A 143293-nucleotide genomic window follows, 5' to 3' on the forward strand; every position below is an offset into this window, starting at 1 on the left:
TTCTGCCTCTGATAGGCACTAATCAGCTGGGGCGCTGCTTTAAAGGTGAGTCAGCACTGAAATATCCCTTCAGGTGTTACCAAGCTTCTACCAAACCGGAGTCTGGCGGGTAACCTTGCCTAGAGCTTCCTGATAGGGGTGCTAGTTGGTTGTCACCTTGTTCACACGTCTCATTCACACTTCATACATTACCTGCAGTCACTCATTACCCTCCTTATGTATGTAATAAATGTGTAAAAAAAAATTCTATGTGTGGTGTATTATTTTAACCAAAAGAGGAACCTAGTTCCTTTAATTGTGTAATCTGTGAACACGGAGAACCAAACTGTCCTGCCCAGTGTTCCACAGCAAGCATTCAGCGTGTATTTATGTGTGTCCAATATCAAACAGAACATCAAAACATTTAAAACACTAAAATCATCGGGGTTTTAAGAAGAGATCCGTTTTCTCCTATTGATCAAAGGGACCTCTCCTTTTGGACTCCAACCAGTACTTCTCTTTTTTAAGTTTTAGAGGATCTTTTCTAATAAAGTCCTCTGGGCCTTCCTAACCCTTCTGTAGTTTAGAGAATATTACTAAAAAATATTCTCAAGGCCTTTAACCTTTTAATTTGTTTAGAAAGGCGTTACTAATAAACCCTTTCAAGGTCCCAGACCTGCTGAGGTATTTATCCGACACCGGAGAGCGACCCGTCGGCCGCAACCGTGGTCAGACCTCAGTTCACTCTTATCTTTATTCACTTATTCACTTATTTCTTATTCACTTATCTCTTATTCACTTGTCTGATTCTCAGCAAGCCTTAAGTAAGCCAGACAATTTTGGTTATGAATTACTAGGAGTTTGGACACTAAGTATTTTTATAATGTTCAATATAGCAGAAATAAAAGGTCTGCTTACCTTGTTTTTGTGTGCACACAGCTTTTGTCCAAACTCCGTTCACTCAGACCACGGCCGATGTCCTCCCCCCCGTTCCAGTTTGGCCTGGAGCGGATCCTGTTCCGTGACGCCAATTGAAGGATATAAAAAAAACAACAACAGCAATAGAATAATATTAAACACAAAGTGAACCCGTCTTCCTTCATCAAATAGGTTCTTTTAGATGTTAAGGAGGAATTGACTTAACCAGGCTGGCGGAGAATGAAGACAACCGGACACCTGCAGCAGATGGGGGAATCAGTGAACTTTTATTGAGACAGAGACAACCTCTCAAAAACAGCTCACATCAAGAGATTCCTAATATTTTCTGTGAGGATGGGTATATATTCTCTAAAACTTGCAGGAGGGGGTTGTGAGGAAAGTGCTGCATTAGCAGAAAAACAACTCCATAAAAGGAAAGCGGCCTTGAGTGTTCTAGTCTTTTCGCTTGCAGATATCTTTCGCCTGCCGGATGAGGCGATCGCTTCTTATCGCTCTCAAGGCCAAAGTCGTGAGCACACAGTTGCACAGTAACTTTAAAGCTGTGAGCACATTTTTATTACACAGTTGCACAGTAACTTTAAAGCTGAACAATATTTAAAGCTGAATAATGTTTGATCAGATTATATTTTCTTCACTTGCTAGTACATATACTTTGGACCCCCTTTCACATACAGAATTGCATTCACTTATAGGCTGTCATGTCAGCCATACTGACATGACAGCATCACCCAGTAGCTACAGATCTTTCAGCCCCACGTTCATGATGCCAGTCTTCTGTTCCACCACATCCTGTGAGTGTTGCATTGTTCGTACAGTGAACTCACTGCCATGTTCAAGAAACCAGTTTGAGATGGTTTGAGCTGTGGGACACAGTGTTTTGTCCTGCTGGAAGAAGCCATCAGATGATGGACACACTGTGGTCATAAAGGGATGGGCATGGTCAGTAACATGACTCAGATAGGCTGTGGAGTTTAAAGAAGGCCAAGAAAGTATCGGCCACACCGTTAACCACCACTGCAGGCTGGAACGTTAATACAAGGCATGATGGAACCATGTTGTTTATGCCAAATTCTGACCCTGCCATCCAAATGTTGCAACAGAAGTAGAGGCTCATCAGACCAGGAAACATTTTTTGAATCTTCTATTCGATTTTAACTAGCCCATGTGAACTGTAGCTTCAGCTCTGTGTTCTTAGTGCCTGGTGCGGTCTTCTGCTGCTGTAGCTCATCTGCAGAAATCCTCTTCTGTACGACCCACTGAAGGACCAAATAAAAGACCCACTGAGCGACCTACTGAACGGCCCACTGAATGACCACTGAACTGAATTTGGTGGTGAAAAATGTTTGTTATGCTAATTTAAGAGCTGTTAAAACAGACCAGTCAATTTTGACCGGGAGCACTAAAGTAAGGGGTGGGGTGAACGCGACAGGAGGGTTAAGTAATTATTTGAGTTCCTGTTGAACTCAAATAACCGCAGTTATCAGTCTGAAGCAGTCTGGCTATTCTACTTGGACCTCTGACATCATCTGACTCACTATATTTTTTCCTCTTTTCCCTAGAAGTGAATTTATTGAAAATGATCCCATTAGATCAACTGTTTCCTAAATAATCAGACCAGCCTGTCTGGCACCAACAATGATGGCATGTTCAGAGTCACTTAAATCACTTTTCTTCTAAATTCTGATGCTCGATTTGAACTTCAGCAGGTCATCTTGACTGTGTCTACATGCCTAAATCCACAGAGTTGCTGCTATGTGATTGGCTGATTAGATATTTGCATTAAAGAGGAGCCAAACAGGTATACCCAGTAAACTGTTTGGTGAGTCTATATTATACCCTATTAGACAGTTTATATCATACCTAGTGTTTGAATTCTTGAGTAAAGGTTGGGCCAAAAACAAGCTCATACTGTAGTTCACCCTGAAACACAACCAGCAAAATCTAATAAGCGGATCACAGCTCCCAAGTAAAAGGTTGTGCAATATTAAGAAATTCACTCAACAGAATGACCTAAATGCTCAGGGATGTATGTACAGATGTACGGACAACATGAAAACAGAATTCCTCTGGACACGCCCGTCTCCAGCACAGGAACGTAATAAATCAGCACTTCTTCCAACTTTCCACCAAGACTCCATACATAATAAAATCAAGGCTGTTATGGAGACCACATGACTGAAGTGGCTAAAAAGTGAATAAACACAGTGGTATGCAAACTGTGTGTGTGCGTGTGTGTGTGAGACAGAGAGACTATAAATATAGGGCACGGGGAAAAAATGGAGGAAATGTTTGGCCATTAATGTGATTTTGCTGCCATTATTTTCCAAGGAGAACACTTCCTTACACACACACACACACACACACACACACACACACACACACACACACACACACACACACACACACATACAGCATCTTTCAGCTCTGCCCTCTTCCTTTTTACTTGGAAAGTGAGGAGGGCAAAAAAACTGCAAAAAAAAAAGGAAAAAAGAAGAAAAAGAAAGCCAAGATGTTTTTCTTTCCTCTTTGGAACAATGCCAAACTCAGAGGAGGTAGAGGATGAAAAATAAATGCGTCGGGAAGAAGAACATATTCTTCGTGCCACAGATTTCTTTTAAAAAAACCTCTCAGTATCAGTAACATGTTTTTTCCTTGCCTCAGTCTTTACACAATTGCGATCGCCAACCTTAGCAATGATAACCAACAGCATTTAGACTAAATGACTGCATGCTGAAGTGTGGGGGGAAAGACCCACTTCAGTCTGGTGAGTGCTACATCCCAAAGGTTTATTGATGTTCTGCACGTACTGTATTTTCTCTGCGTCTCCACCTTCGGTTCTGTGAGAACACAGACAGTTATGCCGCCCCATGTTGGGCCTGAGAGCAGAGGGACATCCATGCGTTCCTCACATTCTGAACCAAACCACATGGTGGGTTTAGCCCTAATGATATTTGGATGACTTGCATAAAGGGCAATAACATCCAGTCTGGGATAAGTGGGCACAGAATTTGTAGAAGAGAGGAATAAAAGGCCTTCTCTTTTGACCCGCAGGGTCACACAGAGGCAGAGTCAATGCATTGCATGAGCTTCACATTACTGATTCGACTGCATGATTTTTTTCCTTTGCTTTGCCCTCTTATCACGACTGTCTGTTTAGTTAGCAATAAAACTCTCTGTTGCTCTCTCTCGCTCCTTCACTCACACACACACAGATACACACACACACACAGAAAACAACACGCCCTTGTTATTACTGGAAAGTCACAACTGACATCCCCCTGCAGGCGGCTGTGTGGCAACCGAACAGTCATACCCCAAGCTGGGCGCACAAAAATGCACTATCAGTGTGCACATGTGCTGCTTCGAGTTGTAGTATCAGGCGCTGATCAGGGCACCACCCGTCAAGTATTAATATACCCCAACAAACAAAAATAAATAGTCTTTGAGGACTACCTTAAAGTACGTGTACGCTGACGCCACTCAGCTCTGTATGTGCGTGTGTATAGCTGTTATCTGGTACCCACGAGTAGCATCTGCCTCACCCGAAGAACCTAACGAAGTCACCGACCGCCGTTCCAAGAAACTGTCCTAGTGTGACCCCGGACACTGAGACAGCTAAAAGTGGAGAATTTTGAACTTTGATATTATTATTTTTCCTTGTATCTTCGTCACATTGAGTATAAAGTCCTTTTTATTGGGCTTTATGGTGTTTGATTAAGGTCATTCCATCTAAAATCAACCAAGCCTTCTGTTCGACCATCTCTGATTTGCATAGAAATGCATTTGAAATTTTAGCTTGATATAGCAAAAATATTTCAAGATATATATACATATATTTTGAAAATGGTCCATCCGCCCACTTTTAGGGCGAGTCTGAGGCAGTGTTTGAACATGAATATTTTAAAAACAATTAAAGATAAAAGCTTTGAAATTTTTTGGCAAATCGGAGATGGTTTACCAGAAAATATTTTACAAAACTTTATGATTTGAGATGGCGTGATCCAGGTCTTGAAAATAAAAAAAATACACACATATTTAACAAAATTATTTGGCGAGTTATCTGGAAACTGCACTCTTTTGTCTTATTTCAGTACAACTTGTCATTTTTGCTCAATCCTGCATGAAAGTTGAATGAAAATAGGATTTTCTTTATTTCAGAAGTTTTATGTTAAAAACTGTTCTTGGTGTATCTACCATTCTTCACTAGTTGTGTTTTACAAGTTTTTTTTAAATTAGTGTCAGTTCAAATAGGAGACTTTGCAGGAGTGCTGGACTTTATTTTTCACATTTTAACTAACCAGTACATAACATTTTACCGTGTATCTGTTCTAAATTGCAGATTCTGCTTAATTTTGATGGTAAGAAAGGAAATTTGAGGCTTTTATCTTTAATCGTTTTTGAGATATTCCTATTCAAACACTGCTGTGAAAAAAATGGCTTGAAAGTGGGTCAATGGACCACTTTTCAACACACCATATCTTGAAAAGTATTTGATATATGAAGCTAAAATTTCACAAAGATCATTATAAATGCTCAAATTTTCTACCATAAAAGTTTTATGTAAAGTGGCGAGCAGCAAATGTTCTAAAAATTGGCAGATTTCAGATGGGATGATGGGAGAAAAAAACAAAACAAAACACAAACAAACTGTAATCAGAGGGCTGATGTATTATCACCCCATTGGTGCTGAAACCGTGTTAGCAAACAGCTGATTAACGACACATCTGGCACCATTACTGCTCACTTAGAGCTGAATTTATACCCTCTTTGTGAACAGAAGTCAAATTTTCACTCTCGTTTTAGCTCTGTTTTGTGTTTCGGCAGATACCTTCTTCAGCTCCATATTATCAGTCTCTAACAGCTCCTGTCTGCTGGGCTAAGAGGGTACAGTGCTGTCTCTCGAAACCATGCTGATGAGAGCAGTGAGGCCCGAAGCAGCAGGTGGAGCAGGTGATCTACAAATTGGGATGTTGGTGGTTTGATTCCTGGCTGCCTTAGTCTGCATGTGAAAATATCAGTGGGCAAGATACTGAAGCCTGAGTTGCTCCACATGTGGACTTTGAGTATGTGCATGTCAGATAGAAACAGAAAGAGTGCTTGTATTAATGGGTAATTGAGACATGCTGTGTAAAGCAATGAGCGCTCAAGTTGGATAGAACAGCGGTGTACAAGAATCAGTCCATTAACCATTCACCTTAACATCAGTTAAATGTTGTTTAAGTTTTGTTTAGCCCTGATGAGCACCAACCCTACCCTATGGTATCAATGTGGTGATCTATTATAAAAGTCCTCTCATTTCTTCCTTAAATGCAGAGTTAGGGTTGCCAAAGATCATTGGTGTGGACTTTGACCTCAGATGGTTTGTTCACTTGTGATTTTTGGTGTCTGATTCCATTTTTACCATTAACATATACGAACAACAAAGAAATAAAAGCTACTGATTAGCGCAGCCTTAAAGAATAGAAATGAAGTGATTTCCTCAGCAGTGATCCAGAATCTAAAGGAAGTGATGCGCATGAGATGCAAATCAGCACTGACTGAATGGAGGTTTTAAGTATCATGAATTGAGTTTGACCTGCACCTCATAACCATTTAGTGTGCCCAAACTGTTGCAATAAACTGCTGCTCATTAGTAAGGCCTACATGTGGAAAAGTGCAGGATGTAGATTCTTCTGGTTCCTTCATTGTATAACGCAGCCAGAAAGGCCTCACCTAAGGGCCGTCGCTGCAACCAGAGCCTCGCTTTCCTTCATCTAACCTCGTGCACAGACACAACGGCTCAACAGACCGCACGAGCGCGAACCTTATCAGCAGGCAAAAGAAGTGCCCCTGCTTCGTACCAGAGCTGACAATTAACTGTCGCGCAATGACTGGATTTCTCTGATAACCTTTTATTTGTTCCGCCTGCACCTCGCCACTCCTGCAATCTCTCTCCATACATGTCCAGCCGGGGAGATATGAGCTGAGGTGAGCTCAAATCTCTTCCGACATATTGTACATATGTCACATCTATGTTGATAAAGGCCCACTGTGTGTGTTAATCTAGGCTGCTGCGCTTCCCCAAACACACCACAGTTTTGCTGTGAGGCAGTCCAGCGTGACCCAAATGATCTTAGTTGTCTCAGGCTGACCTCAGCAGTAAATCAGAGAGGTCATTAGGCCATTGACTGCATGCAGGTAAATGTGATGAGAGACACTGCCCTCTGGTGGCTAAGTGAGATACCAACGTCGAAATCTTTATCTGCAAGGACATGAAGAGAAAAATGGCTGGCTCCAATAAACCGGACACATTCAAAATCACTTAAATCAAGTTTCGTCTCCGTTTAGATGCTCGGTTTGAACTTCAGCAATCATGTCCATGTTCCTAAACACGTGTGGCCGATTAGAAATTTCAGTTAACGAGCAGTTGAACAGGTGTGCCTAATAAAGTGACCAGTGAGTGTATGTTACTATATTGAATATTAATATAATGTATCTTTGTTCACACTTAATTCACTAGCTGTGATTTGGAACAATGTGCAGGAAAATCTACATATAAATACTTTGGTTCTCCTGTTAGTTCATTCTTGTGATTAATCTTACTGTGAAGCGTTCTGTATGCAACAGTGTAACATTATTAAAGTGGTAACAATAGTATTGAAAGGGAACTGTGGTCCATTTGTGCAGGTGCCAGAAGATTTCTGTGTGTGACTCATCAAAGACCCCATTTTCCAGCAGGAAGGTTAATAAGGGGGGGGAACAGTTCACTTCCTTTTGTATAGCCAACCATAACTAAACAGCAATGCTGACAGTTCAACACTGTTAGAAAAAGAGAGAATTATTAAAAACAACAACAACAACAAAACAACTTTTGTGTGGAAAGCTGCTAATTTTGTTACTTCAGCAGGACACGGGGAGTCAATAGCCTGCGAATGGCAATACATACTCAGATGAACAGTACATGATATATTACACTGTGCTGTTAATTACTGAACAAAAACAAAGAAGCAGAAGCTGTGTGAGAAACTAAGTTGATATAATGGGTTGTAGAACCACTATAACTGTATGACTTTTTCAGTCTCTCACATACTTGTGGAGCAATTTTAGTCCACTCTTCTTCACACTTTTTCTTCAGTTCATTGAGTTCACTGTTCAGGTCTGGACCTTGACTGGGACACTGCAGCACATCTACAGCCATTCTGCTGTAGTCATTTTGGGAAAAGCTTTAGCTGTTGGACAGATGGCCTCACAATGGACTCTAGAATACTTTGTTATACAGAAGAGTCCGCGGTCGGTTTCATGACTGCATGGTCCCAGGGTCGCATGGCTGCAAAACAAGCCCAAGTCATCATCCCTCGTCCACCGTGCTTTACGGTTGGTATGAGGTGTTTGCAGCAAACCAAACACATCATATATTTACTTTGGTCTCATCTGTCCAAAGAACATTGTCCCATAAGTGTGACCTCTGATCTTGGGGTGAATTAACTGGGATGTCCAGTCCTGGGAAAAACTGGCGAGTGTTTTGGGCTTGTGAATAATCTTTCTTATTGCAGAATGATGGACTTTGTTTCGAAATGGCCTTAAAACTCTTCCCAGATCAATGTGCAGCATCAGGATCATGTTTTTCCTTCTTGACTTTAACACAATCAGATGGATTGCTCCAGACCAGCAAACTGTCAAAACTTTGGTCAGTCAAAGCTATGTGTTCATACTTGCTGATCATCAATCAAGTTTGATTGATCAGCACTTGGCTGCTACTTACCCCTTTCATTTTCAAGGAACCAGCAAGTCTATACTTACATTTTCACTCACTGCTTCTACATTTTGGATGATTTTTTTGTTAATAAAATAATGAAGCTGGGTATTAAGTCATGTTGTAGTTCATCTAAGGCTGTATTTCCCGGGTTTTAAGACTTTTATTATATCCTGATAGATAAAATCTCATACCGCAAGGAGGGTTTACTTTTATATGAAATGCATTTATACATTACAGATAACAAATAACATAATTTTAGTTTGAATAAGTAGTAATAGCTGCACACATGCAGGTCTAGTGAGAGCTGAACCCTTTCTCTTACTTCGTTACGACAAAATAAAACAAGTTTAAAGTGCATCACCACGGGTCTACATGGACAAAGCATCATTTCATAATGAATTTCCTCAATTAGCTCTGAGCGCCGTTTAAATTATAGAAATTAATTTCCTATAACATTATTTTTTTTAATGGCACCTGAAAGAAAAGAAAAAGGAAACTTTAATCAAAAGCTACCAAATAAATAAACTGTTAAGACATTAAAAACTAATCACACAGAGACCTACTGCTATGTACAACCTTTTATTTTTGATTTGCAAAACATCAGACAAAAATAACATTACATAAACACCAATTTATAATAGAAAAAGAAGATCTGAGACAAAAGATAAATTGCAATTACATTAGAATTTAGGTGACTTTGATAATTGGAGCCATATGATGCTGACCTACAGAGGCAGTTTATGGCTAGTAGCTTGATCAGTATACATGTGTTACAAACATTATATTAAGTGCTTTCGTTGGTTCAGGCATTGAAATTCAACGTGGCATGGATTTGGGTTCACAATGCAGGGAAAGGATTCAATACCAAATTCAAACTGATTCCTTATTTTTTTAAAAATAAAAATAAATTAATCATCAATACACGTGGCTGCCAGAGTACCAATTAAGAAGCCAATCGCACACTTGGACAACCTTCCTGCTCAAATTAAGCCGGGGAACATCTGAAGCCAGCTTTGTTAACACCCTCTCCTGCATGAAAAGGGTCATGTTATGGCACACAGCTCAAAGTTGATGTGACCACAGCGTTCCTCAGTATTGACTGATCAATAAAAACTCTCTAATTTTATTCAGTGTACACCTGAAGCAGTTTGACATGAAAGCAAATAAAAAGAAGGAATAAAGAGAGACAGCGAGAATTAGAGAGAAAAGAAAAGTTGGTTTGAAATCACCAAAAGTGAGCAGTTGCTCCTTAAATATGATACTCGGGTCTGAATGGAATACCCCCCCCCCCAAAAAAAAGCAACTCCAAGCTGCACTTCCAAAGACACCATCTTCTAATGAGGCTTGTCGCGCCACTGGGGGCGGACACTTTGGACGATGCCAGCATCAGGTAGCGTCAGTGTTGCACAACTTGGTGATGCTCAAGATAAAAGCAGCATTGCATGGACACTGAGGATTTCGCCACTCCCAATTCCCCTGTGACTGAAAAGCATCAGGAATGACGAAGGTGCACGACAGAAGGAGAGGCGATGACGCGGAGAGGGTACGGCGGACGCGATGGGACAAACCACAGGGCCAAGGTCATGATGACGCACTACACAGCATAGGTCATGCTAACAGTACCAAGGGGAGCACAAACGCACCTCTCATTTCTCCTACTGCCACTTCTTTAAAGTTGCATTCACACTGAAAAGTCTTCAATTTGCCCTCGAAAGGGACAAATTACGTGCACGTATCTACACCCCTCTCGCCTGCAGTGGTATAAATGTGAAATACAATAAAATTGTTCCTAAATGAATCTGCTCACAAGGTTTGTGGATTTGTCATTTAGTCCTATAACTCTGCCACTAAAGACACATTAAATTCAACAGAAACACAGCTATTTTCTCCAAAACTTACATCAAATCAGTCTAGAGCAAAGGGTGTCAAACATAAGACATGTGGGCCAGAATCGACCTGGCAAAGACTCCAATCTGGCCCACTTGAAGGCTTTGAAAAGTGTGATGGAGCGCATAGATTAGGAACTCTTTGTATTTTTATACGTTTTAACAGCTTTTCCTACTTATAAAGACCATTGTCATCCTGTATTTGCCATCCTCTTTCCTCTATGTACTAAAGAAATTAGTTTTCTTCCTAAGGTCAGTCCATATCAAAAACGGACAAACATACAAACAAAAAACAAAACAAACATTACAAATACAGGTCAGTCTGAGCAAGGAGCTACTGGAACCTTTTCCATGGTTATTGTGCAGAAAACTGAGATGTAGTGTTGAAATTGCACTGCTTTTTCTTGTATTAAGCCTTCTCAAAGATTAAATGTATACTTAAATGTCTTTACACTGACAGATAGGTTACTTTCACTGGTCCATCCCACCTAATGATCAAAGCGGGCTGCATGTGGCCCACGGTGTAAAATAAGTTCGACATCCCTGATCTAGACTGATAAATAGCTACAAGCCAGAGGAAAAACATGCACATTTCATTTTTGAGTAAATGGTCCCTTTAATGCCTGTAGGGATACTTGTCTGCAACACCGCAGCAAAATAAACTGCACGTGTTTCTGAAAGCAATGGAAGAAAAAACAACAACAAAAAACCCCCCAATAACCCCGAAACAAACAAACAAACTACCGAGCTAAAGAAGCAGAGAAGAATGAAAGTAAATGCAGCCTCATCCTAGCCAGATCCCCGATGGTAAGAGTGCAGGCACTATTTTTAAAAAACACTCCCGGTATTTTTGTGCGTAAAAAAACAAAAATGCCTTTGCCAAGTCTGAGAAGAAAGACCAAACAGAAAAAAAAAAGAATGAATTCTTTAGCTGGACTCTCCCAAATCTGTGAGATATCTCTGAGGTAATCATTGAAGTATGACTCATTAGACAGCAATAAATACCAACATGAATACAAATATTATAAAAGTAAAAACAGAGGCAAATGCTTAATGCTAAAGCAAAATCTGAGCTAAAAGAGGTAGGTTTTCTTTTTAGGTAGATTATGGTGTACATCCATTGTGGACACTCCTCTTTTTTGTAAGAACTACATTATGTTGATTCCATTACAATCCCTGTCCTAAAGGGAGGAGCAGAAAGAATACAAAATAAAGACTTAAAATCATTTGCACGGGAGATGGCCAACAGTCCTCTGTGAAGGCTTTCATACATGTTTTCAGACAGGATTTGTAATGGCAACAGTTACACACGCATGCACGCCCACACGCACGCACGCACACACACGCACGCACACACAAAACACCTCCTACAACATCTACGAATATGATAACTGTAAAGCTTGCTGGTGATAGTGTACCATGAGCTGTATATTGCAGGCATTGTTACTGTGTTACGTCGCAGTTCTTACGGATATCTCAACAAAGATGGCTCCATCTATTTTGAGGTCGGATTTCCACTGATGTATAGATTACAAGTTCCAGTATTAGAACAACTACAATGTAGAGTTAAAAAACCCAAAACTGATTCTGAGCAGCCTATCACGATGAAACCAAACAGGAATCTCTGGGAATGAACCACAATCAAATTTAACTTTATTTATGAGCTGTATACCGTGTTGGGAAAGAGAAAAGAAAAAAAAAAAAAACAGCAATAAGACATTCGGTTCGTTTAAAAAAAAAAAAAAAAGGGGGGGGGGGGGATTCTTTTTATGACAGAAACTCTATCACTACACAAATACTAACTGCTCGTTTTATACATCCACAAGAGTTTTCCTGTTCGGTTTTCAAACCCCCAAACTCAACTCCTCTTTTTACCCTGTTCGTGTGTGGAGGGAACTCTCCCTGTGGCACTTACATATTCATCAAACCTCCTACTGTATTTAAACATACACAAGTCAACACTGCAACCTCTATCTCAAAAAAAGGAAACAGAACAATTTCAAAGCCATATCTACATACAGGAGTATGTATTTCGAAATAAAATCAACATGGAGACTTTTCCAAAAAATAAAAGAAGTCAAAAGTCAGTATTCAGTAACCAAGCACATCACACCCCTCATCAAACTGACATACTATACATACAAATGGTACTGCCTAACAACACTCGAGCTTCAACTCCTTAAAGATCAATCACAGCAGGGTAATTTGTGGGGCGTGCGGATTTTTCTGTTAGTATATTATATTATATATATCTCGATGATTTCTAGGAAGAGGGCAAAATTAAATGATAATACAAAATAAATCAAGCCTATTATGTGACTACAGGAACACTGAAAAAAGCGATCAAACGGTTTGTGATATGCGGATTATCTAAGCGTCGAGCCCCAGCTGTCAGCTTGTGGCGTTTCACAGTGACTGCAGAGAGTTGGAATAAAGCCACAGTGATGTTGAATGGACTTTAAACTGTTTAAAAACAGTTTAAAAACAGATCAAAGCGACACCTGTCACAACTTCTCACAAAGCAGTTGTGAGAAAAACTCGCCATCTTCCTCACAGAGTAACCCTGGTCTACGGAGATGAAGGAAAATCTGTGTGTGACAAATGTGGACCGGACGGTCAATCGCAGGAACTCTTTAAAAGATTTCTTTTGTCACACAGCAAATACAGGACAAAGAAAAAGAAAATATAAACTTTTATATTTAATTCTTCAAATGACTTCCTTTAAGCAACACTGCCTCTAGTGAAATCATGAGCACTTGGCAGGAAATCGACTTTACTTTAGGGAATTGTCTTGATGTAAAAGATATGTTGTCTTGTATAATTTTACCATAATCCCACATGCAGCAAGCCATATATTACTGGCCTGTAAACTGAAGCATTTAAAGTCTCTTGGCAGTTTGGTTTATAAGCCATTAAATGCTGTCTGATGAAGCATAAGCCAAAGATGACGGACAGCAGAGAGAAGGCATACAAGTTCTTATCATATACAAGTTCATTTTCCAAAAGCCACAGATAAATAGCATATGAATTCAGCAGATGGCACAATGAGAATGTCCAAGGTTCTGGAGTCATCATTTTGATGTACTGTAATGTACCAGGTGTATAGCTAGCTTAGTAATCTACATGGCTTATATTTGAGAGCAGCACGGTTTGTTTAGGTTGTCCTTTTTTTTCTGAGAATGAACCTTGGATATTCACATCAGTCAACCACTAAACAAAGAATCGTTTGAGTGTGTCAAATATACAAGCAGTTCCCTGTTTAAGCCATTCCTAAATACCCCCCCAAAAAGGAACAAAGACAAGAAAAACAAAGATCAAAGACAAAACAAAGAGCATAGTGTTGGAGAACATGGTGCTTATGGATCAGAAACAAAAAGTCAGTTGTGTTTGCATATATATTTTTGAGGAAAAACAAAACAAAAGAATCTATGTAGCCCTATGTACAGCGGCAGACATTATTTATATATACCTGGTATTTACACAATGCAGCCACTAGAGGGCCACGCAGCATACATCATCAAACAGGAGGGCCCGGGTGGAGGACGTGCGCAGCAACACCACCACAACCAGGCCCCTGGACATTCTAGAAAATCCGCTTCCCAGTCAGAAACGAAAGGGGTGTGATATCTGTGGAGGTCTGAAACAGCTTCCCAAGCTCTCCATCCACTGAGCTCACTGTATACTGAGGAGGAACAATTCATGGAATTGTTTTTAAGGTGAAGTGACATATAAAAAACAACAACAAAAATATCTATTGCAATTATATCCGTAGCTATGCCAATTCTGAGTATGCTATGCAGCTATATATTAACAAGGCAGGCCCTTTGCTTTGCCATCAATTTACTATTCCAGTTAGATTTGGCATTTTAGCCCTTTAAAATCTGTGATAACATAGATACTGTATATCAATACATAGGCTTGAGTAAAAGGTGGTATAACAGTGCTTAGGATACATTTGATAGCAATTCTCTATTTACATGGGAAAAAATAACAACAATTAAACAAGAGAGGAGAATAATGAAAACAATTTCAAAAGAGAGCAACAAGCCATAAGGTTGGCTTGGTTTGATTGACAGTTAGCAGTGTAAAAGTAGCTAATACATTTAGTGGCTAATTCTCACCTCAAAACCAGGCACCCTAAGGTCCTATCAGAACCTCACTAAATTACAGTCTAAGCTCTGTACTCTGCTGTATAAACCTATAATAATATAACATTTTCCTTCATAGGCTGTGAGGCTAGTCAGACAACTTGCCGAGTGGCTGCATGAGTGAAGCAAGCCAAGGAGCAGCAAGGTTATTTTTAGGTACTGGAAGCTTTTTGAGAAAGTAGTTGACCATACCTTTGGTGAAAGGTGAAAGGCATGTGTTTGATTTGTACACAAAGTCATATACATATGCTGCCTTGGAGAGAAGCAGATTAAAAAACAAAAAACCCCAAAACAAACAAACACATAAAAATACATGATTTCTGAAAATCATCAAAAAATTCAAAGTAATGTGCAGGCACTGCGTTTGCACTGGTAAACTGAAATGTAATGCGTACTGTATCTAAATTGTTCTGAGTAAAAGTTTCACATTGGTGATGTAAATATAAAAACAACCCCAGTAAAACCAAGAGGTAGCTCAACTGAATGGCTAAATGAATAACTGAGTATGCTTGTTGTGTTGGTGTGTGCACCACAGGTACACACAGGTAATGTCCAGGCATTTGAAGCAGCTGTTTGTTGATTTAAATACAGACAAAAACACTGTATATAGCCAGAAGTCATATGTATAGTTTAATTTGTACTATCTGAAATTCCCTTGTTTACTCTATCTCTTCATATCTGCTTGCTCTCCTGCACAATCTTGGCCTCTACACCAAGACAGACTTCTTTATATGGGAATCCACACACACATGCAGTCGCACTCGCACTCACGTGCGCAGACACGCAGACACGCACACACACAATTTACTTTCTCTTTTTCATTTGCTTCATACACCACACCTGCATCTAGTCCAACCAGGACATTCTCAGCTCCCCTCTCTCTGTTTTTCTCTACCTACTGGGGTCTTGCCGCCAGCTTCCTCCCCGACCAACTGAGGTTCGGAGATTGCTTCTAGGAGACTTCACTGCCAAACACCTCCAGCACCAGTGGAGTGAGCTGCATGCTGTGCTCCGGCTGAAAGGACAGTGAGCGGTACTGTTTGGAGTGCTCCTCGTTAAGACTTCGCAGGTCGGCCAGCTTTTGGATCATCTTGGCGTAGAGCAGCCTCCCTCCCGGGTGGTGAAGCCTGATGTAGGCTTGCAGAGTCTCCGACAGTCGGTCTTGCAGGGCTTCGATCCGTGCATGATCCTGCACACCTGGGCGGTCTGCAATGAGGGAGGGGGGAAGAGACTCAGTGGTTTGATGTTAGGGAACAGAAAATAGCTTTTGAAATCTAACTGTCAGAAAGGATTATATCATTTGTGTTTATTGTGAACTAGCATACTGAAGAACAAGCAGAGGATCCAGTCATAATTCGTTTAAAAGCTTTGTGCTGCTTGTCACTTTTATATAATCAAGTGGACATATGCACAAATAATAGCAAAGTTGGCAACAATGTTTCAAATATTTTCTGTTGCAAGAAGGATACACCTCTATACTCAAATCATTCCTTCTACAGTCCTTTCTCCACACCTACACTACCTGGAGAAAGCAGACAGATGGCCATCAGCAGCACGTGCTCCTCCTCTTGCAGGTTGAGCTTCTTCAGTCCCACCTGGAACTTTACCAGCGGCTCCAACAGCTCCAGAGTGTGTCCCGCTGCAGAAGAGAACCATGCCATTAAAATGTGTAACCTACAACTCATTTCAGTGAAAATAGGCGATCAAAGAAATACAACCAATTCTTGTTAAGACTTCATTTTCATTCTCAGCTTTGTTTACACTAAAACCCGGCAATTTCTGGCTCGCACAATTGCCTAATTACCAAAGTTGAATTAGGCTCGTTGTACAGACTAATAAGAAACAGCAAAGCTAAATTTTGCATGCAAATGAGAAGACACACAATTATATATAACAAAGAAAACCCCAACTAAAATTCATAAAACACCAGTAGGCAGATCTCAACACTGTCTTTCTTTTGTCCTTACAGCAGTAAACATGGCAGCATTTAGACTGATGTTTGGACTGACCTTTGGTGACGTCACTGATCTGATATTTAAAGTCAGGTCCACCACAGCTCCAGGACATGTCTTCCAGGTTGAAGCTTTGATTTGAACGCAGCATGATCACCTCAATGGCACTGGACTTGAGCAGAGCAATCTGGTCCTCTGCAGTCAGCTCTCTACAGAAGGAAACAGAGCAATGACAACTTCCAGGAAATACGGGCCCTGACTCGTTTCAGCCTTGACCCCACGAAACACTGTGGATTTGTCAACGTAAACACAAGGAGAGAGTTTTAAGTGTGGAAGGTGGGACCCTGCTCAGCCATTCTAAATTTGTTTTTGTAGACATGTAATTTATTCTATGTGTTTAGAAAGAAAAAAATAAAATAAGATAAATCAGTTTTTCCTGGAGGTGCCCAACATAACCTGGTATGAAAGGAGATCCAGGAATTAATACTAAGGATGGTATAATCAATAAGTTATTTATCTATTCTGCACTAGGGACTGAAGAAATCATGAAAATACATTTGCTATTTACAGGACTGCAGAAGGGGGCAGCATCCATAGGTAACATATATAGTATATAGGTAGATAAGTTGGCAAATTTAGCAGTTTTATTAGCTCAGACTTTTACTAATTTAAAAAAAGTGAAGTGAAATTTGCCTTTTCAATTTTGGTTTCCTTTTTGTTGCACAGTCTAGCACATTCTTGAAAATGTTTGGCACCCATGTGTGAACTTCAGTAATCAGTAAAGCACCTTTCAAGGTTCAAATGGCTGCCCCATTAAAGACAGATTGCCATTTTGCTGTTCTATCCCTCTCCAAATATTTTTCTGTATAGTTTTGAAGTAGTACCCTTGTAGAAGGCAACTAGTTCAATCTGTGTCAATGGAGTAAGACATGACTTAGTGATATGTGTCTTTATTAAAAGGTCCCTCTGATCCTGTACAGATTACTGTAGAAACCACCAAAAAAAACAACAACCCCAAACTATCACAATCTGTTAACTTTGTGTGCATCTCACAAATCATCTGTTTTGGTTTTGTTAATTATTTTATAAATAAATAACTATTCATTAACTCTATGCTGATATCATGACTGAAAATCCGTAGTTATGGAAACATGAAAATAATTGTTTTAAAATGTACATGAAAATGAAGATTGCTCATAGATCTGACTCTATAATGACTCCCTTACTGATTCCTGATCATAATAGCACACCTACACAGGTTTTCAGGTTCAACAACCGTTTTACTATCTTAGTCCAAACAAGTAGAAAAGAGTAGAAAAGAAAATATGCCTGCCTGCCTGCATGTGACTCAGCTGTGTAAAAGCTCCTCTGCTATGTGTTTGACATTACTGTTTTGCAATGAGAACTGCCAGAAAAAAAAACATGCCAGCATAGATAAAAGAAACTGATAAGCTTAGATATAGGCTTGTCCTCGATACTGTGCTTGCTACTCCTCAAAGAGGTTTCACTCATAGTCATAAGAAAATCATTTCCACTGTAATAAAATTCTTTTAAAATTGTTTTTGTGAAACTGGATTTCGTTTACTCAAGTAAGCAGACAGAGTACAGTACACAATCTGTGTAATCTATGGCCTTTGGCCCAAAGCCATCACTATGCCACAACAACAAATCAGGCAGAAAAAAAACAAGTACAAAGTCCTCAACACCAATTTAGGTAAAGTGTCACTGAGACAAGCAAATAAAGAATACGTAAAGAGAGATCGCAAAAGCACATTTAAGCAATCAGAATCAGAATATATATTAATCCCTAAGGAAATTATGTGGGTTACAGTTCCTCGAAGACAGTAACAGACTAAACTATTTAAATAATACAATACGTTACTGAGTTTACAAATTTAAGAAATAGCATTAATACATACAAATGGCTCAAATAAAGGATTAGATTTTTCTAGAGCTGCATATGCTTTACTATTCTAATGAGAGCCACACACACGGACGCACACCTAAGATAAGATAGATAAGATAACTCTTTATTGTCATTGCACAGTCATGCATAGTACAGTAGTACAATGAAATTGGAAAACTGTCCTACGTCGGCACTACATATAACACAACACGACACAATATGACACATCACAACGCAACAAACAACACAACACAGTATATTAACTTAGTATAAAAAAGAAGAATAAGTGTATGTGTATTGCACACTGTTATTATTGCACATTAATTATTATTGCACCTCGTTATAAATATAAATATTATTATTGTTATTGTTTGGTATGTGACGAAACTGCTTCACATACAGTTTGGAATGTGAAGGATACCAAACTGCTAAAAAAAAAATCAAGAACATTTTAAAATCTCTTTTCTTCCTGTCAGTGACTTTACTGTCTGCCATGAGACACACAGATGAATAAATGGAAAAAAAAAATCAGCAACCTAAAAACAAAATTGGTCAGATGTCAATTATTGTAATGTTATTTAGTAATTATTCTAATTTAATTAGCCTTTCTTGACATTTTAACATCGTTTTATAATTACTAAGAACATTTTTTGGCTGCACTAAAGGCCTTGGAGTCAGGTTAATCAGAAAACACTCTTGATTCTTTTGACTGACATCAGTCAGAGTGCACGCATGTACCTGAAACCGGGAATCATCTTGGCAAAGCCGATGACCTTCTGAATACTATAGGAGACCAGGTCAGCCAGATGGGGCAGCATAGAAAAGCTGGAGCCTTCTTCTTCACTGGAGTCAGGACTGCTGCCCTGATCCTGGTACATCATCAGCAGGTTGTTGAAAGTCATTTTGGTGTCAACTGACTCTGCAGTGATCATAACACAGAGAGCAGAGAGAGGGGGGGGGAAAGAAAGAGATCAAACATGAAGCAAGAAGAGTAAAGTGGTCACATGACGGCATGCAACAATTTCACACCATTTCAGTGTGAATATGCACTCAGAGATAAAGCAGTTGTGAAAACAGAGAGGGCTTGTTGGTGAAGCTTTACGACTTTAAGCTAACAGGAAGTGCGCTGAATATCCTCTGAGTGCAACTCCGAGAACATAGGAAGCTTCAGAGCTTGCTGTGGTTGTTTTGAGCTATCCGTCTCTGCTGTGTGCCGGTGCTAAGGCACATGACCCTTGCTGTGCTCACACCATTACTGACATATGCAGTAATGAACTGAGAAGCCAGGTGTCTGAGGAGTGCAGGTAATTCACACGATTTCCACTGAATTCCCAGTAAAGCAGATTATATAAGTTAACGTGAAAATAACTGAACTGGAAAATGAAATCCTTTTCCAAGTCAGGTGTTCACTCTTAGTAATTTTCCCAAAACATGTCTACCAGAAAGAGGGGGAAAAAGGGTGTTTTCTGACTGCAAGCCATTAGTAATTTCTGCTTTAATATCTTATAATTGTAGCCTTTTTCTCGTTTTTGGAAAGACACTGCTTTCACTTGATTGCCAGCGAAGTCTTCACAGAATGTGAATTTTACCTGGAGAGTGACTGAAAGAATCAGAGGAGGCATCAGACAGGGAGTGGAGAGAGGCAGCTCTGCTAGCGCTTCGTGTCACTGGGCCCTCACGCACAGGGGGCTAGACAGGAGAAAAGGGCACATGTAAAGGTTTCACGCAGCAAAAATTAAAAAATAGACAAGCATTTGATCTAAAAGTACGCTATTTTTCTGCTGTAAAATAATCCAAACTTTTATGTAAACTGGGTTAGGGTTTCATTAATCAATAATCAATTTAAAACCATTATGGTAAAATAAGGTGAACTATGTTTGACTGGATGATGTTAATTTGATGAAGACACAAACCCTAAATTGGCCGAAGTCAGAATAGGAGTCGTCATATGTTTTATGGTGAGCCTCCACCAGCGTGGCAATGATCTGACTCTGTTCTTCGGTGAGTCTGGGTCGCCGTGCCTCTTTCTCCGCTTCGCGCTGTGCCTCCTCATCCTTCCTCCGCTGAATCAGGTCCTTCTTCCTCTGCACTTCCTCATCTGTCAGAATGACTGGATAGGGAAAATCGAGAGAAAGTGTGAGAATTGTCAGCAAAAGAGAAGAAAAGTGCACAAATAAATTCTTTGCATGACAGTTAAGCTCATACACATATACAAAGACAACATTAATGCAAAGAAAGAATAGGAAATATCTGGGGTTAAACTGGGAAAAATGAAGAAATGTATAAAAAGTTATAGTAACAGAAGTTCTAAGGTACACCACTTTTAAAGCTTTTCAGTCTGGATTTGAGTGCTACATTGTGTTGACAGCTATGTCAATGTTGTGCTGGGTAAAGGGTGTCTGTTGTTCTCTGGAGGAAGAGAAAGGCTGGGGATGGGTCCATATGGAGACCCCTGCTGCACTGAACAACTGAATGCATTGTCTTTGTTCTGTCCGCTCCTTGTTGTTCAAGCCACTGAATTAGCTCACAGAAACAGAGAGAGAGGCAGAGAGAGAACTGGCTCTCAACAACATGCTGCTGGTTTTGTTTTGTTTTTTCACTTTTAACAGCAACAGCAACGACACTGGCTCCTGTTCACATGCAATAAAGTGAAGTGTTGTTGCCGCTACAAGAAACTTTTTTTTTTATTGGAGGAGGGAGTGGGACATTTGGTTGGCAGGGAGAGACTTGGACAATATCCGGATATTAGCAGAAGAGAAGAAAACACATATCTGCTATTTACAGACTATAAAAACAAACAGCAGTGTGTGGAAAGAAGAACCCTGGCTAGACGGTACATTAGGTGTTTAAACTTCACATGGAGTATACTTACTGTACACAATGTGAGGAGGAACTGTTAGTTCAAATGAAATATGTAAACACTAAAGGAGCAAAGACCCAGAGATACTTGACCTCAGACCAAACATTACATAATGGTTACAAGCAGGACAGCAAGCCCCCATGGTAGCAAACACCACATGTGTACATTTTACTGTGAATTCAATAAAAAGAAACAAGAATGCTTTAATGTATCTAACACACAAATCTGTACACAATGTGTACATTTTTCAAAGTAGGAAGTCGGTCTTGGGCGGTCCGGGATTCCAACATTATATCCTGGATTGGTGTGAGGTCCGGCATCCAGGGAACAAAGGCTTGTGGCTTCATTTTCAAGCCCATGTGCTATGCAGTTATTTCAAGAAAGAAGAAAAAAACTGATTGTTTTTTAATAAGAGAAGTTTTATTTATTTATTTATTTATATAATTATTGTAATTTATGCTTTTAATCTTAATTATTTTGTTTCTTTTTGTGGCTTTTATGCTTTCTATGTATCTTTTTAAAATGTTAATAGCTCAATTGGAAAGCATTTTAGGTCAACTTTTGTTGTTTTTTTGTTTTATGTGCCATTTAAATAGAAATGATTTGACTTCAATAATTAATAACCTGGTTTATTAGAACTGCAATCTGAACCCAAATTGAATCCACCTACATATGCGGGTTGGGCCAGTAACTGAAGACAAATGGGTGACCTGTCATACTTACACTCTTTCATCATGCCAATGTCCACACACCGTTTGAGGCGGCATGCCTGGCAGTGGCGCCTGTTGTCCTTGGTGATGGTGCAACTGCCGTTAAAGGGACATGTGAAGGTGGCCTTGCGCTTCATACTGCGCCTAAATATATTGTACACATTACACAGTATATTAAAATACAAACATAATGAAGTCTGTTAGCGCACAAAAATAAAAATCAAAGAATTAAATTAATACAACATTTATTTATTTATTTATTTTTAAAGAGAAAGAGAAGAAGAACCTTAAAAGTGTTTGGCTGAATTCAACTGCTAAGGCAATGTGGAAACCTTTTGACAAATTATTTTGAGAGAATTACAAGACATCAAGAAATTCTGTACTTTTCCCCCGTCTTTTACATAAATAAATAAAAGATACCGAATAATAAAAATGCTGACTAAACAGGTTACCGTCTTTGTGCAATTTAAAAACAGCTGTATTTAAGAAGGTGGAAGGGCAGATTGATTAAATGTAATGACCTGAATAATAACACTAGAAGACAGCAGAATCATCTCCAACAAAAACAAAATGGAGAAGCTTCATAAATAAATTACAGCAGCACAGGTTGTGGTAACTGGATGTTGGGAAAAAACTGACATCTGTCATTTTGCCAGGTTAGAACACTGATGCTGGGGCTACTGAAACAATAAATGATTTACAACACTGTTAAGAACAGCATCGGTGGTCTGTTTCTTTCACAACATAATATTAAACATACATGGCGGAATATACCCATGACCACTACGGGGGTCACAGGTGCTGCTACTCTTTAGTGCAGAGGGGGCACGTGCAATACGATTTCCTGTCAGTCAAGTGAGAATCTGCAAATTCAAAGATCTTTGTTGACTTCTTATCATTTCCCTGAGAGAAAGGTTCCTCGGATTATAATCAAAGGGTGCTGGGAATATCAGTTTTCAACTTGATAACAGAAGAAGTATTAAGCTTTTAGAATAACATAACAATTAATTAACAACAAACAAACAAAAAAAACATCAAATGGGGAAAAAATGAATGCCTGCCTCGATACTCGATGATTATTCTTGAGCAATCACCTCAGTCCACATACTTCATATCTGCCTATTAAGACATATTGACTGTGGTGTTTAAGCGTCTCTGCTTTAACTGCAGATAGATAAATAAATAAATAGCTTTTTGGGACATTAACATAGAAAGTAACTGCAGTTAGTATTTCTGTTCATCTTTTTTCTCCAAGGCTTCACAAATCCATACTCTTTCTCGTTATTAGTTATTATCAGCTGTAATGCTACTGTACAGGTCATTTAAGAAAAAAAATCCTTACAATTTTTATGACCCTGTCGAGAAAATCTAATATAACCTCTGGATGGCAGAGTTGTTGCACTTGACTGCATTAGATTTTATAGGCATGCCTAATAAAATGGCCATTTAGTGTATAAATGAGTGCAAGAAATTTTAGATTTTATATTAAACATTTTATATTTTATTTCTGAATTAAAAGTAAAAGTAAAAGTTCTGTATATACTGTGTCTAGTTACACACCGTCAACGACCTCCTCCATCTGGTAGCCTCACGTGCTTTTTATTACTGACTTCTTAGAAAATCAACAACATAAACTGACTATTGCTTGCTCAACATACTTTATCTAGGCCATCAGACCCAGATAAATATTTTTGACCTTCAAGTCTGAGACTGACTAAAAGTAAGTCAAAGGCAATCTACGGGACAAAAATTTGTCCTGACAAACGGTGATGCAAGGCACAATGATTTACTCGGTAATGGACATTTATGTATGAAAATGTATACACAGATGTGAGCAAAAACACGTGCTTCGTGAAAGTTCAAACAAGGGCCATCAGCGAGCCGAGGAAGGAGATTATTAAACATCCGTCTTTTTTTCCCCCTCCCCTCCCGTTATATATATCAACACTGCTGAGAGAAACAGGCGGAACTGCACGGACACATCAAACACACACACACACACACACACACAAGCCTGGCACAAAATCATGACTTGCTCCAGTTTCGTCTTTGGAGAAATTGGAAACTCATGTCTGTATCAATGAGCAAGGAGTAGCCAAGACATTAAATACAGGAATGGGCTCGTTTGTATTCTCGGCCTGCTGCCGAGCATTAGTGTGGACACGAATGCTGTCAGCTGGTGTGTGTGTGTGTGTGAGAAGCTGTGGGCAGCGACTATACTTTATATCATAATACATACAGTGGGGCAAAAAAGTATTTAGTCAGCCACCGATTGTGCAAGTTCCCCCACTTAAAATGATGACAGAGGTCAGTAATTTGCACCAGAGGTACACTTCAACTGTGAGAGACAGGATGTGAAAAAAAATCCATGAATTCACATGGTAGGATTTGTAAAGAATTTATTCGTAAATTAGGGTGGAAAATAAGTATTTGGTCACCTCAAACAAGGAAAATCTCTGACTCTCACAGACCTGTAACGTCTTCTGTAAGAAGCTTTTCTGTCCCCCACTCGTTACCTGTATGAATGGCACCTGTTTGAACTCATCATCTGTATAAAAGACACCTGTCCACAGCCTCAAACAGTCAGACTCCAAATTCCGCCATGGCCAAGACCAAAGAGCTTTCGAAGGACACCAGGAAAAGTATTGTAGACCTGCACCAGACTGGGGAGAGTGAATCTACAATAGGCAAGCAGCTTGGTGTGAAAAAAATCAACTGTGGGAGCAATCATCAGAAAATGGAAGACATACAAGACCACTGATAATCTCCCTCGATCTGGGGCTCCACGCAAGATCTCATCCCGTGGGGTCAAAATGATCATGAGAACGGTGAGCAAAGATCCCAGAACCACACGGGGGGACCTGGTGAATGACCTGCAGAGAGCTGGGACCAAAGTAACAAAGGTCACCATCAGTAACACACTACAACGGCAGGGAATCAAATCCCGCAGTGCCAGACGTGTTCCGCTGCTGAAGCCAGTGCATGTCCAGGCCCGTCTGAAGTTTGCCAGAGAGCACATGGATGATACAGCAGAGGATTGGGAGAATGTCATGTGGTCAGATGAAACCAAAGTAGAACTTTTTGGTATAAACTCAACTCGTCGTGTTTGGAGGAAGAAGAATACTGAGTTGCATCCCAAGAACACCATACCTACTGTGAAACATGGGGGTGGAAACATCATGCTATGGGGCTGTTTTTCTGCCAAGGGGACAGGACGACTGATCCGTGTTAAGGACAGAATGAATGGGGCCATGTATCGTGAGATTTTGAGCCAAAACCTCCTTCCATCAGTGAGAACTTTGAAGATGAAACGAGGCTGGGTCTTCCAACATGACAATGATCCAAAACACACCGCCCGGGCAACAAAGGAGTGGCTCCGTAAGAAGCATTTGAAAGTCCTGGAGTGGCCTAGCCAGTCTCCAGACCTCAACCCCATAGAAAATCTGTGGCGGGAGTTGAAAGTCCGTGTTGCTCGGCGACAGCCCCAAAACATCACTGCTCTCGAGAAGATCTGCATGGAGGAATGGGCCAAAATACCAGCTACTGTGTGTGCAAACCTGGTAAAGACCTATAGTAAACGTTTGACCTCTGTTATTGCCAACAAAGGTTATGTTACAAAGTATTGAGTTGTATTTTTGTTATTGACCAAATACTTATTTTCCACCCTGATTTACGAATAAATTCTTTACAAATCCTACCATGTGGATTCATGGATTTTTTTTCACATTCTGTCTCTCACAGTTGAAGTGTACCTCTGGTGCAAATTACTGACCTCTGTCATCATTTTAGGTGGGGGAACTTGCACAATCGGTGGCTGACTAAATACTTTTTTGCCCCACTGTATATATCATAATATAAGCATCTGAGTAGCCATTATATATGCAACTTGTGTGTACATGTGTCAGTAACTTATGGAATATTTTCCAATCATTTTGAGCTTTTTTTTTTCTGCTGGCCACACAAACGTTATATCTGCACAGGCGAAAATTAAAACCATCAATTTTTGTACCTGAAAAAGCCCTTGCAGCCCTCACAGGTCATGGCGTTGAAGTGGAAGCCAGTGGCTTTGTCGCCACAAACACCACAGATTCGTGGCACATTCCTATCGAACTCATCAGCGGCCACAGTGGACGTACTCACAACCGTGGGCTCCATCACTAAAAAGAGAGATGAAATCAAAGGAGGAAAAGGGGAAACAAAAAGACACAGTAAACAACACTGTAGAAACTGTATGCAACAATTAACACACACACACACACACAAGAAAAAAAAGAAAAGAAAGAAAAGAAAAATCGACACGCTTGCCCAACAACCAGCTAAGGACCCGGGGTGGTGCAGCTATTCAGGCTGAGGCACCTGATCTGTTGAATTCTCTACCTGGATCTGTAAGATCTGCCCAATGAGTGAATTTCTTCAAAAGTCAGCTAAAGATGTAGCAGTTTAAAGGGACTGTTGAATTTCAGATACAGAATCTGCTTTTACATTTTGTGCACTTTTATTCTTTAATTCTTGCATTGCTTTCAACTTGTAATTTCTGCATGGCTTTAAATTCCATCATTTATGTGCATAGATAAACTTTGATTATATTTGATTTGATATTTGATTATGTTTATATTACTTAATAATTTAATTTAATTTTTTACACTGATGCACAACACTACATATTTGAGAACACAGATAATAAAAATAAAGTTCCACTGTCAGATTTTTAATTGTCTCTCAATTATTTGATTGTAAAAAGTGAAACACTTTGTTTTTTTAAATTTAATCTTTGGCCCTTTTTTTTTAGGACTGCAACACCTCATCCTACTCTCTGCAGGGAAAATTAATTCTATGTTTTTGTCCAAGGAGAAAAAATGAAGACATATGAATTGAATATAAAAAAACCAACAAAAAAAACTTGTTAAACTTCAAAATGCTGAATCTCTGTAATTTGACTCTGAGGAGAAGAAAAAACTACATGTCACCACAAGGCTAGAATCCTCATGAACAACCGATGACTGTCTTTTTCACAAAGCTTCTTTCTTATTTCTTTTTTTGCGTGCACTCTACAGTTAAAGTGAGATAAAATGATTAAAGTGTGTGAAGGAAAGGGAGGGTAAGTAAACCAGTAACCCTCTTCCTTAAAAAAACAAACAAACAAAAAAAAACCCTAAAGAAAAGAAAAGAAAAACAGCCACTGACATACCTGAATAATAAAAAAGTTTGACGGAGTCCTTTATCATTCACAGGTAATTAAGAAACAATATTCAGCCCAAAAGTCTCAGCGACTTTTGTTGCTTTTCTGTTAGTTCAACTGTGAATATTAATGGTGTTTTGTTAAATGAAGGTCTAACTCCTGGTCCAATTTCATTAAGGACGTTTAGTCTTCATTACAACAAAAGGTCAAAAGCAGAATAAAACAGAGGGTCTAGTCATTGCCCTTGTTCTTTGCATGCATCAAGTGTCTACAGTAGCTTCAACAGAGACCACATGCCTTAACCAGGAATATGTGCTATGGTACAGTAAGACTTGTCAACAAATATTTGTTTAGCCAATTCAGCAGATGGTCACACAAACGTCTGATAAACAACAGACCACAGGCAGACAACAGACAACTTTTCAGACTTTTCAGCCTCGCTTCTGAAACAGTGAGCCCCAGCGAGGTGATATAAAGAAAACTGAGCAATGTTTCGCATCCTACATAAGAAAATAGTTATACCTAGACTAAAATGGAGTAGTTTTGTGTGAAAGCTGGAGAGTATTTACCATCACACAATACTGGCTGTGAAAAAGCTTCTACGAATACTGTGGCGACCCTGTTTTGTTATTCCAACTAGTCTATAGTGACAGACTAGGCAGGGTGTGCCTAAACTCTTGTTGTTCTCTGTCGTCTCAGTGCATAGCTTGTGTTTCTTTTCCCACCTCCCCTTTCTCACATCCCTTTCTTTCTGAGTGCAAAGTAAACAAGTTGTCTCAAAGGTCCTTCAGAGACTGTTGGCCTATAAAGCTGCGCTAATCATCAATCATATGACCAAACATTAACAAAATTCATGTCTATGTGACAGTGCCCCCAGGTTATTTATTACATGGCTATGCTTGATATCCAGATGATGAAAATATAAATGAACATAGGTTTTACATTTCAAGCACTGGGGCTCCATGTATCCAAAATAATGAGCATTACCCTTGCTGGCCAGGATTCCGGATTTTGTTTGCAAACACCAGAATGACCCAAAACACATTTGAAGAGGCTGTTTCCAAAGCAAACCAAACAAATCCACAGATGCATATACCACCTGGGTTAACCTTATGTTGTTGCAATCTTTGCCCCTAAAATTCTCATAGGTATGTGTTATAAAAGTTATATCCTCTGGTAGTTTTGCAGTGCCAGTAGATGGAAGGACTAACTCCTAAACAAAGAAATCACATCCAGGCAATGCAATGTCCCTGGGGGGGTCTCGTGGTGCTGATCTTTCTCACATACAGTCATTAAAAAAAAAAGCCTTTAGAAGTCCTGCTGGTATTTGGAAACGTGATACATTATCAAAAACCAAGAATACTCCATGATTCAGCAGAAAAAAGCAATGCTATGGCTGATTAAAATTTATAATAATCCTTTTCACGGGTCTAGTATAAGAACCACAAAGCTGTGAGTGCTGTCATGTAATATTACACAATTATGACCAGTATAAATGAGAAAAGACCTTTACAGAAAAAACAAAAACACACACACAAAACATAAAACAAGTTCTACTGAACACAGGAAAACTACTCCCAGTACACATTCACACTCATTACTCACTGTGAACCAAAATGCCCATTTGCTTCACTATATCATCAAATGATCACTGAAGTCAGCCTTCTGTGATTGCATTCAGGCTTGACAGGCCATTACACTAAATGCACAGTAGAATTGAGAGAGCTCTAAATAATGCATCAGGTTATTAGACCAGATCTGTAGTCATTCCAGTATTGGGCACGCAAAGCCAGGCGGCAAGTTTTGTAGCTTCGGGCTTCTACTGAACGTCTCACTCTTGAATGATATACATATTGTGTGTATGCCGCTTGCCATCAATCAAATCTGTCACTGTGGTAATCATGCAAAATAGTATACTACACTGTGTGTTACAGTGGTATAAAGTATAACACTGATTTGCTTACAGAGTTGAGGCAAAGGGTAAAAGAAGACATTATGGACATTGCAAGATATAACTCTGTACAATGACATTAACCATTTTTTTGTGAAAGGCTGTAAAGTTAACCTTTTGGTTTCCTCAATATTCTTGAGAGCCAGAAATTACAATATTTAAACATCAGAACGAAGTGCTAACTCGTTTAGCAAGTTGTACCCACAAACTGAACAGGTGAAATGCACAGGCATACTTCATTCTTCTAGTCCCAAGTAGAAGAATAATACAAAGGCTAGAATGTGCTTGTCCTACATTATATGTATACACAGCAAGACATAAAATGTGGTACCTAAGTCCATTATTAATGCTCCAAAAGGTAGCAACAGCACAAACATGGTTGTGAGGTACAGTTCAGCAACTTTATCTAGAGAAGGGAAGAACGTTGCATGTGTCAGGACTAGGGCTAGGGCTATATCATACCGTTCACGGTAATACCAGTGTAATTTTGGGCAACGATAGGAAAATGACATATTGCGACAGAATATGGGTAAAACGCGCATGCGCAGTGCCTTTGTTTACATACGCACATGTCGGCGACGCAGAATGAGAAGAGCGATAGTGGATCGTTAAATGAAACAGATGAACCATAATTGGTTTGTAAAAATGCTGCAACTTCAGTGGTGTGGAACTGGTTTAGCTTTCATCCGTCAGATACACAACAAAGCACTATTTTTGGTAGCGCATGCTAGCAGGCCGTCGTTATTACCGTGTTGTTTGGAAAATATGGCACACTTAAAATCAATCCTTTAATTTTTCTGAAAATTGACAGTGCCCCTCATAATCCCATGTGCCTTATGTATGAATTCTGGTTGTGTTTACTGACCTCGAAACGATTTTATGTGGTACATGGTGCTCGAATATCTGTCAAGTGTTTTAGTGCGACTTTGCTAAGCTACGAACCCGCACCGCTTGATGGATTGTTGGAGCATTACGGCTATATTAGGCAGGCGCCTCGTGGAGTGATACGTACTGTGCTTCAACATAATATTACCGTGTTGTGTGTGTAATACCTCTTTTTAAGTTTTGTGGATATTATACATGGTTATGCTGAGGATATGTCGGCCAGTTTCCACTGGAAATGCCTTTTGGTTAAACTGTCAGCAAGGAATTTGCATTTGCACTGTTAAATTTTTATATGACTTTAATGCACATAAAAAAAACAGCTGCTTGTTTAAGTGAAAATACATTGATGGGGTTTTTTGCACTAATAAAGTTGTGGAGTTGTAAAGTATTTTGTCTAGTGTCAATTATATCGTCAGTTATATCGTTATCGCAAATTTTCAAATGTATATCATGATAAATATTTTTGGTCATATCACACTGCTCTAGTCGGGACACTTATTAGTCAAAACGACCACATTACCGTTGTTATGACGGTGGAAATCAGCCATCTAAAACCGATTCCCTAGCAGCCTGTTATCACACTGTTTTTGTCTTTTTTCATTTTATGATGGTAGTCTACAGAGACTGACTTGATTTTGGAGCAACTCCCAAATGACTACTGGAGAACCTGTGATAGATTTCAAGCCAATAAAATATAACAAAAGAGAAAGTGATTTCAGTTTTCTTAAGTGATTTTTTTTTTCTTGGAGTTATAAACTGCTGATACCGATTTTTGCTGACTCAGATTTTCTTCTTTGCCTCAACGCAAAATATTATTTTCATAATAAAACGAATGATTGAACTTTAAATTGAACTGTAATTTCCCCCACACGGCAGTAAGTAATGGGATCTTCTCGCTGAAACAACTGAAAATAAAATTGTCTGCTAGGTATTGATAAACGAAAAATGGGTTGATGTGCACCCATCTTTGTTTCCTGACACATTATATCTTACCAAACAGTGAGTGTAACAGATTTATACAAAACAAAACAATCTATGGTAATTTAACTCAAAGGTAGGGTTAAACCAGGCAGCAGCTCAGTGGAGCTGAGAGCTGTGCAGGAGCTCAGCTCCTCCTACTCTATCCCATTATTGCTAAATCGCACACAACTCTTAAAATGCACTTTCAGACACTGCAGATTTCTTTCTTCTTCATTAAGCAGGTCATCCCACAGCTGCAGGATCGATGTGTGGTTTTCTAGATTAGACCGTATAAATTTCTGAATTACTTAAATCTCCTGATATGATCTTATTGTAGCATTATTAGAATAAATGCTTTTCTGAACAGCAAATAAGTGAGCATCTGCACTAGCTGATTCAAGTTTATGAAGGAAAAATCATTTGAACCACTGCAAGATGGTTTCAAGTTATTTTCAGCAACAGTCCAAATATCACATTTTCCTCATAATTGAAGAATATAAAGACGCTGCATTAGTTCAAACTGTCATTGGGCTGCAGTAACCCAAAGAAAATCTTGGTGTTAAAGTTGTGTGTAGTTGACAACAACAACAAAAAATCTCCAGGTTACTTTTTGATGACTTTAATGGGCCCTGGTGCAGAGTATCATGTATGTACTAGCCTTATTAACCTCAATTAAATTATATTAAAGTATATTAAATCATTTTCCCATAACATATGAGAAAAACTATTAATGCTATCAGACCTCATACCCTAAACAACAAATTCAAAATTACATACCGTATTTTCTGGACTACAAAGCGCACCCGAATATTAGCCGCACAAGCTAAAATCAGGGGAAAATCCTGTTTTGTACATACATTAGCTGCACCTGACTAAAAGCCGCAGGTGTTTCAATGTTGACTTATCATATGTAAGAGAATATGCACAAAGCGAATTGTCAGGAAAGAGATGGCTGTTTGGAGACACAAACGACACACTTTTATTAATATTTTGAAAAACAAGTTATGGGTAAATATTTGCATAACTTTTTAGGTATATGTACAAGTACCGGTAATTACAAGTGCGAAACATGTACTGTGCTTCATAAATGAGTAACAAATGTAGTACATAACAATAACCTACAGCACACCAGAAAAATAGATTCGGCCTACCTTTTAGGCTCAGGTGCAGTGACACAGCTTTAACAAGAAGAAAAGTCAGTCATTCACCACCATCTTTCTCTTCTTCCTGCGCACTAAAACCACCCAAGTCCTCTTCTCCAGTGTCGGAAACGAACAGGCTCAGGGTGGCTTCGTCATCCACTCTCCGCTTCTCTCCTTCGTTGTCACTTTCAAAACCAAAGAAATCCTCGTTGTCAGTGTCAGAGTTGAACACCCTCAGAAGGGCCGTGGCGGTGTCCTCCTCTCCATCATGCAGCAGTCCAGCCCTTCGAAATCCGTTGGTGATCGTGGATGTTTTCACACTTTTCCACGCTGTCAGAATCCACTGGTGGAGTTGGGCATAACTTGCTTTTCGTAAGTTTATCGCCGCTCATCATCCACGCCTCCCACTGAACGCGTAGCGCTACTTTGAAGTTTGTTTTTCGCGCTACTTCGTACGGCACTACGTTGCCTGGCGGACGGACATGTGACCAACATACCACTCTTGAACCCCGATACTGTGTGTCTGATCACATGCCCTTCCGCCAGGCAACGTAGTGCCATACAACAGCGGAACAAACAAAACAAATCCTCTTACGATATCACAAAAATCATGGACAATCCATAGAAAAGCCGCACCTGACTAAAAGCCGCAGGGTTCAAAGCTTGTGCAAAAAGTAGCAGCTTATAGCCCAACAATTACGGTATGTAATATACTGACTTTTTTGTGTAGCTGCTGCTACTGACAAATGCCTGAGTAATCGAATCTGTTCCTACCAAACAGTCATTACACCAAGCATTTCTGATATATTTACACTAAAACTCTCAAGTGTTAAACAGTAAAGTTTAAAAGTTTTTTATCTGACCATTCACCTTGCAGTGTAGGTGATGTAGGTTTTCACAATTACGTGCTGCAACAGCGTAGATGGTATTGTTTTCCCCTTCAGAATAAGTCTGTTTGTCATCATGGCAAAATGATCACGTCAAAGTCCATCTTCTGGAGGACAATTTTTTTTCAAAGCAATACTATCACAGCCTTGAAAGGTGCAGATACACAACTTTACAGGTGTGCAGTTGACAATGGATTCAAGGCCCAGTTTGCACTGCAAAAGAACCAAGTCAGATTTTTCAAATCCTTATATTTTAACTTCGTGTTTTCTAGCATACTTGTTTTTGTTACTAGGTGGGAATATCTTGCAATAGACGAAGGGTTCATAAGAACTAGAATAAACTGAAAGTCAATGTGTTACTTGTTTCACTGTTATTATGCACAGAGCAGAGTGTTGTGCTTTTGGAGACGGGGGCGGTCTAGCAATGCTTTTACCTTTTTTCCATACAAGGTGCATCTAATCAACCATGACATGGCTGCACGAGTTATTCAAAAACATCACCGTGTTGCCTCTGCTGTTATCTTAGCAGGAAGAAGGAAAAAAACTATCCTACTGTATATAAACGATGGACACAGCCAATGAAGCCAATGAAGCCATTTCAAAAGTGCCAACTGAATAGAGATCTGAGAAAAATTACCCAAATGCTCATTTGATTTATGATACTAATGAGTGTATAGTTATAATCATTTGTTTCAAATTTTACTGAACACAAGCTGTTTTTCATTTTATAAATAATGGTCCTATTTAGCCTGAAAAAAGACAAAAAAAAATGTAACAAACAACAACAAAAAACCCCAACATCATCCCCTTGCTTGTGATGTCTGGTTTCAAAACACAAGGCAAGAGCCACAGTGCTCAGCCTTAGGCTTCAACATTAGAGTCCACAAACCAGTGGGTGATGTCATGCTGGCTACATCCTCCATCACAGTTTACCATCTTATAGAAGCCATTTTTATTCTTTTTTGATCTGGTGCAGTTGATGTTCATCCTTTTCTTTTAATTTCCAGGGCAGAAAAGAAGGAGAAATGTTAAGGGGGAAAAAAATAGATTAATTTTATCTTAATTTTAAGGCTGCTTTTATCCTCCTACAAGTTTACTTACAATTCGCTCCCTTTTAAAGAACAGGCTAAGCAATTGTGCATAGAATAAGCACAAGACAACATAATTTCATGTTATGATTTGCATCAGGACTGCCATCTTGGCAAATCAAATGAAGCAGGGCTTGAGAAAGAGGGAGTTACTATGAATTTGAAATGTATTGTATATTTGTGGCAAAAGCTCTAAATATAAAAAGAACACGAGGAGGTAAAACAAGGACAGTCAGTAAATGACACAGAAGGCTGTACATATTCTGTGCGAAATTATGTGGTACTGATGGCAATTAAGGTCACCCATCTCAGCCGTATGACTAGTACAAACAGGGATAAGTTTACCTCAGCTAAAAGAAAAAGAAAACTATAGTCTGACATGCTCATCTAGACACCTCCACTGGTTTATTTAAAATACTTTGAATCTCTTATGCTGCCTGGGTTGTTTATTGAATGTGGTCTGTCTCCAAAGCAGTAGTTGCAGTGTACATGCACAAATTCATAGCTTTGCCCTTTGCTAAACCACTACTTAGTCATAAGTACAAAAATATGGGTTTAACAGTGTAACATCAAACGGTTTTGTTGTTGCACAATTTCCGCTGGATTCCATAATCTTCGTTTAATCTTGGTGTTGGGAACATCACAGGATACAAATCTTTTCCCTTTCTTTATGTTTCAGTTACACCTAACTACAAGGATCATTTAGATGAGTTCCCATCTATTTCCCTGTGAATGGCTGTTTGCACTCATAAAGAGGAAATGCCATCCCACAGAAGCGAGCAGTGAGTTTCGTAGGACAAGAAGGATGCAGACGAGAAGCAGGCCAGAGAGTGAAAGGAGATGTGGGGGTATTGGAGCAATAAGAGATAAAGACATATACAGCAAGTAGAGGAGGGGTGACCTCTTTGTCAATGTGACTCTGTGTCTCACAATGGCCCACTGTACCCTGCTTGCTGTTTTGGAAATGAGGAAGAAATAAATACTATGAGGAGCGGGCACACAGCACTGTCCCAAAGACGGCGATCAACGCAAACAGCCTGTTTTTGTCATTTAAAAGGCTGACTAAAAATACACACAGTCATAAGCCACTTCAACTACTGGCTAAATATAAATACATGTCTCATCTTTGACAGGCCCTCATCTTGAGAAGGATCAGGGGGGAAAAAGCAATTTGCTATTCGTGTTGGAATCACATTTAGAGTATGATTTATTTCTGCTGGTCCTGCTTCACTCTCATTTTAAAATCAAGGAGCTCATTTGGCTAGTATCTGTTGTTGTATGCATACACACACCGATGACTAAGTTTCTCTACTGATCGGTTAGGATAACTAGGGCAGCTATTAACTGATATATCTGACTATATGTTGCTTCATCATTAAACGTCCTAGAAATTCATAAAAATATATATCCCAAGGGCCTCACGTCTTTGCTAACAATCCAACAGCCAATAATATTCAAAATATGAAAAACAAAAACTTTTAATCAATTCCTTAATACAGAGATAGAAACCGAGAAACAAATTGATTATAAAGCTTATAAGCAGCTTCTTTTGCACCATTGGCACTGTTCTCTCCACAACTGAATAACTCTCATTTTAGAAATAATTGCTTGAAATGAAATGAAATTACAAAAAAAGGCAAAAGCAAAATGTACTGAAAGACTGGAGCTCGGAGGTCAGACATACAGTGGCAGTGGAGGATGAGCAAGAGAAGAGGGCCGCAGTAATTATGCGCAGTACCACAAACTGACTCTAGCATGTCATTTTAACTGGGTGGTGAAAGCTGCAAAATAAAGACATTACCCCAATTTTGGATGAGAGGCTAGGGAGGTTCCCTGTCTTTTAACCCAAAAGACCAGCTGAGGGAGAACAAGTGCTACTTAACATGCAGTGGAGCAATGACTCATCTTTTCCTCCTTTGATTTATTCACGTTATGGCTGAAATGACACACATGTTTCTCATAATCCAGAGTAGGGCTGTGCGATATGACCAAAATCCCATATCCCGATATAAAACATCTATCGTCCGATAACGATATAAATCACAAAAAATTGAATCTTTTCTGTAAATTCTGTGAATCTCGGGTAGGTGAAGTGTTTCCAGCTGGGCGTCTTGTACCTGGAGTCGAGTGTTTTAACCGATGCATGAAACTACACATTTTTAGACATAGGTTGTAACGGCTGCCGTTTTCTTTGTGAGTATTTATTACACAGCGTGCTGCGGGGAAAAGCCTGTTCTAACGTTTGAGTCTAAGGTTTATTTTTTAGCACCTGACGGCTCTTTTTTTGCTTCTCATCCGTCAATACTCTGCATACTTTTTCAAGGGATTCCTTTTTTTTTGAAAATTCTCAACAGGATCTTGAGCTTTATTGTGAAAGGTTTATGTGGAAAATAAACAAGCGGACATGCGATGGTTTTACCATCGTTGTTGCTAACGACAACCCATAAAAACAGGCGCTTGTCCGTCTGTAGTGTGGTTATATTAAATATAAGAGAAAGCGAGAACTTTAAGAAATTAATATAGCCACTACAGTGACCATCAAAACGATGAAAAAATATTGCCGTAAACAGTTTATTTTGCAACACCACGAAACAAACGATAGCGTAAAATGAAACGATAGATGTTTTTATATCGTCATCCGATATATATCGTTATATTGAACAGCCCTAATCCAGAGACTGATGCTATAACTGGTCCCAGGTTAGACCAGCATTGTCTGCGAAATGCTTAATGCTTCGCAGTTGAGCAGCTCATCAATTCTTAAGATAAATGGTCTAGAACTGTGAGTGGTCTGGTCTGAATTAGCATTAATGTGCCCGAAAAAAATAAAATAAATTAATTTTAAAAAATTTATCACATCTTGCAATAAAACAGAGTATCCTTATTTGCCTTAACACATGAAAATCATTTAATTAAATGTTAATTAATGAACACCTGGCAGGATTTTAACTCTGAGGACTTGGAGGAATATCCCACCAAAGTCTGCATAATTTCTTCAGAAAATGGCAACAACCACATCACATTTATTAGTGCAAAGTGTTTGCACCACACACATCCTTGTGTCCCAAATGACCACCTCTATAACTACACCTTCTAACAGGTTGACATTTGATGTCAATCAATGCAAATATGATGTCTTGAATACAGATCGTGTTAATCTGAGGAACACAGAGAGCAGACATCTTAAGAGCTAGTATATGACATGCAGTAACACAATAAACATGAAGGATTATTAATATAGTAATGCACCACTTTGTGTACCCCTGTGTGATTCTAGGTATCTGTAACTGTGTGTTTCTGCTACACTTACTGGATCTACAGGGAGTGTGAGCTGCTGTGAAATATTCATACAGGGATAAGTGCCAATGTGGACCATGGCAAGAGTCCAAAATCACTCATAAGATAACTTTTTTCCCTCTGTTCTTCTTGCCATTGAATTTCCAGCTGCATCACAAGTATGTGATTACCAAACAGGAGAGTGGTCATTGGTTTTCATTGTCAGGTGCCCTTGTTACTTACAGAAGAAAAATAAATAACACTTCAGCTGCGAAAAAGATTTGGAACACAGCCCAGATGTTAGATTAACTTTCATCTCAGTCAATATCAAGTGATTATAAAACACACCCTCAACCCATGCCCACCATCTAACAAACCTAATTAAGTGATGCCATTAGAGCCTGGACGCTGAAATGAACCGTGATTGAGGACAGGGCAGGATATAACAAAGCAAGTAACAGGGAGGACCCAGACAGCGTTTTCAAGAAGGGATCATTTTAAGTGCACCCAGATATACAGAAGAGAGAGGGGAAAGCGGGAAATAAAAATCTCTGGCATCACGTCCCAAGAATGTCAGCAATGAACTTACAGACCACATCCCAACACATAAGAGTCAGAGTCAGAATCACATCCAGACCTATAACAGTACTGGAAGAAAGAGAGAGATTGCTATGGAGCGTGTGAGGGTGTAAACTAGAGGAGGACCTGCACCACAGTCCAATGTGCATGCTCCATCTACATCACATGACGCAATCCCACAAATGAATCTGAAATTGTTCTCTTCTGCCAAAACTTTTTCTTAAAGGGAAAAAAAACATACAGTTAAAGAGAAACCAACGAAGGGGGGTGGGGGGGGGGGGGTGGGGGGGGGGGACAAAGATGAGTTTTTGAGGGAGTTAGAGAGAAAAGGGAGAAAATATAGGCGATGAGTTTTACTGCATACTTCAGGCTGGGTCACTACGAGTACTTAACACATCAAACAAACTGGATCTGGAATGACCCTGGCTACAGAGGACTGTTCTACAATGGAAATACACAGCCTTGTGACTCATGCTTAGAAAGGTATATAGAGTAAAGCCAACAATACCATTTTGGGGGGGGGGGACACACACAATGAAAAAAGGAAACTGAAGGAACAAGGAAGGTGGGTCTGAAAATAACACAATCTGAGATTAGTGATATATAATCTCAGATTGTGATTATATATATGTTAAAAACTCTTAAGTTAGGAAAAATAATGAATAAATAAATGCAGGAAACTGTGTAGAGAAAACAACAGAACCCCCCCCCCCCCCCCCAAAAAAAGAAAAAGAAAAAAAAGAAAAAGAAAACGGACAACGTAGACCTAACAACAACAACAAAGCAGACAACCAGAGTCTGTAATGCAGCTAAACAACCGGCTGAGCAGACTGGTCCAGTCCTGTCTATTCACTTTGCCTCTCTCTCATTCTTCCTCCTGCAGCCTCCATGGGACTATCTCATGCTCTTTTCCTACAATCGCAGGGAGCATGTTACAGCTGCAGTAATAGCACATGACAAGGTGACCCGTGCCCCACACAGGATGGGCTAAACTGGGGTTGGAAAGGGTGGGGGGTCCCATGTCCCGTGTCCAGCCCTATGGTCTCTGTAACCCCCTCCCCACCTCACGCTCCCCCAACACCCAGGCCCCTCTGCTGGCCAGTAACGAGAGAGAGAGAGAGAGAGAGAGAGAGAGAGAGAGAGAGAGAGAGAGAGAGAGAGAGAGAGAGCTGCAGTGACGGCAGGCTGCCCCCCTTATGCTGGGCCCCTTGCTGGACTCTGGAGGGGAAAGAGACGAGGCAAGGAGAGGCCCACTCAAACACACACCAAAAGTCTTGTTTATGTCTATGTTGAATTTGACAGAAAAATGCACATTCTCTAGCACACGGAGTCACACACGCAGAAAATCCAACTGGACAGAACCGGACACACTACAGACATGTGGGTGAGGTGGATGCAAAAACACTTAGCCGACATGTCAGGTTATATAACCACCATAAACTGCTCTCTCTCATTCAGGAAATAGTCCTATTAAAAGACATAAACTTAAAGAATTCACTGTTTGTATTTCTATAAAGAAGTCAGATTTTGAAAGGTGAAGAAATGTACAATGCCATTAAAATTTTGTACGTTACCTATTTATATACTAAAATAAACAGGGAAAAAACAAACAAACAAACAAATCACTACACGCAAACTGCCCCAGTTAAAAACAATGACACAGTTTGCTTTCCAGGAATAATTCATTTCAGCATGATGCGCTCCATATACATCATGTTACCTGTGTGATGCTTCTGGCCTAGAAAGCATCAACCACAAGATGTAAAAGAGGACCCAAAGACATTAGTGAGAACTTAACATTTCATTAGTCTTACAGGCAACAGAACATAAGTGTCAAAAAGCGTGCATGCGCAGAGGTACGTATAAGTGGGTCTTCACAGCAAAGCACAGCAGCTTCTCTCTTTCTATAGGGTCACATGTAAGAGGAAGCAACCAATTACCCTAGTCATGAAAAAGAGGAGGGGGCTGGGGTATTTCAGTGTGTAGGAGACCTAATGGGTTGTGCTATCACCACAGCATACCCCTCCATAAACAACCTGCTACCTGTTACTGTAAATAATGACACAAACCAGGCCCTTTTCGTAGCTTCCCGCGAACCGTCTGTGCTCAGTCCTACAACAAAAAGGATTTACGTCACCGAGCCTAGTTTGTCTTGATTTAGGTTGAGTTCAGGCCCTGACCCAAATAATATCGGTTCTTGAGTAAATTTCCAAGTTGTTTGAATTCAGAACATCATTAATAATATGTTAGTTAAGACACTGGAAAGAGACAGACCATTTATTTCACAATGCGAGTTGTGTACGCTGATACATTAACAGGCTGCTTTATTAGAGACTCAATAGAAATCCAGTCTAATCCAAAAACACTAATTTTACAACCTTCTGAGTTTCTGTTGACATCAAAAGGCGGACAGTTTCTATTTTAGGTTTACTATTGAAGTCATACATTTTGTGGAAATAAAATCCACTCTGATTTCTATAATTATTTTATTAGTCCTTTATTTATCCAGGTTAAATTTTCACTGAGATTAAAAACTCATTTAATAATAATAATAATAATAATAATGGATACTTTATTGATCCCCATGGGAAAATTACTTGTTTTTCTCTGCATTTGACCCATTCACTCAGTGAAGCAGTGGGCAGCCCACTAAGCAGGCGCCCGGGGAGCAGTGTGTAGGGACGGTACCTTGCTCAGGGGTACCTCAGGGTAGCCGTTAAGTGGATTCGAACCGCCGACCTTCCGATCATGGGGCGACCACTTTACCTACTGAGCTATCCCTGCCCCATTTCCAAGAGAGACCTGGCATCATAATAAACATAATAAAGTAGAATCATCACCTTAGACAAAATTTACAAAAACTGAAATTTTGTAAATGTCTAAGAGCTGGTGTATTGGCCTGGAATAGAATTTACAGCTATATGTATGTAATAAAGTGAACAAGTGTGTATCTCCCATTTTTTCATCAAAAATGGATAAATGTGAGCCCACTGGGAAAATAAGCAGTATATATACCCCTTGCTATTAGTTTTACCTGGACCCATAAGTTAGTTAAATGAAGAACAGTGGTAGGCAACCTGTGAGCAGAAGGTTGTTAAAATTTCAGACTTGAAAGAGACAGGAGGCTTGTGTTAATTAATGGTGTCATTATTCTTAAATGGCTCCATTCCCCATTACTATTAATGTGAGTGCTTAAGGTGTAGTAGTATAAATAATTCCAGCCAAGCAGAAAGCAGTATGTGTTGTGTTACAGTGAAAGGGATTCTGCTCCCATGCTCACATAACAGTAGTAGCACAGGAACACTATAGCTGTAAGCTATGTGACAGGAAAGCTGAATTGTACACCAAGTACATCAAGTCACTGCAGCTTCTCAGTATCTTATCATGTTCTTATTGAGCCAATAAAATGTCAGCTGATATCAGTTTGTTATTAAAGGTGAATAAGAAAGCAGCAATTTAATATTAATATTTTCACTCTGTAAAAGTTTTTATGGGGACATATAACAATAAATTTTAAGTAACCCTGATATTCACTTTTGCATATAAACACACCTTAGTTTTGGGACTGTGACTGATTTAGGTAACTTTCCAAAATTTAAAAACTACTGACGCTTTCACTGAAAATTTATTTAACTTGTCATGGGGTAATTAACTTATAATCACTCGGGTCCATGTTAAAAAAAAAACATCTAGACACTATGGGAAATTTTGCGTATGAACAAAGTTGCATAATTTCTTAGTGTACCAATATACTATTGCACATTGCAAAGTATGATTTAAAAAACAAAAGAGAAAGAAAGGTCTCACCTGACGCTTTAGCATGTCCTTGCACAATAGGTAAGACGTGAAACCCTTCTTCAATTTATCCCAAGTTCTTAATCCTGTTTAACAGAAAAGCAAAAAAAAGTGCAAGACGCAAGTCACTGAGTGGGCCTTTTCCAACAGTACCTGACCTGCAGTTACTCTTGTTTATGTAACGCTGAACTATTTTCAACAGCAACGTACATACTCAGGGGTAATCATATAGCGTTGAGTGCGGGAACAAACACCGTGATAGAGCCACAGAGTGAAACTGCGCTAAATCAGTTTCTTCTAAAGTCTCGAGCGACTGAAATCACAACAACTCAACTCTCGACCTTAACATTCCTCCTGTGTGTGCGAGTTTCATACCTCAGCTCAACTTTTCCCCATCAAGACCGAGTTGTTTTTAATCCTCTTTAGTCGTCGTTCGTCGTAGTCGTCGTCTTCATGCTCTTGCAAAGTATGTCCCCTCCATGTTGACGAGAGGCAGGTTAGCTTAGAAAGAGAAGACGAGCGCGCGGCACTAAACTCAGAAACGTGTGGAGACTTCGGGGAGAAAACGTTAAACTCGTACGCCCTTCCAGACGTTGGCTCTCACAGCAGCCGCGGTAGTAGCTAACGTTAGCGTGGCTAGCTTGGCTGCTTTAACCCTAAAACGCGGCACCAAGTTCAGCCAGCCCATTAACCGTTCTGCAGCCGAGCGCAACGAACGAGCTGCGGGGGAAACGGTTAACACGCAACTGGGTATCACTCAACAGACAAATGGACGTGCCAAAATGATAATAACGCAATAACAGCGACGATACTCCGACGAGATTTAGGCTATCCCTCCTTCTTCAGGACCCAAATAGATGGCCATTACTTTTTTTCTTTTTTTGTTATGCACCGCCCCCTCCCTAGGACCTCTACGGGAAAGAGGGATTTCCCCCCCAGCCCCTACGGCAACCAATCACGCTTGGGCTTGATTTGTCTCCTCCGTTGTGGTTGGCCACGCGTCTCTCAAGCTCTAATCTGTTCGGTGGGCTCCGGTGCCAATAACTCGGAGTTCCGTCCCCCTCAAACAGGGGTGTGTCGTGACGTCAAAGGTAACGAAGAGGTAAACAACTTTGACCGCGTGAGGTTTAAAGCGACACCGTTTGTCTGTGATCTCTGATTCAACGGAGACCCGGTGTGGGGATTACCGTGCTTAACATTAGACACGGTATGTCGTCCCAATAGGTGGAAATTGCCTCTCCCGGGCCGTGTTTTTTTCACCTACACAGGAATGTCTTTGTTTGCAGCTACGTGCAATATGAACAATATTGATTAAAAACGTAAATATTGCCACAACAGCATCGCAAACAATAACACACATCTGAAACAATAACAAGAGTTCAATCTGGCTCTAAATCTTTTATTTTATGAATTTAACCCCGCGAATTTTTTGACACTTCGCAGATGTGTGCAATGAGGCGTGCGTATCGGAGGGGTGTGTCTACTCTGCAGTACACTGGTAGGCTGGAGACGCAACGTCGCTGCATGGCGATGTTGCCATACATTTACAATACACCAGCGGTGGCCGAGTGTGCTAAAAAAAAACCCAACCCAAAAAACCCCTAGACGATTACACACCTCCACTACACGCTTTCACAAGCAAAATACGGTCAGTATCTTGTGCTCTAGTGCATTTATTTATTTTGTATTCATTTGTTTATTTTGTCGTAATTTGAGTGACGTTTCTTCGGAAACCGGCTTTGTGCGTAAATAATCTCTGGGATGTAGTTAAAATGGTGGTGGTGTGTGTGGTATTAGGGCCAGCAGTGGGGGGCCTGAGTGAAGGTCAGAGGTGTGTCTGTAATGTAAACACCATAAAGGTCTTAGATGTGGAGGGGAGAGGGAAAAAGAGAGGCGGCCTATCCGGTCCCAAGTATCCTTTTCCAACTAATTGTAAAAACAAGCGGTAGATCTGTGCCAATTACAAAAAGAATGTCGATGTCAGTGCAGCTTTGAATATGATATTTTGTAAGCTCCTGTTCAAGTCGTAAAGTGTAATTTTTGCCGCTTTACAAGGCCTGTGTTTTACTGTAAAAAATAATACCGCTTTAGAATATATTGTGCATGAGCTTTACCATTTTATATATTACTTGTTTGTGCTACCTTGAAATGATAATACAGGCACACACACACACACACACACACACACACACACACACACACACACACACACACACACACACACACACACACACACACACACACACACACACACACATAGGCCTATCTTACAAAGTACATGGACATGTTGCATAGCCACCTCTGTTCATCAGATTGTATCACGTACTTTGCTGCCTCACAAGCCTTCCAATTATCTCTGCATTGATCTAACAGTGCTCGAGCCACAGTATATTGTGCACTGCTGTTCTGTTTTCTAAATCCCCTGCGAGTATAGCTTTGGCTCTAAAACAGCAAGAATTTTTTTTGCAACAAACATTCCCTAAATATTCTGGTCCATTCCTTGTCTGAGGGTTTTTACATTTGGTACCCCCTGTTTGGCAAGGATTAGCCACAGACCACTAAATAATTTGACTTGAACCATAAAACCCAAAGGTATGTGCAGAGTTCATTGTCGACTACAGATGTTTTTATGCCAGGTTTTCTATCTGCACCGCAGAACTAGCATATCCAGAGCCCGCCAGCACCTTAGATATGTGTCATAAGCTTATTAGGTGTTGATTCATGTGCAGTAACTGGTAGTAAAGTGTGTGGGTGTTAGGTTAATGCTCATGGAGAGTTGATCCTTGTCCTGTGGCTTGGGCTATTTCCAAGTCTGGCACCAGCACTAGATCAAGCCATTCTGCTGCAAGGGGTTTATTTGGCTCCACAGCACCCATGTCAGACATGTATCCTGGCCCAGCCATTTTGTGTCCTCAAATGCTCCGGCCCTTCTCCGTGAGCTGGCTTGCTGTTTGGAAACCAGGAGAGTGGAAATAATAAATCAGAAACACTGACCCACTAAAACTATGGGAATAGTTTTCGTGGCACTAGTGCAGACACATAAATAACTTTCATAGTAACAGCGCTTAAACTGAAATATGCTCTAAGGACAGCTCGATTTCACTTTTGGCTATTATGCCAGGACACCAGCTGATCACACAGCCAAACTGCAATGGGGCTTTATGTGCACTTTGTATATTATAATGCATTATGATATTTTTATTATAGCCACAAGTAAAATCTATTGTGCAAAATAGTGCTGATGCACTGAAAGTGGAAAATTAATAAATTACAGAGGACGTCTAAGGGACAGGCTCAGAGGTCTGACAGCAATTGCAGAGCCTCCAAGGAAAGCCCAGCAATGCCAAATGTGTCTGCCCAAACAAACACATTCTACATGTCTTTTGAGAAGAAGAAGAAATAGTATATCTAACAGTACTCAATTATCCAGAGTGATCAAGAGTGGCCTTGGGTCCACCAGATCATGTAAAGTACCTGAGAGCTTTTGGAGCTAGATTGTGAAATCATGTGTTGATCAGCTAGTAGATGTCCTGCTGTGCAATGCAGCATGCATCCATGTTATGCCTATGAAACTCAGGATATCCTGCTTGAGGCACTGCCACCCTGTTCCACTTACATCTGTCATCATCGCATGCCTCGGGCTGCTGGTCAGAGCCCTCATGGGCTCACTTCCCCCAGGCAGTGTAGACGGTCGGCACTTTAGACAAGCAGCAGCTCAGCTAAGGGTGCCAGCACTTTAACCCCACAATGCACTGTCTCTCAGAGAGAAAAGCAACAAACTGTAAGTGCGAAGATAGTTGATTACAACAAAGCATTCATAATATTCCCCTCATCCACAGGGGACCGTGTCTGAGCACCATTATGTGCAAGTGAATCCTATACTTGGTGACAGGCAGGCTACTGGTGGTGAAAATGGGCACTTCCTCCACTGTTGTTCTCAGCAGTGCATGCTAACACCTACGGCAGTTCTCAGTGATCACACATATCTGTGGCAGAGCCTCATGTTTATCGGTCTGAGAATGACACAACAGCCGCCACAGTTCTCACTGACGAAGAAAAAAGTCTAAATATTTCTGCACCTAAGCAACAGTCCAGTTTTTGAGAAAAAGAAAACCACAAAACACATATCTGGATGCAGAAATCAAAAACATAAATCTGACAGTTTTGGATAAAAATATAGTCATGTTATGAAAAAAATACATTTTTATGTAGAGATGTAAATCCATCCACATATTTCTTGTGATATGGTTTCAAGTGATGAGAGTGGAAGTAAATGCGGCCATTGCCAGGAAAGAAGAGCCCCGGTGACAGGGGAAGATGAAAGGCATGATGCTGGGATTCAGGAAGCAGCAAGGACAAGGAGGAAACAACATGATCAATATGTGTGACGTGGAGTCAGCACTTTTCGATTCCTTTGGCTCAGTATTACTGGGTAATGTAAACATCAAATTCAACATGGCTCTGAACATCTTTAGAACCTTTGAATCTGCTTGAATGAGAGTAACTGCAGCAGCTGCATCACTGCATGGTGTCCGGGCTGCGCCATGCTGAACTGTAAAACTATACAGCAGGTGATGTAAACAGCACTGTTTTTCAGCAGCAATAAATGGCCATCCCTCTAGGACATTTACCACAGGAGGTGCGTGAAGGAGAGCAATAAAGTCAGGCAGGACCAAAAGCAACCCAGTTCTCAACTTTGCTTTCTTCTTCTTCTGTTTTTTTTTTTTTATATAATTTAAAATCGCTGCTAGAATTTAATTTGCAGAGCTAGCAGGTTCAGAACAGTATAACCATCAGTCTGGTAAATTAATAACTGAATATCGCCTTTGCCCATTCCACCTTCAGTACCTGTACTACTATATACTAATTTTAATGTACCTTTGTTTGTATGGTCTGTTGAAGTCAACAAAACAAATGCAGTTCTTATTATATGTGACTTAGACTTTAGTGATCTTTAGTCTGCATTCACTCTCTGACTTTATAAATTCCTTTTTCAGCTTCATTTTTTAAAATGTATTTTATAAATGTATTTTTTTAAATAATTACTCGGGGTTGGGCGTTAGGACATGGAAGCTGTTCCTGGACTTTATAAGCCACGCACACGCAAACACACATTGAAGACAGTTACGTGAGTTGTTACATGATCCGCTTCTTGACTAGGGTGCGGCGAGACCAAGCATGTTTTTATTCACAAAAAATCTTAAAGAGAAATCCTGGACTTGTACTGTTTTCCCTTCAGAACCTCGCCAGGAGCAGCAATGTGGAGATCAAGTTGCTTATTAAAGTTCCTCTAGTTCCCTCTTCTGGAAGAATCAGGAAGGACATGTCTACTCGTCACACGTGGGTCCTTGTGATATAACAAAGCAACAGTACTAAAGCCCACAGGGTTACATTGCTTCAGAGCAGCATAGAGCTATTCAGCCATAAATCCCTGCGTGCCTGCCAGAAAAATGCATTTTTATGCAGTAGTTGAGCTTATTCCAGCAATCGTGACAAAGAAGCCTTTTGTTGTTTCAAAGAAACGAACGGGGGAAAAATACACAAGCATAAGCAACTTATGGCTCTCAACCCTTTCAGGTGATTTAAAATTTGAATATTGGACAGAGAACCTGCTAAACAACTGGGCTTGAAAAATACATAGGTGTGCGGTTATCAAGTACCCTGGAACACCTGATGTAGTTACTGTGTCGTTATGTTCATTACACAAACCCTTACCTCAGTACACTATGTCCATGGCGCTTCTAGTGTCGATTTGAGTTAATGGCTTGCGACTTATTTTCTTGGATTAATAATTTCAAATGTATGTAATATTTCTCACCTATAATGCTATTGGTTAGAAATAAAGCCTCGCTTTTCACATTCATAAAGCTTCACGGTATATTAGTTTATAAATTTAACTGAATCCACACTTAGCGCTAATGAAATTGGGGAAACTTTATTTTGAAAACGACGCTTTTATTTTGTCAAGTCGTATCGGATAACGAGTAGCTAGCTAGATTCTAAAGTGATTATCCCGTACGATACAGGATTGTATTGATTTTATCAAACATGTCGGTTAGGCAGACGTGGTGGACAGTTTGCATCTTTACATTGATGCTTCGAATATAACGAATTAGCTTTTGTTTCTTATTCCGACACGGTCAAGCCTCTGAAGCTATGATTGTTAGCTTGGTTAGCTTTATATATACGTATATATGTGTGTATCCAGCAGTGTCCGAACACCAGATAGTTGCAGCGAAAAGCCCAACGTTAGGCAAGATATAACCGGAGAACTAATGTGTTTAATCCTAAACGACAGGTTAACAGCGTAATTATTACCAGTGCTGACATTGGGAGAGAGTATGATGAAACATATATACGTGTACTTGAAGCCGTATGTGCGCAGCGTTAACGTAACCGGTCCCATGGTGTAATGGTTAGCACTCTGGACTTTGAATCCAGCGATCCGAGTTCAAATCTCGGTGGGACCTCGTCCTTTTAATCGATGCGTTGTGATTCCTGTCGTGCCTAAATTATGCGTTCAAAGGCTGAGATGTACCAAATCAAACCGGCAGCCAGATGTTTGCAATTAGAACGTCACAACTAAGCTATCACCTGTTCTTTGTAAGTAACACAGAGAAGATGATCCTTTAAACTGAAATTGTCTCAAGATGTGCCTAACTTATAACTTTAATTATGAAGACACTACTTGGTTTCAGAACACTTGCTTTAATGTTCTTGTCAGATATGACATACATCATTCTTTTCACCACCTCAGACACCTAAAATATATTACTTCTTGTACATAAAAATCCAATATGACAAATAATAATTGTGCTGAAGTCACCTCGATACTGTTTCAGTGTACAGAAAAAACACAAATAGCAAAATGAAAAATGTATTTCAAAAAAGAAAAAACAACAGTTCAAAATATCACAATAGTCTTTGGTTTTAAGTGAAACAGTTCACTCATGAAGTGATTATTAACTAAAAACTTCTCTAAGCGCTTTTATTATGACATTACCAACATAAGAAAAGTTGTTCATATTCATGTAATGCTTATGACCTCTTAACTTACTGCATGTTTGTTAAAATCTATTTTAAGATTATATTTTACATTACAAAATTTTTTGCTAGATAGTCTGCATTTTAAATTCTGGTTAACATAATGCTCTATTGTAGTTAGACCTTTATTAGTATTCATGCTGTGAGAACAAAACTGATAATGTTTCACATTTATATGTAATGAGTGAGTTAAACTGCAGCCACACCTTTGCCTTAGATCATCAGAATACACACTTTCATGAATCTACTTGCTTTACTCTTTCCAGTGTTTCATAAGTGCAACTATACCAGTTTACCCTTGAACACATGACTCTTACTTCCTGCCACATTCTGAGCCCTTTTTCTTCAGCTTTTGATACTGATGTATGGAAAATGTTAGGAAAATAACATGGATGCTTGCTCATGCAGTTTCAAAAGTTTGTTCATCATGTGAACAGTTTGAAAAATGATAACATAAATGATTTTAACAACAATAATAAAAATAAAAGATACAAACACAAAACCAATTAAATCTCTTTTTCAGTCTTATTCAGCAAATATCACCAAGTTTCGGTCAATCACTGGCTATTCCTCTAAATAATACTTTGACCTACAGAGCAGTGATTTGTCAGAATTAGATTCTCTTATAAAAACAGTCATACAGCCAAGCACAGTGATGCAAATTGTATAAACACAAACAAAAATGGTATATACACACACTTCATGAGAAAATATGTCAAAAACCATTTTAATGTCTTCCCCAGATCCCTAACAGTTCAGAGAGGTTTTTTTCCCCCCAAAAATTCTCAGTTTTTCTCATCTCCGTAGCTGTGGTCCCAGCATGACTTTGTTGATAAAGTTGACGATTGCTACAGCTGGTTGCTCGGGGTCCATCTCTGCAAACAGGTGACACACATTCTCTGTAGCAGTGCCTGTCCGTCTCGCCACAAAGCCAAACATCCTGCACCAGAGGGCAGACACAAGAGGTCAAAAGAAAAAGCAAACCCCATTTAACACTGAGGGAAAGTCAATTTTCTTTTGAAAAGCGAGTAGCAAATCCAATGGTGATCAATTGCCATGCAAAGAAGCACATAGTGCCAGCTGGTATTGTCACTGATAAGGGAAAAACACTGCCACACAAGCACTTACTTGCTTGACGTGCTATCAGAATTAGTCCACCTGAAGCACGGGTACACAAATAGAGACAAAGTGACAAGGACACAGAGACTGTTTTACTAGGGAAAAGAGTAGCAATATACATCCATTTCTCACATAAAAAAGCGAATATGCAACTCACAAAGAGAACTTATATTAGAAAAATATAAGTCATTACAGCAGCGACAAACACACGTCTGTTCCCACCTTTACTAAAGATAATCAACAGTGACATAGAAACAAGGGTAGTTTTTTATTAACATGGATAAAACTGGTTTTAGTTTTAACGACCCACCTCTGATCATGAGGATCAAGACTGCTAAAGGTGATACTGTTGATTGGGTAGTGTCTCCTAAAAAATAGCCTGTGTAAACATACATAACATTAAGTCTGGCATGAAAGAAAGACTTAATACTTCCTATGATTGTTTAATACAATAACAAATACCACAAAATTTACAAATAATACTCATTAAGTGAAACTGACGCTCTTCCTAATATGTAACATTGTAGTGATTCATAAGTACCTTCTCTTGCTGTCGGTTAGTGTGATACCCTGAGAGGACACTTTGAAGTGGACCATGGTTGCCACTGGGCGTGGATTCAGAGACAAAGTGAACTTCGTTGCCTTAGAAACTGCTTCGGGCCCAGTTAACGACTCTGTTTCCACAGAGTTCAGGTAGAGGACGTTGCACGCTGGTTCATTAGGGAAATGACAAAGATTATTATTATTATTAATATTATTCTTACAGGTCAACATTGTGAAAATATGGAGCTTGAGAAGTACCTGCTCCTTGTTTGAGGAGCTCAGCTGCAGTGCTGGTATTTGTTGCACTCTGCATTTCCTGAAGCTCCCCAACCAGATCTGAAACATGGTGAATTTCATTTAAGGCTGTAAAATGCCTCCTATTCATAGAAGAGCATTTAACTGTTCTCGCATAATAGATTTAGTTGAAATCTAATTAAACAATTAATACCTTTTTCTGGGATGTGAAGAGGACATGGCAAAGAGATGGGAGTAATTGAATGCTGGTACACCAAGGCGGATAAACTTCCTGAGACAAAAAAAAAAAAAAAAAAAAAAAAGGTAAGAAGATTGCAAATGTGACAGATTAGAAGGGATTAAAACACAGAAAATTGAGGCTTGGAATATAGTAAATATTCAAAAACTGTATGTAGATTAAAATGCTAAGTTTCTCACACAACACTGAAATTGTGAAATAAATGGCAGCATTTGCATCTACAGTGTAACTAACCAAAGTAGGACTCATTCTGACAGCCCTTGATCTTCACTCCTCGCGGCCCAGACTCGATCAGGAAGTGTCTCACCAGCTGTTCCAGAGGATCCCCTGGGAGACAGGAGATTGAAAAGGAAGGAAGGATGAAAAAGGGCTTGTTTTGCTGCCAAAAATCTTCTATAAACATAAACGAAAATACAGCATAATGTAGCTGATATCTTTTATTCTGACCATATTATATTTATTATGTTCACCATGAACCATTTTAATACATTAACACACTGTATCACCATCACAAAATAATTTATTTGGCGTTTTTCAAAATGCAGCCATCAGTGTGTCTTTAGATGCTTTGGTAAATGTCCATTTTATTTCTTTATTTCTTTCTGTGTTCCAGTTTGCATGCTTTATGGGCCCTTTATACCAGCCATTTTCAACCTCACAAACAACACTGCATAGCAAAAGTGCCATACATTCTTTGGCGCAAGTGGTCATTTCGGCTGATTATGCACCTCTCAACTTTTGTAACTTCACCCAGGATCTGATTTATTTATTTATTACCAACAGTTTAACTATATATCAGTGCAGAAAATCATAGATTCACTCATAATACAAAAGGAGACATTGCAACACTGGTTTTGACTTCCTCTGATTTGGAGGTTTTGTCTCAGTGGCGACACGTATTGTTCAGGAGAATACTACAGTGACAAGTTGTGCCCTAGAGGACAGTAATTGAGCCCTTGGCAACCATTGGCCTCTAGGGAAAAACGTGTATTCACTAACAAGTTGCCAAGTTGGGGGCTGGAGGAATTGAGGCACAGAGGTGTACAGTGCTGTACTGAAAACATCCGGACATCTGTAGTTTGCATGGAAGACGCTGAAATGTATGGAAACACTTGCCAACTGCTTGCTGCGAGCCATATGCAAATCAGACACATAAACTGTCAGCCTTCAGAGTAAACATTGTGCTTTCTGAAATGTATGGGTTGCAGTGGTAAGGCACAATTTTACTTTGAATGCAGAGGTTCTCTGTTTCCAGTTTGTGTTGCACTCATTCAAGTTTTACTGTCTCTTGTCGAGTAGTCAGTGAGTGATTGCAGACAATTTGATACCTTCCATGCAAACTACTGTGTGCAGCAAACATTATTGTTTGCAGTTATTGCCTTGGTTACTAGCAGATTGCTGCTAACAAAGAGGTTTTAGCTGCAGCAACGAATTTCACCCAGCAGCAGCCAGCAACCTCCAGGAACTGCTTGTCAAATTGTTGGGCAATACACCGGTTCACAAGTGAGAGGTTGCCTGGGGGTCGCCGATCAGTCTCTAAGCCTGTGTGACTGAGGCATTATAAACAAGCTAAACTTATGATAGATACCTTTGCTCCAAGAGAAGTTGGCATTAGGAGGAGGGGTAGCCACCTTGAGGGCCAGGCCATAGGCACCCTGGAAGGAATTGCTATCTCTGATGAGGAAACTTCCTGGCTCCTTGTCCTTCAACACAGCTATGGCTATGGTAGAAACATTAGAGCTATGATGTAATGGCCCAAAACAGACACACTGACCATAATACGAGTTAAATACGAACCATCCTGATGTATTAAGTGTTCCTGATACTACCAATTCATGTTTCATTAAAGCTCTCACCTTGGTCTCTGGTGATGCCTGGTTTGTACCAGTACTTGGAGCTGTCCTGGACAAACTTAGCATTGACCCTGATGTCTGGCTCCTCCCGGCAGCTGTGCTGTGCAGACCCCCTCCTCTGCTCTCCAACAGCAGGGGAGAAAGTAACATGATGTGTGGGGGAAGGAGCTGAGGAAGCCCGAATTAGAGAGTTGTGTCCATTTAGGGATCCTGCTGTTGTGGAAAAGCGTTTCTTCTCTGGGAGCGGTGGCTGGATGGTGGGGATAGTGACTGCAGTGTACCCAGTGTATGGAACATGGGGGACATTTAGTAATGAGTAGTAATAGGATGCTGAGGGAAAGTTTGGTGTATGGTATCCATCGGGAACAGGTGAAGGCGGTTTGGTGTCAGCTGAGCTGTTTCTGTCTGGAGTCAAGCTTTGTCCTGCTGTGTCTGTAGCAGATGAGGAGCGCAGAGGAGAAGACTGTAGCTCCGGGGAACCAATAGGAGAATTTGGGAAAGTGGTGGAAGGGCTAGAACTTAAACTAGTTGCTGGATTTATGGATACACCTCTGCTGCTGTCTGATGGGCTATCATTAGGGAGGGCAGAACCATTGAGTTGCACTTGAACTGGGGTGATAATGACAGTTGCATAGCTTGAAGCATGTGATGTGTTAGATCCATGTGCATGTCCCGTTACCTTGACTGCTCCAAGCTTACCATCAGGACTGCTACTTTCAGAAGACTCACCTGATGTTTGCACGGGGTTGACAGGTATGATTGAACCTTGAGTTTGTGTTTCTGTTGGTTTCACATTTTTGTTACTTGCGCTGGACTCCTCAGGTGTTGATGTGTCTTGGCTTTGAGAAGGGCTGTCGACATTTACACTAATGAAAAGACCACATATGATAATTTTCTTCATATCTTTATATGTAGCTGTATTTTCCAGAATTGTGAGATGTCAGAAAGCAAAGTTTCACTCACCTGTCTTCTGTGTGTGTGGGGCTGCTGCTACCAATCAGTGTGTAGTCATGGTCAGAGTCTGGTCCAGGGGTGCTTGATTGTCCATTAGAATCAGACTTAGTTTCTGAATGTTGGGATATCTCATCTTCTGTGTCTGTCTTGGCCTTTTCGACTTTGATAAGAGAGATTAAAATATATGAGATGAAAGTATAACATAAGAGAGTGATGATGATAAAAGAAGGGGAAAAAAGCATGTTAACCCATCCACTTAGTCCTTTCCTCTACCTTTGCGATGCTCATTGTGCATTTGGTCTCTGGATCCCAGTGGGGTTTCGGGCAGCTTTCCTTTTGCAGGTGATGGGCTATTAGCAGGTAGAGGGGAGGCTGATCCAGAGTGATATCCTGAGGCATAACCTCGACTCTCATGGCTTTCAGCTGGAGATGACTCATAAGGTGAGCAGGGACAGGAGTGGCGTGGCTGTAAGGGCGTGTGGTATCCACTGCTGGCTCCATCCCGTATATCTATTAGTGACTGGGGGATTGGGTAGTTCTGGTGAGGTGCAACAACAAATCTAGGGTGCTCTAGATTTGGACCTCGGTCCAGAGAGGGTTGGTAGAGATGAAATACAGGCGTATTGGATTTGCACTGCCAAAATTCTGCCTCTCTTGCTATGTCCCATGGATTTTCAGTTTCCCATTGTGGAGGTACACCTGTTCCTTGAGACCAGTGTATTGTTTCTGATTGGTCTGGGTAAGCTGAGTGTATTGTTTTAAGTGAGGCTGAGTGATGTTCACGTCTGCAGGAGCAGTCTTGCCAGGGACAACCAGAGGACTGTGCAGGAGAGCCAAAGAACATCTCTCTGTAAGGGCTTGATGGCTGCGGCTGGTTGGATAGATGAGACGCTGGGATGTGGCTGGAATAATGAAGAAGGTGACACTCTTCCCCAGTGCAGAGTCTATTTGAGGCTGGCAGGGTGTGGCTGTGTGGGTGTGCATGATCGCGAGTGGAATAAGGGTAACATGGCCTATGGACAAAAGGTAGAGGTAGAGGTGGAGTTGAACGTTCCCATGGCAACTCTGGTAGAGGATGGACACTGTGGCGATGACATAGCTCCATATGAGCTGAATGAGGATGAGGGGACACTGATTTGGATGGTAAAACTGGCAGAGTTTGACTTTTTGGATGATTTTTAATGCTTTTGCAACGTCCAAGACAGTGACTGTTGGGAAGACAGGGCTCTCTGTCCCTCTCCAACCCCATGTCACCACACTTTATACTTGCTTGTCCGCAACACAAGTGCTCTCGTCTCAGCCCTCCAGGACCCAATGGGTCTGTATCATCTAATATAGCTGTTTCTCTGTCCCTTTCTTTTCCTCTTGTCTTCTCTTTTGTTTCGTCTTCCCTATTGCTTCTCCTCAATGGATAGTCAATATTATCTCTTTCATTAATGGATAGAGCGGTGTCAGCCAGGTGATCAGAGGGGACTGAGGAGTAGCTGGAATTTGAGGTGTAGGTGAGAGTCTTGGATTGGGTGGAAGTTTGAGTCTTCACTGTTGGGCTGGTAGTGAGGCAGCCATTGGTTGATGCTGGTGAGGCAGTTGCTCCTGGTCCACGTCGCTTCCTCACTTGGGCGTATAAGCTTCCATCCAGCGGTCCCCTTGTATGAAAGATATCTAATAAAAACAAGATGGAAATCTGATTCCTCCTTCTTTATCTAAAGCCCATAGTCAAAATATGAAGAAAGCTCACCTTCTTTCTATTCTAATGTTTCTTTCAGGACTCAAGAAAAAGAATCCAGTCATTAGCAGGTCTAAAAAATAGGTAACTACAACCTCAGATGAACTACAGAATATGACATACTACACTGGGTCATTATTTATCCGACTAATATTGAGCTAAAATGAAGAAACAGTGTGTCAAAAAATAAGTATATTACTGTTTCTAGAGAAATTAAGGGGAAAATTAGTCCAAACCTCAATCCAGTTGAAATGCTGTGGTGAGAACTTAAGAGAGTTGTGCATAAATGAATGTCTGCAAACGTCAATGAACTGAAGAAATGCTGTAAAAAAGAGTGAGTCAAAATTCCCCCACAACTATGTGACAGACTGATAAAGTCATACCAAAGATGATTACTGCATATTATCACTGCTAATTGTGGTTCTACAAGCTACTGAATCATGGAGTGTACTTAGTGTTTCATTGGACTGCGTCTGCAGTTGATCTGAGGTTGTATTTATCTCATTTTAAGCCCTGGTAAGGACTAGATGATTTTTTATTAAATAAAACAGAAGACTTAACAGAATTTGACCATGGCTGTAGATCTTAGATGTATATGTAAAGCATTTCTTACTTTCCATGCTGTCTTCATGATGCAGATTGAAATTCTCATAGGAGTCCCATCTGACAACAGGATCCGAGGTGTTATATTCCACTTTGATGGAGGTGTCATTCTGGTGGTATTCTTGACCTCAAACACAAAGTTTTTATTTGAAACATATTTACACATAGCTCATTACTAATATATTAGATTTTATTAGTATTTATGAGTGGTGTCCTGTATGTGTATTGTTTTTACTTTATATAGCTATTGTATTAAGCCTGCTGGTATAGCAGAAGCTAAAATCAAGGAGTTTCATGCCGTAGAATAGAACCATGAAGTGTTGAACTTAATTTAAAATGAGAAAGAAGAGACTGGGTGCGAGGAATGCATGAAATGATTCAAAGATATGCAGGTAACAGTGATATTTACCTTTTATTTTTTCTGGTCCATTAGCGAAGATAAACTCCACTGTAGCATCAGGGGGGAACCTGTCATCTACAGAAAGGCAAACATAAAGGAGTGACTAAAATATCCAGACCGTAACTACAGAGAGACACCAAAACAAAGTAAATAAATAAAGATACTTGCTTTTACTCTCAGCATAATGGAAATAAATAGGCCAAAAAAGGAAACAGAGCACGGCACATCATAGAAGTCTATCTAAAATTAGCTTGTTTTTTAGTTTCATACATAAGTGTGGATTTAATATTAGTTGTATATTTTATGCATGAGTCAGCATGTAGCACTTAGAGGTACTGTCCTTAGACTGCTGCTTAGTGAACCACGTTAAACCATTTCTGTTTCATCTAAGCTGACGCTGTCCTTTGCTATTTGTCTCTGAAGACAAACAAAACAATGGTCTGAGGAATAAGTGGGTCTTGAATAATACAGTCATGTAAACAATTTCAAGTTTGCAGCAGAATTATGCAGCAGAAAGTTTCCTTTTTGTAATATTTTATGCTGTGAGGCAGAGTCTAAACAACCATGCTGCAGTTATTTAGAGTACTAACAGTACTAACTCCCCTTGAAGATGGGGTGGAGCCAAGGGATCGCAAAGGGCGGCAACAATGACACAGACTAAAGTTTTACAACCACACACAGCAAGTAAACATCAAGTAAGCCTGCTGGGGGTGCTATGCACATAATTACAGGAATAGAGTTACAGACAGTAAATGCTCCTTTTCAGAACCATTGTAGCTAATGTCTTTATATGTGGACATTTCAAAGAGCACAAGTCATTTCAACAGTAATTATGTTATGAGCTTTACTAACAGTTACAGAAGAAAAAGTTTGGCTAATGCTCCAGTTTTAAAAGAAAATTCAATTAAGAGTGACATAAAAAGCTTGTGATTGCTCAAAAAAGTCGAGAAACACTTTGAAAATAAATCAGATCTCAACAGGGAAAAAAATCATGCTGGATATCTGTCCTGATATGACTGGGTAATGTGAAAGAAAGGATGCCACATCGTTGGATGGGAAGAAAATTATCACCATGTCAAAGACACCTCAAAAATCAAAGTGAAAAAAATTATGATGCAGCAGGCTAGTCCAATTTGTAGAAATTTCGTTGCAGCAAGTCAAAATTGTAGTCAGTAGTTTGTATGAAGCTGGGCATTGTCGTGCACCTGGAGGAACCCAGGACCCAGCGCACCAGCTTAGGGTCTGATAGTGGGTCTAAGGATAACATCCCGATACATAATGGCAGTCAGGTTGCTGTTGCCTAACCTGGAGAGGTGTGTTAGTCCCTTGATGGATATGCCTCCCCAGACCATCACTGACCCACCATCAAACTGGCCATTTTGAACAATGTTACAGCCAGCATAAAGTTCTCCATGGCTTATCTGGGCTTTTTCACATCTGTCTCATGGGCTCAGAGTAAACCTGCTCCCATCATCTCAAATGCCAGTGAAGCTCCAAGGTGCCAGGCAGTGAGCACAGGGCCACTAGAGGACGTCAGGGCCTCAGGCCACCCTCATGAAGTCTGTTTCTGATTGTTTGGTCAGAGAGATTCACACCAGTGCTCATCCTGTTTCTCTTTGCAGAAAGGAGCAGATACTGGTCCTGCTGATGTGCTAACCACCTTCTACAGCCCTGTCCAGTTCTCTTAGAGTAACTGCCAGTCTCCAGAAATGTAACTGGCCAAATCAATACTCCAGAAGTTTAACTGACTTAATGCTATACTTTGATTAAAAACACTGTTCTTTTCATTTTTGAGCAGTGTAGACATAAGGAATGATGACATACCTCTACATTGCTGTTATGTCTGCAAAACAAATGCTTAAAGTGAGTTACAGAAAAAGTGACGTTGTCTGAAACAAATGACTGTAGTTACCAGCATCAGTTTCTATGCCCAATTGTCTGACTCTGTCATTGCTTCAAGCTGGCATTTTTTTCTTGCCATTCCATGCTCCTCCAAACAACTGACAAACTTTGGACTTGTAATTTTATACCTATGCAGGCTTGGTCGAGTTCACTCTTGCCAAACCACAGCTGGGCTCCATGAACAGTACAGGTGTGGAACTGGACTCTAAAGACCACCTCTCTTTCTGTTGCTCGTCTCCGCCAGTGGTAGCACTTTACCTATGGACAAAGATGCATATAGAAAAGCAGTGTACAACGATAGTCTCAAGATATTGATAGCAGCCCCTTACACTGAGATAAATAAAATGCCTTCTTTTATTCCTGGGCTGCTAAGGACTTATTTTTATCCTCTTGATGGGAGAAAATGATCATGCAGTCTCGGGAAGATTTAACTCTTAAGTGGTTTAAAAATAATCAAGCACTGTTCAAAAGTAAGGTTACAAAAGTGCATCAGAGTCAGGAGGGCAAAAAGTGTTTTGTGTAGCCGTTTTGTTAAGCGTGGATAAAATCCTGACTACAGGATTTAGCTTAAAAAAAACAACACGCAGTAGTGTTGTAGTTATTGCAGTGATGTACTGTATGTATTTGTGGATACGGAGAGGATAGAAATCAAAGAAAGGTTGTAAATTACTGACATACAGTTAATCATGTGCTATTTCTCACCATAATGTCCCCCTTCAATAGTAGTGCTGGCTCCATAGTCACGCACAGCTTTCTTGCCCTGGAGCTTTGTGGATCACTAGACACACACACACACAGGTACACGCACACAGAGTAGAAAAAATGGACAGTCCATCTTAAAATACATAAAACAAGTCAAAACATGCCACAGTTGGGTAAACACTGGCAAACAGCATAAACTTTAACATAAGCAGAGTCCCAGCTCCACCTAAACACAGACAGAGTCAACATGTGTGAAAGAGACTGAGGGAAGGAAAGATGTCTGCCCGCAGGAGGTGAGCTGAAAACACACACACACTGACCAGTTACTTACTAGACTCCTGAGGTATACACCAGTTGAAGAGACTGGTAGATTTTCAGGAAAGGATAAAAACCTGCAAATACAGAAATAAGTTTAGGGATAATAAAAAGGGTAAGAATTTGCAGACAGAGGCTTTGTTGCCCCTCCCCCCCAACATTGTAAAACACTGACTGTTCCCACTTTCACACTGAAAATTACCATTTAAAAAAAAGTGCAGCCTATAAAACTGACCTCCTCCTGCCTGGAAGTTTGGTAGTGAAGGAATGAGGATTTGGTGCAGGAACAAGGGATTGCTGTTCATTTTGATGGTACCTGACAACAAACCACCAAAGTAGTAGATGTATCTGTCAAAGATAGGTGAAGAAATGGTGTGATGACACAGTGACTGAGGTGATAACTGCAACACAACAAGAAAAGATTAATGGTGGGCGGAGGAAATGGATGATATGCAGGGGATTGACACCTCTTCTGAGAGGACTGCAGGGAAGAGGAGACTTTATCTTCACAGAACTTCCTCATGGCCAATGTGGTGAGGGCCTGGTCGGCTCTGTGAACATGGGCAGAAGTGTATTAGTTCATTCATTATTTCTTGAGCTTGATGTTGATGAGGTGTATGCTAAGAGCAAGTCATGAAATCTGTTGGTGGCTTTATCTACAGATTTAACACTAGGAAGGCCCAGAGCCCAGCCATTTGGCTTTTCTACCTTTAAAACCCGGAGAGCAGCCAAATGGCTGGTAGGCTTTTAGCTAAGCTTTAGCTTCAGGCAAGTGGAAGCTAAATTGGCTAGTCATTCATATGTAAATTGGGTTGTTACCTGGGAATTCTGGAGGGAGGGGAGTGGGGGTGTGTGGATGAGGGGGTGGGGGAGCTGCTAAAAGCGGTGAGCTTCCTTTTGTTTCATCTTGATGCATTCTCAATCATCCAGGGAAACAAATCTCCAAAAGTCACCAACTTGGAGTGTTTCAGTTTGCCATCTTAGGGAGAAATCAACACACATGGGTGTATGTCCTTTGTTGCTGAGATTTATTGATAAAAACAGTACAAAAAATCAACCATTTGTACACATTTTTACAAATAATTATAAAAAGTGAGTGAGTACATTTCAACATTTTCAGCAATCACTCACAATCCTGGCACTGCCATGGTATCTGTAGTCTGCATTTACCACATGTGTATCTGTTGCAGTGAACACATCGCACAGTGGCATGATTGTTCTTGCAATTGTGTTTGACCTGACACATGGCTCTTTTTCCAGGGCTCGGTGTGGAGGGTTGTGTCAAAGGCAACTGTTCTTTTCTTGCCTTCTTCGCAGCTACATGAGAGTGAGCTAACTCCCTTGCAAGCTCCACCAGGAAGTCCACCCGTCTTTCCTTCGTCCCGGAGCATGCTTGATACAGCACATGTGCATTCAGTGCTGCCATGTCAATCATGTTATAAAACACGGCAACTGGCCAGCGCCGTGTTCCTCTGCGGACAGTGTACTCCCGAACCATCTGGTCCATCACATCCACGCCACACTTTGTTTTGTTGTAAAGGGTGACAGTGTTTGGCTTCCTTTTGGTAGTGTTATCAGTCTGAACCACGCCGTGCATGCTGCTAAGAATATAGACTGTCTTCTTCCGTTTGGCCGCATACGCCGTCAGCGTGGCAGCAGAGGTTGAAGGAATGGAGAGTTTAAATGTTAGTTGTAAACAGCTATATCATATAATAACTGCAGCTGTAGCTGTGATCAGACATCCCCCTGCAGGCCCTGAAGCTGAGCTCTGAGGTCCTCACAAACCTGCTGGAGCCAGCTTCCATCCTGGGGAGCACGTTTTTGTGTTTCAGCGCGGGGCGAGGCACAAAACCCAGATGGTCCAGATGGACCAGATGGTTCGGGAGTACACTGTCCGCAGAGGAACACGGCGCTGGCCAGTTGCCGTGTTTTATAACATGATTGACATGGCAGCACTGAATGCACATGTGCTGTATCAAGCATGCTCCGGGACGAAGGAAAGACGGGTGGACTTCCTGGTGGAGCTTGCAAGGGAGTTAGCTCACTCTCATGTAGCTGCGAAGAAGGCAAGAAAAGAACAGTTGCCTTTGACACAACCCTCCACACCGAGCCCTGGAAAAAGAGCCATGTGTCAGGTCAAACACAATTGCAAGAACAATCATGCCACTGTGCGATGTGTTCACTGCAACAGATACACATGTGGTAAATGCAGACTACAGATACCATGGCAGTGCCAGGATTGTGAGTGATTGCTGAAAATGTTGAAATGTACTCACTCACTTTTTATAATTATTTGTAAAAATGTGTACAAATGGTTGATTTTTTGTACTGTTTTTATCAATAAATCTCAGCAACAAAGGACATACACCCATGTGTGTTGATTTCTCCCTAAGATGGCAAACTGAAACACTCCAAGTTGGTGACTTTTGGAGATTTGTTTCCCTGGATGATTGAGAATGCATCAAGATGAAACAAAAGGAAGCTCACCGCTTTTAGCAGCTCCCCCACCCCCTCATCCACACACCCCCACTCCCCTCCCTCCAGAATTCCCAGGTAACAACCCAATTTACATATGAATGACTAGCCAATTTAGCTTCCACTTGCCTGAAGCTAAAGCTTAGCTAAAAGCCTACCAGCCATTTGGCTGGTGGCGGGTTTTAAAGGTAGAAAGGTAGAAGCCTGGGACTGCCAGTGTTAAACAAATCCACAAAGATTGTTTTAGTGGCTTTTTTGGACATAAGGGCTCATTTGTGCAAATAGTAGATCCTTACATATGCTGGCATATTGAGGCTAAGAGCAGACTAATAATCAAAATGCAGATTACCCCGCTGTTATCTTGCTGTAGTGCATATAGGCTGCCACAATGACCCCTGTTTTTCCTTTGTTCCCCTGTCAAAACAAAAATCAAAGGGATTATCAAATCAGTTTTACTGGTGTTATAACTTTTTAAGCGCAAAGGAATCAGATGAGTATTCAGACTACACTGACTTTGCAGTGGAGGACCACTACATTGTTTGGATCAGAAGTTAGCCACGTCTCCATGGCCTTACAAACAGCACAGATCCTGTCCAGGGGTGGAGCATGAAGATCGGGCCAGGCGTAGTCCTGCACCTGCATCGCAGAGCAAGATATTTCAAATACTAGTGGTTTTATGCTTTGTAAAGTATTTTCATTAACCCTAAATATACATATAAATGTACCTACAGTATGTCACATACATTGCTCATGCACTTCGGTGATGTCTTAGTAGCCTGAGTTATGTGTCAGATGTGAGTGCCTGTACCTTTGGGTAGAGTCTGGTGATGTCATGTCTCTTCTCTGATAAATTTAGAAGCTGGGGGAAGGCAGAAGAAATTTACAAATCCAAAACTCCATTGCTTGAATCTAATATTAAACATTGTTATGCCTGTTTTGAATTTTATGTTTCTTATTGTTTCAGTCTTTCACACTGACCAGAAACTTATCTTGGTGCTTGGATTTCAGCATGGAGGCCACTTCCTGTAGGTTTCTGCGGTACTGCTGCTCCTCCAGGTCTGGCAGGAAGAAGACTGAGATGATCCTCTCTGTGATGTAGGTGAGGTCAAAGTCGTAGTGGCGCTCCATCACGTGCTCCATCACCTGTTCCACGCTTTTACTTCTGGACATTGTGAAAATCCATTCTTTTAGTTCAGGCAGAGCAATAATTAATGTCCTCACTGTAGATTTTGCTGTTGTCTGTGTCTGTCTGTTATAAATGCACAAAAATGCCTTTTTTCTTTGGTTTGAATGTGTTTGTGTTTTTGATCAGGCTTTGCGGTACCTTGGTATGGAGCCTCTCTTTTTCTGCGAAGTTGATTTAGTGGAAGTGTGCTGCGAGACAAGCAGAAAAAGATCTCGGTGCTGCACTCACATCATCATAAAAATTTCTCTGTGACAAAAAACATGTGATCCCCCCCCCCCTCCAGAGCCTACCACTTCTGGTGTTGAGGTGCAGCTGGGAGTCACCTGAAAGGAAAGAAAGCACGTGGTTGTTTCTTTGCAGCTTTAACAGACCCACACATATACATTGGGAGGAAGCAGCTCATGCCAAATCATGTGTTTGGTTTAATGCTTTTGGTGCAGCTCCAGCAGTACAGATGAGGAGATGGAACGCTGTGGAATGAGGAGAGCTGATGAAGAGGATAGTAAAATTCACTCTCGCTCTCCTCCGTCTCAGAGCAGCTGGTTTCAGGAAGAAGCTGTCGGTCAACAGATGCAGCTGTTCCTTATGATGGACTAGTGATGGATGACACACGTAGAATGATCTATACACTCAGTGGTGCGCACAAGCGTAGATGTTTAGAAACAAACTTCAACAGCTGCTCATGTGTACATGTGTGTAAACAATTGTAAAAAAACAAAAACAACAAAAAGCCTGAGGCCAAAGAGTGTTCTTTCAATTCTCAGTCATTGCTAAATGGTGTTTATTGTGCTGACCAGGCAGCTGAATAAGCAGCTCAGGCTATTAAGAAGTGCTCAATAAAAATGATTGATTTCACTTTTTCATTCTTTTGGCCTCTTTAGAAAGAAACACTGATAGATAGACTTGAGGGGGACTCAACATGTGGCATCCAGTTCTTGTAGTGATGAGCCAAAGGTAAGTTGCCAAAACTACAAACACACGTATACAGATGGAGAGAGACAGAGGGAAGCCGAGGTCATTTGAACAGAAGACAGCCACTGCTATGACAGTAAACTTTAACAGGTTCCTGTAGCTTCCTCTGTTCTGGATTATTTGATACTTTTCGGACTCATCTGGAGGTTCTCGTAAAATGTAAAAATGTTTAATGCGGCTGAAATGATAGAAAGTAAGAGGGTAAAGAAAAATGGAAAGAAACGCATGGATAAAAACGAAAAACATTCAGCAATCCAGTGCAACTAAGGGCCCCAGTAGTGCGCTTTGACAGGTGACACCATGTCAGGTTTCAACCTTTGAACTTTCCCACGAGATTGAGCCGCCCTCTGTGGCTGTGTTGGCAAGTGCTGACAGGCCTCAAGCAACAGGTTAACTAGTCAAATGCCAATCACAGTGAACCACAGTGAAAGGAAAACAGGAAAATCTGTGACCATGCAGGATTACATTCACTAGCTCTGTGGTGACATAACAATACATTAAGACTGTGGCTGCTTTGAACACTGTCTTTAGTAACCATCTGCTGTCCAAGCATCTGGTCATTATCAAAATCAGTCTGCAGACCCCATGACCAGTTGACTGGTTAGCATCTGGGAAACTTTTATTTCCATGGCCTGCGTTGTAGCCAGCAGACAAATTTCTTTTTCCAACAAGGAATCAGTGTGTTTATGAATGCAGATTATTTTTGGATAGGCAAAGGTTTCAGGGTTGCATTTAAGCTATGCAATCCATCTCTCCGTGCAAATTTTATTCCTGCATGCAACCAGAGCCTGCTCTTCATGATAGATCAAACTAAGTACACAAAAACAGAAATTTTCTTGTAAGAAAAACCTCATCCTTTACTAAAAGGTTCTATGTCTTTATGCACAGCATCTGTCAAAGTAAGCCACTAGTACAAGCTGTGTTTCTTATTGAGTACTTAGTAATAGATGGCTTAGTTAGCATTAGCCTGTCTCTTCAGGCTCACTAATGTGTTTGTTGTTTTCATGTTCAGTGACTGTATCCTTTTAGCTGTGTGTGTTAGCTCAGCTTGGTTTTAAATAGACACAATAAATGTTATGTAAAATGCAGCACTGTGATGTGACGATCACCAAATTAAGAGCTGAAGCAGCTGCATCACGATTGCTATTCAGCTTCTCAGAAAGAGACTATATTACACACTGGCGCGCCAAAACATTATGACCACCACTCATATGTTGTTGGCTCTTTGCATGCTACAAATAACAAAGGACATATTAAGCCACTGAAGTTCTCTGAAGGTGTCTATGGTATCAAAAACTAGAGATCAGCAGCAGATCGTCTGAGCGTTGTATCTTGTTGGCGAGGAGAGGTGCCAGTCTGACTTATTCCTACTGCTACACTATTGTCAGTGAGTTTTCTGAGAAGTAGAACACAATTTATTTTAAGTCACTTTAAAGGAGCTTTGAAACCAGGAAAATTGGATTAGTTTAGTGTTTTTGGCAAGAGGACAGTCGAACTGAGATTTCTACCCAAAATAAAACTTTCAAATTTCACAGTGCACATTTTCTAATACACAAAAAGCAGATTACAAGCAACGTTGCAGTGGTGACAAGTATTACACGCAGAAGGTTTAGGCCTGTGTGACTGGAAAAAAGGGGGACGTAAATGAGCGTGCAACCTAGGGAGGAATGAGTAAAAAGGGGAGTGAATGGGAAAGGGCACAATTGCTGCTTCATAAATTAGCTCCTGCTGAAATTATAAGAAGGTCGTGTACCTCCTATATAAAGACAGACAACCAGCATAACAACACTTATTTATTCAGCATAAACGTGGGACGCTTTAGAGTCACTGAGTCCATAAAGTAGTTATAAAACTTATAATAGGAAATGAAAGAATGCAGAGATTCAGCCACAGGGGATAACTCTTTTCTTAACAGGTTTAATAAAGGTTGTTACTGGATAAAGTAGTCAGTTCCTGGAAGGAACAGTGGGAGACAGACATAACACATGCATGTGTACCCATGTATAAACATGAACATGCACACACGCACACAAAGAAGACCAGGGTTTGAACCCAGAGGCATAGAACATAGAAATACAGCAGGAGAAAGACATCAGAGTCAACAGGAAGCAATTTGCAACAGGATGTCAGCGCTGCTCGGCCTAGGTTCACACGTAACGCACACACAAATTACACGCAGAGCATACACGTGTCTTTGGTAGCTCTGCCAGCCTCAGGGTCTTCATTAATGCATGTGGACTGTAAGCTGGAGCCACTGGGAAAGGAGCCATCTGGTTCAGTTTGTCTCGTTGATCAGTCAGCAATTACTGAGGTGCCAGTGACAGCACGCGACCCCCCTACACCACCCCCCGCTTCAGGGGACTCGACGACTGTTACTGAACTCATTAGCCGATCGATTTATCAGGTGAAACGTCTTTTTTTTTTGTCAATGAGAAACATCCATCCATTTAGTTTCTTTGGTTTATCTTGGTAAAAAAAAAAATGGTAGTGCTGAGCAAAGCAAGCAATTGATAACAAAAAGCTGGCCTTTTTGAGATGTTTGCTTCCTTGCTGGCAGCTAGATGCCAATATCGATGCCACTCTCGTGTGCATATAAAATAGGACGCTACAGCTGATAGCTGTCTCACAAGAAAGAGTAAAAATGAGGAATCACCAAAATCGGCGAAAATCTAGCTCCTGCTGTCTGCTTCCAGTCTGAATCCATCTCAAACAGACAGATGTGTGATAACTCTTGGCAAGAAAGCAAATATTTCCCCCCCCCCAAAATGATCTTTGAAAAGCTCTTTAATGTTTTCTTTCACAGTGTAGCTTAACAATAAATAAATAAATAAATCCCTGACTTTTAATCACTGTTTAGATCCACACTCTTTCCAGATGAATGTGCCTGATCCCATCTGCCGGTGGATCACTGACTTCCTGACGGACAGGAAGCAGCATGTGAGGCTGGGAAAGAATGTCTCGGACTCCCGGACCATCAGCACCGGCTCCCCTCAGGGCTGTGTTCTTTCTCCTCTGCTCTTCTCCCTGTACACCAACTGCTGCACCTCCACCCACCAGTCTGTCAAGCTGGTTTGCAGATGACACCACCGTTACTGGACTCATCTCGGACGGGGATGAGTCTGCCTACAGGAGGGAGGTTGACTGTCTGGTGTCCTGGTGCAGCCACAACAACCTGGTGCTGAATGCCCAGAAGACAGTGGAGATTATTGTGGACTTCAGGAAGCACACAGCTCCACTCCCCCCCATCATCCTGACTGACACCCCCATCACCTCTGTGGACTCATTCCGCTTCCTGGGTACCACCATCACCCAGGACCTGAAGTGGGAGCCCACCATCACCTCCGTCGTTAAGAAAGCCCAGCAGAGGATGTACTTCCTGAGGCAGCTGAAGAAATTCAACCTGCCAACACGGACGATGATGCAATTCTACACCGCAATCATCGAGTCCATCCTCACCTCCTCCATCACCGTGTGGTACGCTGGAGCCACTATCAGGGACAAACAGAGACTGCAGCGTGTTGTGCGCTCTGCTGAGAAGGTGATTGGCTGTAGACTCCCATCTCTGCAGGACCTGTACACCTCCAGGACACTGCGGCGTGCAGCTCGGATCTCAGCTGACCCTTCTCACCCTGGACACAGTCTGTTTGACCTGCTCCCCTCAGGCAGGAGGCTCTGGTCCATTCGCACCAGAACCTCTCGCCATAAGAACAGTTTCTTCCCCTCTGCTGTTGGACACATGAACAATAACCATATGACTGTTCCCACCACTAACACATGACCCTACACTGTGTTCACTGCATCATTCCATGTTTGCACTGATCCCCACCTGCACTCATGTATATATCTATCTACTTAGCACCAAAAATTCTTATTTTTATGTTTATTTAAGCGTTATCTGACAGTATGTTTTGCACTAAGTACCGCAGCAATTTCCTAATGTTGTAAACCTGCTCAACATTTGGCAATAAAACCCTTTCTGATTCTGATTAAACTTTCCCTCCTTTTAATCCCATCCACAGCACAGCAACTGCAGCTGGAATATGAATCTGATCTGACCACTGCCACATCCTGAATTATTCCTGGGAGAGGAAATCCAACACAGAGAGATCTGTCACAGCAGGGAAGGCAGAAGATAAATGTGAGTGTCTGAGACACAGGCGTCAGCGTGCCATGTAGAGGGAACGAGCTTCAATCTGACAGTCAACTCAGAGCTGACATCACGCTCCAGAGAGGGAGAAGTGAGTAAGCCTTCAAACCAGAAAGTGGAAAAATCTAAATTACCAGGTTTATTCCATGTTCTGTACTCTCACAAAAAAGTCACTCATGCCCAAAGTTGCTGAAAGCTAAAATAAAATCTGTGGGCTTTTATTTTTAGCGGCTGGAGAGATTCATGAGGCTTTACCTGAAAGCGCAACACGCCCTCTTTCTCGTCTTGTTAGCAGTCTGCCTTTCATCCTCCTGTCATCTTTGATCCCTCGTTTCTCTATTTCCTACCTCCTGGAGTCTGTCGCCCCCTTCTAATCCCCCCTCTCTGCCTCACTACTTAAAAAGCCGTGGGGCAGGATGACCACAATCATCCCTGCCATGAAATGCAGGCATGCACTCCTCCTGAATAAACAACGTCAGATGACAAAGAGCACCTCGATAAGCATCACGCGCATCAAAAGCACAGCACCAACTAACTAACAAAACTGACCCATGGGATAAAGCAATAAGGGCTCAAAGTGAAAAACCAAATGTCGAGGGAACACAAAGTAGACATAGGAAAAAAGGAAGACAGGAAGAGGAAAGAGGAGAGGCAAACAGGGACAGTAAAAGAGACTGACCGCTGGCCAGGAGAGAGATGTCAACAGCTGAACATGCCTCCTGACCACTGACACAGAGCAGAGAGATTTCTCAGAGCTATTTTAATAGAGCTCCTTATTTTAGACTAAATGTCCCCCAGAACACTTACAGGCTCATTTTGTCTATTTGTCTGTCAATCATCCCACAAAGTCTCTTTTTCAAGAGATCTGGCAGTCGATTTTGAGGAATGTGTCACGTGGCTGCCTCATAACTAACATACATTTGGAGCTGGTCCCATTGTCACCGCATGCCTTTTGACATTCAGCAACTGGAAAAATAGCAGCAACTGAATCAAAACTTTCTATCTGCATCCCCTGCGCAATACAGTGACATCATCTAAGCAGACACCATTTTTTTTAAAACATTGTTATGACCCTGTTAAGAAAATGGGAGCTGTATAATTCCTGGAATATTAAACAAAGCATTACGGTGTGGCTTAGCCTCTCAGGAAATTAAAAAATATAAACGCTTTGAGCGTGCATCTGTGTGCACCCTTGTGCCCGCCGATGCTTTATTGTTGCTAAGGTGAGTAAAGCAGTAAAATTAAATTAACCTTGATAATTATTTGTGGACAAGTACATCATGGTTATAAAAAGCAGCAGCAGCACAGTGACAGTGATAAGCCACCACCCTAATCGAGTTACAAAGATAAACAATCTGTTGGGATTTTGTAATAAACGGCATCCACTTTAAACATCTGTTGACTTCTCGTCTACCTTGTGCCCCAGCTGTGAGACGTGCAGGAGAAAGTGGGCGGCTTAAGACAACGGAAAGGAGAAGAGACTCAGAAAACCAGGACAGCTGGTCAAGAACTAGACTAATAATCAGCATCTGCTCGAAGAAGAAGAAAAAAAGGAAATCCAGCCTATAATCTGTTGAGCATTTGCAAACTGATCTGAATTCACATCATTTCAAACTCATGACCCTATGTCACTTCATATATCAGCACAAAACATTAGGAGAACAGCTGGTGTGCATGAGCAGACAGTGTAAAACCATCTGTATTTCACTGCATGACATTAGGATCCATCAGATGGTGTCAGGACAGGTGACTGGGTCCCTTTGTCTCTGGTGTCCTTTGGTCCTAAATGGTGACTTTGCATACACACAATAACAAACAGCACAGCACTGAGGCAGTAGACGGTAATCTGGAACCTGCATCATCATATCTACAGGATTAATATTGATACAGTTAAAAGTAATAAAGTACAAGCAAATAAAAATACACAGACACAGTAGCAGACACATGCACACAAATACATCCAATCAAACCCTTAACAAGTCTTGCACAAAATGTATTATATATAAACGAATGAAACACAGGTTAGGCCCAGTTCCCATAAACTACTAACCTGCTCGACTGTCTCATGAAAAAGTAAGTCTTATGAATCCATTCTCCAGTTTAAATAATTAAAATCAGCGTATTTTTGTAGGTCACAGCAGGAATCTCTGCTTAAATTTCTGCACTTTCCTTAATCACAGTAAACAAAATCCTCTTTCTGGGCAAAGCAAGAGCTCTCTGGCTACGGCTTTAATGGAATAATATGCACAATCACATGCCGCACAGTTTGAGCTAACACCGTAGAAAGATGGTAAGGCTGTTACTCGGTAGAAAATAAAAACCTAGACAAGCTGAAACTGATGCTGCAGCTGAAGGCGAACTAAAGCAAAAAGCTGTAGTCAGTCAATATAGAGCGGAGCGTGTTTTTACCTCACAACAAGCAGCTTCAGTCTTTCCCTCTGCCTCTGAGCAGCGTTGTGTGTAGAGTGTCATACACTACCTCCCTCTTGGCTCACTCTCCTTCACCAACTAAGTTTGCCCCCCCCCCTCCCTCTCTTGCATACACTTGCAGAGTGCCAGCAGCACATGCAACATAGCGTTTCCCCTCCCGATTTGCCTGTGCCTTACGCACAGAAGGCAGCGACGCACATCAGCCATGCAAGCACTTCCCCTCGCACGCGTACATCAATACGCCACATGCAGACAGTGGGTGCTGATGTACAGTGACCTCTCCGGTGCCCCGAGGGAGAGTGATGACAAGAGGCAGGAGGACAAATAGCAGCGGGGACATACACTTGATGAGATGGGAAAAGACAAGACGATGCGCAAAGGATAAAAAATAGGGGGGAAAAAACATACTATAACTGTAGTGGTGACTGCTGTATCACACTGATGAAAGGATCAAACATTTGAAAAGGAGATAAGAAAAAAATGACACAGAGAAGGTGGGAGATGCTTTAACTGTGACGGCAAAACATCAGAAAAAGGAGCAATCTAACAGAGATTAAAGGTTAGAAGAGATGATGACAGTGAGACGCAAGAAATGAAAGAAGTGAAAAAGAAGGTGGTGCTATGACATGTTCTATAGCAAGAAGACAAACAGCAGAAACCTACGAGGGGTGGGGGGGTATTGGTATATGAAGCACACCAGTCTGAAGCCTTGACCCAGTGTTCCTTTTTATTTATGAATAGCCCCAAATGGGACTGATCACACGCACTCTCACACAGACAAAAACTGCCTCCCCAGCTGCCTCTCACTTATTTGCGTCCCCTGTGATCACTCACTCGCAGGCATCTGCGGCACTCGCGTTATTTTCTATATTTACCCGCTCAGACTTCTCCTATCCAGACTGATCATCATCCTGCGTGACGATATCCACTCACCGTGGCACCCGCTCTCCTGCAGCCTCCGAGAATTGTTTTTGGCTGTTGCCCCGGTGACCGGTGGAGGGTGGATGCATATGACAAAAATAATAATCCTCTTTTAATACGCGCAACTAAGTCACAACAGCTGGTAGAGGCGTGTCATACACCATTAGAGTGTGCGAGTTACCTTGGTGAAGAGAAGAGCAGAGAAATATATATGACAGGTCCTTCTGTGTGGCGCTGAGAGAGGGCAGGTGTGCTGCTTTTGAGTGCATGTATACGACTTGTGCTGCTGGATACTGAGTGAGACAAAACAGTCCCGCTCCAGCAAGGTCATGAACTCACTCAGTGGCGTGTGACACTGAGGTGATGTGAGTGGGGTCACATGAGAGTAGAAGCTGCTGCTGCCAATGGCTTGACATGAGCTGTGGATGGAGAGAGTGCTTCTCTCACACAGTTTAAATGAAACAGGCCACTCTTTGGGGGACTCTATAAGCAAAGGTCGGGACATCTTACTCAAAGTGTATAAGCAGCTTTTTTAAAACCAGGACTTACTAATGCACATATGCCGCTGTGGTGAAGCTCAGCTGAGCTTAAAGTGTTTACTGGGCAATTTCCTTTCTAATCACCAACAGACAAATGCAGATTGTCTTACGGCAGAGCATGTGGTTTGAAGCTGTGAGCACTAGCTTCACTGAGCTTTGTGAGTGCGTTTGTTCAGAGAGCACTACAAAGTGACTGCTTGCAAACAAGGGCCTTCCAGTTTTCCAGTTGAGAATCGTATTTGGCTTTCTTATAACAAACAGCAACTTATCTGTAGACGGACACACAGACGGCATTTGTTTGCAACGTGCATTATCCCCTGAGACTTCTCGTCTAGGCTCCTCCTCACTGATCCCTCACTGTGCATTCAGACCACTGACAGCTCACAGATCCCTGTTGCCCCTAATTGATCACCCCGAGAGCTATTTTCACAGTGCTAATGATGAGTAATGATGTATCATATATACAGTCATGACCTCTAAAGCCACAGACTTTATTAAGAGTCACTTTGAAAAACAACGGAGACTTTCCGGGTGCTTGAGAGCTCACCCTCTCATCCATGTTACTGCATGGATGAGTGCAGTTCTGGAGGCAGGCCTTCTTTAACCAGACATCTAGGTCAATGCACATGGCTTATTCCACTTAAGACTAACATCACATTAACGTCGGTACCTGACAAACCTTTGAAAAAGGTGCACAGTTTGCTCTGGGCAGGAGGAGGTAAGGTATGCAGGTAGAAAATGTATAGCTCACCTTGGCTTCACATGTCTTGTGAACTGTAACCTTGCACTCTGTAAGCAAAAAGAAGCAATAATTTACTCCGAGAGTCAGCGAGCTGCTCTGACCTGCATCTAGATCTGCTACCACCCTGAGATGTGGACTCACCCTTGCAGAAAGCCGCAGGGGTGTCAATGTTGTGCTTGCACACATCACACATTCGTCTCCTCTTTAGTGTTTTCAGTGTGAAGGCATGGTTCCCTGACTTGGAGAGCTGCGGATACACAGGACAATCAAATCTGATCACCACACACGAGACATAGAAATGTTACAAAGGACGAAATAAAGGCTCCTCCTCAGTGGAAATCATTCATTTAGTGAGGCGGTAACTGTGTGCATGAAAGCAGCTTGAAACCATCGATCCCCTCGTGATAACATGAATAGTAGATTGTGGGCCTGCTTAGGTTTACCAAGTTTCTCAATTTGAGTTTAGCATTCTTCCATCTGAAGCACTAGATGTTCACTATCCCCTGCGTGGCTGCTGTCAGTACAGATATGCGCTGGTTTAGTGATACACCAGCATGAGCACTGGTGTCCTACCTGCTGTACGTTCAGCTTCCTCCACTAATATCAGCTGTCGTATCATGTTGTCTTTGAAGGCATCCTGTTGTCTTGTCTTTTAACTTGTCCTTATTCTGTCTCAGTCTGGGGGCTAAGACTGAAAAATGAAAAGCTTTACATGCTGCTGTTCCCAGTCGACTGTGCAGTATGGTCACAGGCAAGACGAATTGAACCTAACAGATTCTGTCAGGGGATAAACGTGTTTTAATCTTTTTATTATTTTACCGTGGTCACTGTTTTAAGCTTCTCTGTGTCTCCATACTGATCAACCACAACTTCACAACTGTCAGGTGAAGCAAATAACAATGATTGTCACATTAAAGTCCTGCTAGTAAAACATTCACATTCTCGCATTCCTGTGCATGTTACTTTTACACATCGTATCCCCAAGTGTATCCAAAGTCTGCCTTACTCCTCTTTTGGTGATGGAATTCCCAAAAGCAGTGGCCTCCCCCGGCAGTTCAGGAACATGGAAAAAGTACCAAAAACACTGAGATGTCCCGTAAACTCCTCTACTCCAACTTTTCACCAACTAAAAACTGAATCCTCATGTTCCCCTGGTTTGACCTCTAGCGTCATTGTCAGGTTAACCTTTTTTCCTATTGGCCATTTCCCTGACTAATTTATGACCAATATTATGAATACACACATGCATTGTCATCATCTCAAAGAACTGTGTTGCCTGCATACATACTGACTTTGAAGATAAATCTTTTTCAGCTAAACAAAAGACTAATATTTAACTTACATTTAGTCTCCCTGTTAGTCTGGCTTAAGTAGCTGGGGCTTCTCCTCTTTGAAGACAGGCTCAGTTTCCTGTCAACATTTCAAGGTGGTACCACACTGGGCAGTCCTGGCAGCTGTGTAAACCCAGGGTTTGAGCTTCTTTACGCAAAGCCAAAGGTACAGTAAATCTGACATAAACAGGCTTAGTATGACTGTTCACTCTCTCTCAGAAAACAAACAAACATTATTTTGCTTAATATGGTGGGAATGATGATTGGCTGCATTATTCTTCATGTAAGCACTAATAAAAAAAATGATCATTTGAAAGCAACGATTAATTTGAATGTCTTTAAGGCACATCCACACACAGCTGTGGTGAAGATATGCACTCTAATAATTTCACCTCCCTGACTCATAATCCATGGATTTTTCTTTTTATAAACTCATACTCAACTGTCCCAGCGAGAAGCGGGACAATGTTTATACAGAGTTATGGCAACGCCCTCCCAAAGCAAAACCTTTTGATGGCATGTGAAGCAAATTAAACCATTACTTTTTTCCTAGAGCAGAGGATGAGGAGGGGCCTGGAAACATCAGGAAGGAGATGGTGTGAGAGTGCGGTATGTGTAGGAGAGGTGGAGGACAACAAACATCCCATAGTACCACTACATGCTGAAATTTCCCTTCATGTTAAATGCCTGTATCTAATTAAAATAAACACATCTCGGCTGAGACATTTTTTTGGACGCCTTGGTTTGACTTTAACTTGGGAAGTTGAACGCCGGTTTGGTCCCTCTCACAAATGATTATTGACTGGCCTCGCTTCCCTCACCGCCTTAAACGGTGAGTGTCGCTAAACTGGAATGTTTTATAAAGGAGCCTTGCCTCTCAAGTGGAGTGTACACCGTTTAAATCCTTAATGACAAGAAATGTCAACTGAATGTTTTATGCGGCCTCACCGTCAGCTTTTGTGCGGCTGCTTATAATGCGAACGTAAACGCAGCTGATTTGCAGACACCGCGCTTTGCAGCACACCATATAACAGCTGCAAAGTTTCTGACTTGCTTCATTAAAAATTCCAAATGCTCTTTAATTTGACGTTTACTTGCTTACTGAACTCAAGTGTTTCGAATCCAATTTCAGTTGAAAATAAAGGTTTACCAAGCAATAATGTTTAAGTCTCAAATTAAAGCACTGCAATTTATTTTAATCTCATTTTAAATGACCTCACGGTTAATAATCAGGAGCTTTAGAATAATACTTTTTTCTTGAAAATACACTTATTTGCTGTCTTACTAAGCGTTAGATGAAGGCTTCTCCTGTTTGTTCGCTAAACATGGGATTACATCCAAGAGGTGGTTAGAATATTACTGTTATAATTGTTTTTTTATGCCTTTATCACGTCTCGATTATTGTAATTAATTCACTTTGTTCACTAGTCTGAAGGAAGCTTCTTTGGAGCGTCTGCAGGTTGTTCAGAGGCTTCTGTCTAAGTCTTTTAAGTACTCACATGTCACACTGTTACTAATTCAGTTACACTGGCTCCCCATTAACTTTTGGGTCCACTATATGATTGTGGATTAGACTTTTAGAGCTCTGCATTGACACAAACCAGCATACATCAGTGAACTTTTACATCCATACATGCCCAACCTGTCCCTGAGGTCATGCAAGCTGGGCCTGCTGGCTGTGCAGGATACAAGGCTGAGAACTGAAGGGGCATTGGCTACTGTGGCCTCCAAACAAACAACTCGACCCTTCTGAGAGAGCCTGAGAGCTGTGGACCCAGTGATCTCTTCTAAAAGGCAGCTAAAATTGATCGATAAAAATTGATTATTGATTAAAACTCATTAATTGGGTAACCTTTTGTTTTGACGTTTTAGCATTTTTGTTGTGAAGCAGTTTGTGATATTTCTTTTGAAAGGTGCTAAAGTTTTACTTGCCTGCTTGACAGTATGAATGTGAGCAGAGGGAGCTAAGCATGCTATTTGATGGTGGGTAGGTGGATTAGAGTGGGCATATATGACTATAGAAAAAAAAGTTGCTAGAATCTCAAATCCAGTGGTCAATTTTCTTCCACTTATGCAATACAGGTTTTGTGGGGGTCATCCCTCAATCAACCTAATCCCCAAGCATGTCTTTGGACTGCAAGAGGAATCCCATACGACACTGCGAGAACATGCAAACTCCAAACAAACCGTCCTTGAGTCTAGGATCCTCTTGCTGTGAGGCCCCAGAACTAACCACTGACTTTGTCCAGTCATACTGTTCATACAGTATGGAGTGTAGATTAACACAGATCCACCAAAGAAAGGATTTCCATAATGAAATCACTGTTGCACTCATTTTCTCAGGCTGCCTAATATTTGTAACCCATCTAGCCACCAAGCCCTCTGAGATGAATTTGGCTGTTGCCTCTGATGGACCGCGTTACCATCATGCTGTACGCATTGATCTCATAAACAAAAGAACAGAGTACCGAGTCATCTGACTATCGACACGTGCTCATATAAACGGTAACATCCAGTGAATGTGATGCATCTGGGTCTGTGTGTGTGGTAGTGTGGAGTATATGGGGGGGAGGGCTGAGGGCATATGAGGGGAGAGGATCACCATCATCTCATCTCAGCCGTTTACACTCTGAATGTTCTTATGTAACCCGTGAATATTGGAGATTGAATCAATTGGACTAATGCAATCCAAAGAGATGCAGTACACACAAATGCATGTGTCACTTCACAGGTCTGAGATCGCCTGCAGAAATGTTCCCTCGGCTACGACACTGCAAAAAAAGCTGCAATCATCACTCAACGTAAAGCAAACTGAATAATTATGGAAATAAATTACAGGAAAGGATAAAGACAAAAATCATTCAGCGGCATAAAAGCAATGTAATATGTGTAATACATACCTTGGAATTATTTTGTATGACATATGGGGACAGTACAAACTCTAATAGCAGTGAAGTAAACAACACTTGCAATGAAGTCACAGTTAGATGGCACGTGACTAACAAACACTGCATCAATTTTTCCTTTGTTTTTGCCGCGGGTCAAATAAATGACAAAGATTTTTAATGTTGCAAATCTTTGCCACTGAAGAAAAATCACTCAAATGTAGCTTTTTACATTTTTATTATAGAGATATGGCATTAAAGCAGCATATCAGTTCCACGCTATAACCGTGGCACTTTCCATCTGTTGTTGCCAGTAAGTCAGAAAGTTGAACCTGAAATATCAGAATGGGTCAAGGCTGCTACCCAGTGGACACACTGTGGCAGTGCAGCACATTTTCCAACTGAGGACGTTTTCACTGTTAAACTTATTTGAAAAGCATAGACAGCTGTATATTTTTTTTCATCATGGTGATGTAATTAGTTTGGATGTACTGCTTTTGTTCCAGCGAACACATTCTTGTTACTGCTGTACTTATATTATGCAGTGCAGTGAAATTTGGTTTGAAGCTCTTACAAAAGTTTAGAAGATTAAGTTAAAGCTATAAAAGTATCCAATAACTACACAGTAGCACAATAATACTGTGCACCAGTTCAGCAGGATGAGTAAAGTGGCATGTGCCACAACATCTAGTGTGAAATTAAATAGTTGATGGATCAGCAATACAGTGTGTTACATTGGAAGGATATTTCCAGTCTTTATTCGTTCTTGGCCTGGTTCCGAGCAGCCACAGCTCTGGGGGGAAGCTATTGTTCAGCCTGGTTGTGTGGGTGCGACAGATGGCAGTAGTTCACAGAGGTGAGGGCATGGGTGTGTGGGGTCCTCACAGCTTTCCTGAGACACCGATTCCTAAAATATCTGAATGATCCCTCAATCAGCTGACACACACGTTTTAAGCCATTCATTATTCATCTGACATTTTAATCAGAATCTTAGGGAACAGTCTAGTTAAATAATAACCTTTATAAAGTACTTTTGGTATGTGAGCAGAGAGCACATTTAGTGGTAGTTATCTGTCAATTAACTCAGGATAAAGAACAGTCCTTTCCACCTATTCCAGCTTACTTAACAACATTAAGTAAGGTGAGCCAAGTTAAACAGCTTTGGAGAGATGCTATCATCATGAAACTGAAATGTACGGATTTAAACTTGTACTAAAAACAACATTTTCATGTGAACTGAACATGTCTTTTCAACTTTGAAGTTCAGTTGTTACAACAACACCGTCGTTGTTGTTTGCTCGTCTAAAAGTCATTCGATCTTTAAATTTTTCCCATGATGGCAAAGCTCGCTTCTGCTTAACTCTTGCTGCACATTGTTTGGATTTTGTTCAAGCAGCCCATCACTATGGGTCTGGTTCAGAGTGTTTCTGAATATAACTATACAAAAGGATTTTGTTCCATACAGAGGGACAGAAAATTACACATCGGGAAAGCATTTTTAACACCACGCTCAAAAGATCAGGGCGACAAGAAGGACAACGCTGTCAAATAACTGGAGCACAACAAGAAAGCCAAAGTTTAGTTTAAACTGGAACTGCACAAACAACTGTCGAGGCATTTGTCATAAAAGCAGTACAGTTCAAAGCTGAGGTGATGCTGACAAATGCTTTGTCATTTTAATTTGACTCAGACAGTAAACACAAACTTTTTGGCACGATTTGCTAAATGCTTTGAATGCTTTAAAAGTTTGAATAATTTGAGCTTTCTAATGAATTTTACTGAGTTTTTTCAACACTAGGACTGAATATATGCTACGCTGTGCTGCACAGGTGTTTGTTAGATTATGCCCAACCCCCTTTATATGCAGTGATACCAGTAAGAAGGATCTCTGTTTGCACGGACATTCAGTCTCCAGAGGCTCCTGTGGCTATCAGCAGTGTTGCAGTATTGCATTGCAGCATTAGAACCCCACCCCATTTGTTTTTCGCAGCCAAAGTCTGTGTCATTCTCCAGGCATCTCCACTGACCAAAGAGCCCGAAGGACTTCCACATCTAACGTGTGGATGAAGAAAGGGACTGAACTGCATTTATTAGGGCTTTGTTTTTTTTACCCTGGCTTTTTAAAATGAAGCTGTAATGCCGCTTTGTGTCGTGAGAGTTTTCTGTCATGTGCCTCAATACAAAGCTTTAGTTATCTGAAATATACACTGTACCACTGCCTCACATTGGCAAAAATATACAGCTGCAACCACATACGCACACACGCCTGCATGCATGCACGCACGCACGCACGCACACTGTAAATAAATACAGAGTACAGTGACACACGCACGCACACCTCCTTGGCACTAAATGCCTCATTTCTTTTTTCAGCGGCACCTCACAAGTGATGACATGCTGGAGACCAGGAGTCACAAAACTCTCACACGCACTCACACACAGACATACAATCTGCCCAGGAAGGGACGGGAGCAGGTGGCGAGCCAGGAGTGTGCTCAAGTTCTGGCTGGGTATTTATAACCTGCAGGAGTAGGGGGCTGTCGCCTCTAAAAGCTATGAAAATGCTCAAAATAGGAACAAGAATTAGTTCAGATTTTCATTTGTGTGAAAGAGAGGAAAAAACTCCCCCCCCCCCCCACCAAAACCAAAAAAACCCCAAACTCCTGCACTGTTGGTTGCATGTACAGATTCACACACTTCATTCTTCTCCACTTCATACGAGTCCGCCCATTCAGCTGGGACTATGTCATCATAATTTGGCATGCTCTGACACACACACACACACACACACACACAGGAAAACACAAGCAAGGGATATGAAGCCGCAAATGATCTAATGTTTTTGTTCCAGCAATATCTCCAATATCAGAGAGAAACTACACACTCGTCACACAGATGTCTGAGCTTTCAGCTTCATTTCACTGTGTGTTTTATTAAAGATGCACAACTTTTTTCATTTCCTATTTACCTTTTTTGTTCTTTTGCTCTCTTCTAACACTGACACAGAGCATGCCACAATATGATTTACTCTAACATGTGAGAACACACATATTCCAGTGCGCATACCAGGAGGCTTCATGCATGTGGAAGTGTAGCTTGCACCTAAATCCATAGATGTTCCTAAATAGAGGCTGCAGACAGGCAGGCGGTGGGTCAAAACCAGACAGTAACTTATACCACTTCCTCCTGAACCTTTGATACCCGAGGAACATCATTTAACAGCGATCGCATGAATCCTCCCTTCCGCTGCTCTGCATACCCCCCTTTTTTCTTGGTTCACTGTTGATGACTGTGGTTTTAGTTTACAGTTTATTAGCTTTCTTAGCTCACAAGCTTCTGAGAGAGGTCTAAAAGGAACATGCCAAACACTTTGATCCCTTCGGTATGCACACTTCTGTTTATGATGTGCTGCTGGAATATTTCATAAGAGAGACAGAGCAGCTCTGGAGTCCAGGCCTCGTCTAATTTGGAAACGCAGTGGCAATTCTTTGGATTCCTTTGGTTGTTATCAAGCATGTGATGAGTGTATAAGTTCAGCCTCTGCTGCTGAGTCAAATGGCAAAGCAGATCGAGCGGGTGCTGTGGATGTAAAGTGAGAGCTAGAGTGTTTCAAACTGACTTTAACAGCTGATCTCTAATGACCTGTGATTTTACTTTGTGTTTATCTTCAAACTGCACACGTTTGAGGATGGAACTGTGCACAACCAGCGTGTTGATGGTTACTCACTTACCTCAGCAAGCTGAAGGATTTCAGGAGGTACCTCAGGGTCTGCCTTCACAGGGATTCCTCCAGTTTCTGTGTCATGTGCGTGCTTTTGTATCCCCACAGTGCTCGTACTGTGAATGCACCCCATTCTTGCAGCAAACACGCCTCTTGCACCTCTAATCTTTAAATTTCCTCAGCTCCTCGCGAGTGATTTCCTCTTCTCTTCCACCCCTTTCAGCACTTCATGTTTTCTCTCTTCTTGTTCTCCAGCATGTTCCTCCGTCCTTCTCAGCGACTCCTCACACCTCTGTTCTTCGCCTCTGACGGCTTACCCTGCCTCGAAACCCACCCCAGATAACTTTCCACCCCCTGACTTCTCTTCTTACAACCGCTCTTTCTCCCTCTGTCACCAAGAACCTACCCTTCAACCCGCATCCCCTTACACTCCCCCTGCGCCCCTTGCTCTCTGACTATCTTCACTCTGAAAACATACAAGCATACACTCACCGCCTCTCTCTTCCCTCCCGCCCCCCTCCACCGTTTCCACTTGCTAATAACTCCTTCTCTCCAGCTTACAGACCCTCAAATGTCTTGTGCTCTACACTTACAGACCCTCCAGTCTTCCCTGTCTCTCTCTCTCTCCCTCCCTTGCTGTGTGGGAGAAGGGGGCAGCTGTTTTGGCTTGTTGATGTCAAACCCTTCCCTTATGCTTTGGCTTTACTGCAGCTCCTCTCACGCTCCTCTTCCTCATGGGAGAGTGATTAGTTTGAACCTCTTTCACACATGTCATCCTTCTGGTCTCTGTGGCTTTGCTCATGAGAACTTAACTGCTGGCTTGATAGCACTGATCACTCTTCTCCCTCTCCGCATTGTTTCGAGGAAAAGTCTTCTATCTCGGCGTGTCCCATGGGCGTTTATGTAGCCTAAAACGTAATCAGCTTCACCTCCTTGTTTGACAGGACAAATGACATCATCACCGACCTCGCTTTATTTCCTCACTTGGATGCAGCTCTCTCTCTCCACTGAAATTAAAACAATGACACATTCTGTGCTTAAATTTTAGATCTGTGTTCATTCCTTCAGACTACAGCTCTCTCTTTCTGTTACACACACACACACAACTGTAATCCTCAAACTGGGCTCCCCAGACAAAATACTGCTTCAATCTGGGGGTTTTTGCAGTTGGGAGGGGAAAAGCTTCAACAATAAACTCTTTTTAAAGCCACATTTTTAGGGCTTGGTTAGGCTGTACAAAGCAGTCTTTGGTTTAAATGTGAGACAAATCTGTGGCCGGGAGCTAAATTGGGCATCAAATCATCAGCATCTACAGCAGCAGTGAGAAGAAATCAGTGATAGTGAGAGATTAAAAGCTGTATGCTATAAATTCAGATAAAATCAAGGCAGCTTTCTTTGAAAACTTAACGTGTGGACATGAACCTCTGTCATTTTGTGGTGTGAAGTGGAAAAGGGTATGGAGGACCCTCCTGTGTGTGCCATCCTCTTAACTGTCATGGCGACAGGTGTGGGGGCTGGTTATGTGTGGATACAGTGGGGGATACAAGTATTTGATCACCTACTTGACCTATTTGTAAGTTTGCTCGCTTTCAAAGAAATGAACATGCTTTGACTTCTATGGTAGTTTCATGTTAAAAGGGAGATACTGAATATCAACCAATAACCCAGAAAAAAACACATTACACAAAAGTTATAAATAGATGCATGTCAACGAGTGAAATAAGTATTTGATCATTTAGTACTTGGTGGAGAAATCCTTGTTGGTGTGATCTTTCTTGTAGTTGGTCACCAGGTGTGCACACATCTCAGGAGGGATTTTGGTCCAGTCCTCTTTACAGAAACTTGGCAGCTCGAAGCTTCAGTTTCTGCCACAGATTTTCTATCGAACTGAAGTCTGGAGACTGGCTAGGCCACTCCATGACCTTAATGTGCTTCCTCTTTAGCCACTCCTTTGATGCCATCTTCAGTGTTCTGACTGAAGGAAGGAGGATTTTACACATTTTGCTTTCTCCCAAATCTTTCCTGAATGATTTAGATGCTCATTAGCAAACTTAAGATGAACCTGTACAACTGCCTTCTTGAGAAGGGGGACCGTACCACGATTTCAGTCTATTACAATCAGTGTTGGGTAAGTTACTTTAAATTAGTAACTTAGTTACATTACTAGTTACTTCTATCAAAAGTAACTCAGTTACTTCAAGTTAATCGTTACTTTCAGAGTAACTAGTTACTAGGGAAAGTAACTTTGGTTTTACTCAGAATTCTCTTGTTAATGTGTTTCTTCCATAACTTTGCCAGTCTTCTAGCTTGCTTACTTGCCACAAGTGCACTGTGCCACCTACCAATAGAAAGGAAAAAATAATGTGCACATTTCCACGAGAGAAATCCCACGCCTGATTCTATCCTAGCCTGCTTTTTACATCCAACACAAAAACTGCAGTCGTGGTGCTTTCGATTGTACTCAGAACTCGGAAATTCTGCCTTCTGAATAGGAAGATGTAGGTAACACCAGACTGCAGATGAGCTGCATACAGGGCTGGACTGGGACAAAAAAATCGTCCCGGGCATTTTGACTAGAGACCGGCCCACCATTATAGGAAAAATCATAAAACCTTTGAATGAAAACAAACGCTGTTGTGACAGTGATGTACACTGTTCTGATGGTATATATGCATCAATCTATCAATTGTTTGTTGTAAGACTCAGATAATTATTTTTTTAAAAGTGAGACATTTTAGAGAATAAGAAAGTATTTCTTTGTGCCCCCCTTTCCCTTTTAATGCCCTACATGGACCCCTGGCAACACTTTGCTAGACCCGCCCCTGCACAGTTACCAGCTGTCAGCTACTTAGAAAAGGATCCTGGTGTTATTTGTCTCTCAGAAACAGTTCATAACTTCCCTTCAACTCATTCATGTCACCTAAAAGGTAAACCTGTTTCTTCATCACAGCTCTGATGATTCAGTAAGGACGTCTCCTGGTTTCATCTTCATGTTTCCCTCTCACCAGATAACCAAACCGATATCATGACCAGCAGGTTTACAGCTGTGGCTCCAGCCAACATCAGCTGATACTAGAAACTAATATTAAATAAATTCTAACAACAGCTGATCAAGCTTAAACGTGCTGCTGTTGTTTAGCGCGACATCTGCTGGTTTCCTCTTTCTGGCGCAAAGTGGGCGATAAATAAACAAGAGAGAAAAGCCGATCAGCTGATCATTGATCGGTTTCATGATTGAAGTAGAAACAGGAGAGGGAGGGTGAGAGGATGAGAGAAGAAGAGGCAGCTGTGCAGCGTAAACACAGAATAACTCCAGCTTTGTGTCTTTTTCATTGTAGCTGAAACATAAACTGTGTTCCTTTTCACCTCAATACGAAACGCATGATATTTTCTCTGAATACCAGACGATTCCGTTTTTTACGGGACGGTTGGCAACTCTAATAATTAACCTTATGAACAAAATAAAAAGTTCAACATCAGTAACATAGCACCCACCCAGCTGTAAAGAAACGGATGATCTGATATCCTCGTGTTGGTGTTGTTCCCAGACCATCATGAAAATGTTGTTCCAGGTTCAACATTGCAAGTGACCAATCACATTGTTGTGACGTTATTCCTTTGCGCGCCAAGCCATTCGTGCATTTATGAAATTCCAATGTTGCAAGGACAATATTAATTCTGCTTACTGTTTATTAAAGGGTTACGGTTAGGGTCAGGGTCCGTTGATCGGCGGACAGAGGCGGTTTCACGCAGCTTAAGTACAGTTTTTTGTTTTAAGCCGGTTTTTCCCGAAGTCGCAAAAGTATGACGTCACAACATTCTGATTGGTCACATGCAATGTTGATCCTGCAACAACATTTAGTATGATGATCTGGGAACAACACCAACACGAGGATATCAGATCAACCCTATCCGGTTGTTCAGTCTGACGTCACTAGCCGTGTCTGGGTCTAAACTCCGCTGCAGGTCCATATATCAAACGATCACTGTGGCATTACTGAGAGTTGAAAAACTGTCTAAAGTCTTTCATCTTTAATAAAATGATCAGCGTTCTGCTCTACCAGGTGTAACAATTGAGTTTAACATCCAGGCATCCATGAAAACGGAATTTATGACATTTAACGGAGTTAGAAGTTAGTAGGAAGTTAGCTCGCTAGCTTCTATCTAAATATAATATAGCATGTCCTGACTGCGGGGTTTTGGAAACAAATTAAAACATACAGCTTTCTTATCACTTCCAGCATAAATGAAGACAGAAAACTAAACAGCAGTGACGTTTGTAGGGTTACTGAAGTTGGGCTAGCTGGTATATAATGATGTGCTACGTGACCGCTAGCGACACAGCTATGTTAGCATAATATAAACAAACAAACTTTTTTTCCACTCGATAAAGGTTACCGTGAGTGTTCTCGGTGGTCAGGAACAAATGTAATCGCATGGCAGGATGCTGTAAAAGGACCAAACTTCAGCCAGGAGAACAACTGAGATAATTCATCTACAATACGAGGTTAGTCATTCATATACTGCTGCATGGGCTGGGCTGTAGTTACATCCTAAGGTTTTAAAAACTGAGCTTAAATAAATGATTAGCGGTAATAAAAGACGAGGGAGGTCAACAGTGATCACTGACTGTTTTAGGAGCTTTTTGAGATCAAATAGAAGAAAATACATAACATTAAACATGTTAACAACACAAAAGCCATATTAAACGCAGACTACTTTAGACCCGGAAGTAGGATTCGTCGCGTCATCACTGAACAACCGGATAGAAACTCCGTCATGCTAGCTAGCACGCAGTACGAAAAAGTCAGCATAACGAAAATAAACTCCAACTAAACTTGGTTCATATCTGACCCAGATGGACTGCAGGTTATAACTTCTTACCTGAAGTTCAGTTCACCTGACACTCTCGGACCAGCGGCCGCTTCGGGTCTCTCCCCTTGCCTCCCTTTTCCTTCATCCACCTGCTGGCATCCACCACTTGCTAATGTTACTGAATCTGTGGAAGCTCCGCGATAGCCACCACACGAAGTAACGAATAACGAGCCTATCTAAATCCCAGTAACGAGTAACGCGTTCCCGGTTTCGGCATAATAACTAGTTACCGTGCTCGTTACCACAATAATAACGTAGTTAACGCGTTAGTCCCAACACTGATTACGATGTAGAGTTTTACCAGATGTGACTGTGGTTCCATCTGCCTTCAGATCAAGTTCCAAGTTTTGGACTGATCCACCATTAGCTCCATGAGCTAAGATCTTGCACAGAGCTCCAGATCAAGGGTGTCTGATGGTCATTTAAATTTCACTCACATATATTTCACTCAGTGACATGTAAATAAATTTAAAACATTTTAACTTTTGGTTGATATTCTGTCTTCCCCATCTCAGCACAACAAAGCACTCAGACCATGATTCTGCTCGCTAAAACTGCTCAACAGGACAGGTTATTGTAAAAAACACTGTTTTCCCCAATCCTCATGTTAAAACTGTTTTCACTGAAACAGAGTACCACAATGAAAGGGCACTCAGATCTTTACCCAAGTAAAAGGAACAGCACTGCAGTTCATATAAATAATATGCTACCCCTCACTCTCCCAGTTGATGCACCTATGGTATCTTTCTTGATGTGTTCACAAGATTTTCAGAAAACGTGACCTTTGACCTTGAGGTCGAGGACACTGATATTCAAACTCGACAGAGATCTTTAGTAGACGCACATATTGTATAAGTTTCAAAATCCTACGTCGCCTTGTTCTGAAGTTGTCACATTCACAAATTTGGATGTCCCGGTGGGGTGGCGACAATACCCCATCAGCCTTTTATGGCTGAGAGACAATTAAAATAACACTATTACAAAAAGTGTTTGATCTAAATCAGGGGTCTCAAACTTAAATTAACTGCACTCTCATTTCAGTGGAGGGCCACTTTAGTGTTCAAGTAGTACAAAACAAACAAACAAGAAAACACCCGCAAATATTTCTGAAAATGTAGAGTTTTGTTTGTTTCTTTAAAATTACAAATATTGTACAACAGGACACAACTACAAACGTGAAGGCAGTTTTTTTCCTCACTCTTAACTAACTGAAGCCTTTCATTGAGCTACCAAATAGACACATTAGTCCTCTCTTTCTGGCCAGACATGTGGCGGCACTTCTGCTATCATTTTGTTCGTATCTAAATAAAAATGCAGACTAAGTGCACACATTAGTTTTTGACTGCTAGTGAAAAATGTTTTCTTTACAAGTAACTATCTCACTGAACTAACACAGACAATCCCTCAACATGTTTGTGCTCTCTGCTCATATTGCCCTCATATTAAATCATTTTTTTGCTTTTTAAACAATTTATTTTAAAATTGCCTTCAACAACAAACAAAAGAACTAACTTCAAGGGCCAAATTGCATCATATTTCTTCACATCTATATAGTTTGAGACCCTTGCTCTGAAGGATGCACGCTTAAGCATTAATCTCATGTTGCAGCTGGTGCACTATTAAGCGCTTTATAAATGTGAATGATTATTGATTGAAATCAATGTTTAATATTTTAAAAGTCGCATTTTGTATGTGAAACCTGAATCCATGGATGACCTTTAAAGAGGATAATGACGCTTCTCCTTATAGTTTTCAAATGTAAAACACTGAAATCATACTGTCCAATGCTGTAAGCCTATCCCAGCTGTTATTGGTGGGGGGTGGGATGTACACCCTGAATAGGCTGTTGATCGGTCACATGGCTTTTACACAAATGTTCACATCTATGGCCAATTTAGAATCACTGTTTAATCTGATAAGCATCTCTTGGGACTGTGGGAGAAAGCCGGAGTACCTGGAGAGAACCCACAGTCACAGGGAGGACATCCCGATTCGAACTCGGGATTTTTTCTCTGTAATTCTTTCTTATCTAGGCTTTATAATGATTGAAGTAATGTGGAGTGTGTTCATGCACACACACAAACACTTGCGTTGCTTTCCATGTCTGCTTCCCAGCTTTGGCATTGCTACATCATGGCCACTATTTTTGCCTCATAAATATTTAAAAGACATAATTTGCACGTGCCTAAACACACACCCTTGGTGTCAATCAGTATTCTTTCCGATATCCGCTGCAAAGAATGGTTTGCTTTGAAGAGTCTGAGAAATGCCTTCTTGCATTAAAGTGCGTACCTCCTGTGTGTGGAGGAGGGTGGGTGGGTGTAAAGCTCAGCAGGATCCTAACCAGCTGCCACCAGGAGCCGGGGCCTCAGCAGGGGGCCCCGAGTCTGAAGAAAAACTGAGGAAATCTTATGCCTCACAGACCACACTGGGAGAGCAGAAAGTTGGTTGAAGCAACTCAGCATATAGACGACCGTGTTTTCACGGGTGATGGTAAATCCCGCAGGTGTTACGAGAGTATGTGCTGCCCATTCAGCATAACAAAAGGCAGCAGGGAGGAGTTGCATTTTCCCACATTAGAACTTTAATAATCATACTATTTGATTTCACATGATGACCCCAATTTATTACAAATTGGAAGACAGGTTCATATAACCTCATGAACAACCCCCCCCAAGCAAATCCACCCTTTCTCCATAGATTTGTACTCCTTCAGGGGCAATGAATGATTTACACAGATCTGTTAACGTGACTGGATACTGGAGTACCATGAGCATTTAACTGGTCTAATTCTAAGGTATAGAAACAGAGGGACATCTGTACAATGATGGGGATTGTAATAATGGCACTTAATTGATTCTCACGGTAAAATTGTGTGGTGGCTTTTTTCTTTCTTCCTTCCTTCCCTGCAACTGTGAAAATATAAATCCTGCAAAAATATGTTTGGGAATCCTTTTGTTAACACCATCGACCAGCTTATTTGTTGAATGGTGAATCACATGATTGGAAAATTTTTAAATTAGCAGGTTTTGTCTCAATGCTCTTGATAATGAGTACTGGAAAACAGGATTTTCAAATTTCAGCAGTACACTTGTATATTTTTTTTTAAATACTCTATAACATCAAATTATTTAATAACGTATACAGAAGGGCTTGCAATGATGTTTTGCATTTCTAAAAAGTCAATAAAGGAGAGAGAGAAAAAAAAAACCAAAACACGTTTATAAGCTCCATCTTCAGTCATTAGATGCGCCTGTGATCCACAAATATACAAAAATCATTTTTCCCCACTTTTTCCATTTATTTATTACAATTAATTCAATCTTTTCCATCACGTTTTCATGTGTCATGTATTCCTCTGTTCCATTTAAAACAAGTCCAGTATGTGACTATTCTTTAGAACCTGAAGAGTCCTGAAGGTGGAGCAGGGGGAGGAGGGATGGGTGAATGGTTTGAAATTAAAGGACAGGTTTGTAGGAGGAAAACAGAGAGGGGTGATGATTCCCCCTCCCTTCCCAGGAGCCACATCCATGTGAGGAGATTTTTTTTTTCCCATACGCTATGTGAGATTATTATTTTTTTCTTCTTGCATTCATCGCTTTCTCTGCATCTCGTTGTTTTCCCTCTAATCGGCGTCATCTGCGTCTTCTCCTTGGTCACCATCCATTAGCAAAGCGGCGTACTTACTGGCTGAGCTGAACTTCTGCAACAAAATAAGAAAAATAATCAGTACTTTGACAGCACAGTGCAACTTTGCACAAATTTTGATGTGGCTGAGCTACAGGACTTACGGGGGTTGGGGTCTCTTCGTATTTCTTTGGCTCTGGGGGTGGTCTGGAGTCTCGGTCTCTTCTGTTGTCCTTTCTAAAGGTCAGAGTGAATGCTGACGTTAGGAAGTATCTGTACTAAAAAGCTAGTTGCGAAACCTTTAATGGCCACAGGTGAAAATAAATAAAGAGGAATCTGCTCGTTTTCGTCTTCTGAAGATTAACAGCCATTTCAGAAATTTCAGTTCTGATTCATGTAGTTCTGACATGAATTATTTCTTGTGCTACAATATGGGGATCATGATGATTTGGTGTAGCACAGATAAAGCATTCATGTGCACACCAGGAAACCCTGTCTTCCCAGTGACCCACAAAAAAAATAAAAATGAAAAAACAAACCACAAAGCACCATCAGTTGTGTAACCCGAGCACAGATGCCTGAAAAATATCCTCCCTGTCTCATTAAGAACTTTGCAGTTGCTAACCTGTCTGCCTCCTTCCTTCGGTCTCTGTTGGGCCCCTCTCCTCGCCCCCGCCCAGCTCCAGGCCCTGCAGGCCCCCCTCGTGCTCGTGGGGGCCCCCGGTCCCGACGCACACCATCAGCCTTGTTCTCATCTTAAAGAAGAAGCCAGACAGTTGAGTCAAGGGGGGCTTGGTGGACGGTGTACAGTAGACTACACTCTCAACGCACTGCAGCATAAACAGCTACTTTGGTTGGATTCAAAATGTGTTAGTCACTGATATAGGGCCAAATGAGAGGTGCACAACTGCCCCCACTACAAGAACGGGCCTCTGAGAAATCTGATGCCAGCTTGCAAAATGTGCCAAAAGGTTCCAAAACTGTAGAAAATAGTGAGAGCCACCTTGTGGCACCACAGCCATGAAGATATTATTGTTCTTGTAGTGTTTCGGCATGCACGTTCTGAGCAGGACCCGCTCCTAGCAAGACTCTTTGACAAATGCGTTCAGCACAATTTCTAGTAAGTGTGGAAAGCACAGATAAAAGCTGCACACCACATATGGTAAGTGAGCAAGTGAATCGATGAAACACTTTCTAAGGAAATCTGCTAAATGCATGAACAAAGCATTTGCACGACAACAAATGAAGTCCTGAACTATTCCACTTCCTTTTTCTGAGAATCTTGTGCTTTTCACAGTCTACAGAAACAAACAAACAAAACAAAAAGAAGTTCCCAGCTCTTTTTCCTGGACCACTCAAGAATTTGAAAAATCACTCTGTCATCACCTTTCAGGCGCCAATACTTACAAGATGTACTCTATAAGCACGTGCAAATGCTTCAGCTGTTTTTTTGTGCTTTTTTTGTTTCTCAGAGCACAGATGGGCAAATACAGCTGAAGCTGATTAAGTGCACCATACACTGATGATGTCGAGAAGAGCCAGACAAGTCAAAGGGGACAGGAAACTCAAAACACAACTCCTAATATCACCTCGTTGACTGGAAGACCTAACCAAACGCAAGTGTGTGACAAAGTTTACTTTTCCAGCATGGAATGAGATGGATTACTCACTGTATTCAATTAAGACATGCAATATACTGTTTCTGCTTCACTTCTTCAGTCAGATTGTGCTTTTCTAAGATTTCTTCATTAGGTAATCGATGGAGACACCCTGGTAACTTGTTTTCGGAGTGGGGGAAATCCCACTGTGTTTAGCACTTACCCTTTCCAGATCCTCTTTCATCTGCAGAACTTGAGGAGCTAAAAGGAAAGGAGGAACAGTCAAGGCAAAGTATATTAAGGCTGTAGGGAATTCAGAGCATCAATTACTCAATCTACTACAATCTACTCATTCATTCATTCAAGAGCAGAATTTAAACATTGCAGGCTTCATTCAGTGAGTGCTCACCTGAACTTGGGAGGAGCTGAACCGCCTGGGGAGACCGGGGAGGTCGGAGCTCGACCATCGCCCTCATTAGAGCCTGTGCTGACTGCACTTCTCTTGGCCCATGCATTCTCCTTGGGAGGAGGTGCAGGCATCACCTTCAATGGCTCTTTAGAAGAGCTGGTGGAGGGGGGCCGGGATGAGGACCCAGGGGAGGTGGAGCCACCTTCTACCCCGCTGAATACCTCATTCTCACCGGAGCGCTCGCTATCTCGACACCGTGACCCTAGTGGGAGAAGGCAGTGTTTCAGTCCCAAGTAGGACAAAGACGAAGGAGAGATCGAGAAGAAGAAAGGAAGCGAGTGAAGAAACATCCCACCTCTTCCAGAAGTGCTTCCTTGCTGTGAAGACTCACTTCCTGTGCGGGATCGCTCAGTATGAGATTCCTCGTTGCGCCAGCTCGGGTCCCTAAAAGCAAAAAGAAAATCTTTATTTTCTTTCCTTTAGACCTTTGGGTACATTATGCAAATCAAACCACTGATGTCTGAAACCCAAACCACTATTTTAAGCACTTTGTTTCAGTGTAGCTACTCAAACAAAGTGCTCACACCACATGAGGGGAAGGACAGTTGAAACACTGCAACACTAAAACTAAACAAAATTTAAGACATGTTTTAGCTGATTGTAAACTGCAAATGGGGTAACAGGGTTTAAGCAAAACAGGGTAAAACACGGAAAAGGCCAAGCAAACAAGTTTCTGAGTTTTTGCAGAGACTGTGGGGCATCTGAGACGGACTGTTTCGAGTGCAATGTGACGACCCGACCAATCGTAAAGCAAGAGCAAGAGTTCAGCCCTCACAGTTCTGCTCTATGCAAATGACATGATTAGCAGATTTTTGCAGTGGACAATCGTGAACACAAACCCTGCTGCAAACAGATATTAAAAATATCAGTTGCTGTTTTTACCTTCGAGGAGATTTTAAAAAGTATAACATGCAAATATTTGGAACTGCTACTATGTAAAAACTTGAGCAACTTGTTAGGCCTTAACTTACTGATTACACAGACAAACATCTGAAAATTCTGGATGTAAATGTCAAGCAGTCAAATCAAGACCAACGTGAAAGGCGAGTTGCAGCTATAACAGAACAGTGAACCAAAGAACATCTCAGAAATCTACCATGAACTCTTCAAGAATCACAAGATGAGGCTTTGAGTGTCCGTCAAGTTGTAGGCAGATCTTATAAACATACCATAAACATCCCAGAAATTAAACTGAGCTGCAAGAACTTATTCACGAGTGACGGAGAAGGGGGCGGGAGATCAACAGACGGATTGGTGCTGCGGCTGCAGTGATGCGGACGCTGTACCGGTCTGTTGTGGTGAAGAGAGAGCTGAGTGTAAAAGCGAAGCTCTCAATTTACCGGTCAATTTACGTCCCTACCCTCACCGATGGTCACGAACTGTGGGTAGTGACCGAAAGAACAAGATCGCAGACACAAGCGGAAGAAACGCGCTTCCTCTGAAGGGTGGCTGGCCTCTCCCTTAGAGATAGGGTAGAGCTGCTGCTCCTCCACATCGAAACGAGCCAGTTGAGGCGGTTCAGGCATCCGACAAGGATGCCTCCTGGGCGAGGTGTTCTGGGCATGTCACACCGGGAGGGGGCCCCGGGGCAGACCCAGGACACGCTGGAGAGACTATAACTCTCAGCTGGCCTGGGAACGCTTGGGTGTTCCCCCGGACAAGCTGTAGGAGGTTGCTGGGGAAAGGGAGGTCTGGGCTTCTCGATCCGGCCCCGGATTAGCGGAGGAAAATGGATGGATGGCTGCAAAAACAGAAGTGAAGGATTCTAATGCAACAACGACAACGGCTGTGGCTCTACTAATTGCCAGGATCGATGGTCTATGCCTGGCTCCTCCAAGGTACTGTACCCCAAAGTGCTCCCGGTGCATCTGCATGAATGTTAAGTTAAAGAAAGCACTTGTATGAATGTGTGTGAATGAGGCTTGGGGTAAAGCAGCAGAAAAGCACTTTGAGCATCAGTCCATTTAACAGAGACTCTGGCTGCAAAGGGCTTGTACAAGCTGTACAAGTCTCCACAGGATGCGTCAGCATTAAACACTTAATCATTAACATTTGAAAATAAAAAAGGCGCTCTCCCATTTCTGCATTAGATCTAATTTACTTGTGCTTGAGAAAAAAAAAAGGCAGAAAATTTAATGGTGTAATAAATGTACAATACTACTACATTCAAACATTACTCATCAGTCTCCCCGCTCACCTGTCCCTCATCTTTCTGTCCGGTCCCCTGCCTTTGTCCTCCTCCAGCTGTCTCTGCAGTCTCTCCTCCTCCTTCTTCAGCCTCTCCTCCACCTCCCTCTCCTTTGCTGCTGTGTCAACGGGTTTTGCTCCGCCAAAGATGGACGAGGCCCTGCTGCTTGAGCTTGAAGTGGCAGCAGGTGAAGTGCCACCACTGCCGGCGCTTTCCTCCTCTTTAGGTACACTACGAGGCTTCAGGTTCAACTTGGGTCTTTGCTGAGGAGCTAGGGTTGGAAAAGATGAAAGTACATACGTCACAAATGCACAACTTAACAAGATTTTTCCTGAAAATTAAGAATATTGACAAAGGATAGGATTTATACAATGAAATCTCACCCCTCTCTTCACGCCTGTCGTGCCGGTCTTCACGGTCCCCGTAACGATCCCGTTCTCCGTAACGATCTCGATCTCCGAAACGATCCCGGTCTCCGAAACGATCCCTGTCCCCATAGCGATCCCGGTCCCCGTAACGATCTCGATCTCCGTAACGATCCCGGTCCCCGTAGCGATCATTGCTACCCTGACTGTCATCATAATCACGGCGGAAACCACTACCAAAGTTACGACGACCTCCTCCACCACTACGAGAGTCGAAACCTACACAGACAGCAGACCAAAAAAGAAACGTGAAAACAGAACGCTGTAAACACTAAATACAACCACAAAAAATAAAGATTTATTTGGGATCAGAATGTTAAAGTAATCTGGATCTTGTGCCTAAGAAGCAGTTTCCAGAACTTATACAAACAAACCTCCATCATTGTTTCTGCGGTCCCTGTTGTCATAGCGATCCCGGTAACGACCTCCTTCATTACGATCACTGTCCCACCGCTGGCCATCTCTGTGACGATCAGACTCGTAACGGTCACGTGATCCTGCATTAGGTCGAAAGTAATGGGACGTGACACACTGAACAGCTGATTGGATGGTGTTACCACACAGGTATTTTATATAAACAATTCAAAATTAAAGACAAAGAAATAATAATAATAATAAAAAAAACAAAAAAACACCTGCTCCTCAGTTTGAAAGCTGAAAACCAGGGCTGTGACATAAAGCTAAGGCTAGGTTTCACAAAATAGTGCAAAAGAAGCCACTTAATGGACTTGCTGTAATTAATTAGTTCAGTCAATATACTCAAATTAAACTTTCATGCTTCAATTTGTGAAACTGAGATGGGGAAAAAAATAGTCTCAAAGCATTCTGTTTTTCTGTTTGTTTATTTAGGTATATTTTTGTCTTTAGAGGGAATCTTATGCTATCGTGATAAAGCTCCAGCAGAAGCATATTAGACTCACTGTCTCCGAAGGCATCATCTCTCCTGGGAGGTCCATCATCAGCATCCGCACTTGGTCGAGCTCTCCAGTCACTGTCTGTCTTGTCAGGACCCATGTCAGCCATTCGCCCACCTCGGTCTCGACCACCCATAGGTCCGCTGTCTCTTTCTGAGATGTGAAGAAGGAGAGGAGACGCTGTGTTAAATTATCGAACACTTCAACGAGGGCAATGGAGCGGCGCGTGACTGCAGAGGCAGAGATGATCAAAATGTCCAGGAATAAAAGTGTACCTTTATCATTTGACTGGTCTGCAATATCCACACGAATCCGGCGGTTGCCCAGGTTCTGTTGGCATGAGCAAAGAAGTAGTTTGTTACAACTATTATTTACTGATCCTTCCTGCACTTTGGTGAAAGTCTCAGACTGTTTAATTGTGTCTTTTCCAACTTCAGGTTCTCTTACTTCCTCGCTGAGGTTGAGAGCCCTGAGGAGGGATTCTACGTCGTCAAATTCAGCATAACCAAAGCCTTTCAGCCTCTCTGGGTTACTGGGCTCTCGAGGCAGACGCACTGCACTGATCTGGACACAGAGACAGTTAAAGTGAAACACATTGATTAATAACATAACGCTCTAATTACACTCATGACAACAGAAACACACTACCCAAGTTTTCAAAATGCAAAATAACAACAGAAAACAACAACAACAACAACAACAACAAAAACTTTGTGTCGTTGATGTGACACGTTGAGGAACAAGTGTGAAAACAAACAGAATAACAAAGTGGACCTCTGCATCCTGTTCTTTTTTAAAATGCAAATTCAATCTTGCTGTTGTGTGGATAGCCCCACGTAGATGTGGACTGAAACTTCAGAAATTAGCCACACGTGTAACTTTAAAGTGATGATCTGAGAACCTGAAATGTAACTGAAACTGCAAAACCAACACACACAGAACTGCTGGCATCCTAAATGTTATTTGCCTTGGCTGTTATATACAATTATGAGTGATGGCTGTGTGTATATCTTGCTAAACCTACTGCCAAGCCGCGGAAGAAGTCTTTGATTGAGTCCTCAGTGACATCATAGGGCAGGTTTCCCAGGAAGGCGGTGTATGGCGGGCTGCGGGGGAGCCTGGCCCGGTCAATATTGGGCTCGCGAGCTGAGCGAGGCGCTGTAGGCAGAATGGAGCGGTCGATGGGTGGTGCCCTGTACGTGTCCTCCTCCGTGTGCCAGGAAGTCGAGACTGCAGAGACATTGGAGGAATCTTCAAATAAAAGCTAATATTTGAGCTTCCTAAATTCATGAAATGCTTTCACTTAAATAAAAAAAAAAAGAAAAAAAAAAAGAAGCTACCTATACTAGGGTTACCTGTGAGAAAACAAGAGAGCTCATTGCATAGAGATCACCGTTTTACATAATGCAAACACTTAAGAAAAAAACAAACATTAGGTGCCATTGCCTGCTACAGTGCTTGCGCAAACTGGCCTGCGTTTGCATTCCCCTTAATGATCCAGACTCGACTACGCATCAGTTTGTCTCATCATCTCAGCTCCTCTCTTTCTAAACAAACGCCCCTCATATGGTGTACAGCAATCACATTAGTCACACAAACTGGAGTTTAAGGGTCACACACACTCAGGTATGGTGTAGATAGCCTAGTCTCAACATAGAAGCTGGAACAATTAACATACAAACAAACAGGGCATTGCCACTGACGCTGCATAAAAACCAAACTTTGACTTGGTAAATATGTTAATTAATACTTTCTTATAAATAAAATACATGCCTCATGTAACTACCCCCAGCTTGGATTAGTGTTATCACCCTCGTATTACAAGACATTTATATCTGCATATCATATCTATTCATATCTCACCCAGCTCATTTTCATTTAAACACTCTGCAGCACATTTCACATCCTGCCAAATGTTCGACTACATGTGTTACTAGAATCGCCAGTTTGACCACATTCTTCAATTTTCCCAACGAATCTAAAAGATCTTCTGAACAAGAGAGAGCGAGCACACCGATTTTACTACAGTAATTGCTTTCAGGGCATTTCCACTGAGACTGGCTTGTCATACATAATATCTCCTTTAAAACATGTGACTGAATCAACAGCTATGCAATTAAAAGGATATCTCTGCCTACTGATTGCATAGCTAACCTGACTTACACTGACCATTTTGTTACCACAAATCACTCCGGCAGGTTGCTTCTTCAAATGCAAATAGCTCAGACAAACACTGCAGCCTTCAATTCAGAGGTTTTGAATTTGCAGTTAAGGGGAAAAGGTAGAGCTAAACAGTCGTTACCAAGAAACATAATGCAGACCGTTTTTTAGTTCACCTACTGTTGTGAAACGCTGCTAAGATATTCCGATCACTGTGTGCATTTCAGTGTGTGCTCACCATCTCCGTCCAGGTCATCAGTCTCATCCGCCCAGCTTGTGGACTTGGTCGGATAGCTGGGGGCGACGCTGCTGCCTCCACTGTCCTCCGCAAGAAAGTCAGTCAAAGTGAGGGTCTTCCCCTTCTTATTCTTCTTCTTAGCTGTAGGGAAGAACACAAGAGTAAGTCATGGTTACCTTGCCCATTGTGGACGTCTCTCTATGGAAGTAACTTACAAAGTAACATATGGAATACCTGCAGACTAAACTATCAGAAACTGCAGCATCTCAACAGTTTAAAAAAAACAAAACCTAATGTTTTTACCTTAAATGAGAGCTGCTGTTTAAATGGTGACACTATTTTTAAGGTTTAGTAGTGAGATGATGTACAACCAAGCAAGATAAGAGTGGGCCCCAGTAGGGCTGGGCCATATTATACCGTTCACGGTAATACCGGTATAATGTTAGGCAACGATAGGAAAATGAAATATCGCGATAGAATATGAGTAAAACGCGCATGCGCAGTGCCTTTGTTTTCATACGCACATGGCCGATTGTTGAGTGAAACAGATGAACCAGAATTGGTTTGTAAAAATGGTGCAACTTCCGTGATGTGGAACTGGTTTGGTGTTTGTCCGTCAGATACACAACAAAGCACATTTTTTTGCAGAACATGCAAGCGGCCGTCGTTATTGTCGTATTTGTCGGACTAAGATGCTCTTAAATCTGGGAGTAATCTGGGTCCTAAACTCTGTATGTTTCAGGTCAAACAACACTGCAGCATCACTGAGAGTTAAAAACTGTCTAAATTCTTTCATCTTTAATAAAACGATCAGCATTGCTGCTTAACCAGGTGTAACTATAAAGTTTAACTTCCAGGCATCCATGAAAACAAAATGTATTACATTTAACGGAGTTAGAAGTTAGCAGGAAGCTAGCGGAAGTTAGCTCGCTAGTTTCGCTAGTTACCTAAGCATGATATAGCATGTTCTGACTGAGAGATTTCTGAAAAAAATCAAACGTACAGCTCTGCTATCACTTCCAACATAAATGAAGACAGGAAACTAAACAGCAGTGACGTTTGTAGGGTTACTGAAATTGGGCTAGCTGGTATATAATGATGTGCTACGTGATCGCTAGCGACACAGCTATGTTAGCATAACATAAACAGTGAAGCTGGAGGACGAACACTAACACTTTTCCACTTATAAAAGTTAACGTGAAGGTTCTTCATGGTTAGAGACAAATGCAATCGCATGGCAGGATACTGTAAACGGACCAAACTTCAGTCAGGAGAACAACTGAGATAATCCATCCACAATACGAGGTTAGTCATTAATATACTGCAACAACATGGGAATACAGCAGCTGCCAGAGATTTCAACATTAATGAATCAATGGTACAGAAGTGGAGGAAGCAAGAAGAATGAGTTTAATAAAGTTTGATTTATCTGACTGCTTTGTTTCGCTTAATGTGCCTTATAATCCCGTGCACCTTATGGTCCGAAAAATGCGTACTGCACACTGCAGTTTAATGTTGCAAAGCACCTCTTTTTAACTTCAGTGGATATTATACATGGTTATGCTCAGGATATGTCAGCCCATTTCTACTGGAAATGCCTTTTGGTTAAACTTTCAGCAAGGAATTTGCATTTGCACTGTTACATTTTTATAAAGCTTTAATGTACATAAAAACCAGCTTCTTGTTTAAGTGAAAATAAATGGAAGGTTGTCTTTTTGCGCTAGTAATGTTGTGGAGTTGTATTTTGTCTCGCATCAATTATATCGTCGGTTATATCGTTATCGCAAATTTTCAAATATATATCATGATAAATATTTTTGGCCATATCGCCCTGCTCTAGGCCCCAGTGTGCGTGTGATAACAAATACTTCTTTTGCTACAAAAAACCAAAACTGCACACACACGAATGGGGAGTGGTCAGCCTGTCCAACCGTCACTGTGCAACAGACCAGAAAAGGCTGTTTAGCTCCAAGTCAGGTGAGAACCATAACGATTTCAAAACAACCTTACTGCAACACGTTTTTGAGGTTTGACTGACTGAATCATGCACAGACCACAGAATATTCTTGACAGTGTGTCCCAGTGCCAGCAGTTACCAGCCCCCAAGGGAGATGGGGAGGGGGGCTCGCACACAGTTCATGATGCAGGTTTTGACTTGGAAAAACAAAAACAAAAAATAGGGGGTGAGAAAGCTGGCTGGGAGCTTTATTGTGAAAATCCCAGCTGTCAGGACATTCTTTTGCACACATTATTTCAAAACCCACAAAAACGCAGAGACCAACAAAGACTGTTTACAGCTCTGGTCCAGAATATTACACTAAGTTGTTGTTTACGGCCGTCAGGTTTGATCGAAATGGCTATAACCGCTTGTACTTTGCAAAACCAGCAAGCAAAAATATTGGCTGTGGTAGCCTGCTCAGCGATCCTCACTTATGTGACATTGGTGAGCTAAGAGCTGCGTAACATTAAGTTTCAGCGGAGCTGTCTTCTTCTTAAACTACAACCCCGCGGTCAAACTGTTAGGGTAACTATACGGGTCTTTAGCTTGCCGTATACACTGATCGCTTTTGTCTTGGCGGCTATGCGGGCTTAGTCAGCAAAGGACTGCTGACGGGGGAAGTATCCCTGCTTAGCTGGCTAGGTTTTACGGCCTAGCTCGCGTCGCAGCGCCACGATCCAAGTGCGCCATCAATCGCGCAGGACTTGGCCGGCTGGGGAAAAAAAGATAGCTTAAAGTTGAGAAGGAGCTAGGGAAGTGTTTAGAATGCGGCCAAAACAGGCTCAGCTGCCCCATTTCATCAAACACCGACACCAGGCAGCCACGCTTGCACACGTGGGGAGACTCCTCGGGCAGCCCGGACTCCTCGGCCCGACCCCTCCTCCACACATCGCGCTTGCGCCCGGCGCTTATCTTGCTCTGAGCGCCACGGCGAAACCCGCTACGGTCATACAATGTGCCAGCTCTGCACGCAGTTCCGAACATTTCACAGCCTGTCAACCACGTCCACTGCGCACAACAACGCTTAAAGTCAAAAGCGGACTTCAGCAGCCGCAGTAACCGTGCCCAGAGGTAAATGCTACAAGTTCTCGGGAGGTTACAACGTTCACATTTATGCTAGTCGTTGCTCCGTTCATTCGCCTATGTCTGGCAGTATCGTCTTTACCGAGCCCAAAACAACCGGGAACCCCTTTTATACACACGAGACAACGACGCGGAGCGATAAAGCGAAGAAAAAACAACCATCAAACTTCACGTGTTAAGTTGAATTGAAGTAAAATCCTCTTAAATTCTCCCCCGAACCAACCCGGATCGCTCACCCACATAAACCTCACCTGACGCCGCCATGTTGGAGAGCGAGTTCGTAGTAGTTCCCGGATGAAGGCGTCAGAGGTTTATTATCGGGAGCGCGCATCGTCGTCCACGAGAGCCTTGCCTCCTCCCTTGTTTACTTGCTGACCCACATCTGCTGCACCGCTGCTCCGTGCTCTGCTCAATATTTGTCGTATTTGTCACCGAACTGGCTGCAGCTTTCCCAGCTGTGTATTTATTTTAATCTTATAGCAATTTCAATCCACCTTTTCTGATTTTTTTTGCTTAAAATTCTAATGAATTAGTGGTAATAAGCCATTAAGTACTGACCCGTGTCCCAGAGATTATAGAACTTTACTGAGTTTTCGTTTTTTACCCTAAAAGATAATAATAAAAACCGTCCAAGTAGCATTTTTTTGGTTAAAGTGGTTAACTTTATATCAGCTCTTCATGATGGCTTGCATCTTATGTACAGGTTTGAATAACTGCCAGCTATCAGTTTATTATGCTGGTTTTATGATTATATCATCCAAGGTTATAGCCACTCCTTGGTAGGGATGGGTATCGTTTAGATTTTATTCGATACCAGTACCAAACCGGTACTTTTGAAACGGTGCTGGTGCTTAAACGGTGCTCAAACCTGTCCTTAAAGAATGGAGAACACAAAATTGGTCCAAAAACCTCTCATGTTCAGCTGTTTTTTTTTGTAAAAAGATAACAATGTTAGCCTTTTCTGCAGCTATAGGGCATACATGGTATCACTCTTGGCTGGAAGCAGTGCTTAAACAATGGAAAAAACACAAATTTTGTCCAAAAACCTCTCATGTTTAACTGTTTTCCACTTTTTCTTTGGTCATTTTAGCCTTTTTGGCCAGGGTGAAGGGAGTATCTGCCATCAAACAAGAAGACAGCCGCATGTAACTACAACGGTGTTTGCTAGTTCACCTTACATGCATTAATGCAGACCTTCCCAAAGTAGGAGATGAAGCATCGTTGAATATGTTTCCAAACCAACTTCATTCTAAGCCAAAGACTAGAAAATATGGTGAAGCATATCTTCCCTTTGGATTCACCTGCACAAGTGCCGAGGTAGGTCTCCCCTGCAGAATTGGTCTTTCCTATGTCGGGAGCAGCGCTGGGCTGTTCAAATCACAGACAAACAGGATCCCACATTCTTGATTTTTAGTTCACAAACACTTGTTGTAATAAATAACTACTCCTGACATTTTGGAGATGTTAGCTCTTTATACAGTAAAGTTACAGTGGGATATGTCTGTGAAGGTTCTCAGTCATCCAGGTCATCGTAGTCAAAGGAGCTTGCAAAGAAAAGCGTCTGGACTTCTTTAAGTTGCTTGAAGACGTTTCACCTCTCATCCGAGAAGCTTCTTCAGTTCTAAGGTCAAATGGTGGGGAGTCCCAGATATAAACCTAGTGGGAGTGACCCCCCACAGAGGGACAAAAGGACCCCCTGATGATCCTCTAATCGCCTGAGCCAAGGTGTGAAACTGGGTGTGGGTCCCAATCAGCCAGAGTTTCGGGTGTGTTCATTGTGAAACCTGGCCCCACCTTTTCATGCGAATTCCTGAGGTCAGATGGCCCAGGATGTGAGTGGGCATTAAGGCGTCTGGGAAGGGATCTCAAAACTGGATTATAGATGGCAGAGAGTTGGTGTCGTAAACCCCCGCCTCTGTTCAAAGATGGTCGCTCACAGTGGACATAGATGGCTTCTTTCACTCCTATTTCAAACCATCTGTCCTCTCTGTCCAAAATGTGAACATTGGCATCCTCGAAAGAGTGTCCTTTGTCCTTAAGATGCAGATGGACTGCTGAGTCTTGTCCTGTGGAGGTGGCTCTTCTGTGTTGTGCCATGCGCTTGTGAAGTGGCTGTTTGGTCTCTCCAATGTAGAGGTCTGGGCATTCCTCGTTGCACTGTACAGCATACACCACATTGTTAAGTTTGTGTTTTGGCGTTTTGTCTTTCGGGTGAACCAGTTTCTGTCTGAGCGTGTTGCTGGGTCTGAAATACACTGGGATGTCATGCTTGGAGAAAACTCTCCTGAGTTTCTCTGATACACCGGCTACATAGGGGATGACAATGTTGTTGCGTCTGTCCTTCTTATCCTCCCTCACTGGTGTCTGGTCTTCTTTTCTGTGCCTCTTTGCTGACTTTAAGAACGCCCATTTAGGATAGCCGCATGTTTTGAGTGCTTCCTTTACATGTGTGTGTTCCTTCCTTAGAACTGAAGAAGCTTCTCGGATGAGAGGTGAAACGTCTTCAAGCAACTTAAAGAAGTCCAGACGCTTTTCTTTGCAAGCTCCTTTGACTTACAGTGGGATACAAATAATATCAGGCTGATCCTGCCACGATTTGTTCCCCCTGTCTAAATCACGGACAAACAGTATCCCACTGTTGTTTATGTTTTTAAACCCATTTTGCACAGAAAGGTATTTTTTTGAAAAATTTATTGATAGCAATGTTGAATATTATTACACAGGAAAAAAACAACTACATGTAAAAGAAGTAAACCATGGTGCCTCTGCCTTTCTAAATAGAGGGACAGTAACTGCGTGTTTATATGTAAGAGTGTAAAACCTGAAGATAGAGACAAAATACTGTTTATCTGCCATTCTTCAATTCCTCTCATGTAAACAATAACGTGGCGCACAGCTGACGTGAAAAAAGGCACATACCTTTGAAGTTGTGTGACGAAAACTGTATTCCTTGTCCACACGTAAAAGCAAAAAAGGAGTTTTGAAAAATCTCAGTTTTCGGTGATTCGAAACGCCGTTTATGTGTGGACGACACAGCTGCGTTTTCAAAAATATCCGTGTAGGTGCGGACGTAGCGTAAAAGAGTTAGTAGTTTATTTTCTTACCTGCAGATTACTTGTATTTGCTTAATTGTTTATGTTTGAGGTGTGAAATAAACCGCAATTGAGCAAAATATGTGTGTGTGTAGTTGGAGGATGTGTTAGTACGTGCGTGTGTGCGCATGCGGGGGGCACGAACATTTTTCTGTAAAACAAAGGGGGAGCCCAGCGAAAAAAGTTTGGGAACCACTGCATTAATGTAATAACATGGTTAGCCTACTCAACGTAAATTACACACGAACAACATTAAGCTACTCACGCAGAGAAGAACGGCTGCTGCTGCCATCATCATCCGTCATCATTTCTGCTACACTGGCAGGGCTAGGGGCCAGGACTCTCCTCTTCGGGTTTTTGGGAGATGTTGCTAACTCCGGGTCCGATAACAGGCAACCCACCGGCAGTAGATGTGCTCGGTGTGAGGTCTTGCAGCAAGCTATCAAATACGGCGCATTTCTCGGCTTTTAAAAAAAACACTATGCGTCGCCAGGTGTTTCATCGGATTTGAGGTGTTACCTCCTTTGACAGTATCACAGTATCAGCTTAAAGCACTTGTTGCAGGCTGCTGAGTTTGCATCTTTTGCTGTGAACCAGGGGCGGAGCGTGGGGGTGGCTTACTGGGCTTAAGCCCGGGTTGTTTTGTCAGAAGTCCGGGGTCTTTTGGAGTGTAATTTTTTCATAGTTAGATGCCTGGCTGACAACTGTACAAAACAAAAAGTACACACAATATTCGAAGCACATAGTGCACACTGTGGGAATTTACGACTGTGTGTGAATCCCCCCTGATATTGGTATGATCCGAGCTCAGGTACTAAGCGACTGAGCGAGAGGGCGGGGAAGCTGCTGCCTGTGAGTGCGCTGTTGGAGAAACGGAGCCAGCCATACTAAGGAGAGCTTAAGTTTGACCAGGTACCAAAACAAATCATTCGTACCGTACAAATAATGTAAATATGACGGTGCATCACGAAAGATTGATATCAAACTGATCACTTGACCAATATTACGTTACTTGCTCTTCAAGTGAATCAACAAATGGCGAAATGAAAAGCCGAACAAATGCTATTTTTTTAGAGAGTCTTAGCTTACGTGTGTTTATTTCATATTTTCAGTTCTTACCCTCCCGACTAAATCGGTTTCAGTTATGTACTGAAATATAAGAATGGACATTAGAGGGTTCTTTAAAGAAAAAACTCAGGTAAATGTTATTTTATATATTATGCTTTGTATGTTGTTCAGTATATTTCTATGCAAAACAAGAGGGATTTCAGTACACAGCAGGATATTCACATTTGTAACCAGATATTTACACTTTAGGGAGAAAACATAAAACATTTTTACTGTACAACATCAATTTAGAGTAAACTTTTGTTTTAGATAAATATTGAAATATATTTTGAATTAGTTAAATGTCAGAATAAAGAGAGACAGAGCTGTCTATTTTTTTATCACTTTCATCAAATTTAGGAGTACATATACACTAAGTTTGTTAATTAATAAGAAAACTCCAGACGATTCCATTCTGAGCTGAAGAAGCTTCTGATAGGTTAGTAGAGTCCATGTGAGTAAATTGGTGGCACAGCTGTGGATGCATATAAGGCAAAACACAGAGCCTGTTTCTTTGACATGGGAAAATCAAGAGATGTCAACCAAAACACCAGGAAAAGAATCGTGGAGCTCCATAAGTGTGGCTCAATTTTGAATACAATTTGGTTCCATTTGCAATTAAGAAATACAGACGATTTCTCTCTTTACTCTTAAAGTTAACAAATAGAAATTAAACATTTAGTCTAATTTGAGGTTTTACCTTAAATAAGTGTTTGTGTTTTTATCTGACGAGCATGTAAATATCTGGTTTCAACTGTATATTTGATGATTGTCAGCACAAAGAGGGAGAGAGAGGAACAGAGAGGGAGATGGAGAATGAGGACAGAACAGAGATGGAACAAGAGCAGGTGAGACACACATGTTAGTCAAATGGTTGTTTACCAAAAGTATCACCGTATCATAGGTCCTCATGTATCTAGTGTTTCTTTTTAGGTTTGTTATTTTTCAAATTCTGTATTTATTAAGTTATGCAGCTTGTTTGCACAACAAGGCTAAATAATTATATAAACTTTTCTCAATCTAAATAGTGTACTTTGGTAGAATTAAAAAAATAAGTGTAGTGCAGGTCTATGATGATTTTTAGTGCTACTATCATCTAGTTCTGATTCTGGTTCTGTCTTGGTTAAATCCTAAGTAGTCCTGATTTTGAACTGTTGTAGTCCTGTTTTAATTCCGGATCAGTTCTGGGTCTGGTTGAATTGGGGTTTAGTCCTCATGTCTTGATAAAGCCCCGACTTTGTTCTGCCTTGCTGCTTAATTAAAAAACTAGTTTAAGGTGTCCTGCATATGTGATATATATTTTTCCCTATATGAAGTCACTTTTTTGAACAAAACTCAAAACAGAGCCAATTAATCTTTCAGTCATTTCTAAACCCCCCCCCCCCCCCCCCCAAAAAAAAAAACAAAAAACAAAAAAACCCCACATGCATACTACCCTTTAGGGCTAAGGCCCGGGTGTTTCAAATGTCTGGCTCCGCCTCTGCTGTGAAGTACAGCCAGACTTTGACTGCCTGCCTTGGGCACTTTGAATCTGTAGCTCTGCTCTAAAAGAACGTACGTACCTGGACCCGCCTAATATCCTCGGAAACGTAAAATGATTGGCTAGAATCTAAAGCGTATCACAGCTCAAGAAAAAAAAGCACCGAAATAAAGCACCGAAATGTGCGCTGATTTTCGGTCTGGTTACTGCCGTTTATGTCAGAACCGGTGCCATCGTGGCACCGGACACCGGTACCCATCCCTACTCCTTGGTGCATATAAGTAGTAAGGCAAATTCTTATGCAGCCACCTAGGTGGCTCATTTAGGACTACTTCTTCCCCCTAGTGGCCACTTATCATGTTGCATTTGTAAGATTCACGTTACAAATTATGGCCTTTTCTCTGAATGGGATAAGCAGAAAAGAATGGATGGATCGTGGCTTTTATTTCATCATAATATTTTGAGATGCAGCAAATGATAACACAGATAACAATTTCCCTGAATAAGATAGCAATATAGTCAAGCAAATTTGTGGATATTTTCTTTTTATAAATTGTTGGTTTCACCAACAGTAATGATCAGTTATTTTATTATTATTATTATTATTATTATTATTATTATTATTATTATTATATTTATTTATTTATTTATTTATTTATTTATTTATTTTTAATTTAGTAAATGCCTTTACCTACCAAACATGAAATGAACTGAAGTGAGAACCAGACAAAAACTGTGAATTCAGGTTTAAGAAGTGGTTTTATTTGTTTTTATTTTGCGGTCAGATCAGGCAGTGATCCATGTTTCGCTGTGGTGGAATAATGCCTTTATTAAAAACTGCTTAAATCAGGGTTCACTTGACATGTGGTTATAGTGCAAAAAATGTCAAAACTCCTCCACCCACCCCACTCATAATTAATGGGTGTGGGCAGATTGCTTCCATTGTTGCGATGACTCCCAATCCTTTGTTCCAAATTAGTCGGCGGCCTCCAGCTCGTCCAGTGCATCCTGGAGCCTGTGCAAAACACAAATGAAACATTTTGACTTCCAGAATATTCACATTAAACTGGCCTTGAGACCATGACCAGCTGAGATTTTTGCCTCGCATAATGTCTTGATGCATGCATCAATCATCCAGGTAAGGAAATCCCAGAAAGTTGATTCTGTTTATCTAGATGTAGTGTTTTGATTCTGCTCATCTAGATGTTGCATTTTCAGAAAACACTACATCTAGATAAACAGAATCAACTTTCTGGGATTACCTTGCATAATGGTGTAGTTATTTTTGGCCATGCAACTCATGCTATCAATTGATTTTCATATTCACCTCCACCATCACCATCATCTTGCCATGACCTGCATTTTTTTTTTCTTCCACCACATCTTTATAGCTCTTACTTGAAGTCTCCACCATCCAGCAGAGTCTTGTAAGTGCTGATCTCGCCCTCAAGTTTCATCTTCATGTTGAGCAGCGCCTCGTACTCTTGGGTCTGCTGCTGTATGTTCGCGCGTAAGTTAGCCAGCTCCTCCTCCAGCCGGATAATGAGGGTGTTATACTTCTCCATTTCCATGTTGTTACGTAGCTCTGTGTTGCGCAGGGTGTCTTCTAAAGAGGCTTTCTAATAAAAGGAGAAATAAAAGCTGTAAGTATAAGAAAAGATGAGGAAATATATGCTTTGCTAACTAAGAGTGGGCGCAGTGGTCATGGTATTCAACTGTGCCAATTTTGTAGTAAAAAGATATAGAGAATGCATTATGGAATAGGGTCATAAACTTAGAAAGGATTTGATAATTTCATGTTTATAAATAAAATCAGTGAAAATGCTTACTAAGCTCTGTTGAGATGCAAGTTCAATTTCCAGAGTCTGTATCTGTCGTGATAAGTCGCTCTTCTCCATTTGGGCCCCCTGGAGAGCTTCTGTGTTCTGTGATACCTGCATCTGCACATCTGCAATCTGCCAGGGACACGAAAGGAAGATGGTCAGAAACACAGTGGCTCAGCGTGTCTTTTGAATCAAACTTCTTGATGTCCACCGCACCTGATTTTCATGCCACCGTTTGAGATCTTCTGCGTTTTTCAATGCAATCTTCTCGTAGTTGGCTCTCATGTCCTCCATGATCTGGGACAGGTCCTGACCTTTGGGAGCGTCTACATCCACCTGCACACCTGACTGTGAGATCTGACTCCTCAGCTCCATCACTTCCTGTTGGATCAGCAGAATGAGAAAAGAAATGAAGAAGACAACAAAACGTGTGACTCTATATGTTATTATCAATCTGATGAACCGCAAGCTCACGTTCTCATGGTTCTTCTTTAGGAATAGAAGCTCCTCCTTCACGGCTTCAATCTCGTTCTCGATGTTGAGCCTGCTCATGTTCGTTTCGTCGAGGACTTTCTTCAGCCCGCCAATGTCGGCCTCCACGGACAGGCGGATTGCCATCTCATTCTCAGATCTGTGGGAATGAGCAGACACAGTGTATGAGAGACACAATCGCAGAGTGTAAGAATGACTCCACATGCAAAGACGAGACGATCACATACTTGACTTTGAAGTCGTCGGCAGCGAGGCGGGCGTTGTCAATCTGAAGCACTAAACGGGCGTTATCCATTATTTTATCGAAGATCTGGACAGGAAAATAAAACATTGTTTAAAAAATTATTATTTTATTATTTTCATTTTACTTGATTCTGCTGTTTAGAAAGAACAGAGCTGCTTAACCCGTGCACAAGTCAGTAGCCAGTTCTAATAATTATGTGCTTTGACACAGCATTTTTTGTAGGCCCGACTTGCCTTATGTAACCACCGATACTCAAAAAGTCAAACTGCAAAAACCGACCGCAGCATGATTGAATCCATAGTAACCTGTAGTCATAAAAGAAGAACCATAAACTGAAGAACAGGAAGCGAGGGTGTTCCTGTGCCAAAACAGAATCTGGTTTGTTTTAGCGTTGCCAGAGCAACATGTATCCTGTCTCAATAAATCATAGAGAGAAAGTTTCTCCTCTGTCCACCCAACTGCACATGTCTCTGTCTGTCTGTCTCTGTATGCATCACCGATCGCATCTATGCGTGCACAGAGGGGAAAATTCTTTATCGTGACTGTGGCAGTGAGTCTATGATTTCTTCTTGTTTCCTGTCACAGAGGGGAAGGGGAAATACTTTAGTGTGGTAGAAAAAAAAAAGAGTAAAAAACTAAAAAACCACCATAAATGTGTCATTATGTGATGCAGAAAAGCGGGACTCTGGAGAAGAATGTGACATTTGACTCTGCTGATTGTTATACAACCACTGCACTGACACGCATCTATCTGTGCGTGTGTGTGTGCACACTCACTCTGGCACTATGAGATCGCTTTGTATGTACGAGTGCCACACATCTGTTTCCCATTGAGCGCCTCCTACACTACGCATGCTTGTAGAATCCACATCTAACAAGCAGAACCATTTAGAAATGCTTTTGTCTGCTGGTTTTCTGAGAGCTTCGCAGTCCGTCTCTCGTGATGATACCCTTGTGTTGGTGATTCATCAGAGGAAGTTGGGGCCAGTCGAGAGTTTTATGGGGGAGGGGACTGGCTACAGTTGAGCTGCCACACCCGTCGTTCTCTTTAAAGAAATTTGATAACTTACAAAGGAAACACTGCTGGTCTCAGTAAAAGCATTCTCCAGCTTCATTTTCAAACACAGGTGATCTTTAAATAAAGATTATGTTAAAACCTTCTTGCTGGAAATATGTAGTGTTGAGTGCTGTCACATGCACTCATTGATTCTCAAATTTTAGCCCAGCTAAACTATTTCTAAAGTATCTTTCTCACTGTGTCTTATCAAACACCTTTTCACTTTTCTAACATTTTCATTTGTTCTCAGTTCTTACCTGTCTGCGTAAGTCGTCTAAGATGGGCTCATACTTGCTGTAGTCTCTAATGTCAGGGCCTCCTTTCTCCAGGGCCTCCATGATCTTCATCTCCAGTTCCTTGTTGGCCTTTTCCAGGGTCCTCACCGTCTCCAGGTAATTGGCCAGGCGATCGTTCAGGTTCTGCATGGCTCCCTTCTCATTGCCCAGGATCGAAGCACCGGAGCCACCGCTGGCTGTCACGGACGCGCTGGCACCACCGTAACCGGCGCCCATGCCTCCACTCAATCCACTGCTCAGCTTAAAGGAGGTTGAAGGTCTAAGTGGATTACCAGAACGCAGGGAAGATGCAGAAGCAGAGGAGATGCGAACATCCTGTCCACCAGCACCAGCATAAATACTGGCAGCACGGTACACTGGGGTAGAGCGGGTGAAAGACATCCGACTAGATCTTGTGGTCATGTTGGATAAGTTTAGACACGGCAGAGGATGAAGTGAAAAATGAGATGTGGAGACTCACTGCTGGCTGGTCTAGAAAATGACGCCGGCAGTGGGAAGTGGGGAACTTATACTCCCGCCTCTCTCCCCCAATGAAAGCTGGTGTCTCAGACCCTGCCCACTTCAACATCACCCCAGTCTTTGTTTCCTGTTTCACTCACTCACTCACTCATGCACTCACTCACTCACTCTCTCATATGCTTCCTTTTTAACCCACAATGTTTTTTCTGTCTCCAAGGAAATGTGTTAAACATATTTTGTGGTGTAAACATGTAATAGCCTTCTGAGCAGATAACGGAACTACAGAGACCACATAAACCAACACACACAGCAAATAACAGAAAGCAGCAATGGACAAGCATATGTTTCTAGTGAGAATTAAAAGCAAATATTAAAGGGTAAAATATGGTGAGTATGCAACGAAATACTTTTGGTTTGCCCGAGAAAGGAATAATGCCTAGTACTTGCTGCGTGCTTGCAAGTTTGTGGTCAGCCAGGCCCAAAATAAACAGACTGTGCCAGCCTTCCTATCTTAACTGAACTGAATACAGTATGAAACAGCTACAACTAAAACATGGCGTTAAAGAAATGTCTCGATCAGATTAAGCAGATTTAGAAAAACCACACCAGAAGTGATGCCATCTGATTTACTAACAGACTCAGCCACGACTGTGATCGAATTCCAGCACACTGAGTAGGATATACAATGATGAACAAAGAAATCGGACATAGTGCTATACCTGTGAAACCCAAGCTTCAGCTGGATCTAAAGGCTCTGCAAGAGATGAAAAACAAAGGTTAGCTGATACCCGGGTCAAAGTACAATCAAAAGGAAATAAAAGCTGCCCTCATTCAACTGTCACAGTATAGGCGATTATGTGCACAAATCAATTTCTATTGAGGATTCTGAACAATTATCTTTGAAGTCTTATCTTATTTTGTGCCTCTGGACATTTTCTCTTATCCTTTGAGAACCTCAAAGAAAGTAAAACAGAATACTGCAGTGCTCCTTGTAGCTGTCCTAAAAACGTGTTTGCAACATGATGAAGGTGAATAAATGAAGTGGAACATACAAACATAGAGGACTGATATATACACTGGAGTAAAACCCTGTGATAGACTCTCAAACACAAAAACCTTTAATTTTCTTAAATCCAGTTACAGTATTTAGTGCTCCAGCATGACCTTGGAAGCGCTTAAGTGAACCTAAAGTTGTGGCCAGAGAGGGTTTTCCTCTCTGAGCCCTTAGAGACCTGGATAATGAAGCACCCACAGGGGGAAATTCCAAAGACTCAAACAACCTCCTGCGCCCCCTTACAACCTCATTCTTTTCATTTCTGTTCCTCCCCTCGCCTCCAAGCTTGATCAGCTTTCACCGTGTACATTCCCACCCTATTACTGTGTATGTCTTTACTAATTTAATTTAGTAACACTCAGTAAGAAGAGAAGAGCTTGTACTGTAGAGTGGCAAAATAGCAAAGAAAAAGCAAAGAATGCACTGCAGCAGAGGCAGATTAGAGGAACGATGAATGAAGTCCGCATGACTCATACCTCATGACTTGTGGCTGCCGTCTCGTTTGTTTGAATGTGTGTTGGCAACCTTTTCCCCAGGCCAGTAAGTCCTAAACCTTGCAGTGACAAACAGAGAAATAAACTTGAGCTACAGGTTTATATAAAACAGCTTAATCTCTAAATTGCAGAAAACATCCCAGATTCAATCAAGACTCTTATCTTTAAATCCCGACTCACACCACTAAGATTTCTTTTTAAACCAAAGATAATAAAAGGAAAATAAGGGGATACTGGAGAGAATGGAGACTGTGAGTCATAGTAACACACAGCAGGAGTCTGGAAACCACTGCAGAAGTTTCTGTTCTTTTACAAATCTTGGCTAACTGTCAGATTACTGCAATGCTCAGACTGCTGCGACCTCGAATTAATTTTACTTCCCTCCTTCTTTCTCTTTAGTTTTCTTTAGTTTCTCCTTTACAGCGTAAACCGTATGCTCGTAGATGTATACAAAATCCAAAATCTACATTTGCATAGATGCATTTGCATATTTATTATCATGCATATTGTATCTGTGGTCGTGTCACACATACACAAAACAGTGCTGACATGCATGTGAGTATGATACACTCTAAGTGACTCACATTTCTGCATCCTCCCTTCCTCTTTTTTGTCATTCTTTCACTGACTCATCCAAGATGCTCAAAGATACCAAAGAAGGGACCTTGTTTAAATTTGTACATACAGTACTGTGTAAAAGTTGTGAGCCATCCCTGACTTCTTTATGTTTTACTTCCCAGGAGCCAGACTTTTATTTTTATTTTTTTATTTTTTTAAGTGGTCTTGAGCAATAGTTCTCCAGGCTTTCTTAAGGTCTTTCAATTTTTCTTTGGAGATTAGCAGCTGTTATACTTTTAGTCCATTCCTTGCAGCTGACTATTTTTAGAGCATTTTTGTATGTTAAGCCACTCAACACGGACCTATGAATCATTCAAGTATGAAAAAGGTACCTAACTGAAGATATAAACTTAATAGAGAGTACATTTTATGTCTTCAGGCACTTTTTCTCTAGCAGCCTGTAGACTTGTAGTCAAGACTGCCTAAACCAAGACCAAGACAAAGACAGACCGAGTCAAGACCAAGACAAAGTCGAGACGAGCAAAGACCGAGACAAAAAGGTCTTTAAACTGCAGCCAGATGCTGCTTCGTTTACTGGTGTCAGGCATATTTATGTGTTTTTGGGATGCACTCGCACAGCCCTCCTCACCACTGTCTACTGTCTCACTCACTTACTGAGAGGACAGACGCAGCTCCACTTGACTGTCACATCTCTCACCCTCTCTGTTTTTCACATAATGATATTATCCTATATCCTTGCATGTGATTGGCCACAGTATGGAGGGATTGGAGCATAGCTGAGTCACTGTGTGAGAGCTGAGCAGCGAAAGGAAATTAAGTGAGGAGCCGGCTCTCGCTCAATGGGAGTCGACTCTTCTGATTCACTACAAAGCACTCTCTAAGCACGGCTCTTAGAGCTGATGCTTTTGCGCATGACACATTATCGAATGTTACGTTGTGTGTCATGGATACTGTTGACTCCAAGTCTCCCGATCACTATGTCGATCTGAGACAGCAAGACCGAGAAAGCGAGACCAAGACAAGACCAAGATCAAAGTCTGTCGAGACCAAGACAAGATCAAGTGAAGACCAAGACCGGTCTCAAGACATCCTACTCTAGCAGCTTGTCACAAAATATGTTCTCATTTATTTACTTGATTCTATGAAAAATGTCAAAGATAACACATTTTGAAAGGCATAAAATGCTATCTTTGGATCAGTGAGGTAATTCCCAAAGAGCTATTAGCTGAAAATGTGGCATATCTTAACACTGTGTGCAGTGTGTCCTTAGTGTTTCCTGTGACGTAAAAACTATCTACAGCAGATAATCAGTGCCTGAAAGTCATGTCCTCTCCACAGAGCTTGGACCTCGACATTACTGAAGCAGTGTGGGATCATGGCGAGAGAGAATGGAACAAAAGCAAGCAAGCATCCAAAGAAGACTACTTAAAGAAATGATAAGAAAGCTGCCTCAGAGATTCCAGGCTGCGTTAAAGAATAGAGGTGGTCACACTGGATATTGTCAGTAGAATTGTACAAACACATTTATCTTCTAGGTTAAACGTGGACCATTGGCAGACAAGAAAGCTCACACAGCAGAGGTTATTGAATTGTGTCGCCTAAGAGACATTTTCTCTGTGAGATGTCATTTTCATTTCTGGCACAAAGACATTTCACAGGAAGACCTAAAATGAGCCTGAGCTACGAGTTTGAGCTGATGCACTGGAGAGTCACCTACATGCCCCTGTGCACGAGAGATAGATTAGCTTAGGTTCCTTGCAGAGTTCAGCAATATAACTGATTTAAAAAATATCTGTTTAAGTGGTAATTTCACGAATTTATCCATTGTGTTTCAAAATGTATTTGAGGAAATGTGCGAGTTTATTCTCTACCAAAGTCCATGCCCTATTTCTCAGTTTTAAAGTGATTCACACTATAATTTTTCAGTTTAATATCTTTTACTATGCACCTCCTGTAAATTAAGATTCACAATGTAGACGTTTTCACAATACCAACAAATAAAGGACTCGCTTTATATATGGGAATGGATTCACTTTACTGAATCTACCTCTGCGCTCCAACCACAAGGGGGCACAAGTCTCAAAGCAAACAAACCTACTGGAGCAGAAGAAGGGTGGTCCTCTGCCTTTAGCGAGTTTATGTCCATTGAGTTTATATACCTCTTACCAAGCGCGTAAATGTGTATTTCATCACTGTATGTGGGTGTTTTTTGTTTGAACAGGCATTCAAGGGTGAAGCAGGAAAATAGTTTTATAGCACATACTTTTGATTGCTTTCAAGGCTTGGCAAGCTCCTCTAAACACAGCAAAGTCCAACTTTGAAGACCAAAGAAGAAAAAAAATAACAGCAACGCCACTTCTTACTGTAATGAATATTTTTGCATGGCTGCTTTTTATGCCATTTCTAAGTATATGCATTTTAATCTTTTATCATATACCTGTCAAATGATAGCTACACAACGGGGGAAATAATTGGATCACTTGCTGAATTTGTAACTTTTCTCATTTCTAAAGAAATGATCCGTTTGTCATTTTTATTGTAGTTTAATTTTAATGAGGAGAGACAGAATATCAACAATTAAAAACAAAACAAAACACAATATACAGGGTGGGCCATTTATATGGATACACTGTAATAAAATGGGGATGGTTGGTGATATTAAAGTCCTGTTTGTGGCACATTAGTATATGTGAGGGGGCAAACTCCTCAAGATGGGTGGTGACCATGGTGGCCATTTAGAAGTCGGCCATCTTGGATACAGCTTTTGTTTTTTCAATAGGAAGAGGGCCATGTGACACATCAAACTTATTGGTAATGAAAAACAATGGTGTGCTTGGTTTCGACATAACCACTTAAAAAATGTGTTCAATGTGCTGCCCATTGTGTTGGATTGTCTATGCAACCCTCTTCTCCCACTCTTCACACACTGATAGCAACACCGCAGGAGAAATGCCAGCACAGGCATCCAGTATCCGTAGTTTCAGGTGCTGCACATCTCGTATCTTCACACCATAGAGAATTGCCTTCAGATGACCCCAAAGATAAAAGTCTAAGGGGGTCAGATCGGGAGACCTTGGGGGCCATTCAACTGGCCCGGCTCTGAAGGACTCGGGGGTCCGTGAGCAGTTTTGACTGTTGTTGTTATTATTATTATTATTATTACTATCGTTATTATTTGGTGATGTGTGTGTCTTTCTGCACAATGCTGTGTTAGTCTGTGTTCCACTCATTATATGTATAGGCAGGGTGTGTACATGTGTGGCTGGAGGATGGAGAACAGCCACATGCAGGCCTGATGGGTGTGGCCCTGCAGGAGGACTGGCCACACCTGAAGTTCCTGCCACACACCTGTTGGTGGTCAGGGCTCGTCGGGGGAGCTACTTAGGAGAGTGTTGGAGCTCCCACCGGCGTGGGATCATTGAGTTGTCATCCCAAGTCAGTGTGTGTCAGTGTATGACAGTGCTGTTTGTGTATGCCCGCCGGGGTTAGTGTTGACGGCTGTTTCTGTGGTTTTCCTGCAGGAGGAAGAGTGGACCAGAAAGGCAGCACGCACGGGGTGTGCGGAAACACAACAGCGGGGAGCACGAGCACAGACGTCGGAGGGAAGCGCACACACGGGATTCAAAGGAGCAACGGGGATTTATTGTGTTTACAGCTTTCACTGTAAATAAAGAGCACTGTTTGCATCGCAGAGTCTGTGTTTTGGGTCCTCATTCCCCACGGTCTGGCTGGCAGACCGTGGGGACCAGACCTGGCACCAGACCACTTTCCAGGAAACTGTTCATCTAGGAATGCTCGGACCTGGCACCCATAATGTGGTGGTGCACCATCTTGCTGGAAAAACTCAGGGAACGTGCCAGCTTCAGTGCATGAAGAGGGAAACACATCATCATGTAGCAATTTCAAATATCCAGTCGCCTTGAGGTTTCCATTGATGAAGAATGGACCCACTATCGTTGTGCCCAATATACCACACCAAACCATCACTTTTGTTGTTCCAACAGTCTTGGAGGGATCCATCCAATGTGGGTTAGTGTCAGACCAATAGCGGTGGTTTTGTTTGTTAACTTCACCATTGACATAAAAGTTTGCCTCATCACTGAACAAAATCTTCTGCGTGAACTGAGGGTCCTGTTCCAATTTTTGTTTTGCCTATTCTGCAAATTCTGTGCGCCGATCTGGGTCATCCTCGTTGAGATGCTGCAGTAGCTGTGGGAAAAAATGACAACCAATAAAATTCTAAAAGACAACATGTATTAGTACAATGATCAAAAAATGAAGGAATAGTCAAGTCCAGTGTCCCACTTGCAAAAGGATAAAACACACAGTCCAAGGCCAGAGCCAGCTATGCCACAACTCAGTTACACTTTACATGTCGACCACCCTGTAAGTAGAAGGCCGGTAATCACTCTGGCCCCAGCAACACAACTATAGACCCAAGTCTATAAATCTGAGTCTTTATATCTCTGTGAAGGCAGTCCTTTTGTTTTTTCTTGCTGACGTCTAAGTTCTTGATAAATGAGTTCTGTCTCTGCGCCTTCTGGGCCAACTTCTGGAGAGATTCCTGTAGAAAGCCAAAACCCGACCCGGGTGGAGCAGATCTACAAGTCTGTGGCAATTTATTTACAGATTTGAAACTTACTGGTTGATTGTCTCCACATGACTATCAGATTCTGAATTGCAAAGGTCGTTAATGTTTGTTAATGAACATCTAAGTGATTCAGAGAAGGCTTGCGAGAAAGTTCTGTGGTGAGATGAAACCAAAATCGAGCTCTTTGGCGTCAACTTGGCCCGTCGTGTTTGGAGGAAGAGAAATGCTGCGTAGGATCCAATAAACATCGATCTTACAGTCAATCATGAAGGTGGAAACATTATGGTTTGGGGCTGTTTTTCTGCTAAGGGTACAGGATGAGATCACTGCACTGTGGGGCCGATTGAGGGGTCCATCTACCATAAAATCTTGGATAAGAACCTTCCTTCAGGAGTTCTGAAGATGGGCCGTGGAGGGGTCTTCCAGCTCAAACAATCAAACATTATTACCCCAAGTGTATGTATATTGTATAATAATGAGCATATTGGTCTGTAAAAAGAATGAGTCACTGATAACTGCTCATGTAACTATAAGTTAACTTGTTGTGCATCCCACCCTGTCCAAAATGAACTTCTCAGTGAGAGTCAGTGGTTGTGAAATAGCTTTGTTTCTTATCGCTGCTAATTGCGTTCTCATATACCCCACCAGCTCGTCTTCTCAGCACCTCTCCTCACTGGCTTGTAGCATGTATGTGGATCTTTCTCAGCACATTCCTGTCCTGATGTGTCATCTAGCAGCTTCACACAAACCATAACATCACCAGCCTCAGAGGAGCATTGGGGGATTAACTTCTGAAATGAACCTTTTCACTTTTCTCACACAGAAAAAAAAAGGAATTATCAGGAGAGATGAGACAACTAGCTCTAATCATGTGTTAAAAAATAAAATTAGCACAAAGTGCAGCTCTGTTCATGAGCTAGTGCTCGTCGGAGAGGCTGAGTTAGTGAAACAGCAAAAAGGCTGTACATATGCTGTGCAAAAAGACTTGTACATATATGGTTGTCTCCAACTTTAGCACAAGTGCTCCATTGTGAAGTACCACGTCACCGTTTGAGATTAGCCAAGTGAAACACACATTTTTTGATCAGCTTACAAGTCTTTTTTTCAGGTTGTACTTTCCATAAGATGTACCCCCTTGTGTCTGTTCACATTTATTTTGCACATGGCAGTGTACCATGGGATTTCTCTCTTTCCGTGAGCTCATAAATAGGTGGTCTTTTTTCCCTCCCTGACAGACAAAACCTGAAAAACAAAGAACAGACGTTTGCTAAAAATGTTGTTAGAGGGAAGACGTTGGGTTATTCTGGTTAAATTAGGCAACAGCCATTGAAATGCCCTGAAAAGATTGTGAGTCATAAATCTGCCAAGTGATAAATCAATGAAGATTTCCACAACGTGAATTGATGGAGTTGATGGATGTGTGTATATCAGCAGGTGAAGCGCAAACACAGAAGGAATGTTTATCAATGTGTGTGTGTACATAGCATAGATCGGTGGCAATTATTGCTGATAATGAAACACCCAGCCCATTACATAGTTTCTTTGTGCAAGCTGCACATTTGCACAAATCTGGTCCAACAGGTAACAAAACATTTGGTATAAAATGTTAAAAGACATATTTAAAAAAATACAAAGACAAAAAAGTGGTGGAACATATTCAATGTTTTAAATCTGCAGTTGTTTTGCTGGGTTTACACAGTCGATGCCCACCAGCTAGGAGAGGGCATCATACTGTCCAAGCACGGTTTACTTTGCCATATATCACAGCCTGTCAGAGGTGTTATAAAGTAGAAGGGAAGCTCATAAAGTGGTGTACATGTTCCTTATACCCAGTGTTTGCTGTGTGTGTATAAGTATATGTAAAATACAATGAGGATGTAGATCGTATGTGTCCAAGGTGTGACTAAAGCATGTGAAGTAAACTTGGTTGCAAAATAATTTTAATGCAACTGTAACTATGAAGCATGGAAAATGCAACTTCACAAAGGTTGTTTTCCAGGTTTCCAGAGCTTCTGCTTTCAGAATCTCTGGAAACCTTTTTTTATATATAAAAAAGGCATTCTGATATTACGTAATTCTTGTGCTTTTAATGTGCTGTAAAAGTGTAACATGATGCAATTTTCTCCCCTGACATTCCCTCATCTCTCCCCCTCTTGCTCTTTCTCCCCCCTTATCCTTCACTCCCCTACTGAGGACACCAGCCAATCGCACCTCAGCAGGGTTCCTCCCCTACTCTAATAAATAGTACACAGGACCAGGGTGGGTCTGTCTGCCTGACTCTCCTCTCAGCAGTCTCTCCTCTCACAAAACCTCAGTGCTACAGACTTCCTCCTACACCATGTCTGTCAGAGCTGTGAAGACCACCGCCTACTCCACTGTGTCCTCACCCAGAAGCCCAACGCAGGGCTTCAGCAGCCGCTCCTTCTCTGGCTATGGAGGTCATGGTGTGGGGAGTGCCAGGCAGAGCTACGGTGTCCGCAGCTCATATGGAGGAGTGGGCAGCAGTGGTGCAGCTGTGGGTGTTGGGGGCTGTAAGACGGTCGGTGGGTTTGCCGCTGGGGGATCCGGACAAAGATTAGGTGGTGTAGAGTTTGGATATTCAGGCTTTGGTGGAGGTGTAGCAGGTGGCATGGCCAATGAATTTGTGGCCCCCATCACAGCAGTGACAGTGAACAAGAGCCTGTTGGCTCCCTTGAACCTGGAGATCGACCCCACCATCCAGGCAATCCGTACTGAAGAGAAGGAGCAGATCAAGACCCTGAACAACCGCTTTGCTTCCTTCATCGACAAGGTCAGTCGAGGTTGTAATGAAATGTGAAATCTTGTGTTTGAAATTCATGCTGCAGAAAAGCACATATAAACTGCAAAACACCAACAGCAAACGATCCACACTTCTATAAGTGACAGGAGTGCTGGGGTGAAACTGAATGTGACGGCAGTAGCAGAACAGCACAGACAAACTGCAGAGATACGCTACAAGCCAAAATGAGTGAAAGATGAAAGAAGTTTCATTTCACAGAAGAGATCATCCTTAAGACATTCCCTGTCAAAACTTCATAACAATCTATACAGTCTGCTGGGAATATTGCCTGGTTTGCTTAATGGCTTTCCTGCTTCCAGTGTTTTCACTCTCAGGCGAGATCATAGAGCTCAGATAAAAGGATCAACCTGGATACAGAGTACAGGAGTGGGATGAAGAGCAGATGAATTTTGCTCAAAGGAGTGCATTCCCCATACGAGCAATATTCTGCAAAACGAGTGGTTGTGAAAGTAGAGAGCGAAGTGTCAGGTGTCTACCGAACAGAATCTCATTTACCGAATTATTTTCAACGTTTATGACCTGAATTTTCACCACCAGAGACCACATTCTTTCGTTATCTGTCGCTGAAACCCATAAACAGACTAAGGTTCACAAAGCTTTCAGGAGAGCAGGGTGGGACAGAAGTTGATATAAAAATCAATCACGCTGAGGGTAATTCTCCTGCTTGTAAAACACAGCTCACTCGTCCACTCCTATGCGCACTGGTGTGATATGGCACACCCACAAACAGCAGTCTGCCTCTCCTGTGTTTGCTGAGTGGTAGCACAGACCCCACCCAAGGTCATGACGCTTAATGAAAGAGCTGTAAAAGGGGCAAGCTGTGTGGCAAGTGAGAAACAGTGCCACTTCGTGTTGAAACGCAACACAGTGGGTTAAACTTGAGATTGGAGTATTTGCTGTGACAGATAGAAGCAGCTGGAGGCCAGAGAAGTCTGGTTACTCATTTTTTCCTTTCAGTTAATCTCTGTATGTTTTGGATTCAAACAAAACTCTTCAGTCACACCCACCCTATCCACCACATATCCCAGTGACCAACCACTCCATTATTTATTGTTTTCTATGGAAAGGTTTTGATATTTGTGTAACTCCCCCATTGTTTTTTTTCATCCACCAAGTCAGAGCTTCAGTCATCACATACACCCACACGTTTCTGCCCATTACATGTTTCCTTCCTTTTTCTTACTAAGCATTCATCCACCTTTCAATCTTCAGGTACGCTTCCTCGAACAGCAAAACAAAATGCTTGAGACCAAATGGAAACTTCTGCATGAGCAGACCATATCTCACTCAAACGTCGATGCTATGTTCGAGGCCTACATTGCCAACCTGCGCAAGCAGCTGGACAACTTGGGTCACGAAAAAGTCAAACTGGAGTCGGACCTGCATAACGTAACGGGCCTGGTGGAGGACTTTAAAACCAAGTGGGTGGAGTTGAGATTTTTCACTTTAATCTTGCACTCAAGCATAAGGCATGCTTTATTTGTCCGAGATTTGGGAAAGTCTTAAACTGCCAACGATACTCTGTTTCCAGTTTTCCTAGACTTGTGCAGTTTGGCTTTTAGAAAGCCTGCAGAGCTATTTTTAACTTCCTGTCAGGAACCCAAAGTTTCAACAAGATAGAGCGGATAAGAAGATAAAAATAATCATTTGCAGTGTGGTGGAGCAAAAATAACAATAACCCTGAATATTCACAGTTAATATTCACTGTCAGCACCACATGTATTCACGGAGGTTTTCTTACTAGAATAGCTTATGATTTAAACAGCTGCTCCTTTATTCAGAAGGGGTTGCCACAGCACACAGATCTGCATGTTTGCCCTGGCAGACTCTGGGATTTTTCACATATTAGGCAAAGATGGTAACTTATGGAACCATTTCCATATTAACTTATGGAGCTATCAGTTCTGACAAAGCACCTTTCCCACCATGATGATTGCACACTGCCGGTTTTTCTTTATATACAGACTAAAAAATTCTCCTTTTCTGCAGGTATGAGGACGAGATCAACAAGCGCAATGAGTGTGAGAACAACTTCGTCTTATTAAAGAAGGTCTGTGCAGACTTTCTAGTAAATGCTTGATCTTGAAACTACAATTAGCCTTCATGAGGAAAAATAATGCCCTCTTTTTAAACTTTGACTGTAATGAACAATGAATGTTCTCAGTGCTGTCTTTTTTCCAATAAAGGATACAGATGCAGCATATATGATGAAAGTGGACCTCGAGGCCAAACTGGATGGACTTTCAGATGAGATTGAATTCTTGAAGCAGCTCTACGATGCAGTAATTACCTCATTTCATTTTTCACTTCCAGCCTAATAAAAAGTGTTTCTACAGGAGGCATCAGTTGTATGTTTTCCCTCTTTTTTGTCCTTCATAGGAAATTAATGAGTTGCAGAGCCAGATAAAGGACACATCTGTTGTGGTGGAGATGGACAACAGCCGTAATCTTGACATGGACGCAATTATCGCTGAAGTGCGTGCCCAATATGAAGACATTGCCAAAAGGAGCAGAGAGGAGGCTGAGTCATGGTATCAGACCAAGGTGGGACCACAAAGCTATGGGAAACTAAAGCCCACAATTATGTAATAGATCATCATCTGTGAGGACAGTCCATTAAGCTTATTTAATGTTCATGAACATTTAAAACTGAAGAGCATGAACTTGAAATCTCTGCATGGTACAAGAGTTTTACTTGTGGCAGATGGTGTGGGATGCCTTCTCTTTTCTGACTTTTCTGACCTCTATTGTCTCCTGATATTCTATCTTAGGCGATTTCCTTTACTTTTATTGCAACATACTGAAAAGTTTCATATACAAAGAAGTCAAAGAGCAGAAAGCCAATATGGATCTGGAGATTGCAAACTGCATGTTGGAGTGCTGCAACATGATTTCCTGATCCCCATGTCAAATTAATTGTGCAAAAAACCTGCCAGCAGTATCACTTTGTGTTTTAAAGTTTCACTATGATCTGTCTCTTTTCATGCCAGTACGCAGAGATGGAGCAGTCGGCGGGTAGATATGGAGAAGACCTCAAGTCAACCAGGGCTGAAATTGCTGACATGAACCGCAGGATGGTGAGGCTCCAGTCTGAAATCGACATGGTTAAAGCTCAGGTGAGGGACAGAGATTTTCTTCTGTTCATTTGAATGATTTGAGGTTTTGACATTAAGGTAATAATTCAAACTGCATTGCCGGGCTTATGAAGGCCATTGAATTCAATGCCTCGCTCTGCTTGGCTTCTCCCACTTTTAGCGAAGCAGTTTGGAAGCTCAGATCACAGAGGTTGAGGAACGCGGCGAACTGGCGGTGAAAGATGCCAAACTCCGCATCAGAGAGTTGGAAGAAGCTCTTCAGAGAGCCAAACAGGATATGGCACTCCAAGTCCGCCAATACCAGGAACTTATGAATGTTAAGCTGGCTCTGGACATTGAGATTGCTACATACAGGAAACTGTTGGAAGGAGAGGAGAACAGGTCATCTAAGAGCACCTATGCTCTCCTACATCTTACATAGCAATATACTCATGCTTTTACTTGTTCTTGTCTTTTATTTATTATTTCTTTCTTCCCAAAGGTTGGCAGCTGGAATTCAGACCACTGTGTCCAAGCAGACTTGTGAGTTCATACTTATGTGCAACTATTTCTAGTTCTGCTTTGTTAATTGTTGCTATATAGAGCATTTTACTGGTCAGACAAGCCCACAACCTTGCCATGACTGAAGCCATCTTATCTAGATATCATATCTGAGGATACAGTTTATATTGTTAGAATCTCATAATATCAACTCTGATATATTAGCATGTGTCAATGTTAATCACTCACGTCTTCCTCTGAATTTGTAGGTGTGAACTACAATGCCTACGGTCTGGAGAGTTCCTACATCCCTTCCTACATCAGCAGTTCCTTTGATAAAGTCAAAGCAAGCAGTGGGTCTACGTCAGCAGTCGAGGGAACGGCAGTGAAGAGCACCACAGTCACCAAGACGGAGACAGTGGTGATGAAGACCGAGGAGAAAAAAGAGAAGGAAGAGAAGAAGGAGGAGGAGAAGGAGCAGGTGGAGGAGGAGAAGCCAGCAGCGGCAGCCGAGGAACCAGAGGCTGTGGAGAAGAAGGAGCCGGAGCACGTGGAGGCTGAAGCTGCAGCCGAAGAGTGATTTTCCATCCTGTTTTGAGAAATTCATGATTTGTTGTTGAAGATTAAGAAAAAGCACATTCTTTTTCAGTATCCAATTTTCACCCAAAAAATGTGTGAAGAAGTGTAAACACACCTTTCCTTCAGATATTTTTAACACAGCGGTGCTTATCGAGCTTAAATATCCAAAAACTCTCTAAATTCTCTACAGTCACCTGAAGCAGTGCCAGACTTTAACTCTTTCCCCCTTAAACCTCCCCATACCCTATGATAAGTGTTGACAATCACAATATATATTAAAGGTAAAGATGTGGTTTGACGACCGTTTGAATAGTTTGAGTTTGTTCTATAAGCAGCCCTGAAATAAAGGGAAACCTCCAGGTTAAGAAAATAGCTTCAAGGCTACTCAAACTAGGCTTTCGAGGGCTAAAGAGTTAAACCTTTCACTGCACCACACTTTTTTAGCCAAAAGGCGGCAGTATTGTTTGTGTTTTCACCCTGTGTACTTCAACCAATAGGAGGCACTGCCATCACACCAACCTGTAATTCACAACTTTTAAAAGAAGGCCATTATATGCTGAGCAGGGAGTGACAAACCTTTTGTAGTTAAACTCTAAATTGTGATGAAGAGCAGCCACACGAGTTCTCGTGACTTCTACTTTCCTGTTTGCACAATAATAAACGTTCAAACAGAAATCTACATGATGTGCTTGTGTTGCGTTTGTGCTGAAATTCACTGACACTGTTAATTTTTCTGTAGTTTGTTAACTTGATAAGAAAGTGAAAACAAATAGAAATGTCTTAAAGATGCACAGAACAGTCGTTACAAAGCACTGGAAATCACCTCAAGGGAACTGCTATCTTGGTTTTTCCGGCTGCTAACAGTTGCTTTCTCCAACACAAACAAGTACTGCTTTTGATAAAGGAGGCTTTCGACATCTAACATGAGAAAGGATGATAATCCACACAAATCTTTCCCTGGAATACCTGGCAAGTCCCAGCCTGCCTTGTTCACCCTATTTCAAGAGTTTCTCTTTCACAAAATGAACTGAACGTTAGGCCTTCCTCAAAAATGTCTGCAACTGTCATATTGTCTCTTAACACCAACTAAAAGCTCACATAAAGTGTGACCAAAACAAAGAAATCCAACACATATCCTAAAAAATAAAAAAACAAGCATCAAACAAGCAAACTAAAAAAAGAAAAAACCCAAACCCCTAAAACATACATTTCATACTAAAGCTGACAGTGTTGAGAATCTGCAAGTGCTTGGAAGGAACACATGTAACATATCTGAGGACAGGAAGGGTTTCTCTTACAGTCCATTGTTCCTTAAGAGGCCTTTGAGCCCATCTAGGAACTGGTTTGAACATGAATTATGGGTGGTGGTGGTGGTGCCCCACCCAAGGCCATAGAGCCTCTCATGAGGTTATAGACAGAAAACTTTGCAAATACCACAATCCCACCCACTGTTCACGACACTTAATGTACTGCAGCCAGACACAGGGAGAGACTAGAGCATGTTCAGGGTTTGAAAGCCTGATTGGGAAAAACAGTCAGTGTTTATAACAGCATACTAACAGCAGAGCTGAAATGAAAGTAGTAGCTATAAACTCAGGCTTATCATGCTTTAGATATCCTCCCAGAACTTAACATGCCCAGCTTTGCTCTAACTGAATTTAGTCAACACTGCATAAGGTTTCACTTTGAAAGGATGAGTATGAGAAATGTACACTGGGCACTTTCATTTGCTTTCCTAGTAGAGAGTTAGATAAGAACACATGATACCATCCATGTCTTCCTGCATATTAACTGCAACCTGCAGTTAGTGTAGCTTAGCAATAAGCCTGGAAACAATGGGAAGCAGCTAGCTTAGTCAAAATGCAACAAAATCCAAGCTCAGTTAAATTAAACACAGTGATTGTTGTTATGTGCAAAAAAACATAGCTGGAAAATGAAAACTAACCATTTTGTGGACTTAACCTCTGGTGGGAGCAGTTTCTTTCTCAAGGATGCTGGTACAGAATTTTTAGTGCTGTAGTTGCTTTCAATGTCTTTGTGAAATACAGCCCTAAAACATTAAACCTTAAACTTGAAATAGCAAAATGCTAAAAAGAAAGAAAAATCTAAGCAAAGTAACTTAACCTGTCCGCCACTGCAGATCACACCCGACAGTCCTGTATCCCCAGTGGCCTCAGTAATTCAGACCCAACCAGGAATAGGTCACAAGTATATTGTCTGGTGTATATGCTCTGTGGTATCTGGTTTCTTTTATGATCTATTCATGCTTATTAACCCAGCAGCCTGTTCTTTATTATTTTATACTTGGTCTTTTTATAAGTACTTACTGAAACTTAAACCAGTGGGTGATGATTTTATTGCCTTGTGCAACCATCTGCTCTGAATGTTTTTTGCTATAGCAATACTCTGCTGTGACACACAGAACAGCACGGCGCTGCATCGTTTGTTGGCCCATCTGTCCCAGAAGCTGTAGACCAGCTACTGTATCCATAACCTCAGGTCCTTGATGCAATTTAATTCATTAATTCAATGTGATGTTGCAACATTCATTCAATCGGTGTCATCTGCCCTGAGGATCCATTGTACTACATTGCAAGTACGCTGTGAATAACAGACTCCTCGCAGCAGTACTGCTGGATTAACGTGCATCATTCTTGTTGAAACAGGAAAAGCTGACTAAGCCACAGGTCGCTGTGTTGAAAAGCACTGACACTGCCCCATTGTGTCATATCTGCCCCAGCACCCCTTTCAGGCCTGTGAAGAAAGACTTTGTCAGAGTGACAAGCACAGAATTTGTCATGTCTAAACAAATACTTACCGTAACAAAAAGCACTCATTTCCTAGAAATACCATAAGGTACAGGTGTGAGGTGTAGAATTCAGGATGGATGCACTGAACATGCCCCCTCAATATTTAAGACTCATGCATTTGACACCTCAGCTCTATAAAACCATAAAAAATAAAACAATTCAAGGGCATATGTAGAAAAATGTTTTTTTCAGAAACTGTAGATCTACTGGGATTTTCCCACACAACTATTTACACATAAGTATTTCAAGAGTTAAGGGTCCAGTATGAGCAAAGTGTACCTAAAAAAGTAGTCAGTGAATGTATCTGAGGACACTTTATTCTTGCTGAAAGTCATCTAAGTTTTGAGACTCAGTATTTGCTAAGTGATTGTAGTGCCAATTCACATAGCACTTTGTACTGTAAGGTAAAGACCCTGCAGTATCTGTGAGAAAGATCCAAAGATCACATGACTGCCTATGAGCATGCACTTTGTGACACTGAGAAGGAAAAACTCCCTTTTAAGAGGAAGAAACCTCAAACCAGCAGGATCAGGGAGGGGCAGTCATCCATCACGCCCGGCTGGGTTGATGGAAAGAGAAAAGAAGAAGAGGGCCTGGGCAGACAGGACAAAAACAGAGAATGGGAGAGATGACTTTAAATTATAATGACATGTTGCAGTCATTTAGAAAATAACTGAATAATAGCAAAGCAAAAATAGAACATTAAGTCATGCCTGTGTGTGTGTGTTTGTTGAGAATAATTACATGAAATTAAGAAGGCTTATATTATATATTATCAGCCTAATATTGTAACAATTTAGGATGATTGAGAGACTCTATTAAACACATTAAAGTCATAAGTCACCTAGGCGCTTTTCTTTACATAAAGACATTTCCATCACAAAATGAGGCAGACTCCACCCGCTTGTATTTCCCTCCCAATGCTTAAGCGAAACCTACACCCGTGCTGTGAGGGGTGGGGAGAGGCTATAGTGACAAGAAATATGAAAGAAACTTGGTGGTTGCTGTGTTTGGCTGTGTGAGTCACTGATAGCTTAGGGGGTTAGAACATGTCTGATATTCACAGTTGGTATTTCTATGTTTATGTTATGTAATCTATAGAATGCACCCTTGTCCAACAGCTGAATTCCTTTGAGAGTAAACGTGTTCATGCCTGAATGACATGAAATAATAAATGCTTTCTCCGTGCCACCCACCTGCATACATGCAAATCCTGTAACACTGCGTTCTTAAACCTGTATCGTTACATTAAGAGATCTTTAAACAGTATAAACAGCAATCTAATACTTGCTTTAATCGAATTAGCTTGACACTGCAGTGAATTTTCCGTCAACATGCCCAGCTCGTAATGCACCTGAAGTAACTTTTGTATCACGTAGCCAACCCAACACAAAAACACAGGGCATGCATAAGCCTACTAAAAAAATAGATTACTAAAGTAGCCATGAGTCAGATCATTAGCTCATGAAAGACAAAGTTTTTTTTTCTTCCCAGACTTGTTCAAATGTCTGACATAAACTTTGGCATTGCTTTCAGAAGATAATCAACTTATTGTGCATGATGACATCATTATAAATCAAAAATCTAGCCTGAAGTGGTGACTGATCAAGTTATAACAAGTGCCTGCAATGAAACACGATGACTTGCATCATGTCTTTCCAGTGTTTTTATGATTTAGTGGAGCGAACAGATTTAGTAGTCTCGGCTCTCTAAAACCACACTAGCGGCAATTTGGGTAATCGCTACCACAATTAGTCTCATCTAGAATTTGTCTGTACAAGTTCTGACACATAACGTTTCAGATGTGTTTCTTTACTATAAAAAAGACCTGCTATTCAACTTGGGTAACAGGTCTTAATGCCTCTGCAGTCTTGGGGTGGAGGTGACTGACAGATAGAGGATCCACATCAACAAAAAGCAAGGGTGAATATTCTGGATGCCTGCTAGAGGTGTGCCTCTTTTCTTTTGTTAAACTGAGGCACGCACCTGCAGCAGGTACTGCTTTCTGAAGATATTATTTCTTCGGGTCATGATGCAGGACACTCACATTGCATTGTGACAATTTCTTGCAGGTACCAAATGAAATTTCATTGCACTGATTTAATCCTGGCCCAGGCCCTCAACTTTTTGGATCTTGAATGGCTTCTTTCCAGTTCTAAATTGAACATAGGTGTGATTGTGAGTGTGAAAGGTTGTCTGTCTCTCTGTACGGGGTGATCGTGTCTCAAGAGTTGGCAGTTCGTCTTGTAATCGGAAGGTTGCTGGTTCGAGCCCCGGCTCGGACAGTCTCGGTCGTTGTGTCCTTGGGCGAGACACTTCACCCGTTGCCTACTGGTGGTGGTCAGAAGGCCCGGTGGCACCAGTGTCCGGCAGCTTCGCCTCTGTCAGTGCGCCCCAGGGTGGCTGTGGCTACAATGTAGCTTGCCATCACCAGTTTGTGAATGGGTGGATGACTGAATGTGTAAAGCGCTTTGGGGTCCTTAGGGACTAGTAAAGCGCTATACAAATACAGGCCATTTACCATTTACCCCTACAGGATATCTCAGTGTAAGCTGAGATTGGATCAAGCCCATTCTTGCAAACCCAAATTGTATAAGTGGAAGACAATGAATGGATGAATGGAAAATCACCTTAATTGTAAATTTGTATTTGTTGCAACACTTTCTCATCCATCCATGCATACATACATCCTCTTCTGCTTGTCCAATTCAGCATCCTATTCCAACTACCGCAGCTCTAGAGGCAGGGTGGACAAGTCACCAGCCTGTCGCAGAGATTTTATCCTTATTAATTAACAGGTGTATAATCAACTTAATTGGGCCAGTGTTGGCCTAGTAAAAGTAATTTTAGCAAGCACAATATGTCATTCACACCTTCCCTGCACCCCTCTCAGCCATCCAAAGCATTCTTATGTTTGTTTTACTGACATGTCAGAAAAGTTACCTGGTTTATCAAGGCTGTCAGCTGTCATTTTTCACTGACTGAAAAGTTGTTCACTCCCTGCGGGGCATCTGTAGAAGGCAGAAGGAAAAGGACGCTTTGGTTAAACTGCTGCATAACTCTGGGGCAACTGACAGCAGCACCAACTTGTCAGATGGAACCAGTTTGGTTCGAACCCTGTATTGACAGAACTGAGCATCTTTCCCTGAAGGCAACCACCAATTATGATTGGGTGTGTAGCTCTGAGAATGGAGGAATGTCAGAAGATCTTTCTACAGTTAACTTTTTACTTCTGGTGATAACAGCACAGACTGGTTTTCTGTTTGTTCTGTGCTAGTGATGAATCCACAAAACAACAACTAAAGGCCAAATATTCTTTGCTTATTTGCATGCAGATTAAGTTGTATTGTTTTGGTTCTCAATGGTTATGTTGTTTTCCTAAACCCCTCTTTGTAAGAGCATGTGTTTAGTTAGCAAAGTTTGATTGTGTGTTGACAGAAATGGTGTGTAGGTATGCCAGAAGATAATATTAAAAAGTTGTCCCTATGTTTTAGCCCTGCGACAGACTGGCGACCTGTCCAGGGTGTACCCTGCCTCTCGCCCTATGACAGCTGGGATAGGCTCCAGCGCCCCCCGCGACCCTGAAAAGGATAAGCGGAAGCGAATGGATGGATGGATGGATGGATGTCCCTGAGATGCAGGACAGTCATATTGATTATGCTTACTGATTTATTCAAGGTAGTTCATGCATGAAGAGCTGTTCTGCATGTTCAAATTCTGATCTGTCTGTAAATCACTCATGGTGAGATAATTAAGGTGTGGGCCTCCCCTCCACCCTTAATCACTGATGTTCTCTGATAGAGAAACAGAAGTATTTCTCTTTGTGTTAATCCGTGTCTGGGTCTCACACATAACTTTCACTCCAAAGTATGCACGGGTGTGTCTAATGAACGTTTCCTGGTGTTGCATAAAAGAAAGAATGGTTATTTCAGCTGCTCTGTCGCCACAGCGGGTAGTGGCGCACATTTGATTTGGCAGAATTTCACATTGGATGCCCGATCCCAGTTATCATATGCTGAGAGGCGGGGTACACCATACAAAGGTCACCAGTCTGTCACAGGGCTATTACGGAGAGACAGACAACCATTCACAATCACAAGGCCACTCCTACGGCCAATTAAGGATCACCGGGAAACCTAATCCTGTGCAGGTCTTTGGTCTGTGGGCGGTAGCCGGAGTACTCAGAGATGACCCACAAAGACACACGGTTTCTTAAATTCAGTCTCCCTCTACTTAGCACAAAATGCTTGTTTTGAAAAATTCATGTTGTGAAACCATATATGATCATAATTCCCTGAAATGATCTTCCTGTAGATGGGGCAACCTCATCTTTCTTTATTTGCAAGTTTGGAGTAAGTAATATAGTTTCTTACAAAAAACCCCATTAAAATGTCTTGTTTTTCATCATCGCTACCTAAAAGACTGCATTATATTTGTTTTGGCAGATTTATTGAACTATATTTCAGCATGGGTTTTAACATTTGCTTGTTATTATGTGAAGTAAGGCCATAGGTTTAGCGTTAGTGTCATTTAAGCGCTGATAATCAGCAAACTACAGGCATCCTGATGGCAGAGTGTCTTTTATGAGCACAAGTTAATAATTTACTACTATCAAAGCTGGCATTCACAGTGTATGAGGCTAAAAGTGCTGGGAGGTTTGATGGTATCTCCTCGCTTCTCTTTTACTTGTTCAAACAGGCAACTCTGCGGGTATATGCCAAGCAGGCTTCTGTTTGAATGCTACAATTTTCTTATTCCAGCCCCTCATTTACTGTAACATTTACACTAGGCGCTATCTGAATTATCACTATGAACACGCCCAAGTGTGTATGTGTGTGAGTGCAGGCACACACATACAAACACACACCACAAGCTACGCAACAGACATTATAGAGGAGACGTGTAAGCAATGATGAGAAAGTGGTTGCTAGGCAATACAGTAATAATAACGGCAACACATCACCCAGCATGAGTTATGGTGAAGGAATGTTGTTTGTGTGATGACAGGAAATACACTCATGAGTTAGTTTTACTATATATGGCTATTAAAGGATATTCCTGTTCATTTCACCTGCTTAAACCCCAACATGCTCAAACTTGTACAACACGGTATGAAAATAATAAACAGTAAATTCTTGCATGAAGTCATTATTAGTCCAACATATTCAGCCTCAAATCATGATGTCATGATGGTTCTAATTCTCTATGAATAGGGAAGGCTAGCACAGTTTACTCTGTGAGAGGAGAGTGAGGTGTCACCCTTTGACTGCGTGTGTTTGACTGTAGTTTACCTGCACAGCCACACACACTTGAGTTAACCTGTAGGTTTCAGTGTATGTGAAGAGCGTATAGGAGTAAATTCTGTTGCTCTCTATTCAAGGTAATGATTGATAAGGAGGCTGAGGTCGGTGCTTGCCTTGTGTAATGTGCTGAATTGAGTCACTGACAGGACACTAACGGTGCTGAACCACCTCCGATCGGGCGGGTGGTGTCCTCAGAATGTGCGTGCTGCAGGCAAAATACAGGGAGTGCAGAATTATTAGGCAAGTTGTATTTTTGAGGAATAATTTTATTATTGAACAACAACCATGTTCTCAATGAACCCAAAAAACTCATTAATATCAAAGCTGAATGTTTTTGGAAGTAGTTTTTAGTTTGTTTTTAGTTTGAGCTATTTTAGGGGGATATCTGTGTGTGCAGGTGACTATTACTGTGCATAATTATCAGGCAACTTAACAAAAAACAAATATATACCCATTTCAATTATTTATTTTTGGAGCTACTGGAGCTCTCTGCCCTTTACCAATCCAGCCACGGGCCCATCCATCTGGCCCATCAAGACTCACTCTCATTTCATCAGTCCATAAAACCTTAGAAAAACCAGTCTTGAGATATTTCTTGGCCCAGTCTTGACGTTTCAGCTTGTGTGTCTTGTTCAGTGGTGGTCGTCTTTCAGCCTTTCTTACCTTGGCCATGTCTCTGAGTATTGCACACCTTGTGCTTTTGGGCACTCCAGTGATGTTGCAGCTCTGAAATATGGCCGAACTGGTGGCAAGTGGCATCTTGGCAGCTGCACGCTTGACTTTTCTCAGTTCATGGGCAGTTATTTTGCGCCTTGGTTTTTCCACACGCTTCTTGCGACCCTGTTGACTATTTTGAATGAAACGCTTGATTGTTCGATGATCACGCTTCAGAAGCTTTGCAATTTTGAGACTGCTGCATCCCTCTGCAAGATATCTCACTATTTTTGACTTTTCTGAGCCTGTCAAGTCCTTCTTTTGACCCATTTTGCCAAAGGAAAGGACGTTGCCTAATAATTATGCACACCTGATATAGGGTGTTGATGTCATTAGACCACACCCCTTCTCATTACAGAGATGCACATCACCTAATATGCTTAATTGGTAGTAGGCTTTCGAGCCTATACAGCTTGGAGTAAGACAACATGCATGAAGAGGATGATGTGGACAAAATACTCATTTGCCTAATAATTCTGCACTCCCTGTAGATAAACCTGCTTCTGCAAGTTTTCTGTGTGGCTGCCCAACACTTAATAGATACATGGGGGCCTTTTCCTTTCTATAATAGTCCAACATGACGTACCCACATGGCGCATATAAACAAAACACTGGTGAAAAATGTTTTCCTATGGTTAAGTGATCTCTTCTTACATGCTTGGAAAGGCCTGGTTTTAGGAAAAGTTATCCACCAGTGCTAGGTGCTACTAAACCCTCACACAGCTGGTTCAGCTGAGTTGCATACTAGAGTGGCTAATAGTCATCTAAAGATTAAAATATGACGGAGAACTGAAACCTAATATAACCCTGATTTAACAATGGAGCTTGCAAGGAGCTAGGCCTGGTATTTGGGAATTGAGTGAGACACTGATTTATTTAAGCCAAAAATATGAGGCTTTTACCTTCAATAATTTTTGAGATATTCATATTCAAACATTAAAAATATTTGATATCATTTCACATCAATCATTTCATATGTCCAAACTTTGGACAGCAGCATATTATTAGGCAAATTATTGCTGGTCGATCAGAACGTGTTCCAAAAATGGAATGATTTGAGATGGAATGACCCATGTGCAAAGCAAAATAATGGGAAAAAAATCACACAGTGGCACTGTTGTATGTAATGCAAAAGGCTGAGTCAGGCTCAACCTTTTCTGATTTCCGGACATTCAACCAGAGCTTGCTGCAACTCCACTGTGACTGTCTTAACTCTGATAAATGGGAGAGGCGCTGCTCGAATGCTCAGTCTAAACAAACAGAAGGGTCAGGCCAGCCAGGTGTGCAGGCCTGTGAGGCTGTAGTTACAAGCAGCACTGCTGTGAGATAAATAGTACTGGCATGCACTATGAAAATCCAAACATGCTGAGGGTTAATAATAATAACGGTTAAATATATGACAACTTTGTTATATTTGTTAAACCTCTTAGCATATTAAGATTTGCAGCAAAACAACTGCTAAGGCTGCTGGGAATACCGATAGTTGGTAGGTCTAGTAGGCAAACTGAAAGCTTGAAAGAGTTTGAAAGTTTGGGCGATCACAAAAGTCAGTTGGATTTTGTAGCGGCTTGCTTTGAAATTTGATCTCTCACACACAAACCCACATACCCACAGAGAGACAGAAAGACACACACAGACGCGCGTACAGTTTATATTTGTTCATCACCTCAGACAGAACTGATGCTGTTCAGTTGTGGCACAACTGTTGAAACAACATAAAGAAAATAGAACAGAAATGAGAAAACAGACAGTGCAGGTACTGTCTGTGACATCAAAAGCAGGTGTTTTCAAATGCCCACAAGCAAATGAGCTGGTTGCTAGGCTTTCATTTGGCTAGACAACTTTCTTCCTGGTGTGACAAAGGGTGAGTCATCGAGTTAGTCTGCCGTTTGTGCCAGAGTTCCCATGCGTGCCTACAACAGTAGTAAGGTGGTTTTTGAGCACGTCTCTGTGTGTTTCTGTGCGCATGCATGTGTGTACACTACAAGTTAAAATGTTAAAGTCCAAAACTGTAAAGCAATATCTCTTGGTGATGTCTTACTGAACTGCGTGGGTATGTCTGAGCGTGTGTTAGCATGCCAACAAACTGTCAACATTGTGACTGTGAGAACTTTGTGAACAGCAGCAGCTCTGCAATGCAGCTTAGCATCTTAGCATCGCTTTGTTGCGTTAACCTTTATAAATGTGTCCCAGTTTAACCACATTCTCCTGGTTTGGCATCTACAAGATATTTCAATGCATGACTTGTGGCTTGTGCTGTGTTGTAAGGGTGTGCACCTTGATTTTTTTTTTTTTTTTTCCAGGTGGTGAAATTCTGAGGCCTAAGAGTAAAATCCAGGGCGACATCACTCCCTCCTAAAGAACACACCCACAAACTTAAGCCAAAGCAAGCACAAAGGGGGCCATTGATGTGTCCAAAGGTTTTGGCTTCTCTCTTTTATGTCCACTATTCCTTTCATGTTTAGTCAATAGTTTACATTTGATTGTAAAGTCCACTTAATACATAAGGCTTTGATAATTTTCTAGCGAGAATACAAATGAACATTGCAGAGCACAGGACAGAAAATGTGTGCAATTCTATAACATGGAAAGAAATGTGCTTAACATAGAGTAATTGTGGTGCTGTACAAAGACACTGAAGTCACAAATGAAGAAACGTGACCCTGTTTCAGATCTGGATTAAAGTGATCAGACAAGTGTGAATATCTGTTGGTATAGAAGTGAGAGAGACAGATGTACATCCTTTATTAATTCAGTTGCAGAGAGAAGAGAGAACATCACAAATTAGCTGTTTATATGAGCATACTTTATCAGTATGCTAATATACAGAGTGGTACAAATATTCGTTCAACAGGTCAACTTGTGGCAGTGTCTTAATGAATTTCTTTGGATTTCACAGTAATCAAGAGGTTGAATTATTCATGAGTACCAATATTTACTATGAAATGAATATCCACATTAATGCTTTGCTAGGTATGCATTTGTATCACATTTTATCACATAATGTTATAAATGCAAGTATTTACCAGGTTACTAAATGCTTCTTAGACAGCTCTGTGTAACTTCCTGGTTTGCTTATGCACAACAAATCTTTCATGATGATGCTATCCTAGCATGGGTGGTGACTTTGTTTGACTTCAGGTGTATCGGCCAAGTTTCTCTGGACCCCCCGAACCCTGGACTCTAACACTAACACACAGTTAATTCTATATTTGTTGTAAGTCTACTTAACATCAAAGGTCGATGTAGCTTGCTGATGTTTCTGTACCCAGTGGTTTAAATGCAAATCTGTATGTAAAATATGTACGTATGCAGGCACGTTAAACGTAATCTAAAGGTTGATATCTGGGTAAAGAATGTAAATAAAAGACACAAGGGCATGCATATTTATAATTCGTTTTTTTGTGGGCGGATGTCATGCATGGTGGTTTTTACTATTAAAAACCACCATACGAAGAATTTGGTATCACCTCTCTGAAAAACTCAAAATAGTTTTATAACTGGTGAAACTGTTGCACAACTGTTTCCTTGGTCACAGACTCAAGAATTCGTAAAGATTAGACTTATTAATCAGACTTTCACAACCTGCTTATTTTGACAGGAATGTGCTCCACCCAAAGTCACATCAGACATGAAGATGACTATCTCACCCACAGTGGACAGATATAGTGATCTGATAAACTAAAAGTAAATAAAGTAAAAGGAGCAGCAATTGTTTTAATTATTAAAAGGAGCGACGAAATAATTATGAGCGTCCATTCCAGCTTGACGAAAGAGAATGCACTTTGTTAAGTGCGTTAAGAAAAGAACTGAGTTCAAACTAACAAGATGCAAGGCATAGCTGCTCAGCAGGTTTTCTGCAGCTAGAGGCAAGGCCAGAGGCTAAGCTTCAAAACAACAATGGAAAGTTTAGATCACATTAACAAGAAAAAGAAAATGCAGGTAACGTTTCGGCTCATCAGAAGTGGAGTTCCTTGTTTTGTGCTTCACTTTTACTACCAAACTTTTCTTTGAACTGGACATGAGTAATAAACAGAGAACAGAGGTTGCATGTTTAGCAGATTTTCAATTACAACCTGAAACATTTCATTTTTTAATATATTTGACTTGAATAGGGATCATAATGTAGAAAATGAACATGTTGTTGTATCTAGTAAGACTAGGAAGTAGCAATACTCAGATTCAAATTTTATGCCACCTCATCTGCCTAGATGCTGCTTTATGGATGTAGTTGTTGTCCTAACCATGCAGCAGCGTACCTATTAGTTAACATGTGCCACCAAGTGATCCTAATAAAATGTTTCAATGTGGTGAGGTGGGAACAACTTCTGAAATCAACTCCCCCAGCCTGAACATAAATGTTCAGTTTTGTTAGTATGTTGCCTTAAATGGGATACAGCAATGCAACTTACAGTACTAGTTAGATACTCATCTCAAATGTGCACTGCATTCACAGATTGAACATAGGTTTCATTCACTCCATTTGATTCCTTATTGAAAAAGTCAGTATGAAGAGGCATAGCCTACCAAACCACACCTTCACAGTGTAAAACTGTCCACACCCTGGTCACACATACTACAGTGGTACAAAAGGGAATTCCAGAAACTAGGTTATAATATGTGCCGTAGTTTTTTTTTGTTTATGAGATATAAAATTATATCACTTCACAATGGCACTTTTTAAATGTTTTGAGACCTTTATTCAACCATAACTTGCAGCCTATCACATGTTCCGTCAGTCAGGTGTGCAGCTGGAATAGCGCTGTTACTGAACTCCCCATAATTACTGAGCTATGCTCTGATAGTTTGTTCCTTCACAAGTATGTAAGACAGGCACGAGAAAGCCATTCAGAGTGGGTGGAGACAGGTTTTTAGAGTAAACACTGGAGCCTGGACACATATAAAGAGTTGGTCACAGTTCTTGAAGCCCAAAAGAAATAACACTGACACATTTTAACTCATTTTAAAGGCTTTATACATCTTCACAGGAAGCCTGACTTCAGTGTTTTGGGTTTTGCACTTCAGATTACTCAGACTTGACCAGCTTGAGCTTTTTAATTGTGACAATTGTGTGACAAAATTTAATTGTGTGATGGGTCATGGCTGATGACATTTTAAACAAAGACAGACAAAACGTATAGCGATAGTGATCTGTCGTGATCACTTTGTTGCTACATTTACCAAGATTTTATTTGAATTTTTTATTTTTGTCTTTGCTTTTCTACTGGAACTGCACCACTCCTAATTCCTGTTTATCAAATATCTCAATGAAACAATTGTTTGGACCAGATACCAGGGCCCCACCCTGTTTGGTGATTCCTACTGTGTGGGTTGACTTATTGGCACTCAAGTTTGCACGCTGAGAATTGCTGTGAAAATACCGCACAGCATTAGAGACAGCACTGAAACTGATCTGTTTATGCAGGTAACATAATCCCGGGTCTCTAACTGACTGTAATGCAACTGTTTGAATTCAGTGAGATACAAGAGTGGAACATGCATTTTCTCAGAATCACAGCTGGGCAGCAGCTAGTTGAGCTTTTAGAGTAAATTCCACACCACGGTAGAAATTAAAGGCATGTGCATGTGAAAAGTTGGGGAAGAATGAAAAAGAATGCAGACCTCTCCCACAAAGGTACAGAGGTGAGAAACTAGTGTGCCAGTGTTTAAGTATGGGAGCGGTGGGTGCGGTCAAGTAAGCACAAAAAACAACCACTCAATCTTGAATGCACATTACTGATTCATGGAGCAGATTATTTTCAGTCGAACAAGGAAGAACAAACTATAAGCGTAAAGCATTATTTTATACAACAATGTTCTGGCAGCACTTATGTTGAACTCTGCCTGGGGCATTTGACTAAATAATACTTTATTCTTGAAGTTTATTCCTTTCTTTGCAGTAATCCATGCTTGAATCTCTCAGGTTTGCGTAAATACTGATAACACAGATGAGTTAAGATGTCTAGAATCAGTATTCAAAATGCAAAACAGTGTAAAAGCAAACAAGTCCAATGCAAATGTGTATTTAACTAGATGCACAATGTGATACATGCACTTTTAATTGTAACTACAGGAAAAGATTGTTTGAAGTGAGTGCAGTTTCATGTTGGATTCTTATTGTTTCTGTTGTGATGCAGATGCCTCATTTGCATTTGCATGTAGTGAACTATATGCAGTATATTTTTAAAACTTGTTTTAAGGACTGTGTGGACATTTGTTTTGCTATAGCTATAACTATACTGTACTGTGCAGCATGCTAACACAATGCTAACACAATGCTAACACAATGCTAACAGCACGCTATTCTTTTAGACGCAAACATTTCTCTCTAGAAAACTAGCAACACTAGGCTGGGCCATTTGTTTTGAATCATGACAAATGTCTTTACAAATGGCAATCATAGATGGTAATATTATTCGACTCCACGTACCAGACCATGTATGGCTGTGGTGGTAGATCTGTTATACTAGAATGGGCACTGGTACATTCAACTGCTCATGAATTTAGCCTGTTATAATTAGGTGAATATGGAAATACAAACTTGCTAAATATCAGGTTCTTATAATGCTGTTCGGATGATTGGTTGGGAAATGATTTGTTTGGCAATGCTTCCAATGCTACCTTGATGCCAGGGACAGTAGTCAAACCGCTGGTGCACATCTCAGCTACATATTCTGGCCTATACTCTCTAATAAGTGTTTCATGAATGTCATTACTGCTGAAAAGATTTCATTGTTCATGAGAATTTTAGTCACTTTCTTGTGCTTCCTAAAACTGATCTTGACTTCGAATGATTTAATCGTAGTTTTGATCAGAGAGGACAATACAAACGAAGTGAATACTAGTGATAAAATAGCACATACGACCGTACAAGCACCATCCAAATTTTGGTTATTTATTGATGCATTTTGTTATGATGTCAGTGAAAAGCTTACACAACTTAAACAGTAGTTAGGGTGGAGCCAGCTTCATCTAATTAATATATAATGATGGGTTTTTTTGTTTTGTTTTTTACAACTTTTGGACCATTGTATGGTCTGATCCAGTGCTTTATGTTAAGGTGTTACTAAGAACTAATCAGTAACTGTTATGGTATGTAAGATATTGCCATATAAATTTAGCAAAGGAAAAGTATGGTATGTGCAGCATGACACATGTCACACTTAAATATATTAACCTGATTGCATCTGCTAAATAGACAGTACATAATGAATGCACTAATGAGACAAAGAGTCATAATTTGAGTAAAGCTTAGTATTACTTTGGTGATTTCTTTGTCAGTGGTTGGAATATACAGTATGTGCATGCTTTGATAAGAGAGGAGAAAGCTAGTTTATATGAAAGAATGTACATATCAAGACTACTTGTGTGTTGGTAGTGTATAAGTTTATGTATTTTGTGATATATTTTGACTGTGATTCTAATTTTTATCTTTTGCTTCAGTGGATGCAATAATAAACATAGAGAATCCATAAAAGGTTTTCTTTGTTGTTTTTTTTTATTCCACTTCACTTGGCTCTGCGTTACTTGTTTGCTCCTTCTCCCTTGTCCTGTTGCAGGGTGTGTCCAGGCTTATCTCCCTGACAATCCCTCCCTACCTGTTTTACAAGACTGGCCACTCCTGTCATTGAGAGCAAGAAGCGTGTAAGCTGAGGTGGAGGGAAGGCTTGAAAGCCAAACTCAGAGGGCAGGTGAAGATCCTCCCACCAGCTTGTACAGCCATAAAAGCAGCGAGAGTGTGCTGTCAGACACTCAGAGGGACTTGGCTCTCCTTTTGAAGACTTCTCAGCGTCAGTTTGCTTCTGCTCAACAAGTTGAAAATGTATCAACCCAGGAAGGCAGCATCAGTAGTGAGCTACAGCAGCAGCAGCAGGAGGTCGGTTCCCACCTCAAGCTCCTACTCCATCAAGAGAACCACATATGGTGGTGTTGGTTCGGGTTTTACTCCTAGCATAAGTGCATCAAGCAGTTATGGCCTTTCTAGCCAACCACTACTTGGACAACCAATCACTGCTGTCCAAGTCAACCAGAGCCTGCTGGCTCCTCTGAACCTGGAGATCGACCCCACCATCCAGGCTGTCCGCACCCAGGAGAAGGAGCAGATCAAGACCCTGAACAACCGCTTCGCCTCCTTCATTGACAAGGTTTGTTCCTCTGATCTCTCTGTCTGACTGCCTGTTCTATGTACAATTTACTGCAGGCCTCATTATTGTGGTACAGAGAACTTGCATGCCTCTTGGGCCAGATTTATCTCTTGCTTCTGCTACACGTGAATAGTTCAAAGTTTTCATCTTGGATATGTGAATGAAAACAAAAAGAATTAGAAAGTTAAAAGTAAGTGAATTGTCTAGCACACTAATGGCAATCTGTTTTCAGACGAGTACCACACTCAAAATGCAAATATGCTCTTGACATTAGCAGAACTGACAAAGAAAGGCAGTTGTGACTCTTATCTGGGTGGTGTATTCACCAGTGTCTTACAGCCTTTGCGATTAGAGAAGCATTTGAAAACCTCAATTCTGTCAGAGGTCATGACAGAGTTGATTTTAAACTAGCAGCTCCATTTAAAATCTGCTCTGAATAACAGCTGGCTTATAGCCCCGTCCAAGCCTATCTATCCACTGTCTAAACATGGGTGGCGATTACAATGCAACGACTCGCCTATTCCTCACTTGGCAGATGAGCACAGGGAACAGGGAATTATCTGCACTCTGTCTGCATAGTCCAAAGTCTGCAATTTGCACATTGCACTTATCACCTGGTTGTTATAGGCAACATGAGGACAGAGCTGCAAATCAGCCTTTACTTCATATAGATGTTACAGTCATACTGTCTGCACTGATGGGAACTATGGGTCATGGGTTTCTTCGTGTGAAACTGTAAATGGTATACCTTGACACTCGGACACACAAAACAACAAGTGCTGCAATTCTTTGTCTTCTGTGGTTTAACTGCCACACCCAGTTTTTATGGCTGGAGAGCCAGTGTGGCTTTCAACAATGCACGTAGGATGACTCATAGCCAAATTGCAGACCCAATAAGAGAAATCCTCAAGGCCACGTAGACGTTGGCGAAACATCTGCATGGAATATTCTGCATTATTTAAAGAAAAGAAAAGATAAAATGATACGTGTTCCAAAATAAAAAGGCCTAAAAGTTTACTTTAACACTTTTAGTGTACATTTGAAGAACTGCCTTCACGAGTCACAGCTGTTGTGACTGGGGCGTGGCAAGTCAAATAGATGTCTAGCTGCTCACTCAGTAAAGTTGTGCAATCTTTATATCTGATAACAAAAGTGCTGCACATTATACCCTTCTTTAAAAATTAAAAGAACCAAACCACCAAACAGACCTCAAGCCACATTCATATATGATTCAACGTTAAAAACACATGAAAATGATCAGCATCTGATCTTTTGTCTTAAATTTTGTGCTGTTTTCCAGGTGCGTTTTCTGGAGCAGCAGAACAAGATGCTGGAGACCAAATGGAGCCTCCTGCAGCAACAGACCACCACCCGCTCCAACATCGACGGCATGTTTGAGGCTTACATTGCCAACCTCCGCAGGCAGCTCGATGGGCTGGGTAATGAGAAGGTCAAGCTGGAGTCAGAGCTGAGGAACATGCAGGGCCTGGTTGAAGACTTCAAGAATAAGTAAGTGTTTACATGACACATATACCGACCAGCACCTCCTCTAAAGAGCAGACATAAAAAACGGAGAGGTGCTGATGTATTGCATTGTGTTCCAACAGGTACGAGGATGAAATCAACAAGCGTGCAGCAGCAGAGAATGAGTTTGTGCTCCTGAAGAAGGTGGGAAAATGTCAAGATGACCCTTTAAGTTTTTTAAAAAATGTGTGACCTTTGATGTGGTAAAAGTGACCATTTTTTGTTTGTATGTGACATCATTTCCAGGATGTTGATGCTGCCTACATGAACAAGGTGGAGCTGGAGGCCAAGGTGGATGCTCTTCAGGATGAAATCAACTTCCTCAGGGCTATCTATGAGGCTGTATGTAGTTTCTAATGTCTAATTTAACCAACTTATTGTGATTTCTCTTTTTGCACCCTAATAATTGTTTTTAACTTAACTGTTTTCCATAAACAATTTGTTCTGTAGGAGCTTCGTGAGCTGCAGAGCCAGATCAAGGACACCTCTGTCATTGTGGAGATGGACAACAGTCGCAACCTTGACATGGATGCTATTGTGGCTGAAGTGCGTGCTCAGTATGAGGACATTGCTAACCGCAGCAGGGCTGAAGCTGAGAGCTGGTACAAACAGAAGGTGA

The 143293-nt window shown here is 41.3% G+C and overlaps 7 protein-coding genes, 2 long non-coding RNA genes and 1 other non-coding gene across 19 annotated transcripts in view; 5 read left to right on the forward strand and 5 right to left on the reverse strand.

Annotated features, from left to right (window-relative positions):
* LOC145419215 (uncharacterized) overlaps positions 1 to 1546 on the reverse strand; it is a 3822-nt gene extending 2276 nt beyond the window's left edge. Inside the window, exons 1-2 of the mRNA XM_080301933.1 lie at positions 1124 to 1546; positions 1 to 993 (exon numbers count right to left, since the gene is read on the reverse strand). The exon at positions 1 to 993 is cut by the window's left edge and continues 2276 nt beyond it. The gene's annotated coding sequence lies outside the window, so the exon portion shown is untranslated. The remainder of the gene's footprint in view (positions 994 to 1123) is intronic.
* A 13803-nt stretch (positions 1547 to 15349) lies between these two features.
* Positions 15350 to 42747, reverse strand: LOC113022716 (vitamin D3 receptor B). 3 transcript variants are annotated; one of them, XM_080301369.1, is made up of 11 exons: positions 42233 to 42747; positions 41870 to 41943; positions 40751 to 40864; positions 26125 to 26272; positions 22129 to 22259; positions 20459 to 20655; positions 20135 to 20234; positions 19284 to 19464; positions 16697 to 16848; positions 16210 to 16326; positions 15350 to 15893 (listed from the first exon to the last, which is right to left on the reverse strand). In XM_080301369.1, the coding sequence occupies exons 4-11, from the start codon at positions 26268 to 26270 to the stop codon at positions 15640 to 15642; spliced, it is 1278 nt and encodes a 425-aa protein (XP_080157495.1). In that variant the 5' UTR covers positions 26271 to 26272; positions 40751 to 40864; positions 41870 to 41943; positions 42233 to 42747; the 3' UTR covers positions 15350 to 15639. The 3 variants fall into 3 exon arrangements, with proteins under 3 accessions (XP_080157495.1, XP_026024209.1, XP_080157496.1); XM_026168424.2 differs by lacking the exon at positions 40751 to 40864; XM_080301370.1 differs by lacking the exons at positions 40751 to 40864; positions 41870 to 41943; positions 42233 to 42747 and having other exon boundaries at positions 26125 to 26447.
* Positions 42748 to 43300: 553 nt separating this feature from the next.
* LOC145428741 (uncharacterized) lies at positions 43301 to 64027 on the forward strand. Its single transcript, XR_013909047.1, has 3 exons — positions 43301 to 43505; positions 62995 to 63085; positions 63299 to 64027. It is a non-coding gene; the product is annotated as an uncharacterized LOC145428741 (long non-coding RNA).
* On the forward strand, positions 48256 to 48327 carry trnaq-uug (transfer RNA glutamine (anticodon UUG)). Its single transcript has one exon. It is a non-coding gene; the product is annotated as a tRNA-Gln (tRNA).
* Positions 48550 to 81294, reverse strand: LOC113022717 (tensin-2-like). 4 transcript variants are annotated; one of them, XM_026168426.2, is made up of 27 exons: positions 80871 to 81176; positions 73065 to 73170; positions 72933 to 72970; positions 63463 to 63495; positions 63311 to 63360; positions 62965 to 63148; positions 62795 to 62845; positions 62500 to 62622; positions 62336 to 62400; positions 59979 to 60062; positions 59747 to 59859; positions 59528 to 59588; positions 59197 to 59272; positions 58623 to 58752; positions 56602 to 56667; positions 56203 to 56319; positions 54137 to 55525; positions 53873 to 54023; positions 52913 to 53775; positions 52645 to 52776; positions 51291 to 51383; positions 51012 to 51089; positions 50822 to 50899; positions 50562 to 50730; positions 50331 to 50399; positions 50030 to 50059; positions 48550 to 49841 (listed from the first exon to the last, which is right to left on the reverse strand). In XM_026168426.2, the coding sequence occupies exons 1-27, from the start codon at positions 80991 to 80993 to the stop codon at positions 49697 to 49699; spliced, it is 4617 nt and encodes a 1538-aa protein (XP_026024211.2). In that variant the 5' UTR covers positions 80994 to 81176; the 3' UTR covers positions 48550 to 49696. The 4 variants fall into 4 exon arrangements, with proteins under 4 accessions (XP_026024211.2, XP_026024213.2, XP_026024214.2 ...); XM_026168428.2 differs by lacking the exon at positions 50030 to 50059; XM_026168429.2 differs by lacking the exons at positions 72933 to 72970; positions 73065 to 73170 and having other exon boundaries at positions 80871 to 81294.
* A 7721-nt stretch (positions 81295 to 89015) lies between these two features.
* eif4ba (eukaryotic translation initiation factor 4Ba) lies at positions 89016 to 100815 on the reverse strand. 4 transcript variants are annotated; one of them, XM_026168434.2, is made up of 15 exons: positions 100688 to 100815; positions 97355 to 97495; positions 95981 to 96186; positions 95404 to 95520; positions 95232 to 95286; positions 94963 to 95109; positions 94417 to 94539; positions 94001 to 94261; positions 93627 to 93888; positions 91725 to 91813; positions 91370 to 91631; positions 91184 to 91221; positions 89988 to 90117; positions 89527 to 89599; positions 89016 to 89438 (listed from the first exon to the last, which is right to left on the reverse strand). In XM_026168434.2, exons 1-15 carry the CDS (start codon positions 100698 to 100700, stop codon positions 89361 to 89363), a joined length of 1995 nt encoding a protein of 664 aa, XP_026024219.1. In that variant the 5' UTR covers positions 100701 to 100815; the 3' UTR covers positions 89016 to 89360. The 4 variants fall into 4 exon arrangements, with proteins under 4 accessions (XP_026024219.1, XP_026024218.1, XP_080157497.1 ...); XM_026168433.2 differs by having other exon boundaries at positions 100673 to 100724; XM_080301371.1 differs by lacking the exon at positions 89988 to 90117.
* Positions 100816 to 106855: 6040 nt separating this feature from the next.
* Positions 106856 to 110586, reverse strand: LOC113022722 (keratin, type I cytoskeletal 18-like). Of its 2 annotated transcripts, none has more exons than XR_003272445.2 (7): positions 109989 to 110538; positions 108658 to 108740; positions 108413 to 108569; positions 108155 to 108319; positions 107945 to 108070; positions 107443 to 107734; positions 106856 to 107130 (listed from the first exon to the last, which is right to left on the reverse strand). XR_003272445.2 is itself a non-coding variant. In XM_026168439.2 (7 exons), the coding sequence occupies exons 1-7, from the start codon at positions 110427 to 110429 to the stop codon at positions 107091 to 107093; spliced, it is 1233 nt and encodes a 410-aa protein (XP_026024224.2). In that variant the 5' UTR covers positions 110430 to 110586; the 3' UTR covers positions 106856 to 107090. The 2 variants fall into 2 exon arrangements, 1 of the variants encoding a protein (XP_026024224.2); XM_026168439.2 differs by having other exon boundaries at positions 107514 to 107734; positions 109989 to 110586.
* A 5092-nt stretch (positions 110587 to 115678) lies between these two features.
* LOC145428743 (uncharacterized) lies at positions 115679 to 116304 on the forward strand. The gene is made up of 2 exons (XR_013909049.1): positions 115679 to 116048; positions 116135 to 116304. It is a non-coding gene; the product is annotated as an uncharacterized LOC145428743 (long non-coding RNA).
* Positions 116305 to 119462: 3158 nt separating this feature from the next.
* Positions 119463 to 124858, forward strand: LOC113022720 (keratin, type II cytoskeletal 8-like). Its single transcript, XM_026168436.2, has 9 exons — positions 119463 to 119995; positions 121238 to 121446; positions 122015 to 122075; positions 122212 to 122307; positions 122405 to 122569; positions 123016 to 123141; positions 123281 to 123501; positions 123602 to 123642; positions 123870 to 124858. The coding sequence occupies exons 1-9, from the start codon at positions 119543 to 119545 to the stop codon at positions 124178 to 124180; spliced, it is 1683 nt and encodes a 560-aa protein (XP_026024221.1). The 5' UTR covers positions 119463 to 119542; the 3' UTR covers positions 124181 to 124858.
* A 15777-nt stretch (positions 124859 to 140635) lies between these two features.
* LOC113022721 (keratin, type II cytoskeletal 8-like) overlaps positions 140636 to 143293 on the forward strand; it is a 4186-nt gene continuing 1528 nt past the window's right edge. Inside the window, exons 1-5 of the mRNA XM_026168437.2 lie at positions 140636 to 141150; positions 142451 to 142659; positions 142758 to 142818; positions 142921 to 143016; positions 143125 to 143289. Coding sequence (XP_026024222.2) covers positions 140827 to 141150; positions 142451 to 142659; positions 142758 to 142818; positions 142921 to 143016; positions 143125 to 143289 — 855 coding nt within the window. The 5' untranslated portion in view covers positions 140636 to 140826. The remainder of the gene's footprint in view (positions 141151 to 142450; positions 142660 to 142757; positions 142819 to 142920; positions 143017 to 143124; positions 143290 to 143293) is intronic.

Source organism: Astatotilapia calliptera, chromosome 5, assembly GCF_964374335.1.
Source record: "Astatotilapia calliptera chromosome 5, fAstCal68.1, whole genome shotgun sequence".
NCBI classification, from domain to species: Eukaryota; Metazoa; Chordata; class Actinopteri; order Cichliformes; family Cichlidae; genus Astatotilapia; species Astatotilapia calliptera.

Excerpts from the sequence above, each read along its gene's own strand:
- LOC113022716 (XM_026168424.2), bottom strand. The coding sequence starts at position 26,270 with ATGGAGCCCACGGTTGTGAGTACGTCCACTGTGGCCGCTGATGAGTTC. Across the intron at positions 16,849-19,283 it reads AAGATGATTCCCGGTTTCAG|AGAGCTGACTGCAGAGGACC; the intron begins GTACATGCGTGC and ends TTCCTTCTGTAG. Across the intron at positions 15,894-16,209 it reads CATCTGTCTGCTTTCTCCAG|ACCGCCCAGGTGTGCAGGAT; the intron begins GTAGTGTAGGTG and ends CCCTCATTGCAG.
- LOC113022717 (XM_026168426.2), bottom strand. The coding sequence starts at position 80,993 with ATGGGGTGCATTCACAGTACGAGCACTGTGGGGATACAAAAGCACGCA. Across the intron at positions 56,668-58,622 it reads ACTCGACCAAGCCTGCATAG|ATGACAGGTTCCCCCCTGAT; the intron begins GTATAAAATTAC and ends GCCTTTCTGTAG. Across the intron at positions 53,776-53,872 it reads CCCACACACACAGAAGACAG|TGTAAATGTCGACAGCCCTT; the intron begins GTGAGTGAAACT and ends TCTTTTCATTAG.
- eif4ba (XM_026168433.2), bottom strand. The coding sequence starts at position 100,700 with ATGGCGGCGTCAGGTGAGGTTTATGTGG. Across the intron at positions 94,540-94,962 it reads AGATGATGCCTTCGGAGACA|GATCACGTGACCGTTACGAG; the intron begins GTGAGTCTAATA and ends GACCTAATGCAG. Across the intron at positions 89,600-89,987 it reads CGAAGGAAGGAGGCAGACAG|AAAGGACAACAGAAGAGACC; the intron begins GTTAGCAACTGC and ends TCTGACCTTTAG.
- LOC113022722 (XM_026168439.2), bottom strand. The coding sequence starts at position 110,429 with ATGACCACAAGATCTAGTCGGATGTCTTTCACCCGCTCTACCCCAGTG. Across the intron at positions 108,570-108,657 it reads GCCGACGACTTCAAAGTCAA|ATCTGAGAATGAGATGGCAA; the intron begins GTATGTGATCGT and ends TCATTCCCACAG. Across the intron at positions 107,131-107,513 it reads CTGGATGGTGGAGACTTCAA|GCTCCAGGATGCACTGGACG; the intron begins GTAAGAGCTATA and ends TGTTTTGCACAG.
- LOC113022720 (XM_026168436.2), top strand. The coding sequence starts at position 119,543 with ATGTCTGTCAGAGCTGTGAAGACCACCGCCTACTCCACTGTGTCCTCA. Across the intron at positions 119,996-121,237 it reads TTGCTTCCTTCATCGACAAG|GTACGCTTCCTCGAACAGCA; the intron begins GTCAGTCGAGGT and ends TTCAATCTTCAG. Across the intron at positions 122,570-123,015 it reads AGTCATGGTATCAGACCAAG|TACGCAGAGATGGAGCAGTC; the intron begins GTGGGACCACAA and ends TTTTCATGCCAG.